The sequence below is a fragment of the Manis javanica genome, chromosome 2, assembly GCF_040802235.1.
Source record: "Manis javanica isolate MJ-LG chromosome 2, MJ_LKY, whole genome shotgun sequence".
Lineage (NCBI taxonomy): Eukaryota > Metazoa > Chordata > Mammalia > Pholidota > Manidae > Manis > Manis javanica.
This window is the reverse complement of record NC_133157.1, coordinates 106,231,258-106,375,436: the sequence shown is the minus strand read 5'-3', so window position 1 is coordinate 106,375,436 and position 144,179 is coordinate 106,231,258. Positions and strand designations below refer to the sequence as shown.

The window sequence follows — 144,179 nt, the reverse complement described above, 5'->3', positions numbered from 1 at the left end:
ACCTCACCTTTGACTCTAATTTCACTCTTCAAGAAGTGATGGGAAGACTTTTGCCGTCGTTGCTATTCAATGTCTAGAGCATAGCAGTTTGAAAGATTTCAACAATTTGTACACTGTTTTTTATCTCTTTGGTTATTTTCTTTTCTTTTTTTCCTAGCAGGGAAAAAACATTTTTCTGAGTTTACCTCTGTATTATTATGGTCAAAGGCAGGAGCATTGTATAAATTCCTTATTGGGTCGCAGATTTTCTTCTTTGCTTCACTGTCTTGTTCATGGGCTACCATTTTATTGCTTTGAAAGTGGAGCAAACAATGCCTAAAATCAAAAAAAAACCCCTGCTGATTCAATACCGACTTAGCTCATTTTGGGGTCAAGGCAGCAGGACACAGCCATGTACAATTTATCCCTATATAAACAGATACTATTTATTCTGCATCTCCAAATTTAGCAGTTTCAAAGTCATTCCAGTCCTTCTCATGGCAGTGTAGAGATGGAATGGCTGGAGTGTAAATTTTGCACTACCTCATTGAAATTATTATGAGATTAATACTCTTATTAGATTGTGATCAATATTTTATGTCTGGAAAATCAGCATGAGGTGAAACCCTGTTTGAGTTAATTTTGCATTATATTGGAAAATGGATCAATATCTTAAGCTACTGTATAAAGTTAATTATGAGTATTTTAAAAGAAATACTTGATTTGCAAAGACCTTTTTATTTTACCATCCATCTCATGCCATACTGGATGTTATAAGAAATCTGTTGCTCAACTACCTAAAGAGGGAGAAAAGATTCCTATGCTTCCACACTTACTTAAAAAAAAAATCAGCAGATCATTGTTTCCATGGATGTAAGAAAGAGAAGAATGTATTCCCTTGGCATGCCACATTTCCTCCCTTCTCATAAGAAAGTTTAGGAAAGCAACATTTTCTCTGATAAGTGTCTTTTTTTGATGCCAAAGATTGGTTTCCCAAATATTGTTATATATGGTGATTAGACTTCTAAGATGATCTATACACACACACAAAATATATTTAAACTACTTTAGGGGTAAAATTGGCTTTGAGTGGTTAGGGTGGGAACTAATCATGGATTTCAGAATTATTTCTGGGAAATGTCACCCAAGCTCCAAAAAACAGACTATAAATTTTCAGGACATAAGCCATGTGGAAGTTGGGGACTTCCTAGATTTCAATGAGATGTAAAATCTCAATGATAATAACTCAAGCATTTTTTTCAACAATATAATTCAATTTCTAGTCCACAGTGCAAAAGAAAATAACAGATTCTAAAAATATAATAGTAAATATGTTATATGAAAAACTTCAAAACATGAAGCATTAATGCAAATGAAAGGCTACCAGATATATTCAGGAAGCCATTCTAATACTGGTAGCCAAAAAAGATGTCTTATTGGAAAAATAAATGTTATAGTTGATATATGTGTACAAAAGATGCAACAGGTCAATGTTAATCATATCATCCAGTGCATTTTTTCACTTTGAAAGCACTGAGAAATCCAATAGTGAGTCATAACTGTTAGTTCCAAACTAGATCAATTTTGAAGGAGACCTATTCTTGAGCCTAGTTGATAAATGTCATTTGTAATGGGAAACATTTGCTTTCTGGCTAGTTTAGTGCATTTAGGTAGACAGTAATGAGTTGCAGCTGAAGGGTGGAGATCCTCTAAAAAGAAGTATATATTTTCTTTGCCAAATATAATGAAACAAGCATGACTTCCAACTGCCCCACTATTGATATTCATTGAAGAAAGATTTTTGCAATGTGACTCTTTCACAGAAAAAAAACTACTGGAAAATCAGAAGAGAGGATTATTACAACTCAATAAACAGTATGGAGACATAAGAATATACAAGATTTATCACTATGGAAACAAAGACACAAATTTTAAAAAAGACTAAATGTGGCTTAAAGCATGGGAAAATAAGTGTATGATAAACCACATATTAGGATGGCCTAGTTTTTGTTTTAGTTAAAAATGAATCCCAAATCTCAGGTGCTCAAGACAGCACATATTTATTTTTCACTACGCTTCATGTCCGGCATGGGTCTGCAAGGAGTCAGCTTGTCCTTGTCACTAGTATTTCCCTCATCAACATAGGAAGAGGATCGCAGCACCGCAGTGCTGGCAATTAAATGCTTCCACTTCCAAGTGTCACACATCACTTTCAGTTTCACTTCATCGGCCAAAGCAAGTCACAGGCCCATGACTAACTGCAGTGGGGTGAAGTGCAATGCTGCCATATGCCTGCTTGGAACAAGGAGCAACAGAGTATTTGTGAACAGTTTTCATGACTATCATATTAGACAAAAGAAAAACAGGTTATAGACCAAGGACCATTACATGCAAGGAGAACCCACAGGAACTATTAATACCAACAACTGGAAAGTGTTTGTTGACATCAAAAGAATTTTCACTTTTACTACTAATCAATACATTAGCATTAGAATCTAGAAAATATCACTTTGGATGAACAGAAGGATACAAGCAGTCATGAGAAGTGGTCTGAATATAAATTTCAGGCAAAACTTTATCAGTCCATTAATATATTCTCTGTATGCTTACTTAGCAAGTCAGACATTTTCTAACAGACTTTAGTAGGAAGCATGGTCTTCATTAGTAGACTCTAACCTTTTTATTGTTTTTAATCCAGAGGAAACTTTTGCCTTCCTTGGGCACCCAAATAAAATTGTATGTGGCATCATGGCATATGAAGACAGAGATATGGACATGAGCTACTTCAACTGGGACTGGAGGCACGGAGTTCTCCCAGTGTCCTGAGACACTTCAGAAACTCTTGGAATATCTAAGATTGCAGCTTCAGGAATAGTTCTCATAGGAAAGGAGTTGTTTGATTGTCAAACAACAGTAGTTTTTGTTTTAAAAAGTCAAGAGTTAGAAGTATGACAATGGGGCTTTCAGTTCATGTCTGTTAATCTATTGAATATGTTTTTAAGAAATGGACATTTATTTTCCAATTTACTCATGTGATTCATATGACAGTATTATTTGTAGCTGTCTGATTATGCTTGATAGTCCCTTACAGAATGTGTGTGTGTATGTATGTATGACTGAGACAACATATCACAAAATTTGACTTGCCTTTACTACATGCAATAAACTCTGATATATTCTAGTTTATGCTATTTTTACTAGAATGCTGATGTCAACCTACTAAGCTGTTCGTGGCCTGCAGAAGGATCACCACTACAGCTTGAGAACTCTGACCTGAGGGAAATTTCTAGTTGGTATACCTTAGGGTGTTTCTCCTGGTGGTTTGAATTAAGTAATTGATTGAACACTGATCATGTTTGCAAATGATATCAGACTGGAATACGGAGCTAAGTGGTTTTCATAGGCTGTGATAATGGGTCCAAGAAAACAAGTTGAGGTTTAAAATAGTTAAATGTATAATCCTACAGTTGAGTTTAAAAGATGTAAACTATATGGGAATATTTTAAAACCTATTCTTGTGGAAGGAGATAGGGCTTAAAAATAGTACATATGGAAAATATTTCAGAATTTTAATTTACCATAAGCACAATATGAGTCATCAGTGTTAAATGATTGCCAAAATAACCAGATGAAACTGAGTTGAAAAAGTAATCAGATTAAGAGTCCCTGAGAGACTTCTCTGAGGCCAGAGCTTACCTGGAGCTTTGCATTTAGTTTTCAGGACCACATTTGAATCAGAGGCACAATGGCAAATGAGAACAAATTCGATAAGGACAGTGAGGGAAGAATCACATCACATAAGCCTGAAAATATGAGACTGAAAGAATAGCGGTCTTTAAGTATCAGAACATCTGATATGAAATCCCATGAAAGAAAGATTATACTTGCTCTGTCTTCTCCCAGAGAGCAGAGCCATTCACTTATTTATCCATTCAACAAACCTCTGTTGAGCACCTACTGCTATTTACTGTACTAGATTTTAGAGGTACAGGGGAAAAGCAGCTCTGCCTGCCCTCAAGGACCTCACGGTGAGTGGGATGAAGGACAAGTCCTGCTTTCTGAAATGTGCATTTGTGCTCTCACGGCCGTGCTATTTCCTTGGGCTGGCATGGCCCACAGGTGACGTGTGCTGCCTTCTAGGTGAGATTGTTTTATTGTCCAGACTCGTGGTCTGTTTTCTCTACTTGATCACATCACCATCCAGGACAAATTTTTCAAAAGCCCACAGTTACCTTCAGAACAAAATCTGACATGTGAATGGCACCCAAGACTTGTTTTCAAAATCTCCATTTTCACCAGTATTTCATCAGTATACTCTCCCAGTATACACCCAGCAAACCCAGCAATCTGAGTTCATTTCAGTCCCCTGAACACACTGCGCTTTCTCACCATTCATGACACTGCATGCCCTTCTTCATTGCCAGTTCCTGGCTGATTTTTGCCCATCACAACAACTTAGTCACCACCTGATTGTGAGGCTTCCATGCCCCCCACTGTCCATGTTCCTGACCCATTCTCTGGGTTCCAGTGGCACACAGGGCCACTATGTTACAGGAGGGTTTCCTCTTTGTGCCTTGGCACCAGATATAGTGGGTGGCACAGAGCCAGTCCTCAATTAATGCCCATTACTCAGCGGATGAATGGTGCAGAATCACTTGGCAGTTCAAATTGCATCAACAGATAGTGTTTATAAAGATCAAGCTGTTCATTGAACAGCCTTGTAAATGAATATGAACAAAGGAAATATGAGATCCTTAGAAGCTCACTTCTATGTTCAAGGCCACTGTTGACTGCTAGGTGACAGGAGTCATGAATCAGTCAGGGACCAGGACGTGCTCCCCAAACTCGCTCCCCAGGGATGTACAATGTGGAGGGGAGGACCTACTGACAGCCCTCATCATCAGGTGATCTCTAACAGCTGCTTTCTAAGCTGTCCTCACGTGGCAGGGGGCACCCAGCATCTCTCTCCTGCATGAAGGCTGGCACCAGGCAGCCCGTGTGTTGGGGCAGTTAAACAATCTCGCACTAAAGGGCCACACGTTGTCAGTGGGCTATGCCAGCCTGGGAGAACAGTGCTGCCTTTGAGAGACACAAAGAGCCCTTGTCTTTGCTGCTTTTTTCCTTCTTCAAAACCTGTAAGAGTCCAAAGCTCGCTGCAGAGATTACAAAGGCTCCTCGCAGATCGAGCTGAAGGCTGCAGTCATCACACCTGCAGAGTTCCAGCCAAGACTACTCCACAGGACACAGCCCACAAAGTCAGGGTGGCCAAGCATCCTTTCCACCTGGACTGTAATCTGAAAGAAAAATAAACTCTGCCAGAAACAGAATTTCCCTTTTTTTCTCAGCATACTGTCTGTTCTGGACTGCCTTATCCTCACCAACAGGGCCAGTCAGCTCCTACATGCCAGGATGTCCTCCTGGCAGTGTTTACCCCACATACTAGTGTCTTCCATTATAGCCACTTAATACAAATGTGTATTATATTAGGAATTATTTCAGCAGAGAATCAGTGACCATCCATAAAGAAGGGCCTGTGTTAAATAGGAGGTTGGGTGGGCTGACCTCTGAGATCCCTTCCTGGTTCTGTGATTAGGAGGCTGGGAGAAGGATCACATAATTCATTCAAATCCATGGTCACCTGGTGGTAACATTAATACCCAAATGGCTCAGATGTGAGGATAGCGCTGCCATGGATCCAAGTGCTGAGGGCGAGCTTTATCAGGAGAGGACAGAGGGAAGAGGAAGGCAAAGAGACAGGGCTGCTATTAGGAAGGAAATGGAAAGAACACATCTATAGGGGCACGTACTAGGATTCAGACAGGGGCTGTAGACAGCAAGATAAAACTGATAGCCTCTAGATGAGTAGTGAGGCAGACCTGTACTCGGGCCATCTCGGTACAGTGGAACCCAGGCCATGGCACCTCAGGGTGGGGCAAGTAGCGTGCAGAGATGAGTGTCTGGAGGCAGCATGGGAGGAGACTTCTCAAATAAGGTAACAAGTAAGCCTAAGCGTAAGAATGAATAGCAGCTGAATCAAGTGGGGAGGAGGGCATGAGAAGATATTCCAGGTAGAGGGGACAGTGAATGCAAAGCTGTAGAGCCTGAGAGAACAGAGCAGGCCCAGTGAGCTGCAGGCAGTTCCTTGGTGTATGGAGGATTCGTGTGAAAAAATGACAGGAGACGTGTTGGAGAGAGAAGTAGGCAGAGGCTGGACTGTGAAGAGCTTCCTGGCTTTGCCTAGCAGTAGGGAATTCACTGCAGTGATGAGATGGGGGTCTAGTGAGCTGTGAGGAGGCAGGACTTTAGAAAGGGAAGAGACAGAGGCACTGCACTTCCCAGCCCAGTCACAGATCCCCTTGCCCTGAGAATGACAGGACAGTGACTGAAAGGCCATGTGGGCAAGGGTGACAGGCAGCCCGGAGAGAGGAGATCCCCTCCCCTTCCCCCCAGCTGCATCCTTGGATTGCGTAAGACTCTGGAACTCTGTTTGTGGAGGTGGGTAAGAAGGCTCTAAGAAGATCTGAAGTTAAATTTCTCATAACCCAGAGGTTAGGACTCAGAGAATGTGTGATTTTAAAAAATATACACACATACATTTCTTTTACATCAGAGTACGTGAACAGAGATTTATGCCTCCTACATTTATCATTAATATAAGCTTCACAGTAACCTTGTACAGAAGGCATTATTATGCCCATTTTTCAATAATTAAGAATAGAGACTACATAAAGGAAGAGAAAATAAAAAGACATTCTCATTAAAACACCGCATTTTACAACTGAGGTAACCAAGGTTTTGGAGAAGTTGAATGGGTCTTCAAGTTCACCAAACCCAAAGGAAATGCTGGTTGTGTCGACTTGCATTTTTTTCAACTTCAGCACTGTGGGTCTTGTCTCCCTCTTTATAATGCAGGCATATTTGAAAGGCACATTCCCTGGAGATTTTCTGGTTTTGAAATATTATTTGCCGCCTAGGATGACAGGCACACATAAAGCACAGAAGCCTCTGGGTCTAACAGGGTAACTGCGTATTGATGTTTTCTTCGGTCCCAAGAGAGAAGCAGCAAACACAAGGGAAGGAGGGAGAAACTTCTTGAAGGCCTGCTGCTGGAGCAGGGGGAACCCACAACATCCAGGCTACTGAGCCAGTCAGTGGCCAGAGCCGAGCCTGCCCAGTGGCCCAGGGCATCCCTGCTGGGGGTGGAAGCTCAGCTCTGCAGTCCACTTGCTGCCTCTTGGCTTAAGGAGGAAACTACCATTTCTAAGAGCCTACCGTGTACCAGGAACTCTTACCCATGTTGTCTGATTTAATCATAGCAAGGATGTTGTGTGAGAGACATTTCCACTTAACAGGAGATGAGCCTGAAGATTGGAGGTCTTGCCAAGGTCGAGGATCTTGCCAAAGTCAGAGAGCTAGAAACCAAAAGGGCTGAGATTGAAAACCAGGTCCTCTTATCCCCAAATCTATTTGCTTTTGTTCCTGTTTCCCCCTTCTTTCATTTCTCTACCATTCTCCCTTATAGTTTCCCCATGTGCAAAAGGGGGCAAGAAAAACATTCCTTACCTTCATGATAATTGAGTAAAGATGTAAATTTTAAAGGGGTCTTGTAGTAAAAGAAATGCAAAATTAGGTTCTGCATTACTGTGGGGTCAGTTGAAGTCCCCACACCCAGTGTCAATATGCAGAATGATTTTGCTTCCATTGCCAGCACAGGAGGGGCAGGGAGGAGGGGAAATGAACAGCACTTCCCAGTGACTGGATCTGGAAAAAAAAATCCTTGGTGAGCTAATCCTTGAACGTGAGGAACTTTTCCTTTGTTGCCCAGTGGCTGCCTTCGATTCCTGCATTTGTGTTACTGACAATTGCCACGGAAGTGTTTCATTCATTTATTTTTCTTTAACTTCCAAAGATAAATACAAGGCATGGAAGTGAAGCTCTTTACATTTTCATACACTAGATTCATCTTGCAACCACTTTGTTTTGCTGATATGTCAGTTTAAAAATTACAGAACTGATACAACCACCAGTCGAGAGGATTAGGCCACAGCTAGTTACTCTAAAATTCAAATATTTGGATTGGATGCCAAAGTCCAATGCCAAGGACATGCTGATCTGTGATTGAAGAGCTAAAACATGAAAGTCCCAATCTTATTCTCTCCTGACTATGTCTCAGGATGCGCTGCTGATTTAATCGCTTTATTTCTCCTTGCTGCTTCCAAAGCCACAATTATTCTGAAACCAGGCAAGGGCCTGCAGTGGTGACAAGCCAGCCCCCAAGCACAGTGCACCACTGGGACCACGATCCCCGCCGACTCTTTGTTCGGTCGCTGGAGCACAGGAGTGTCCTGGCGGCCAGCTGAAGGCCTTTCTTTGTGTCGTGACTGACAGACATGAATTAAATATCACCCCACTGGGCTCTCTGATTGGTGAACGGCAAAGGATTACAAGAATGTCTCGAGATAACAGTGTTCTTGATAGGGAGATGAGACCAGCGAGGCAGGGTTTTTCCACCTAACCATGAGCTAGACAACAGTAGAGACCTTGTTTTTTTTAGCTTGATATCTTGTTCAGGTCCAGGAAGAAAAGGATGAAGCCAAAGGAAGTTAAAATTTGAGGAAGAGAAAAAGATTGCTTTCTTTAAATGACTGATGTTTCTGTAGACGTGCCGTAAAGATGCTATTGTAAAATAGGTCTGGCATTGTCCCTGAGGCATTTTTTTCTTTCTCAATTTAACAGCGTGGCAATTCGTGTTCCTCAGAGTGATGTTATGCTCTGTAGAATCCACCCTATTCCCAGCATAGTGCGCAGCCTTGAGCATAAACAGCTCTGCACATTCAATCCTCTGGCTTTGGATAAGCAGACGGTACAATAAGAAAGTACAAGAAATGGAAAAGCACAGAAGGTACCCCAGAATTCTAGGAGACACAGCATGTGTGTGGCTAACTAGAGGAAGAAGGAAAAGGTGGGCAAAATGACAAACCTGTCACCTAGTCTAAGAGCTGGTAAGCGGTTTAGATCAGTGTTGATTTTTAAAAAAGGTAGCTGAACTGCCTCAGGGAATGAACCTCCAAAAGAGAAAGGAGGGTTGCGACAACAGCTGCCACAATGGTTGGTAGCAGCATTATTAGTCTAAGTTTATGTTTTGTGAATGATATTGTCTGATGCATCTAATATACTACATTGTGAAAGGGGGCTGGATTCTTAGGTTTGCCAGGCAAGTTTGCTGTTAGTAATGCTCTAAGAAGAAAGCCTTAGGGAGGAATATTTTGCCCAGCTTTCAGTAAATATCAAAGATGTTTGCCATTGAGCTGGGCACAAAGATTCTTTCTCCAAGAGGAAAAGAAGGGGGAAGTTTTTGAGTGTTGGCCAGCCTTCAGGCAGTAAAATGGTAAAAGAGTAAAGGTGAGAGGTGCAAAGAGTTGGTTTGGCCTGGGGTGTTTTTGCTAGGTGTGAGAAGGTGGTGTAAGGATTAGACATGGGATCAGGGGCAGGCTGATACCCCTCAACTAGGGCACCCATGGGCCTGGTTCAGGTGAGCAGATGAGACATGGAGAGTAACATTCAAGGATGAGGGAACTTGCTGAGTCCACAGGTCAGGCAGGTAAGCCCTGGGCAAACTCAAAACACAAGAGTGATAACAGATTAAGAAGCCCACTGGGCAGAGGGTTTAGGAAATTAGAAGAAAAACTAGGGAAACAGTTCAAAATCCTGGCAAGAGATTTGGGCAACAGGTAGAGTCCATAGCACCATAAACATGCTTGAGCCAGAGTTGTCTCAGTCTGGAGGCTGCAATGTTCCCTGAAGAAGGAACAGTGAATCTTGGCATGGCCAGGCAGAGTGGGCGATGTGACTGTATGGCTCCAGTGGGGTGTTTGGAGGTAGCTGTAAAGGGAGAAGCCACACAAGGAGACATTTAGCAGTGCAAAGCTAAGGAGCTACTCACCTATGTTCTCCAACTGCTGGTAATGGCATTGCTCTTTTGGGGTTAAAATTTGGGAGTTTTTGTGTGTGTGTCCACTGTAATCAAAGTGAGGTCCTTATTTAGAGACCATCCAACTTCAGTGAACTGCTTGTGACAGTGGTAAGTAAATAGATGCCTGGGTACTGAGGTCTTAATGCAGCTCCAGGGAGCTTCTTGAACAGGACAGTCCTACTCTTGGAGGAAATGTGAGTTAATAACAAATATGCTTTTTCAGTAGATCAGCAGCTTGCTAAGCTGTCACATGGTCCATGCCCACCACCTCCCACCATATTTTTTTCTTCCTGAAGCACACTGTGCTGCCAGGAAGATTTATTAACTGTGTGTTTCTTTAACTCCTTCATGAATCCAAACAGTTTTGTCCTAATGTCTTGGATATGATGTCACTGAAGGGAACGGGGTTACCAAGTTGTCAGGGAAGAGGGCAGTGACGGAGTGTGTTTGTTTGCCGGGGTTGCCGTAACAGCGTTCCACGGACTGGGCAGCTCGAGCAACAGAAATGTATTTTGTCACAGTTCTGGAGGCTGTAAATCTGAGATCAAGGTATCATCGTGACTGGTTTCTCTGGAGGCCTCTCTCTGTGGCTTGTAGATGGTCGTGTTCTCGTGGTCTTCCTCTGTGTGTCTCTGTGTTAGTTATATTGGATGAGGACCCACTCTATTGATCTCATTTGACCTTAATTACCTCTTTAAAGACTTATCTTCAAATATATTCTGAGGTACTCGGGATTAGGACTTCAACATATGAATTTGGGTGGCTGGTGTGTGTGTGGGGGTGGGGGATCACTAGTGGCCTCCTGAATATCCCAGAGATAGAATTGCTTTGGGTTGTATAAGATTATAGTGAAATAGTCTTCACATAAAAACAGAGTGTTTATGCACCTATACCAGTGGATTTTCATGTAATCAATCACAGATTTAACTTTATTACATTAACCCATTTATTATCATGACCTTATTATTATCACAGACCAGAAATTGTTATATCAATACCAATAAATATTTATTGAATGAACAAATCACTCTTATTTCTTGAAGACTCACTCTTCCCTGTAAGAAGGATCAGACAGTTGAGAGGTAAGCCAGTGCCTCAGGTTATTCGGCCGATTGCCTCCTATTGAGTGGATTGTGGGCAGCCTCTAAGGGACTATAAAGCATCATAAATAATTCAAATTGAACAACCCTTGTCAGATAAGTTAATAGAGGGCTCTTTATGACACAGTCCCTTCAGTTTTCTCAAGTCTACTGGCTTGTTCACCAACCTGAAAACTCCAAGCCTGGGGTGCTATGGCTGCTTGCAGGGACGATGAAGTTCTCTTCTGGGAACAGGCAGAGAAACAGCAAACAGCCTCCTTTTAAAGGATCTGTGAACAGCGCCAAGCTCATGATGAGTGGGCCTGCTCCATGCAGATTTATGGGCAGATGAATCCCTGAGTAATGTGTAAATGCTGCCGCAGAAGATTCTAGTACTTGTTTGCTGGCTGTGGTCCTTGAAGACAGGCCCCTGCTCTGGGAACATAGTTTTCCCTTGACTAAGATTTTGTCACAGTCACAGCAGCCATGAGACAGCCCCATGTCAGGACTGTCTCTAAGTCAACAAAGTGCTTAGAAGGAATGGCAAAATTAGTGATCAGAGCCAGGAGAAAGGGTGAAAATTGAGTTTCATAGTATTTAATGGCCAAAGATCGGCTGAATATTTTTTTCACTGTGATAAAATATACATAACATAAAATGTACCTTTTTAACCAGTTCAGTGGCATTAAGTACATTTACTTGTTGTACAAGCATCACCCCCATCTATTTCCAGAATTCTTTTCATTTTGCACCACTGAAACTCTGTCCTCATCAAGAACTAACTCCCCATCCCCTATTCCTCTATCACTTGGCAACCACCATTCTACTTTCTGTTTCAATCACATTGACTATTCTAGATCAATTTTATATATAAGGGGAATCATATAATATTTGTCCTTCTGTGACTGGCTTATTTCACTTCACAGGATGTCTTTAAGGTTTACTCCTGTTGTGGTATGTGTCAGAGTTTCCTTCCTTTTTAAGGCTGAAAAATATTTCACATTTTGTTCATTCATTCATTCATCAATGGGCACATGGGTGGCTTCTACCTTTTGGCTATTGTGAATAATGCTGCTATGAAAATGGATACACAAATATCTATTCAAATTACTGATTTCAATATTTTTGGGTATTTGCCCAGAAGTGGGATTGCTGGAAGGGCTGATTCTTCAAGTCAGTCCTTCCAGGCTGTCTTCCAGCACAGAAGGGAAAAATAAGAAGGAAAAGGAACATACCAAGCATGGAACCGAGGAGGAAGGGACGACACAGCTGGGCAAACAGAGTTCAAGTCCCATCTAAGAACCTGGGCACTAGGACTCTGTCCTCCACCTCTTGAGGTGTTGTTTATCAGGGAGGATTTCTGCTCTTAGATTAAGCATCTCCTTGGGCCCCACAGCTCTGCATCTGTGCTATTCCACCACCCATACCACTTTCCACACTGGTGGTTATTTGCACTGTATCTTAACTTTGCTATTGAACAGGGAACTTTCTAAAGGCAGCAACCATGCTTCATTCATCTTTGAAGTTTTAACAGTACCTAATAGGGCTCTGGAGCACAACTTGTGGTGAATAAATACTTCCACTAGAGAGATGAATCTCATATTAAACGCCAGAGAAACAGACCCATTTGATTACTTCCTAGAGTTGTTTAAGGAAAACCCACACTCATGTCAGCTTATATTATTAAGTAACCAGAGGAAGTAACAATACCACAGTAGGAAACTCAGGCCACTTCTAAAATGCCATGTGTAATCCCAGGCCTGCCCTAAGTGGTCTCTAACCTAGATATTGGGCATAGCCTAGAAAGTGTTCAGGGGAAAGGTAAGCAAGAGAGTAAACACTCTGGAAGCTGTCAGGTAAGAAAGAGTTGAATGAACTGACTGGCTAGCTTAGAGGCAAGAATACTAAATGGAGAGACATAGTAAGTGTTTGCAAAATATTTCAAAGGCTTTCTTGTAGAAGAGGAAGCTGACTTAGTTTTGCTCCAGAGGAAGATCTAGAACCAATGCATTTAAGAGCAAGAAGCCGAGATTCAATACGAGAGAGAGCAGCAAAACTTTTAAACTGGAGCTCTCCAGCAGTGAAATAGACTGCTCGAGAAGAGAGTGAGTACCCTGTCCACACAGAGTCAGGAATGCAGTAGAAAGGGAAATACATACTAGACCTTGTAGTTTCTTGTTTTGACCATCATCATTTTTATTTCCAAGCCTCTAATAGGTTCCCTTAAAAAAATGTGCTGTTCCGTGTCAGGGATGCAATATACTCTCGTATCTCTCTGAGGATATCACCCCTGTGTCCTCAGAAAAAAAGAGCTTCCACTAACTGAGTTTGGTGTTACTCTCCAGAATATTAGTTTTTCTCTAAGGATCAACCAGTCTTAGCTGTGAGCTCATTGTTGTAGCTGGAAGCTCCTTTCAGCCTGTGAATGTTTTCTTTGCTTTCTAGCATTCTCAAGTCGGAGTGGGGCATACTGTCAGGTGGGGTGTGTCCATAGTTAGACTTGTCAGTAGAGGATTCCCCATTATTTCTGGAGGTTTCTAAAGCTTCTTCCAAAGCTCACATTTGTTGTTCCTGCCTGAAGGCAGATACCTGTGCTTGGCAAGGAGGGCTCAGAGCTTGTCCCATCTGCCTGCTCTTGCCAGTCATGCCTGGGTTTGCCTCAGGAATCCCCTCTTGCTCCTCGTAACTGCTACCTGCAAGCAAGGAGTTGGAGCCCTAGAGCGTTCCAGAATGATTTCTTCCTTCTACAACAGCCTTTTGCTTTTTGATAAATATCTTCCTTTATAATCCTATTCCGGCCTGCCTTCTCTCATTTAGAAATTCCTTCTTATTTCTGGTCCACTAAGAATATCTCTTCTTGTTTCCAGTTATATTGTGGGTTTATTGTTTTAAACATGTAATCTCGTTCTGTCATTTTTAGGCATCTGTGCTCAGTTAACTATCTTAATTCAACCTACTGTCCCTTCCAATTCTAAATGTTATCATTTTATAAATTCAAAAGGAAAAGTGAACAGAAAACATGCAGTCCTTATAAAAAGAATTCATTTTAAAACTGTTTTTCCTAATTATAACAACAATAGCACAGAGATGAAATCCAAGATCATTCAAAATACCAAATTCAACTACCATAATACTAAAAACTGCTAACATTTTGGAATATATTTAAAATATACATATATGTATAAACTCATGATAAATATATATGTGTATCCATAATACGATAGTTTTATATACATAAATATGCTTACATGGAATGAGATTGAGTTCTCCAAATTACCTTAACCATCTCTTGAATTTCCTTGTAAACTGTCATGTGATTATCTCAGTAATCAAGCCAAGTATCAACTGCTGGTTACTTTTCTCTTTGAACTCTTAGTTTTTCTCTTTGTGCATTTTGTGTGGTAATTAGATGTTGCTCTTTCACTGACCAACCACAAGAGACTCCATTCTCAGACATCTTTGTTTCTTTCACCATCTGTAGCAACCTTTGCAAGACTTAGCAAACTCAAAACCATGGCATATGCCATCTTGCATGCCTGGAATGGTACGTCTGCATTGTCTTTTAAGGACAACTACTTTGAAATTTAATTACCGTAATTTGTGAACATAGTTTAGAAATCTAATAATAATTTCCATTCTTCCTAAATTATATCATAATTTTTGCGTAAATCCATATTCAGAGTTTACATGATTATGACTGTAATTTTTCTCGTCTGAGCTAAGTAGAAATGCATGATTACATTCCTTTTTGTATTCAAATTTCAAAAATGTTCCTGGAGTTATTAATTGACTCATTTCTCTCTTAATTTGTACAATTATTAATTCTAAATACTCTTAATTGCTCTGTAATATGCCTCTTGATTCTATTTTCCACACAGTCAAGTACATTAGTTTTGTTTTTTATCCAGGAAATCTTCCCCCGGCAGCCTTTCCTTTGCAGATTCCAACCTCAGATTGGTTGCTTTCTAGGCCTCCTATATAGCTGTCACTCTGTGCTGGATCCTCTGGTCCCTCTAATTTCTGTTTCTTGGTTTCCTCCCTTATTTTTCTGAATAACATCACTCAGTATTTTTTCAAGAAAGAGCATATGAAATGTAAAACATCTGAGGACTTAACTATCTGAAAAGATGTTTTATTTTATTGTTATACATGGTAATCATTTGGCTGGACATAGAATTCATGTCAGAAAAAAATTTCAAATATTTTGAAGGCAACGATCCATTGACCCACAGCTTCTACTATCATTTTGAAGAAGTTCAATGCTGTTTTGATTCCTGATGCTTTTTATGTGAACTGTTTTATTTTTCCTCTCTAGAAATTTTTACAATCTCCCCTCTGTTTTTGATGTTCTGAAATTTCCCAGGGATATTTGTGGTTTGGATCTTTTATGGTAGGTGTTCAACATGCCCTTTTAAATCTGGAGACACAGATTGAAAATAATTTCTTATTTCCCACATGCATGTGTGCGCACATGTGTGTAGGTGGCCAGTTTGTACAGCTATCCAGAGTCAAGGAGGAAAGCAGTCTTGGGGATGCATTCTTTCATCCATATTTCCAGTTCTGTGCCTCATACAACCTTCCTTCTTACTTGATGACTCCAAGGCCCAGCTTTCCCGGGCTCTGCGAGGCAGACTGATTCTCCTCTTTATGGTGTACCCCTTGCTAGCGTTTAAGTGTCTGGGAAGGCTTCCAGGGTAGGAAGTATTCTGAGGAATGGGAAGGAAGCTCCAATTTGGAGCTCTGAACAACTGGCTGGTTTCTGTGAATTTTATTTCACAGATGGGTTTTTATTGAAGTAATTTATATTATATTTGTTTCAATTTGCTTTTCACTGGAAATCCCAAAGAACAATAATGATGTCACAGAGTTACATTAATTTGTCTCACCCTCTGTCTTTATCATGCTTTCTGATCTACTGCTATCTAAACACTCATCCAAAGCCAGTAGACCTCAGATAAAGGGTCACTAGATGAAGCCACACACCTTACTGGGAACCACATTAACATTTCTATCTTAAAACCTAATATGTTCTCAATTTTCTGCCTCCTCCTTTTGCTCTTCAATGTTCCAAAATAATAAATAAGTAACTGGCAAAACTCGAGATTGCTTGGCAAGGAGGCTGACTGGGAAAGGAACATAATTAGTGAGTAATCCTTAGTAGTTTTCTGTGTGAAGTTATTTTTGTTGCCACTCCAAGCCTCAAATGTCAGTATGGAGGGAAGAGTTGAGAATAAATCAGTAACTTCATTATCAGAAAGAACGCTTTCCTGATGGGAAAAAGAATGATTGTCCCAGAAAAAACTGGCTCACTAGGATGCACTTTCCATGAACATCTTTAGACTCTTCTCTGCAAGGGAGACAGCATTGGGGGACTGGAAATGGAGAGAAACCTGCCAGCTGCACTCATTGTGGGCAGAGGGACAGAGATTTCTTTTAGCAAAAGAATTGCGAAGCCTGGGAGTCCTTGAGATCATCAGTCAAAGATAAGCTTCTTTTGCTGGGGCAATGAGAGTCAGCAGAAGGTCTTTTTATGCCAATAGCTGAGAAAACAACGCAAAAAGGCTTTTAATGCCAAACTGCTGTGCAGAAGCTGAGCATAAGTCCCAAAAGGCTCCAGGCTGTAAAGAAAAACTGGATAGTAAGTTAAGTTTGCTTCTTCCACTGCCCTGTAATGAACACCAGAGTCACCTTTAACAGTGAGTCCTGGGAATTTAGCTAGTCAGGAATTTAACTTACCTCCATGTATTTGTGTTTCTTTAAGTCATGTTCTAAATTACATCCACTTGAAATTTGTTGGCAAATTGATAGATTGTTTCTGTTAGAGACAGATAAGTATATACACACAGTTTCATATTTATATGTACACATGTGTGTCCATACACATGTATGATTTATGGGAGATGTTCACCTAATGGCTCTTTGTGCTGAATGACAGCAGTGCAGTCCTAGGAAAAGCCCAGATGGCTGGTTCACTTAGACAACCAAGCTTTCAAACACCATCATTTATCAAGCAAAATTGTCGGCACTGTGCCTAAGAGGAAATGCTCCTTGCTTCTAGGTGGAGGCCAGCAGGCGTATCCTCTAACCATGCAGAGGGAGTAGTGACCCTGACATAAATGTCCAATTGTGAGCTCACTGCCTGTCCTCCTTGACATCCATTTGGCCTGGGAGCCAACATTATGATGATTTAAGTATCAGCCTTCTGGTAGGAGGCCCAAAGGGAACCTGAAAGAGCTCCATAGTTTTCACAAGGTCCGTATCATAAGTTAGTTCTGTGGCCATCATGCTTTTAAATGACCAGGTTGGACTTGCTTGGCTTTGTTGACAGCAGGAACACTACGCTTTGTAGCTACTAGACTCTGTTGTCTTGGGAGGAAACCATATCCTGCAACCTGGCACGACTGCTCCCTGCTCTGGGTCAGAAACTTACGAATGGAGATGCCCTGTGAGATTGGATGTCATTACCCAAAAAGTCCCACCTCTGAAGAGCAAAGGTAGATACCAAAGCAGGCCTCAATTTGCTTGCTTTTCTTGGCCAAGTGGGAGGAGGAATGTTGGAGAGCCCAGGACATTCCCACAGAGAAGCACGGCCCTGACTTGGTGCATCGTGGGCAATGTGTCGTGGGCAATTCCTTTCTGAGTGCATTCCACTGCGGGTGAACTGGCTGGGGCACAAATGTTCACAGCTGCGTGAAGGACGCTGCAGGGGACATAATGGCTGCTGTGTGTGCTGGAGTACAAACAGTCCCACACAGGCCTGGGCCTGAGAAACAATGGGGCAGCAAACAGCCTTCAGTACAATGTATTCATTTCCTGTAATAACACTGGGCTAAGTGTGGCCTGGTAGGCCGGTTCCCTGACCAAGACACACTCCACTTGACGCTGTCATGTGAGGCCTGCTGTTCATTACAAATGAAAGACACACATGAAAAGAAGAGAGAAAGCAAGCATTTGGGGGTGTTTTTGCCCCTGCAGAGCAAGATATAATTAAAACTTTTTTTATGCCCAGATTAAATAGTGTGGTAAAAATAATGGAGAGGTGTTAGAAGCTATTTCAATTTAAGTCTTCCTGACATTAAATGCTCGTGATTCACTATCACTGCTAAAAATGTTGGCGTGAGGCACCCCCGGCTTCTCTGCTTCCCAGCAAGCCAGCTGGCTTTACATAAGCTCCCTCTCTACTCTGCCTGAGCCTCTCTCTGCTCTGCCGGAGCCTCCGTCCTCATGCAGGTAAAAGCCCTGGCCGGAAGGGGTATTTAAGGTAGCTCCCTGATAATAATGAGAATGAGAATGCACATCTGCTGAGCACTTACTCTGTAGCGACCCAGTTCTAATGGCTTGAATCCTCATGAGGAAGTTATGAGGTGGGCACCTTTATGAGTACCATGTTACAGATGAGCAAACATAGGCATAGAGATGGTGAGCAAACTTCCCAAAGATCATAACTTGCAAATTTTCAAATACATACCCAGGGCCTCCTGTGGAGCCACGTTGCTGGGCAGCATTCCCACCCATGTAGGTCAGTGTCTCACCCAAGGTTTGAGCTGAAATGGCATCAGTAGCTCTTTTACAAGTCAGGCCGATCTCCAGGGGCACTGGGAAGGCTTCCAGGGTAGGAAGTATTCTGAGGAATGGAAAGGAAGCCTGCGTTATTCTGGTAGGGAACCTAGTCTGCTCAGGGAATGCCTTTGAAGCCACTTACCTCTACAGAGGACAGTTTCTCAAACATGACAAGACTCTCTCCGATTCTGATCGGAAAGCCATGCCCCGCGCACGGCATGCTCAGCTGTGACTGTTCAGCTGGCCAGGCTCTTGCTGAGTATCGAATGGGCCTCAAGACAGTTCTGGATGTTGGGAGGGTCTCAGAGGGGCCAAATAGTGGCAGGGGGAAAGGACAGGGCAGGCTGCAGGAAACATTGGCAAGGTGGAAAAATATGCAGAGAACTTTGGAACTGAGTCTTTAGAGATCAGCCAGCCACCTCCTCATTGTAACACTGAGAGGCCAGGGGGCAGGGAGGCAGGGTGCCCCAGCTAATACTACTCAGGGGGTTCAGCACAGAGCCAGGAGTAAAACTCAGGTGTGCTCTCTCCACCTGTCTGAAAGCGCAAACCCAGTTAGAACCATTTGTTGAGTATGTACTGAAAACAGAAGCCTACCAGGAAAGAAAAAGAAGACATGATGCCTCCCCTTTCCAAGGCTTCCAGTTTCCCTGGGGATACACATGATAGGTAAGTGCAAGCACCAGAGGACTGATCTTGGCCTGTGAAACCAGCACACAGGTAAGAACAGAGGAGACCCAACTTCAAGGCATAGCCAGTTTGGGGCTGTGGTGACTTGGGCAGATTTCTAGACGTGCACTCCGTGTTCTATATTGAACTAGATAAGAGAGGCGTGAATTGCTAGGGAGAAAGTAGAAAGCACTCAATACAGAACGTGGTTTACAGAGATGCAGCTAGTGAGCGCCCAGAACACCAGCAGCCAACAGGTTTGTTTGGTGGGCACGGAGAGACTGTTTCAACAGTGAGGAGAAATGATGCCATGGACAGAAACCAACTTTAAAAACATTCCTGTCATATCTTGAGGCAACTACCTGTCAGACATTTGTGACACTGAGGAATTTGCCCTGGTTTGATAGCTAAGGAACAGAACTGGTTGTAGGTGAAACTATGAAATAACAGGCATTGTGTCCCAGCAGCACATCAGTAACAACCATCGATGACCACAGCGCTGTTTCCAGGCCAGAGAAATCAACCCAGAAGGTGACCGGCTTCTCACTGTGTCTTAGGTGTGATGCCACGTGCCAGGTCTGCACGAGCAGGATTGCCTCAGTCCTGCTCTGGGTGTGCGTTTTTTAATTGGTGGGTTTTGTCATGACAGTCCCAGGAGGAAACCAGCAAGCTTCATGCCATTCAAAAGTAAGGAGGCCTTGCAGTCCTCAGAAGTGGTAAATAATCAGTATGTTGCAGGGATGTTTAAATGAGTGAATAATTTCACTGGGCTTATTCTGCCCTGTCACTGGCTCAAGCAGAGAAACAGCCTCCATTTATTACTCATCTTGCTCTGCTGGCCAGCAGCCAGTATGGCATCCTATGCCTGCCTCCAATTTTGAGCTATGCTTCTCCCTGGTTATTCTCTGATTATTGGACTGTTCTTATTGTGGAAGCTGCAGGCTCCCATTTTAAAAGATCACATCAGGGGCTGAACCTGAGCTGGGCGTCACCTCGAGTAGTGCCAGCAAACGGCCCCTGAGGCAGAGGGTCCCAATAACCAGCGTGAGGAGAGCCTTAGTTACTCCTCCTCTTTTGCCAATTATTCCTTTAATCAGTCAGGGACAAGGCCTTTCCCTCAAGCTCTAAACTGAACAGATAGGAGGGAGCTCAGGTGGTTGGAAGGGGAGGCTGATGAAGGAAAGGGCTTGAATTTTAATAGGAAAATATCTTGTCTTTGTTGAAAGACTGAATGAAGAGGACTCTCTCCTGTTGGGAGCAGGCTGGTGGTGGGAGAAAAGGTTTATCTAGATTAAAACAGGCCAGACCATTAAATCAGTTTATTTCAACCAAACCCATTCAATTAAATAAACATTTCTAGGGTGCTTAGGATGTGTCTGAACAATTTATAATAAGTCTGGAGCACCTTGGTTCTCCAAAAATTCATTTCTCACTGCTGGACATTTGCAGTTTAGAAATTGGTATATTCAGGAACTGGCAAATGTTTTTAGTCCTTTTTGTCTTGATTGTCATGCTTTAGTTTTTCATTAACCCTGTTTTCTCAAAATGTCATCTCGGCAGTACCACGGAAGGCCAAGGAGTCCAGGGGCACACTCTGGCCCGCTGTGCGGTCAGCGGCAGGAATACAACCCAGGGACCATTCAGGATATTGTCAAACCGAGGGTGCTGAAGGGAGCAGAGCAGCTGAGCCTTTCCCTCTACCTCTTTTCTCTCTGCTCAGGCTTACATCTTGGGATTTGTGTTAATCTGGGAGCTCATGCCTCTAAAAAACACTGCTTTTCAGGACCTGCCTGGAGAATTCTGTATGGAGAGCTCTTATCCCTAAGGGATTACAGCAAGAATGGAGGGAGAAGGGAAGAAGAGAGATTATCCGAGTAGTGGCTTCTCCTCCAAGGGAGGAAGGTTCCTTCAGGCTTAAAGGGAGCTGAAGACAGCGAGGAGGACTTGAGCTATCCAGCCTGGGATATCCTACCCCTAACTCTCTGTGCTGAGAACTGGTCAACTGGGCATCAGGTGAGGAGGGATCTAGTTGCTACATTACACAATGTTTTCTGAACAGGTTTCAGACTAGAATCAGAAGGCTCTGGGCAAGTGAGGAAGGTATGTGCGGGAGTCAGAGTAAAGTCTGTGCTAGCCAGTGCATGCTGAATGCCTTTTGTCCTGCCACTGTCAGCTGTCTGACTTTGTCGAGTCATCTAATTTTTTCTGAGCCTCACTTTATTCCTCTGGAAAATACAGAAGCAGTCAAGTTTGAATTTCTTTCATTTTCTAGTACTTTGACCTTGAGAAATTTTCATTCTTCTAAGCATCAGTTTTCTTTTGCTTAAAATAAGAGAACAATTATTGTCTTCATCAAAGAGTTATAAGAATTAAATGTGATAATACATGTGAAATGTTTAAAACAGTGTCTAGCACATGGTGTTCAATAAATGCCAGCAACTTATGGAACAGGACAGAGATGAAGATTAGAGAAAAATACATGCAAAGCACTTGACATACTGCCTGACACATAGTGGGGGCCTGTTAACTGTTAGATACTATGCAACTTCAAGCAGCCAAAGCATATTTATTGAACAAACGCCGAAAGGTGAATGCCTCTTCATCTTTGACTCTCTGCAACTCAGCGAGTGTATACAGTAGGTATGCTAGTTTCCTATTGCTGCTGGAGCAAATTGCCACCCATTTAGTACCTAAAACCATTCATGTTGACTACCTTACAGTCTGGAAGCCAGCAGTGCAGAGCAGCTCTCACTGGGTGGAAATCCAGAGGTCAGCAGCGCAGTGTTCCTCTCAGAGGTCCTTGGGAGAGGGCATTTCCTTACCTTCTCCAGTTCTGAGAATCCTGCGTGTCTTGGCTCCAGTCCTCCTTTCTTTTCAGAGCCAACAGTGGAACATCTTCAAATATCTCTCTTTATGACTCTGACCCCTACTTCTGCCATCACATCACCTTCTCTGAGTCAGACCTCCTGCCCCTCTGTTACAAGGACCCTAGTGATTACATGGACCCCACCCAGACTACTGAGGCTGATATTCCCAACTCAAGATCCTTAATTTAATCACATTTGCAAAGTCCCCTTTGCCATGTATGGCAACATATTCATATGCTCTGGAGATTAGGGCAAGGACATGTTTGGGGGCCTGTTTTTCTGGGGGCCGCAGTTGGAATGAATGAACAGCATGTTGCAGATTGGCGATCCCTTTTGAGCTTCTGTTCACCATGTGACCTGGCCCAGTTTGTCTCATAGGGAATAGCCCTGCCTGGGATTTTATATAGATTCAAGGACATTTGACTTCACAATGGACTTTTCCAAATGCTAGCAGTTATCAGCCTCGTCTCCAAGAGGGTAGCTCATGAAGTAAGCATCTCAGCCTGTCTCTTTCTCCCAAGTTAATTATAAACATCTTGATGTTTGCTACTGCCAGTAGGTTCACCTTTCTTTTATTAACTAATTATTCATCATAGCTACACAACAAGGAGGCTTGTTTGTCGCTTCTGGGTTTATGGATGAGTAAAACAAGGCCTGGAGATGACCCACTGGGGCCCAGAAATATAGCTCAATGTTGTAAAAGTCAGAGTTCCTTGGATCCTAAGTATTGGCTTCAACTTTCACTTCTTTGCCTTTTATTGGGAGAGTGGAACCTGTGAGGTCTTAATTGTTGGAGTTACAGCTTAGAGTTACAATGAGGTCAAAATTCTCTTTGCTCCTCCCTGTTGTCATACTTTGTTTTTTTGGTGCCTGACTTAAAAAAGAGTGATATAAGAAGAGTGTCTATGAACCTGGACTCTAAACCAGCAGAAACACAGCACCTCTCTGTTGGTTTCTCCCCTCTGTGCGGAAATGATTTACCAGGGCCTTCTGGTTTCCTGAATAAAAACTGGAACTTCTTTTAAAAGTTTTAACTATAGTCAGTTCAAAGAGTGTTGCCAAAATTATTTGTACTTAAAAAAAAGGCCATCTGTGCAAGTTAAAACAGCACCACAATCATTTTAACCACAGTTTTAATCAAGGTAAGTTTGAAAACTAAGATTTTGGACCTTTGTAAGAAAATCAAGGCTCAGGCAAATATTACATGGCCATAGAAATAGTAATTATTTAAAATACTTGTTGTGAGATGTAGGGACTGAGATGAAGCTGAAAGGGATGCCCAGAGATGGACAACCAGAAAAACGTCAGCATTGAGGACTCACCGATAGCCACGTATTTGTATGTTGTATAACACTGTGTTAACACCAAGTACTGAGGATTTTATACATATTGTCTCCTTGATCCTCACACCAACAATGGGAGGTAGGTATTGTTCCATTTAACTAGAGCTCAGAGAGGTTAAGCTGCTTGTCTGTAGTTCACAGTTAGTGAAGGGGAAATTTGGACTCCAACACAGGTCTGCCTGGCTCCAAAACCTGGGCCTTTACCCTCCTTTTCTGGTATTTTACTCTGAGAGATGGAGAACACCATCAGCTCAGCTTTTTCACTTCAGGACTGGGTTCCATAGAGGTAAAGGGATGTGTTGCTAACATGGACAGTGAGGGGAAGGTCAACCTGCTGAGTGGTGTCTATAGACAGTAAGAGGAGGGTCAACCTGTAGATGTGTGTCATCAACAGGGAGGGGAGGGTCAACCTGCAGAAGGTGTCTAGTAAATTTTGCTGTCTTTGTTTCTAAGGAATATGAAGGAAATTTTTCTCTATTGGCTTTTACACTTTCGGAAGCAAACAACACAGTTTCAGTAGCTGTGAAGTTGCTGGGGCTGGAAAGAAAACGCCTTAGTTTAAGGCAGGCTGGCATAGTGAGGTAGATGCAATATTGTCCTGGACCTGAAAGGGTGACCTGCCCTGTGTTAGTCACAAGTGCCACACTTGTGACTTGGAGGCAGGGCACAAATCTGGGAGTAGGCTGGGAATACTGAGAAGCTGCGGGGTCTGTGGCTGGGAGAGGAGCTCAGATTCCGAAGTCAGGTGGGCACAGAGTCTCTAAGGCCAAGGGAAGGCAGGCAGAAATCAGCCAGCTAGTCAGGACTGCCCTCAGCCCCTGAGGCACCAGCACCCAGAAGCCCAGCCTGGAGTTCCTGCTCCTAGCTCCTGTCTCAGGGCCTGTGCATGGGAGCCCCAGGCTAGAGTGTTCAAGGCCACAGTAAATTCACTGTGAGCAAGCTTGTACCACCTCCTCCATATGTATTTTGGGATCTGTCACACTTAGAAGACAGCTGGTTTATTTCCAGAAATGCATCAAGAATCCGTGTAAATGTTTGCAAACATGCCTCATTATATACATAGCATTGAGTTGGTGGTCAAGATTATTGTTTAATTTAAATATGAGCCATTATTTAAGATCCCCCACTGATTTTTAAAGGGCCAATATCTACGATATTAAAGGACCATATTAAGTAGACATGTGTTCTTAAGGACCAATGCCTAGTATATGTTAAATAGTAACTATTTGCTAAATGAATAAATGAAACTGCATGGACACAAAGAGAAGGCCTATGCTTTTTAGAACTCTGTTGGGAGAACTCCATAAACTCAAAGAAACTGGGGCTTATCTATATTAATCTATATGAAATACTTGGTATATTTGGAAAGTGAAGCCATTCTTCTCCTTACAAAAGTGAAATTTAGACCAGGAAAGAGACCTTGGATGAGGGCAGCAAGTGGACTAAGGGTGGCAGGTCTTTGATGACGATCACTTCCAGCCTTCTGGCCTCTTATTTCTTACAGATGACAGGGCAGAAAGGCTTTATTCCGTTGCTGGCAGTCTATGTGCACCAACAGCAGGCTGGGAAATGAGTTAAATGTCAAATTATTAAATGTTGTGCTGTGTGGTTGCATCTGAAACCAAGATGTTAATCACTTTGCCTCTGCCTTCCACACCCACGCAACAGAAATGGACCACGATGCACTGAGCATAAGACAAAAGCACAGAAACCAAAGGCTACTGGAAGATTCTCTGGTATTTGTACTGCACACCCATTCTCTTCTTTCTAAGTTTTTTCTCTTTATCTAAAAATGCATCTTCTCTCCCATTTGGTGAGAATTAACACTGCAGATGATGAGGATATGAGCTAATTGCAAGTTTCAATGCCTTTTAAAGTAATACAGGCCCAATTCCTTCCAAATATCAATTCTAAAAGTCCTGCTGCCTGAAATCTGGGAACTTCTACCACCCAATCAGGTTTCAACAGGAAAAATTATTTAACATATTTGAAGGATATAAAAAAGAAATAAGTGTATCTGTGATTTTTAGGGCACTTGGAGACAATCACAAGTTTTCACTCCTCTTGTACCACAGGGGGATATTTTCAAGTAAAATAAACTTGGATATTAAAAACCTTTCTGAAGAAGAGTAATTTCTTATTTATTTACTAATAATTGTGATTAAAAGAAACCCCACATAACATAAAAGTTACCATCTTAACCATTTCTAAGCAGACACTTCAGTTAATAAATATATTCATAGTAATGTACAAGCAATCTCCACAGAACTTCTGCATCTTGCAAAACTGAAACTCTGGACCCATTACACAACTCCCCATTTCCACTCCCCCCAGCCCCTGGCAACCACCATCCTAATTTCTGTTTCTGTGAGTTTGAGTGCTTCATATAAATGGAATCAATATTTGTATTTTTGTGTTTGGTTTATTTCACTTAGCACAATGTCCTCAAGACTCATCCATGCAGCGTGTGACAGGATGTCCTTCCTTTTGAAGACTGAATAATATTCCATTGTTGGCATATACCACATGTTGTTTATCTATTCATCTTTCAATGGACTATTTGGATTGCTTCTACCCAAAGGTCTTAGTGAGGGTTGGAAATAGGGGAGGGGAGGTACTGGTGACTCTGAAACATCACCACCACTTGAAGCTATGCCAAGACCTCAAATACTTTTGGAAGCATCTTCAAGTGTATGCTCTAGTTTCTCTTCAGAACAAATTATTTTAAACCAAATTGTTTACTTCTTGGGCTTGATGACACTATTCAGTCTTTAATGAAACATTCAGACATGAAGATTAAAAGAGAAAGCAGAACTATTATATGTATTAAAACCCTCCAAATCACCAAATATTCAAGTGAAACACCCATTTATTAGGAAGCTAGAATAGTTCCATGCAAAGGTGAGTATAAAATAGCTTTTGTTGAACATCTTACCCATAATCAACATTAACCTATATTGGATTTCAACATCATTTTCTGAATTTAAATTTATTTTGATATCTTAAGTATTAGAGTAAAAAATTGTCTCATTGTCTGCCCAGTTTGATTATATATATTTTTTAATCCTGGTGCATTTTTCCCCCCAGAAGAATGGAAAAGCAAGCAGATTGAGAGTAAGTGGCTTGAGCTAATGTTACTCTTTTTCTGCATGAAGAAACAATAGTAGAAAATTTTTTTAAAATTCTATTTAAGTGAATGTAATTCCTGTTTCAGACAACAAGTCTGTTTTCCCCACTCCCATTTCAAAGATTAATAGAAAACTAGCCTAAAGAAGAAACATTTAAAAGTCCAGGGACATGTTTCAAGAACCTTTAATAGTGTGAATATCATGCATAGTTTACCTCTGTCTGTAGGACTGTCAGAAAGGATGTTAAAAACATCTGGGTAGAAGGAGATTGTGTATCTAGAGATACACTTCACAATATCTCATCCTTTTCTTCTTTTTTTGTGGTTATCAAAGAGACTAAGAGGTTTTCATAATACAAAATCTCCAAAAGAAATACTGTTCTGCATGTGAAGTGTATAACTGATATTTTGCTTTTCTTAAATTTCATTCATAATTATATCTAGTGTTAATTTTCAAGGTTGGACTGACTCAGAACAAGTTAATAGGAACCAATCAGTATAAAAATTTATTGTGCAGTACTAGATCAAATTCCAGCACATGTTAATCTTGAGGGAAGAAAATTAATATGCCAGTAGTGTTAGACTACATGAGAGAGCAACTAAGAGAAAAATGGAAATCTGCCAACTGCAGAAAGAGGTTGTCCAGAAAAATCAGTGAGTGTAAAGAATGTCCTCTCTCCTTATATAAGTTACCAGATGTTGCTGAATTAAATAAATAAAAAAAAAGCTGATGAGTCATACGGCTCAACCACAGTTAAGCAAAGTTTAGCAGCTCTCTTAATTAAAGCATGTTGTGGTGTGTGTAATAAAAGCATTAAAAAATGAGAAAATGTAGATTCTGTACTGAATGGAAATTTAAAGTATTCAACACAGTATTTGAGCCATAAACCTGAGTGATATTGAAAATAGAGACTACTTGAATGAATAGTGGTTAAATACATAGCACATGATAAAAAATAAATCAAGAAATAAACTGCAAACCTATGTTAGGGCCAATCAATCTACAGATGTCTTGGGAGACATTTGGCTTTTTAATCCTGAGGATGACTGTGTTTATCAGGTGTGTACTGACATGGAAAAGTTCATCAGTGTGGATATTTTAAATACCAGAGAAAAATGCCTTTTTCACTTGCCCATTTAGAAAAAAAATCTTAATAGCTTCATTTAAGTAAATGGATTTGAGAGTTCTGGGCCATTTCTTCTATCACCCTCCACCTCCTGCATGAACCTCCAAACCCACATTTCAGAGAAGTATTTTTTAAGGCAGAGTTTAGCATTGTAGTGTCTGACGAGACAGAGAAGTGAGGAAAATGTATCCTCCTTGTATCAGAGTAGGTCCAGGTGTCACGTTAAGCCCAGCCTTTTCACCCAGTCCAGTGGAGACAGAGAACCCTTGGACTTGATTTTCAAGAGCGAGGGTTCAGCCCCTCATGTTCTAAACATTTGAATTAAAACCTGACAGCCCCAAACTTTCACCCTGTTTTCAGATACCTAATTTCATTTTATTTCTTGGCAATTTTCTGCTCTCTCCTCATAGGGTACATTGCTTTTTAAAACTTTTTCCCAGAACTAGTGCTGGTACTCCAGAAAAAGTCAAATTAGTTCTTAGGTCAAAGGACAAAGTAGCATTACTAACCCCACTTTGTACAGTCAACAAATATTTATCAAATGCCTGCTGTGCACTGATCCTTGTCTACTGCAAGCATTGGTGACAAAGATGAGATGACACAGTTCCTGCTCCTCCCGTCATTTGTGCAGGTTGTATCCAGAGCTGGATATTCATATCTCAGGATAGATACACATGACTTATGAGGGTGGGCAGAAAATACTAAAACTTCTTTTTATGTTCCTTATTTTTAAGTTTAAATAAAAATTTAGATCAATTTAATAAAAATAAACATACAAATAAGAAACTAAGCTTTACAGCATTTACCATATGGACTGTCATGGGAGCCCTCACTTGGTCCATATGACAGATGTCACATGTTCAGAACAGTATTTAAAATAGTCTGAGCCCATAATACTAAAGAGTTGACAACACAATGTGCATGTCACACATACTATATTTCGGATTTAACTGATTTGGGATTGTATTACCTAGTTTTATTTTCTCTAACAGCTTTATGGCAATATAACTAATAGGCAATACACGGACCGCATTTAAACTATACAATTTGATTTTTTTAACATATGTATACACCTGTGAAATTATCACAGCAATTAAGATAGTTCAACACATGGCAAGTTTCCTCCTGCCCCTTTGAATCAGTAAAAACCAAGTGGAAGTGTTAGATGTGAGCAACACAGTAGTTATAATAGAGAACACAGTCAATGAGTGGGATAGCCAGATGGACATAGCAACACATTAGAGAGGTGAAGGATGATACTGAGCAGTTTCCCCAGAATGAAGCTAGAAAGGACAAAGAGTTATAACACAAGAGAAAAGTTGAGGAGCGGCCAGGATTGAACTAAAAGTACTTACATTTAGATAGTAAAGCTTCCAGGACAAAAAAATAAAGAAAAAGAGGAAACAGTCGAAGAAATATTGAAATTTCTCAGATCTAAAAAGAGATTAAAATGGGCAAGAATTGCTAAACAGGAGAGAAAAGCAAGGAATTTCTTAAAGCTTCCAGAGAGTCAAAGTTGATTCTCTTCTAAGAAGCAATGATCAGATTGACATCCTCCTTCTCAACAGCAAGCAGTATGGGATGTAAGATGAACAAACAATATGCATTAATATAGTGAAAGGAAAGAATTTTAAACCTAGCATTTCATACCCAGTCAAACATATTCATGGGCACATGAAGTTTGTGGAAGTTTTATCATAGAAAGACCACATTGGAAACATGCTTGAAAGAGTGTTCAAATAAGAAGAGAAACAAAGTCAGGATGCACAGGAGATGGGAGCAGTGAAGGTGATCAAATACCTTGGCAAAATTTACTTTGTCTTAAAAAAATAGAATAGGTAAAACTCAGGAATGAAAGAATGGATATACAGAGTAACTGAGAACTTAAACTCTGTACAAGAGCGATTTGCTAATATGCTATAGCGCTTAACTTGCCAGAGGAAGAGAGATATTAATAAGATTTAAAAAATCATAAACATGAGCATGGGTCTTAGGTTGAGACCAGTTACCATGAGAACAACATAGAAGACATAACTTTCAACGAGCATAGGAAATCAATCTATCCAACAAAATTCAAGAAAAAGAGAAAAAAGAAACAAAAAGTACTATGAATGAAAAATATGACATTAAATGGTAAGAATTCAGTCCCAGTATACCAGTATTTCCAATAAATGTACTTAGAATGTATGTCTTCTTTGGAAGAATGTCCATTCAGGTCCGCTGCCCATTTTCAAATTGTTTTTATTTGCTTATTTGGTGTTGAGTCATAAGAGTTCTTTATGTACTTTGGATGTTAGCCCCTTATCAGATATGTCATTTGCTAATATATTCTCCCATATCCTAGGTTGCCTTTTTGTTTTGTTGACAGTTTCCTTTGCTGTACAGAAGCTTTTTAGTTTGATGTAGTCCCAACTTGTTTATTTTTGCTTTTATTTCCCTTGCCTGGGGAGATGTAGCCAGAAAAGAATTCTCATGCTTATGTTTCAAGAAATTTTTGCCTGTGTTTTCTTCTAAGGATTTTATGGTTTCACATCTTATGTTTAGGACCTTAATCCATTTCAGGTTTACTTTTGTGTATGGTGTTAGACAGTAATTCAGTTTCATTCTTTTGCATGTAGCTGTCCAGTTTTCTCATCAACAGTTATTGTAGAGACTGTCTCTTCCCCATTGCATATTTTTGTCTTGCTCATCCATGTGTGAATTTATTTCTGGGCTCTCTATTCTGTTCCACTGATCTATGGGTCTGTTGTGCAGTTTTAAGTATAATTTGAAGTCAAGGAGCCTGATACCCTCAGCTTTGTTCTTCTTTCCCAAGATTGTGTTGGTTATTCAAGATCTTCTGTGGCTCCATATACATTCTAGGATTGTTCTAGTTCATTGAAAAATGCCACTGGCATTTTGATAGGGATTGCACTGAATCTGTAAATCACTTTGGGCAGGATGGCCACTTTGACTATATTAATTCTTCTTATCCACAAGCATGGGATAACTTCCCAATTATTTGTGTAGAGTGAAATATGTAACTTTAAAGACATTTATCAGGAAACAAAAAGGTTAAATACCAAAAAAACTAATAATTCAACTCTGTAGTTGTTCTTTTTTAGTACAATAGGACAATATAAGAGTAGAAATGAATGAAGTAGGTTATAGAAGAATAGAGAAGTATCTCAGGTTCGATTTCCTAGAACAGAGGTCAGCAAACTTTCTCAGTAAAAAACTATGTAGTACATACTTATATATTTTTGCCTTGACAGGCAACATATGGTATCTATTACATACTTTTCTTCCTTCCTGCCTTCCTTCTTCCCTCTCTTTCTCTATATACCTATGCAAATGAAAAAGTACCTTAGCCTATAGGCCATATAAAAACAGGCTGTGGACTGAATGTGGCCTGTGGGCTGCACATTGCTCATCCCTGTCTAGAACTAGAGCTCAATAAAATGGTTCAGGTACACTCATTCATTGGTGCTGTATTAAGGGAGTGCTCCAAGAAGTGATGGAAGCAGGCCAGGCTAGGAGTAGCTAAGCCAGGATGTGGTGAGCTTTGGCCTGATGCCACAGAGAGTACTGGAGCATGAATTGTACCACAAAGAGTCCTACTTGGCCTTTTGTGGTGCTCCCATGTCTGTAAGTTATTGGGTGCAGTTACTCAGAGATAAATCTTTGTGCAATACATCCAGGAAGCAGAGGGGGTACAACAGTGAACTGCAGCAGCCAATACTCACAGAATTTGGAGGGTGGGTACAGGAGGATCCATTAGAAGAAGATTAGCAAAACTAAAGTGGTTTCTTTGAAGAAAAGAAAAGAGTATTAGAAGCAAATAAAGTATGGAACAAAAGAAGAAATGATTATATACACATTGAGATTTTTATAAGTAATAAAAATTTCAATACATTGAGAATCTCTATCTTATACAAGTTGTTCCAGAAAACAGAAAAAAAGTAAAACCCTCAGTGTTTGAGGCTAGAATAATCCTGATTCTAAGACCAAATAAGGATAATAGAAGAAAAGAAAATTATAGGACTGTTTCACATTTGAATGTAGATGCACAAAAATAGTAGCTAATGAAATCTAGTTGTATAATTACCCAGAGATGGGTGGGTGGGGCTGAAAGTTCCAACCCTCTAATCATTGGGTCTTTCTGGTGATAGGCCCATCCTGCAGTTATCTAGAAGGGTCCCACATTGTCACCTTATTAGCATAAACTCAGGTATGATCAGCAGGCTTATTATGAACAGTGTCCATTGAACGTAGTCCTCTGTACTGATATTGAATCAGCAGTCCAACAGCATTGGTTCAATTTCTGATTTTGAACATATCTGTGTGACCCTGGGTAAGTGATTTAATCTCTGATACTTCCTTATCTCTAAAATAGAGATGTCAATTCTTACCTCTGAGTTTTGTGCTAAGTATTAAATTGGGATATTGTCAAGTTTTTTGTGTAACACATGATCCACAGTAGTTGGAGCCAAATGGCTCATGAAATGTCAATGTATTTAATGCCTGGGCTTGAATCTTTTAAGGTTTTGTTAGGTTCATGTCAGATCACTTTTGAAGACAATTATAAGGATTTGTGCAGACCCAGTAGCAATGTAATGTTAAGTCATGTTCTCAGGCTATTGATGAATATTCTTCATGTGACAGATACAAAAGACTTGTTAAAATAAAGATAAGACAAATTATCTCACTTTCTTTTTCTAGTCAACCAACTCTGCCATTCAATGTTAAGAGATTAGATAAATCAGATAGCACAGTTTTCATTGTAATGTCCTATTGATTAGTACTCAGTAATCTATTGTTTTTTAAATGTTTATTAATTGATTTGGTTAGTACTGTTTCCAGTATAATATAATAAATATAGGGTTCAGTCCACCTAATTATACTTATTCACTTATTGTGTTTTAAGGAGCTCCATCTTGGATTCATTTCTTGGCCACAGTATTTTGCAATTTCTTCATGTGAAAAATGGAACTACTTGTAAAATTTCAGTATGAATTTACATTTTTAAGATAGTGAATAAAACTATTTTACTCTGCTTTTTAAATTTCAAATGTAAGTACCTTCAAATGTAAGGCATAAAAACTGCTCTTTCAAAGTTGTCTTAATCTATTCCAAATACTATCAGTGGGAAAACATATGCTTTTATCTTTGTAATCAAGGTGTGCTACTACCTGGTGTTCTTTTTATCATCTCATATTTTCCCTTGAGACTAGGTAGTATTCTGTAATTCTTAAAAAGCTGTGCAAGCAGGCATATCTACCATTGTACATTTATGACCACTGAAAAATCAACTCCTTCACGAATCTTATTAGTAGAGAATGTACAGGGCACATAACTTTTCTGTGGCAGATTTCATCTTCAGTTTACTGAATGCCACAGGAACATATATCCCATCTCACTTGATCTTACAATATGATGCCACTGTTTCTCCACTGAGTGGTGACAGTCTATGTTCCTTCCCCTTGAACTCAGAGATAAATCTTCGTAACTGCCTTGACTAATAGCATGTGGTAGAAGTTAGCCTGTCATAGAAGAGGTAATATGTCTGTCTCTGTCTGTATGCATTTGCCTTTGGAACCCAGCTGCCATGTTGTGAGGAAGCCCAAATCACATGCAGAAACCACACAGAATTACCACTGACAGACTGACAGCCTCAGCTACGGACCCAGCAAACAGCTAACATCAACCACTCGACAAGCCTTCAGATCAGAGTTACCCATAAAACTTCTACATTTGTACTAGCTAATATGGTGACCTACTGACACATGAAGCTATTGAGTAATTATAATTGCTAGTGTGAATCAGGAAGTGAATTTTAAATTCTATTTAACTTTAGTTAATTTAAATTTCAATAACTACATGTGGCTAATGGCTGCCACACTGGACAGTTTAACTTCACCTCTGAATCTTTCAGCTGAAGCGAGCAGACCTCACAGACAGACCCACTGTGCTTTCTCCATACTCTTAATTCTCCTAAGCCATGGGAGATAAGTGATTCTTGTTGTTTTAAGCTACTCAGTTTTGGGATGATTTATTACCCAGCAGTCGATGATAAATATGCCTTTTCTACTATTTGGGTTTTTTTTTATCCTCTACCACAAATAAAATTGCAAGTCTCCCCTATCTAGCACTCTAGCTGTGGTTATGTGTCTCTTCTCTTCCCAGCCAGGTTTCTTAACTGGATTGTCTACACTTACCATCCTCACTCACAGCTTATTCACTAGTCAACACCTGCTAGGCTTTGGATACAAATGAGGTGACAGTAACATTGATTCAGGCTTATTTCTCCCCCTTGGACACTCAAGAAGTCAGTGCTCCACCCTGTCTTCATGTTCTCCCCTTATTTCTGAGCAAAGTTCACCTTTGCATAAAAGGTCACCTCTTCCTGGCTGAGAAATAGCAAGAAAACCATTTTTTATGAGTGGACAAGAAAAAGATACCCCTTTTAGAAAAAGCCACCCCTTGCTGAGGGCCGATGCAGTCCGTGGCTAGAGTCCATGGCAGGACAAGTGGAGGCTGGGCTGGGTTTCAGCCGCTGTGAACTGCCCTCAGTCAGATGTCCTTGGGCAGAGTGCCAGCAGCACGGGCTGCGCCCAGTGTCTGGGGTGCCCCGGACGGTCTCATGCGTGGCCCTCAGTGCCCCTCTCAGGGGCTGCTCTGCTCCCCACGTGGATGCCTGTGGCCCATGAAGCCTCTGGAGGGTGGCTTCTTGTGAAACACCCAGGATATGGACACCCTTTCCAGCCCTTTCTACAGTTTCGAACTGTAGAACACTTGAGGTTCTTAAATGGAGATTCTTTCCCACTCCTCCTTGTGCCAAAGCTGTGCATGCCCCTCAATGAAATGTGGAGAACGGCCGGTCTGCTGCACTGCGGCACAGAGGCTACCATGAAAACAGTTCTTCCCCCCAGGCGCTTTGTGCGCTTCTGTTCACGGGGCTCAGAACCCGTCATGACTGGGGCCAAGAAACCATGCAGCTTCTCCACGTATATCCTCTTTCCTTTCTCTGCACACCACCAGCATCAATGAGCCCGTTTCCTTTCCTCAGTCCTCTTCTGCCCTTCGTGAAGACTAGCCGGCCTGCCAGTCCTCAAATGTCATGGGGTATCCCAAGGGAACTTTATGGTCACAAAGTAAGTACAACTCCCAGATGCTATTTTTGCCCAATTAGCCAACTTGGGTGGAGAGTGTGGTTTAGGGTTTCAATTTCCCAGAACATACTACCTCTATTACAAAAGTCAGGAAATGGTTCCGTGACATGGTGCCTATCAGGGGGTAAGTTACCATCTCTCTCCATTGGGAAAACGTAAGTTCACCCCATAGCAGGTCTGAGGAAATGCCTGCTTGTGCTCTGAAAGGCTGTTCTCATAGTCTCTGAAGGCCTGAAACATGGTAAACCATGTTATATCCAAAGACATCCAAAGGGTAAATGAGCTACTCCAGGATTTGACTATTTGCAATTCACATTGTGGGTACATGGTTCGATATGTAACCCATTCCAGCCCAGTAAGAAAGAGCCAGTGTATAATGAGGGGTTCTAATTTGTTTGGAAGATCCCAAAGTATTACTAATTATGCCCTAGTCTTATTGTAGTAAAATCATTAATAATTATTGTAACTGAATACAAATTTTTCCAATGAAACATACCACATACCTTTTCTTCCCCCCTACTAATCAGCTTTGGAACACTATAAAAAATGTGTTGGTTGTTAATCAGGTAATAAGATTTTACATTTTTGGCCTACGTTGAATAAACTCAGTGGTATTAAATAGACTGAGTTTTGTAAGAGAAAAGGAAATACTGTTTTTCCCAAGATGACATTCTTGGATATCACTGTCAAAATATTGTCTGATAGAAAAAAATTGCAGGAATGATTAAACTTGTGTATCAAATAGATTTCTCTTTTTCAGCATCAACTAGCACAAGTTCTTTTCAAAACCTTGTGAAGTGGATCTACTTTCTAATTTACATAAGCATACAGTCCCCAAAAATGATACTAAAATTCTGCATTTTTAAGGGAATGTTCTGACAATCTGATCTTTATGCATAACTTTGTATTTAAAATCAAATGTGCCTGGATTTTTCTAGGTCCTCTGATACAAATGTGACATAGTAGAAATTTTGTGTTTAGAACATTAATTTTGATAGTTCAAGAAATCAGCCAGTTAGAATTATCTAAACCTGGATTCTGATTCTTCTAAGAAATGAAGTTAGAAGAAATTCCTTTTGCTGGTTTCCCCTTTGGGATAGCTGGGTGTGGTTTATTTTCTTCTCCAGCTAGAACAAGATATGCAGGAAAATCTTACAACTCAAATTCCCTGTTCTTACAAACAAGCTTAAGTAGAAAAAGAAAAAAAAAGTAGATCAAGCCTGGCTTAATCGTTTGCTTATACTGCTGCATAGACTGGATATTTTCCAGGTTAACAAAAATAAAGCCACAGGGAAGGTATTTGCAGTAGTATATATAAGCTACTGGCTCACACACAGTTTAATGGCTGAAAGTATATAAAAAACACAGAGGCGGAAGAAAAACAATAAGCAATTATGAAACATAACAAGGTTTCTTATTCTTTATTAGTTTAAAGGAAGCTAGAACCTGATAACAATATGCCACATATGGTTCAGAACCAAACAAAGAGTGCCTAGTGATTTATTTTGCACTGCTCCGTTTAGGAAGTGGGAGAAACAGCTCTATTGGCACTCAAGTTTATTTTCAATTAAAATTCCCATAAATTGGAAAACATCTCCAAAAACAGCAAAACTGGAAAAAAATGTTATTCAGAAAAAAACTTTCAGGATGCTTGTTTTCTAACGTGCCTTGGATTGTATGTTAAGTCTTACAGGGCCACTCAAAAAATAATTCAACCTCTATGTTCATGTTTATGATGATAAATAGTAATGTCCTTTGATGCAAATACGAGGAAAAATTTGTACTTGCTTAGTTTTGAGCATTGAAAACACTTCCCCCTCCCCCTCCAAATTCTGCCATTTTCTCATGTCCCACATGAATAAAAGGACACAGCTTAGAAACCAAGGGCCTTGCTGCCATTGTGTTTTTCTAATTAAAATTCAGCGTATTAAACACAGTTGAGTACATCCATGCATACATGACATACTGTTATCACAAACCGGAAGCTCCACTCAAGAGGACCGAGCAAAGGCGCATTTCATAACATCATTAGGATTCACTGTACACCGTGGTTCACAAAGGCTTTGTCAAAGCAGATAATAACGGTCTGTCAGAAATGCATAAACAGAAATTTATATTAAATTGTCCTTTTCCTCCTTTTTTAGCATGGGAATGTAGTTGCAGTCCCAGTATATAAGCCAGAGCTTAACTTGAAAAGCCTTCCATGTTCTTAAGGTTGCAAAAATATTATCAAAATAGAGTATATAAAAAAAAAATGAGGCAAAGATGATTTGAGTAACTAGGTGGGGGTATAGTAATCGAACATAAAGACTATCAAAAGAAGGTGTAGTTCAGGAGTGTGAAAGTAGGTAGAACTCAGGAGTCACAAGGCAGTGTTTAATTTGAAACAAATCAAACAAAAGCATTGTTTTCTTTTCCTTAAGAACCTTTGGTACTCTTTAAATGTTATAATCTCAAAAAAGAAACCTCTCATTAAAACGTTTTTTTCTTTTATGTCCTGCTGAGTGAAAATGCCTGAGGAGACAAACTTAACATGCTGACCTCTAACTGTAGTCCTAAGTATGATGTTCTCTGGAGATTCCGTGTTGAGAATTTACTTTTTTAGACTCAATACTTTTCTTTGCCATGTTTTTTGATCATGCATATGTGCTGAAACAATAAAGGATTTAAATGCATCAGTTACTTAGCAAAATATGAGATGCAGAAATGTTATGTAGTAACAACAGAATGTAGTCCTGTAAATGGTTATTGTTCATTTACATATATCTGTGTGTTTCTGTATGTGTGTATGTATGTATGTACGTATATAAAAGTCTGAAGAGACCCATTCAAATGCTTGACAAAAGTTTCTTGGTTATTTTAGTTTTGAGCCCTATTCAGATCTGGCTCCTTCGGTCTGTAACAACCAGAAATGCTGAGGGAGTGGTGTGTTAGCTCTAAGGGAGATAGAAGTCACCTATGGGGAAAATTACAACCTCTAGGGTGAATGGAGAAATAGCCAAAGTAAATGCAACATTGACTCCTATTGGACCCTTTCTGGATGTCGAGTGTGTCGAGAATATTTTGATTGCAAGCAACAGAAGTGGAGTCAGGCTAATGTGAGCAAAAATGAAAGGCTTTATTGGCAGGACACTGGAGTAGTTCACAGAAGCAAGGAAAGAGCTGAGCAGTTTCAGTGAAGCAATTGGAAGGCAAGACAAGTGCAGCTCTAGACCTCAGTCCATGGAGCTGGGGGCTACTCTCTGGGGCACCTCTATTTAGTGGCTTAAGATACCAAACCCTCAATCTCTGTAACTCTTGTTTTAGGATAGAGGAGAAACTGATTGGTCCATGTTGGTAAGTTGTCTGTCTCTAGATCACTCAGCAATGGTCAGGGTTGCATAGCTGGGGGTCTACACTGAGGGTCCGCGTGTATATGTTGCAACCAGTTCTCTCAAAGGGGGAATAGTTATGAGCTGCATGCAACAGTAATTGGTACTTGCTAGATTTCAAGCACTGACACAAAACAGTTTATGGAATATTGACTATTACCATGGTTTGATGGACATAGTCAATGACTAAGAGAAAAATCAGTATCAAGCTATCGCTCTGCTTTCAGCTTCTTTATTTCTTTAGTACAAAGTAGAGATAATCATAATTGTTTCCACCATTCTAATACCTACCTTGTAAGGTAGTGGTGATAATTCATTGAGATTATGAATGCAAAGTGCCCAGAATATTTCTGAATATTCCAGAATACTCCAGAATATTCCTGAAGATACTATGTGGCAGCCATCATTACTAGTTCAATAATTTGTTGATATAACTGTTAAATTCTTATGAAAAGAAGGTTAAGGATTTGCATGCAAGACTTACATTCCGATCTCTGAAGTATTCATTGTAATCTAAGGTGTAACCCACCGCAAACAAGTCTGGAATCTCAAAACCAGCATCTGAGTAGAGAGAGAGAGAGAGAGAGAAAACAAAAGAACAAAATTTAGATAACTTAAATATAAAGCCACCATATACTATTGCTGGCACTTACACTGTGAAGATGTTTCATTTAGGCAGAAGCAAGTGAGAAAAGCAATGCATAGGATGAGCCCCCAAGGACCTGGATCAGAGCAACCCCGGGAGACCAGACAAACAAGCAAACATACAGTGAAGAATGGCTGCACTCTTGCTATGCAGAACTGAGAATGAGCTTGTGCAGCCCAGTGGATTACAAGAAGTATGCATGAGTTAGTCATGTAGCCCTGCTGTTCCAAAGCAAGCAGTATCCAGTGGCATAGTGCCAAAGGAAACACTCTAAATAGCATATGTTGCAGTTCAGATAGAAGGTCTTAGGATACTGTAGTTCGCAAAGAGGTACACAGGCTGTTGTAGTGAGGAAGCGATGCTCTCGGTGAACTCAGGGTCCACGGCTGGACAAAAGGCTGGAAAGCAAAACCTTGGAGAAAAGATGAAAGGAAATGGTATTGTTCAGTTTGAGGAAGAGAATGCTAAGGGTTATTCAAGGCAGGTGATATTAATTAACTCTCTCTATTGACGGCAGGATGAGAGTCAATGGATTTAAATGTCTACAAGGTGCTTAGGTTAAACAAAGGAAGGGTTCATTGAAATAAAGATGATTTTTATTGAAAAGCATCTTTAAGGAACAGACAGTTGCTCTCCTTCAGAAACCTTGAAACAGAAAAATGTGCCTATGCCACAATGATTTTCATCCTCTTTTCAGTGTTTTGGAATCTATGTTTGCTTATTACAGTATTGCAGGTGAGAGGGGTACTTGCTTACTTTTATGGAACTGTACTTTGGTGAGGCTAGTGGACTTACTACATGGTGAATACTTACCACCATTTTGATCACTGCACCCCAAGGTACTTTCATAGGGAGAAACCAACTGGTTCCTGATCCCAGAAAGTTGTAGAGATGAGGGACGTATTTTCTAGGGGACTGCAGTACGTGTCACTGTTGGCAAGCCCAAATGACTCCTCCAAATTGCAGGTCTCTTGAGAAAATTTATCAAAGAGGAGAAGAAAGAGCACAAGAAAAGATGTCAGGACACATAAAGGATGTCATTGAGCATATAGGAAAGAGTCAATTATGCAAAAGGAACAAGAAGAACAAAGCCTCAGGAATCCAGGAAGAAGAGACAAAGATTCTGAGCTAATTGAAAGAGTATTAGTAAATCCCAGAGTCTCCTGGGCTTTACTGCAATGACTTTACAATGAGGAATGCAATCCCTACAACAGGCTTGGCAACTCAGACTGGGAGAAGGCAGTTCAGATGGCCAATCCTTCCAGCTGTCATGGATTAAAAGAAGGAAGTTGGATCAGTAGGACAGTTAGGAATCACAGTGACCTATCTCTAGCTGGTAAGTGGGTAGAGTTCCAACACTTGTATTTGCAATTATAGATGTTACTTGCAGATGTAATTCAAAAGTATGAGCAGTGATTGGAACCAGATGGCCTGGGATCAATACTGACTCTAAGTTTACAGCTTTGTGACCTTGGCAGACGATTTAATCTTGTAGTGTTCAATTTCCTCATCTGTAAAATGGGCATAACAATACCACCTACCTTAGAAAAATGCTGTGAGAATAAGTGTGTTCATCTCTGTGTAGCTTTTAGAACACTGTCAGGCAAATCATATTCTCTTTCTTAGTATTACCTGCTATTATTTTATTAATGTTGTTACTAAAAGTGACACAAGAAATTTGTAGTCAGTTGTATATGTCGGAAGTGAGTGTCTTTCAATTTCAGTTAAAAATCTTATCTATACAGTATCTTACATTATTTTCTAAGAAGATTTCTGTTTAACTTAATATAGGTTACATTCCCCAAGCCTGGACAGGAGCATGCTATCAGGTGTTTCTGCCTAGAACTGATATGTCTAGATGTAATGCATCCTGCATAGGAATTATACTTGTTTTTAGAATGAAGAGTCACAGGCTAAATGTCACTGGCACATTACTCATCCATAGCATGCTTCTCTTGCTCTAATGTTTGTTCAGCTTGCTCATGAGAATTGTAGCCAAATTGTCCCAGAGGCTTTAGAGCAAATGTAATATAAAAATCAAGCTGAAGTCTGCCTATGCAAGTGAAAAAAAAATCACCTCTAGTGTTAGAAAAATAATCAAGCTGCTTGTTTATCCTTTCTGGCATTAGAACTATTCATATGATGGGGAGGAGGTAGGAAAGTCATCCAGAACACGTGTCTGAAGTCAAGTGTGAAGATGGTATCTAGATATATTTGCTTGGCTAATTCCCTGTGTTACTGAACTTTTGTTTAGAGGTGGTGGTGTGATATCTTGGATTTCCCCTTCTGTGTGCTAAAATTCAGGCTTGCTGAAGGTCAGCATTGTATGCTGTCTGCGATAGTTCCTGGGAATAGCATGAGAATCCTCTAACCTTTACAGCACTTTTCTAGGTCTGAAGGTGGGGACAGCGGCCAAGTCAGGGATCCTATGCATCCGAGTCTGCCCAGTGGGGTGAAACCTATTAGCTGAGTTCTTTGGAATTAAGGTGTGATAGAAAAACCTAAAAATAAAATTATCCAGAGCATGCAGCAGAGTTCCCATGACTGATGCAAATTAGAAAATTAAAAACCATGAAAAGTTCTATCCTCTTCAATCAGGTTAGAGAAACCAGGGGTAGTTTGTGGGTCTCTGAAACTGTTACAGCTTCCAGTTCACACGGAATGCCGGAAATAGGAAACCACAGCCCTCCAACCCAACAAGCCAGACCAAAGACCACTTACAGTAGGGTCTAAAGCCATCACTGCTAGGTGTTCTCTTCACCAACAAACTACCATTTAAAAAAAAAAAGCTTCTGTGATTCAGACAAAATTTATGTGAATTGCAAACGGAATCAAACATCATTAAAACATGTATTTGAAATATGCATTTTTTCCCCGTGAGCATGTGGGGCATTATCAAAGCCCTCTAATTCATGTTCCTGCTACCGGGGCACCGTATCAGTGATGCTGGGTGAAGAACGGGGGTCGGCATGGCGCTGGAGCTCCCCCAGCAGCTCTGGGAAACGGCTGAGTGAGGCATAGCAAAGGAGGGTGCAGACACATAGCAAAGCAAGTCCTCTTACCCCTTCTCCCTCCCAGGCTAGCCATCCAATGGGCTATTTGTTCAGCACGGTCAAACCGTAACACCCTCGGGCAAAGGGTCTCTGGCTGGGAATAAACTGCACTCTTTGGAAACAGCATCCTGTGTTAGCATCCCTCTCAGGCTTGTTTGGAAAGACAGAAATGATGATGATGTGACTGTCCAGCTCACCTGGCTGCCTTGATCATGTTGGGCTTGTATTTATTACTGCGCAGCACTTCCACTTCCATGGTTCTCCCAGTTCCAACAACATCCTCTGCAAAGAAGACAAACTCAACTGAGTGCATTTGGGCAGCATAACACATACTCATTCAGACGGATGATTATGCTCCTTATTAATAATGCATCATAATTAGAATTGCCATCAAATTTGTGGGAAGCAGAGTTGTTAATATTTTTTTAAGCATGTGCTTCTTTCTGGAAGCTGGGTTTGGGGGACTATACTGGTGAATATTTCTTCCTGGAATTTCTGTACTGTTTTGAAAAGCCAAATTCACCTTTTAGAGAGCATGTGTGGTTCCGCACTGAGTACATCTGGACTTGTGCATGCACATTCAAGGGCTCCATTTGGCCCTGAGGTTATGTAACACAATACAGGATGCATGAATTTTCATGGACATGGGATGTACATCTGCATACACTGAATGAATAAACATCTTCTTCTTGCCCTCCCCACTCAATAGGCTGGGAGTCAGATGTCTGGACAGCAGCTGGTGACAGCCTGTGAATTCTGAGGAGGCTGGGCTGCAGTGAGCTGAGGTCCATCTCCATTGATGAACTGCTGCACAATTAGAATTAGAGTAGAATGGGTAGCAGGAATTCATTGTCCTTGGGACAGATATCAGCTGTCAGGAGCTGATTATCTAAACAACAGGTCTGAATTTAGCCAGGGTTGGGCGATTTGTTTGGCTTGAGGGTCTACTTTATGGGTAATGTCTGAGCCAGAACAGCACATACATATGGCACATAGGCAATTGTGTAACAAAAGCTTAAAAACACCTCCCCTGAATTTTTGCCAGCAGATAAGATGGACGTGTTCCTGAGTGAAACATGGCCATTTGCTGTATCAGTCTGCTGCTGCTGTATGACCTGTTCTTCCTTTTTTCTTTCTTCTTTTTTTTTGAGAGGGCATTGATCATATGGTTGTTAACAACAATAAAATTCTGTATAGAGGACTCAATGCACAATCATTAATCAACCCCAAGCCTAATTCTCAACAGTCTCCAATCTTCTGAAGCATAACGAACAAGTTTTTACATGGTGAACAAGTTCTTACATAGTGAATAAGTTCTTACATGGTGAACAGTGGAAGGGCAGCCATCACAGAAACTTTCATTTTTGATCACGCATCATAAACTATATACAATCAGGTCAATTATGATTATTCGTTTGATTTTTATACTTGATTTATATGTGAATCCCACATTTCTCCCTTATTATTATTATTATTATTTATTTTTTTAATAAAATGCTGAAGTGGTAGGTAGATGCAAGATAAAGGTAGAAAACATAGTTTAGTGCTATAAGAGGGCAAATGTAGATGATCAGGTGTGTGCCTATAGACTAAGTATTAATCCAAGCTAGACAAGGGCAACAAAACATCCACAGATGCAGAAGATTTCTCTCAAAACAGAGGGGGTGAGGTTCTAAGCTTCTCCTCTGTTGATCTCCAATTTCTCACCTGATGGCTCCCCTGTGACTATGCCTGTCTTAGGTTGTTCCTCCCTTGAGGAATCTTACCCGTCTCTGGCTAACCAGTCATCTTCCGGGGCCATACAGGGAAATGTAAAGTTGGTAAGTGAGAGAGAAGAAATATTGTTTGAAAAGGTTAGCTTTTTACTTTTTTGCAGATTTATGCCCTGTGGCTTCTATGCCCAGCATTTGTCTTGAGGTATCTTTACCACTTGGAAGAATTATGATACTTGGTAATTTCGATATGAGGCACGAATTCTACTTAGGGGTTGTAATTATGAAGGAAGAAGAGAAGCTATAGAAGTAGCAGACGGAAGAAAACATGGGAAGATTGATTATTTCTTTGACTTATCTTCTTGTAGAGTAACATAAGCATGTATAGGTTTTAAATTACTAATTAAATTGCATGCACACATTAACATAATAGGAGTAAAGCTACATAACCAAAGCAGACCTACAATTACCAGCCATATCCAGTGAAACCAAGTAAACCAGTTAGGCACCCTAGGCATTTGTGAAAACTTATCAATGATATGATGGATATTGTCTAACTGAATTTGAATATTTTGAGAAAAATCAGACAAATTAAAACAACACATTCCTGGGAACTGTTCACATCCCATATGTTCTTTTAACAGTAGATAGTCTATAGTCGCAAGATTTTGGAGCGCTGCAACTTGCACTTCTCCTAATTCTTGGTTGAGTTCCAACAGTATAGATTCAGTCAAATTTGTTGTTTTACTGTATGCACAGGCCAGCTTAGATATCACCTTCTTCATTCCAATGGCAAGTCCAGGAACCGGTGGGATGAATGCAGCTACAACTGCAACAGCACTAGGATCTTTGTTGAAGTTTTTTGATGATCATCTTCTGGAATGACTCTTCCAGAGAATGTTGATGTTGGAAGTTCTTCATATCGTGTCTTAATTCATTTTCTGGGTAGCCAAATTAGGCTTTCATCCTCTGTATAAACACAAACAAACCCTTTGCCCACACTTTGATATGCCCTTTATACCATTGTGAAGAACTTATTGGAGATCATCACACAGGATCTACTTTTTTTTTTTTAAGAGAAAGGAATATTATCAGAAAAATGTACTTCCATAGCTGATCATCTGACACCCTTTAAATGATCAAAATTAAGGATATTTAAAGCATGCATTAATCAGTGATTTGCAGTTGGTTTTATCCTATCAGGGAGCAATCCCCCTTTTCTTTCTTTTTTTTTTTGTTATCATTAATCTACAATTACATGAAGAACATTATGTTTACTAGGCTCTCCCCTATACCAGGTCCCCCCTACAAGGCCCCTTACAGTCACTGTCCATCAGCATAGCAAAATGTTGTATAATCACTATTTGTCCTCTCTGTGTTGTACAGCCCTCCCCTTTCTCCCACATCCCCATTATGCATGCTAATCAATAATACCCCTTTTCTTCTTCCCCCCCTTATTCCTCCCTATCCACCCATCCCCCCCAGTCCCTTTCCCTTTGGTACCTGTTAGTCCATTCTTGGGTTCTGTGATTCTGCTGCTGTTTTGTTCCTTCAGCTTTTCCTTCGTTCTTATACTCTACAGATGAGTGAAATCATTTGGTATTTCTCTTTCTGTACCTGACTTATTTCACTGAGCATAATACCCTCTAGCTCCATCCATGTCGTTGCAAATGGTAGGATTTGTTTTCTTCTTATGGTTGAGTAATATTCCATTGTGTATATGTACCACATCTTCTTTATCCATTCATATACTGATGGACACTTAGGTTGCTTCCAATTCTTGGCTATTGTAAATAGTGCTGCGATAAACATAGGGGTGCATCTGTCTTTTTCAAACTTGAGTGCTGCATTCTTAGGGTAAATTCCTAGAAGTGGAATTCCTGGGTCAAATGGTAAGTCTATTTTGAGCATTTTGAGGAACCTCCATACTGCTTTCCACAATGGTTGAACTAATTTACATTCCCACCAGCAGTGTAGGAGGGTTCCTCTTTCTCCATAACCTCACCAACATTTGTTGTTGTTTGTCTTTTGGATGGTAGCCATCCTTACTGGTGTGAGGTGATACCTCATTGTGGTTTTAATTTGCATTTCTCTGATAATTAGCGATGTGGAGCATCTTTTCATGTGTCTGTTGGCCATCCGTATTTCTTTTTTGGAGAACTGTCTGTTCAGTTCCTCTGCCCATTTGTTTTTTGTTTGTTGAGGTGGGTGAGCTCTTTATATATTTTGGATGTCAAGCCTTTATTGGATCTGTCATTTACAAATATATTCTCCCATACTGTAGGATGCCTTTTTGTTCTATTGATGGTGTCTTTTGCTGTACAGAAGCTTTTCAGCCTAATATAGTCCCACTTGTTCATTTCTGCTGTTGTTTTCCTTGCCCAGGGAGATATGTTCAAGAAGAGGTCACTCATGTTTATGTCTAAGAGGTTTTGCCTATGTTTTTTTCTAAGAGTTTTATGGTTTCATGACTTACATTCAGGTCTTTGATCCATTTTGAATTTACTTTTGTGTATGGGGTTAGACAATGGTCCAGTTTCATTCTCCTACATGTAGCTGTCCAGTTTTGCCAGCACCATCTGTTTAAGAGACTGTCATTTCACCATTGTATGTCCATGGCTCCTTTATCAAATATTAATTGACCATATATGTTTGGGTTAATGTCTGGAGTCTCTAATCTGTTCCACTGGTCTGTGGCTCTGTTCTTGTGCCAGTACCAAATTGTCTTGATTACTATGGCTTTGTAGTAGAGCTTGAAGTTGGGGAGTGAGATCCCCCCTACTTTATTCTTCTTTCTCAGGATTGCTTCGGCTATTCGGGGTCTTTGGTGTTTCTATATGAATTTTTGAACTATTTGTTTCAGTTCGTTGAAGAAGTTGCTGGTAATTTGATAGGGATTGCATCAAATCTGTATATTGAGGCAGGATGGCCATTTTGGCGCTATTAATTCTTCCTAGCCATGAGTATGGGATGAGTTTCCATTTGTTAGTGTCTCTTTCTTCTTTTTTTTAACAGTAAAACTCAATTGAATTACAGCTATCACTTGGATTCGCATTTTTAGATTGATTGTGCTTATGATTTGGATGCTGAAGGTGGAATTACTCAGAGTCATTAGAGGTCATTAGCGAGAACACAGAAATGAAAATGACAAGAGTCATAACCTTGGCTTTACTATTAAATACATTTGGTTCTGTGGGTAGTTTCTCTTCTGTAAAAATGTCAGATTCATAAATACATATAAACATCAATTTAGACATGTGGGACATGTGGGAAATTAGATACAAAAAAGGATAAAGTACCATGCAACTATTATTGCAAATCTTTTTTTCTAAGCTATTTGAAGCCAGGGATTTTAGTTGGCTCTTACTAAATTAATTTGGAGAGCCATGTGCACAGTGGGAATTCAATAAATCTGTGGCCAATTTGACAACAAGTTTTATCTTTCAAGACTCACCATGAGATTCTTTAAACTTCCAAATATGGATAAGGTAAAATCAGCTTACCTCAACAATGAGAACATTCTGAAAGAAAAACAAACAAAACCAGGGAACAGGAAACCCGTTATTTAGAGTATGATGCAAATCTGGCTCACAGGATAAATACACATTTTGCTTACAGTTAGACTGTCAGGTCTTTCCCTATGCATCTAACTCAATGCTTGGAGGTAATCTAGGTATTCCAGATTCATTTTAACAGTCTCTCTGGAATTACTTGGAGCCACAATATTGGTATCTATATTCAGGTTAGGAGCAGGCTTCTCTTCTATCCTTAACCTGCCTGGAGAGTTATCCATAAGGTCATCCTACCTCCATAATTCCGGCAAGTGCCCCTACCCAGCATTCTTTGGGATACAAAGCTTACTAAGAGTTTACCAGGAAACATAGCCAACATAAACTGCATCACTAATGGTGAGAGAGCTCTGCAGAAGGATCATGTTCTGAGCTGGGACAGCCCTATTTGGATGTAGCCATCCAAATCACTGAGGATTCTGTATTTATTCTTGGATTTTCAACCCTGAGGAAGGGGGTGGGCTGGAGAGAGGGCTGTGAGGCACCTGGTTTCTACTGTCAGTGACACTGGTATGTCCCTTGTTATGTGGTCTCCAAGCATTACTCTCTTTCTAGGAATGCTCATGACACTTCATTTAAATTTCTTGTTTACCTGTCTTCCCTACCAGACTATAAACTCCATGAAGATGGTAATCATGTTTTTCGGGCTTACGTCTGTATTCTCAGTCCCTAGCATAAAGACCTACATAGAGATGCCCAGTATTTGTTGTGTATTTGTTGATTGAAGAACAATAGTGTCCCACCAAATTAAAATATGCCTGTATCAATAAGCCATTGCAATTAACTAAGTGGTATAGACAACCCTCAATCTAATGGGAAAAAGTATTTCTTGAGATGAGTTTTTATTTATCCCTATGATTCATATAATATTTTTAAAATTCTATCAAATCTTACATCTTAGGTATCATGTCTTATGCAAAAGAGATTTAAGTAATAAAAATGTTAACCAACCAACCAAAAAACTCTGTTAAGTATGTTCCATTTACTTTATGTGTCAAATGCATTCTTAGATGGAAATCTCTTTCTGGCAGTGTCTTCCCATCAGGTATGGTATTTTTACTCATTGAATCCATTTAAAAATCTTAATTTTATCATTAAAATATAAGATTATGTTGTCCATTTTTAAAGTAGGTCATGTCTGCAGGATCCCCTACCCTGAGAAACATGCTGACAGTAGTCACCTTAGTAATCTGAACATGTTTGCTATGTTCTTAACCATCAGCCCACAATAGTTAGTTCGGATGTGCATTTTTAGTTTGATCGAGGCATACCAACCATGTCTATTAACCAACCAAAATACTCAGAGAATACTTGGTTAATATAATGTCCTACTTCACAATCTCTTTCTGTTTCAATTTTATGACGACAAATATTTTTAAATTCTGTCACTTTGCATTCTTAGCTAATTAAGTGAGTGCACTGAATGTAATTAAATCTGTTTTTTGCAAGTTCAGAAGCTTGCAAAACAAAAGTTACCGTTAGAAAGATTAGTTTTCATGATGAGATATAGTGGTAGCTTCGAAGTGGGATTTGGATGTGTATTAATCCAGGGATATACTGTCAAAGTTAAACACATTTTAAAATCAAAGTAATGCATATACATGCTTAAAATCAAATAGAAAAGTCTAAAGATTCTCTAAATATTGATGCATCTATTTAAAATATTTAAAAATGCTCAAGTACTTTATATTAAAGTCATCATAGCATTCTACACCATACATAATCAAAATATTATCACATCTAACAAAAATAATAGTAGTTTATTCTATTTTTTCATTTTGTCCAGTTTTATTGAGATATAATTGATACATACCACTGTATAAATTTAAGATGTACAGTATAGTGTTTAGACTTGTATATATTGTGAAATGATTACTGTAGCAAGTCTAGTTAGCTTCCATCATCTCATATAGATCCACTAGAAAGAAAAAGCCAGGGGAAAAAAATTTTCTCCCTTGTGATGAGAGTTCTTAAGATTTATTCTCCTAACAACTTTCTGCTACAACACACAGCAGTGTTAACTATAGTCCTCATGCTGTACATTGTATTTCTGGTACTTATTTATCTTACAACTGGAAATTTGTACCTTTTGAGCACCTCCTTCTAATTCCTCTGCCCCTCCCCCTGTCTCTGGTAACCACAAATTTGATCTCCTTTTCTAGGAGTTTGGTTTCTGTTTTGTTTTGTCTTCGATTCCACATATAAGTGAGATCATCCAGTATTTGTCTTTCTCTGCCTGACTTACTGCACTTGGCAATAAGGTCTACCTGTGTTGTCATAAATAGCAGCATTTACTCAATTTTTATGGCTAAATAATATCCCATTATATATATATACACACACACATACCACTTCTTTATCTGACAATAATTTTCTAATATCACATTAAAACTTAATACATATTTAGATTCCCCCAGTTGTCCTTAAAATGGCCTTTGTAGCTAGTTTGTCCAATCTAAGACCATGCATTAGATCTTTACTTCTCTTCATTTAGAATAGCCTCTTTTATTACATAACAGAATAGAACATAGTTCTCCTACACGATTTCAATCCCCTTTCCCACCTACCAATGTAGGTCCTTCGTTATGACTGTATCTTCTTGTACCATTTATTATTTTTCCCACTGAAGAGTCCATTAGTGTACTATAGCTAGATTGCCTTTTAGAGCTTGTTCGCTTGGCTTGGAATTCCTAATTGTTTTTCCAGTCACTGTCCAGTGACAATAACCCTTCTTTTTTGGAAAGATTATTATGAGGAAAACAATGGTTTAACTATATTTCTCAAAGGATTTTGGAGGACTAAGGAGGCTAAATGGGTTGGTAACATCTATAACAGCACAAAGATCTTTCTGAGGAATGTACAGTATTAGAAAGTAAAATTATTTAACAGTCTCATACATGACAGGCAAGGGAATACTGGCATAGGAAAACAGACTGCTATGAAAAGAGAAACATGCATAAGCCTAGAGCTTTGAGTGAGTTATATAGAGCAGTCATTACATATACATTTATTTTTCTTTACAGAACATCACACTGTGTTTTCAAATTCTTTCATTAGTAAGACATGGGTTGACTCTCTGGATTTTCAGTGGCTGACCTGTTGTGTGAAAAGCTCACCTCCAGCAAAAGCAGATGCCTTTAGTACCTCTGGAAGGCTGTCTCTGCCATGCAAAGCAAGATGGAGCCCAAAAGCAAAGAGAAAGTGACTACCCAACTTTGCAAGCATTCTCACTAGTGTCTAAGAGAGCTGATCTCTCTGCATTTTAATGTACCTTGCAAGCTAAGCAGCAAAGACAGGCTCATCTTTATAGGATCAGTATATAACATGGAGACTAGTAAATAATAGGTGCTCAAGAAATGCCCATAGGACACATCAATAATTTTGACCTCATCCTCTCCATTTTTAGCTTAACTATGTACAATGTACAATTCTTCCTTAACTGAGCTATAATTAATGTCTACTGCTTTTAATTTTGCATTAATAAATCTTCTAAAATTCCTTGCTTTGTTTTTGATTGGACAACTTCGGAAATTTTTTCAGAACACACTGTGCCTCCTAAATACTTCCAATCTGATAACTCAGATCACTGGATCTGAGAAGTTTGCTAGTTACTGTCTCAGCCATCTCATCACACCTAGCTCATTTCCGTCCAGAAAGCACATAAACTCTGCAGCCTGGGGGCTGCAGGCAAAGACTATGGGGAAATCTCTGGAGTGTGTTCTTTCTTGGCTAGTGTAGGATCCTGATGGAAGCCAATCACATCAAGTTTCCTAAAGAAAAAGAAAGGAAGGGAGAAAGAGAAGAGGAGAAAAAAGAGAGAATTATACATATCTTAAATAGGTTATTCCTGCTTTTAATGTTTAAAATGCAAAATGATTAGCACCCTACACTCCAACCTGCAGCAGCTTGGGTTTGTAGCTGTGTCCACACCAGCAGAGGGTGGCAGTAATGATGGGGAGAGCTGACTGTGGGTGCTGAGCACAGGGGCTGTGTGCATATAAACTCCTGTGGAGAAAGGAATGTATGTTAGCATTTCATTTTACAAGATAATTCACAAAATTGTCAGAATCATCAGTCAGTGGCCATTTCCATTGTTCTCAGCATAGTCAGATACAATAAAAAGGAATGATTTAAATAGTTGAGGCTGCCAAGGAGGAAATTTTGGCAATTTCTGATGTTTTATTCTGGCCTTTCATTAGAAACTTATTTGGTGGTGGAGTGGGGTTCGGGGAGGCATGTCTCCTGAAATCTTGCACTTAACCTGCACATCTGTGCTTTCCCATTGCCAGATTTGGACCTGTTTCTATGCATTGGGTGTTCTCCTACCCTTTCAGAGGTTTCTCTTGAACATGAATAAAATCTTCTTGCTTTAATGGATACACACATTTTATAAAGTGCCAGGATTAAATCAACTTTGAAAAAAAATTAGCCAGAGAGCACATTGTGCTGACAGCTTAAACACCCAGTATAATGCTTTTAACATTGGGAACCGAAGAGGCCATTTAACTTAATCATTGAGGGTTCCCTTTATTCGACAGCCATGACCTACTTAGAACCATGACTCAGGCAGCCTCTCTTGTGAGCTTCCTTTCCTTTGCTTTAGAAAGAAAAGAACAGAATGAAAGAACAAAAGACAAATGAAGGAACGAAAGAATGATGGAAAGAAAGAAGGAAGGAAAAGTAAAAAAGAAGCCAACAGGTGCAAGAGGGCTGTCCAGAGTGCCCCTTGGTTAAATATTCTAACTCACATGTCTTTGGAGGGGTCAAGGTTTACACAGCACCCTTACAGGGCTTACAATGCATGGAAATTACACAGCTGAGCTATTCTCCCGTGTTTTAAGGATGCTTTCATAAACAAATTTGATTTTTGAAAATCCCTTCTCCCCCTCCCTGCATTTAATCATTTAACCCTGTCACCCCCTCCTGTGGACAGTGCCCTGCCTTCCCTTTCACTCCCGCTTTTCGCTTTTCACTCTGCGGACGGAGTTCAAGCACCCCTGCCAGCTCCACCTTCACCACCTCCAAACAGCTTCCTCTGCCTGGGGTCTCTCTCCTTTTCCTCAGTTAATTCTTCCCTCCTGTCAGATACATTTCCCCCAGATTTAGCTTCCTGACTTGTGTGACTCCCCTTTGCTTTTCTGAGCAAGTTCAACTCTTCATGGAGACATTCAGTGTATTCTGCAAACCAAATCCAATTCTCATGTTCAGTTTTTGAATTTTTCTGCTTCCCTGCTTTTGACTAATTTCCTTCAGCCACACTGGCCACTCCTGTCCCCTTGCCCCCCTGCTTCTCCTGCTTCTTCCCCATTCCACTCTGCTCTTCCTCTGTCTTCCATGTTATTCCCCGACCTTCGGGTTCCAAATAAAACCTCTTCCTTCTCTCTTAAGGCAATTACAGTCTCAAGAAATGTTTCCTTCTTTGGATGTCCTTAAACTCAAGGACAAAGTCTTCTGTAGAAAGACCTCTGGAGAGCTGCTCTGGGTGCCAAGTGTTAAAACAGAGAAGGTGCATTCAAGTTCATGGCAAGGTGATAATATAATGGTGCATGTAAGCTCGATGTAAATTTGTTGATTGAGAAATTGCATGATTATTATAGAAGAGAGAGGTTAGATGATGACCTTCAATGACCTTTCCATCCAATGCAGATATGTATTGCTACTTTGACTCTATTCTACAACCACTAATAATAGTATCCACTAATTGTTAGGTGCCTTTTCCTTTAAAGTTTTTTTTCTTTTTTTCCAACTAGTGTCCATTCTGCATGTTGGGAAGATTCTGGAGGGCATCTGAAGTGGAATTTTAACATTCTCTCAAACTTTTCATGGATTGTCTTTTTCAGAAAGGCTTAAGAAAGGGTGAATAGAGCAGGCCATATAAATGCCTTTATCTGTTTAAGGAAAAGGAAATTCCAAAGGTTAAGTAACAATTTTTTCATTCCTCCACCTTCAGGTATGTGACATTCACCAATTCAGTTCCCCTTGAATGTCCTGTGACTTCAAAGCCCTCTGGCTTTCTACAGAGAGAATGCTCTGCCTCCTCACTCAACACCTTTCTTTTCCAACTCTAAACCAGACCAGTTGGGTGATATGTCCTTTGCTGTGACCAGGTGGGGTTCTATTTATCCTTTCCCTCTGCCATGTCCTCCTTTCCCAAATGTCACTAAAAACATCTTTCTGAATTTTCTCTAAGAGAAAGAGGAGCCTGCACTCACTCAGTTGCTAAGTACCCATTCCGAGCTGTCATGTGCTAAGCCCTGGGCATGATGCTAGGATAGGATGGAGTAGACAGGCACAGTTTCTGTATGCATCATAGTGACATTCTAGTGGGGAAATGGGCTGGGGAAAGAGAAGCCTCAAGGTAAACACTGCAGAGTGCAGAAAGGGCTCCAATGGACACACTGTACCGACATAGAGCTCAATGGGGAATGTGGGGAGTGCAGAGAGGAAGAACATGGGCTCATTTTGGACTGAGATGGTGAAGGCCTCCCTTATACAGGAGACTTGAGGCTGAGACCTGAAAGATAGGAGGGAAATGGATTCCAGGGAGAGGCCACAGCTTGTCCACAATCTTGGCAGGAAGGGGCTTAGCCCGCATGGTTCCGACACTGAAAGGAGGGCTGAGTGGTGCATGACTGTGTTGGGAGGAACCAGGGCCAGCTCACACAAGTCTTACAGGCTTAGATGAAGAAGTTGGATTGTAATCTCAGAGCACTGGGAATAGGGTTCCCAGGTAAAATACAGACTACCCTTTAAATTTGAATTTCAGATAAATAATAGATAACTTTATAGTTTAAGTATCTTCCAGATATCGCATGAGATGTACACCAAAAATTTATTCAGTGTTTATTTGAAATTCAAATTTGACTTGGCATTCTGTTTTTCATTTTGTGTTTTGCTAAGTCTGACTGCTTTAACTGAGAGGTCACTGAAAGGTTTTCAGCAGGCAAGCGATGGGATCCAATTTGTATTTTAAGAAGATTCCTTTGCTTGCTTCTTGGAGAATGGTTTGGAGGGTGGCAAAAGTTAAGTGAAGGCAGAAGTTGAGGGAGACTCATTAGACTATCATAGCAGCCCAGAGTTGGAATAATGGTGGCCTTGCCCTAGACTGGCCCTTCTCAAACTTTAATGTGCATAGGAATCATCTAGGGATCTTGTTAACAAGGAGACTTAATTTGGAAGATCTGTAGTGGGAACTGAGATACTGCCTTTCTAATAGGCTTCCATATGGTGCTGACCTTGCTGATACCTGGCCCAAAGGTCAGCAAAATATGGCTCATTGGCCACGTTGGCCTGCTGCCTATCGTTATAAGTCAAGTTTTATTATCTGCCTGCTGCCTTCATGCTATGATGGCAGAGTTAAGTAATTGCAACAGAGACTTTATGGCACACAAAATCTAAACATATTTACCATCTGACCTTTACCTAAGAAGTTTGCTGACCTCTGTCTAGACCACACTTTGAGTAACAAGGGTCTAGGCTGTGTTATTACCATGTCGCTGGAGAGAAGTAAGCACATTCAAGATATATTTGAAAGTGTAAAGTGTGGTCTACACGGGTTCAGGAAGCATTCCCTTCTGCTGTGAACCCAGGCACCCTGAACTTCAGAATCTTTAAACATAAGTTGTTCTAACAGTTGGGAACCTGGCTAATCAGTGTTGATTCATCTCGGAAATATTTGCCCAGTGTGTTCAAAGCCCAGTGGTTCTTCCTGGCACATGTGTATAGAAATGCATCTGTACACACACAGGGATATGAAGATACACAAAACAGCACCTGGTTAACCTGGATGATCATTTGTCAGGCCAGCAAAAGACTGAAGCCAACTCCTGGTTCGACTGCTGGATGGTTTTCCATCCTCCTACTTAATGTCCATGAGCTCTACTTTTACATGAAAGGTCTTTGCAGTCATTATAGGAGGGGATACTGAGGCACACTGCTGTCACTCCTTCTCATTCCACCCCCAGTAAGAAACTACCCTTTCCTCAACCTCCTCTCTGCCTCCTAAAGGAAGGCAACATCCAGTGGTCACCGAAGAGGGAAATCACTGTAAAGCAAAATATGGGATGACTTTAGAAGTCAGGAAAGAAGGACCACAATTTTATGTGCATATTTTTTCTTGGCATTCATTTAGGATTCTTAGAGTTGCCCTTTTGACAGACCCCATGGTAAAAGCAAAAAGTATGATATTTCTCTCATGTAATAAACCTGCAAAGCATCATCACACAAGAAAGTGCCAAAATGACAAATCAATTAAAGACACTCTGGGATTGTAAAAAGTTACGAATTTCTGGAAATTATTTTGAGTGTTTTAGCTTTCTAGGATGTTATTTCATTCACTAATGCAATAACATCACATAGTGGCTTAGTGATCCTTTAACATTAATAAGTTAATTCCCATTTCTAGGAACATAATTTAGTACTTGATAGCAACTGAACACTTGGATGCCATTAGGCCATCTTCAGAGTAGAGGGAAGCAGGCTGTTGGCAGTCAGATTTCTTATGGTCCTGTGGTGTCCTAAGGCTTTTGTCATATTTTCGTTAAAGTGGATGCTTTTCCTTTTCCACATCCGGACATTGCATGACAATCACAACCAAATATGAGACGCTGAGCTTGGGTAACAGTCTGATCCATTTTCCTTAGAAAGCTGAAGTTCGAGGGTAATGAATACAAGATATGCCAGTAGAGCTGTTGTTGCTTTCATTACAGCAAAGCTTGTATTCCAGGTCACATTTCCACAAAGGCCAGCTGCTTTATGAAGTATCTCTTTCTTCCAATGTATGTATCAGAATCCAAACAATTTTTCACTTAATTATTGAGCATTGGTAGAGCCGGAACCTTCCAAGTTAAAACTGGAGGTGTTTGCCACATAAGCGAATGAATTACACTCTTTTTTCATGGAAGGGAGAAAAGACAAACTGTGCTCTCAAGAAATCCTTTTTTTTTTCCTCCCTAAAACTTAAACATTTCAATAAACCTGTTGAAATGCCTTACTGAAGTGCCTCGGCGCTGAGGCATAGAGGAGAGGCAAAAAGCAGACCAATAAAGGAAAAAGCTTCCTTTTCAGGAGGTACCTGAAAGAATAAGAAAAGGAAGAGAACAAGGAGTGCCAAGGGGTTTTGTAATGCAAGATTGTCTGAAATAATGATTTGGATGGAAGTTTGGAGAAGACAGATTTGGTCTGCCTCATGCCCTGGGAACATTATCAAAGGAGTGTTTTAGAAAGGAGAAATCAAATCATTGAAAGGATTCACACATCCATTTGCATTAATTAGCAAACCCGGGAGAGTGTCTGAAATGTATTGCAAGTGCTGACCTGAAATAAAGGTCACCAATTTCCCCATGGCATCAGCACGCACTGAGCAGTTACATTAACAAACCTTTCCAGCCAGTGATGAGAGATCATCGCCTCCAATTATCTGCATCTCGCCCATGGAGTGGCCGTTCTAAAAAAAAAAAAAAAAAAGGAAGACTATATTTTACTGTACAAGAAAGCCTTTAAGCACATTTTCCCATCTACCCAGCTAGCGGCTGGACTGCGCCGCACAAATAGCTCCTACAGATTCATGGTTGCCCATGGTTACAGAGAACCACTCTGCGGCTTCTGTGCTTGAGACAAAGCATTCTAATGGCAGAGGGGAGAGGGGATGGAGGAGTGGAGAGAGGACAAACAAACCTAATTTGGGAACAAAAAACTCTGGAAGGTGCCTGAACCTATAATGAGGTGGATGGAATGGGAGACAGCAGTCCTACTCCTGCAGTTTCTCAGGGGGAGGGAGCCACAGGACCCCAGAGAGGGCCAAGTGTCAGCTGTGCCAACAAGCCCCTGCGGCGACCCTGCAGCGGGAACAACCAGAGCGGCGTTCCCAGAGATGAGTGGCCTCCTCTGCCCCCTACCCGCACAGGTCCAGTGCCTCATCTGGTGTCCAGGGCAGTTCTGACAGTCCATGGACCTACAGCTATTGCACATAGCCCTTCAGGTATGAACAACGAAGCCTCAGGAACTTTCTGCAGTTCCCGGATTATGAGACCGAGCACCATGTTTAGACACTTTTCCGCTCAGATCCCATGAGTGGTTATGACCTTTCACTTTCATGGTGTTTATGTATGTCCATTATCCTGTCCTAATCAAACCTCACACACACACAACAAACAGAAAATGCAGTGTTTCATAGTGAACATTGCAATAGAATCACACGGAGCCAGAACAGGACACTTGTTTCCTGGTCTCACTGCAGAGATGCATCAAAGGCAAGAAGCAGACTACAGACCAAGCAAGAACGCTGTGATATTGAAATCCCTTCATCCAAACAACACCCTAAGGGAGAAGAGGATGCTGTAGGCACCGTATAGACAACACACTGAACCAGGAAACATCTTTGGTGTTTGCTGCGGACAGCTGTTGCCTTTGCTCGCTCCGCACTTTCCTCTCTTATTCTAGCAAGAAGACCCTGCCTCTTTCTGGGGGAGCTCATTCCCTGTGGATCAGCGGGGCCTGGCCTTTACTATGCACACCAGTTATGCCTGAAGCCATATCCAGCCTTGGACTTCCCAGCTACTGAAGCCAATGCATTCCCTTAGGAATTTTCTTGGGTTGATCTGAGTTGGATTCTGTCACTTGCAACTGAGATACATCTGTCTAGACAGAGTTATTTTGCTGTAGATTTGGTCATCTAAGAAGGGAACAAACAGCCAAACAACCAATATAACAATTTTACCAATAAAGCAGCTTTGTCTTTTGACCTTACTGCTCAAGAAGAAGAAAAAAATGACCTTGAAATGTTTTTACTTCCCCTTGGTGAAGTAGTCCTTACTACAAAAGAGCAGAGAGTATGCTTGAAAGCAGCCACTAAATTAGATAAAACCAATCATTTTCTTCTTCTGGGAACTGATCCCAGTGAAAGAATGTCCATAGTCCACTGATCTTTTGCTGTTTTTATGTAGGCAAATATAATAGTATGCTCATAAGCAGTCATGTCAGTAGGTTAAGAACTTGTCAAAAATGTCAAAGGAGAAAAATTTTCTTGTCACTTCTGGAGGTACTGAGATATGGGAGTTAACAAAGGAGAATTTCTGCATAGTAGGCTCAAACATCATGTTAATAACAGCAGAAAAAATAAAATTTCAGTACCTCCAGGGGACTCAAGTATGCAGGATTGGATACAACTACTAAACCACAAGACTTAATGTAACAAATAAGATTTATACTCTGCCAGATCAGAGTAAATTTCACAATAATTCAACTATTATCTCCATTCTATTGACCAAAAACCAAAAAAAATCATAATACATCAGAAGGCTAAATCATGCTCTAAAATCACATGTTTGGTGTGATGACAAGGAAATCTTATTTCAGAAGGCCTTACATAGTCCAAATTTCTAACATGTTTTTATTATGAGATTTGTCTTTAATTCATCTGGACCTTAATATCTTCTATGTATAGAGTCATTTGTCTCAAAACCATTGTTTTGGTTTTTTTCCCCCTACTGGTTTGAAATGTCATTTAAAAAATCATATCCTTCATTCTCATATGTGAAGGTCAATTTCTATATTCCTCTGTTTCATTAACTTGGAATGTCTATTTTAGAATCCAAACCATACTATTAAATTATAGCTTTTTAGTATGTTTTAGTACCTGGTAGAGCAAGTCCCACTTTTTTGTTCTTTCCAAAAATTATCTTGGCTAACTTTTGTACATTTATTCTCTTATCTGATGGGTTGTTATGAAGGTCAATGAATAAATACACACTGAACACTTAGAACAGAGCCTAGCATGTGGTGTGCACTCCCTAATGGTGGATATGATTAATTTCCTTCCTTCCCTCCTTCCTTCCTTCCTCCTTCCTTCCCTCCTTCCTTCCTTCCTTCCTTCCCTCCTTCCTTCCCTCCTTCCTTCCTTCCTTCCTTCCTTCCTTCCTTCCTTCCTTCCTTCCTTCCTTCCTTCCTTCCCTCCTTCCTTCCTTCCTTCCTTCCTTCCCAGAAACAGTCACCCCTCAGTTCTCTCTGGTACACTGGAGTCTGGAGCTTCCCTGACTTAATGTCTCAGAAAGATAAGCCTTTGTCTCTTGCTGAGGTGTAGAAAGGAACCAGAGCACTGACTTCTTCATTCATATGCTCTCCATTGCCTGGCTGCTTTCAGCCCCTTCCTCCATTCCTCCTTCATCTAAGAACCTGATGACTGGCTAACTTGTGAGGCTTCCCAGAATTCTGAGCGAGGCACAAATCGTCCACTTCTCATTGACGTGTCCCTCCTTAGGCATTTGGATGTTCATTTTCTCTATTCAGCTCAGTCAGTGCCCTTCCTTAATCAATTTTGCCTCCTAAAAAGCACTGGCATCTCTTGCCCACCAGGGTCCTCTCCCCAGCTCTTTGTCCTTGAAGATGCACACCTGGTTTATTTCGTTAGTGTGGTTTCAGGAGGCAATGGAGTTAATTGTATGCTTTCAATCCACTGTATTTAACCATATGTTTCTTACGGTCCCCAAACATCCTTGTATTGCTACGATTGATGTATTTCTAAAAAACATCATTGGCTTTGGTTTGATAATATTTTATTTTGGATTATTCATCTTACCTTCAAAATTAAGATTGGCCAGTGGTTTTGAAGCAAAATTAGATTAGTATGCTTCATCTAGTGAGCTGGGTGGTCCTTCATCTTTTTTCTATGCTCTAAGAGAGTTTATATGTGAGTGGGTTGATCTGTCTTGCTAAAATTCAGTAGAGCTCAGAATAGGTATTATTTAATGCCCAATTTTCAAATGAGGAGCCCGAGGCAATGACAGTTTAAACAACTTGATCAAAGAGGAGCTCCCAGTAAGTGAGGGATCTAGTTCAATCCTAGGATTGCCTGGCTCCATATTATTCTGGTGTCATCTACCCCTGCTCCCCACCCCCAGATCTCCTAGAAGAAAGAACATGGTATGTCTTTGAGAGTAACATGGAGAAGGGTAAGTCCAGGTTATTCTAAGGATGTAAAATGCACAAGCTGAAATGGCTAAGAGAAACCTAGCTTCTTAGTAAAAATGCTGGTAGAGGTTCTGTAGATTTGTTTAAATAGCCAAGGAAATTTCTGACATTTAGTCCAGGCTTCCTTGGAAGAAACATTTTGGAAATTACTAGTTTAGGTGGTTTGATCTTCAGGTGCAAAGAGAGCATGCCCACACAGCTGAGCGCGCATGGTGATTCCTCACACCTAGAATTTGGACTGCTTTGATAGTGTTTAGGAAAAAACGTCACCAAGGAAGAATAAATATCCTGAATCTCTATCTTTTTGAGGAACTGGATGGGGAGAAGTAAAGAAACAAACTTAAGAACCATTATCTAAGCCATTCTTGTCCAAAGTCAGAGTGACTTGTTTCAAAATCTATACACACAAAACCTAATATGATGAGCCTCCACAGAGGCCTTAACTTGGCTTTTCCCTCCTTCTTTCAGCCAAGCCTTCCACTCAGATGTTCTGTGCTCAATAAGGACAGCGATATTATACCAAATGGATACAGATGCAAACAAAAACGAAGCAAAAATAGTTCATTATGAGAAATTTTAATGATCAAACTAATGAAAATGTTGCAAACTACTGAAATTGTTTTTTAAAGCATCTAAATTGATGCCAAATCAGATAATAAGGACAAGTGAACTGGTTCCAGGATCCCCTGTTTTCTTCTCAAGCAGCAGTTGATGTAGGACATGACACAAACTGGGTCCCTTCGTCCTTTGAACTGGCTGGGGTCAAGGTGGAGAGCATGGGGCCATCAGAGCCTGTGTGGCTTGTGTGTCTGCCCCTGGCTTCACCCAGAGCAGCTCCACTTGTCTCTGTTATATGGATGGGACCCAAAATTTGGTGGTGGGGGCGAAAAAAGAGAGAACTATCATGTTAATGTTTTCTTCCTTTGAACTTGGCTTACTTTCTTTTCAGTTAACATATCCATTTGCTTCTGAGGTTGTTTTTGTTTAGAAACTCATTCATATAACCTCTGTGGGTAAGTTGTGAGAAAAGAGGATATTCTCTGAGAATCCTCAGGGACCAGAAGGCCTGGGTCCCACACAGCAACACCTTCTCAGAGTCATGTGACCTTGAAGGACTCACTTAACCTCTCAGTGCTTCTGTTTCCCAATCTACAGAAAAAGCATAGTAATAATTCCTACCTCATCAGATTACTGGGAGGACTGAATGAATTAATATGCATTAAACACTTAGAAAAACACCTGACATGTAATAATTAGCAGCACATAAAGTAGATCTGGTCTTCCCACCATCTGCCACTAATCTTAAAAAATGTGCACATCTACCTGGTTTCCTAACATTGACTTTGTGATGTGTTCTTTGTTCAGATCACTCAGTGTGTTACTAAGTACATACACAATGTGCTCTGCAGTTAGGGTTACTGAGTCTGACCACTGCCCATGAGGCCTGTGGTTGAAGACTCATGTCTTTCATTATTGTGGATAAAGTGAAGATTCCTGTGGCCAAGATTCTCACCTGACCCTGGTTGGCTAGCTCCCTACACACGTGTGGGCAAGATGTTATTATTGACTCTATACAAAGCCTCTGCCCAGTGCTCTGGCCCACATGGTGGCATGGCTGCACGGCTGCAGGAGAGCAGAGACTGGAGGGGTGGCAGTGCTGAAGACAGAGACTGAAACAGCTGCAGGGGCAGAGAGGCCCAGAGGCAGAGACCGTCTTGCTGCGTGCAGACTCGCTCTAAGTGGATGGGATTCTCATGATTGACCTGTCACCATGGGAATAAAGTTGGGTATAACCCTTTCACCCCAAGAACATCCCATTGTTACTTTTTCAGTCTCACTGAATCCATAGTGGTCTTGCCAGGGGATGAAACCCATTGTTTCTGGCTACTCTGTACCACAGCCAGAGTCTTGGTTAAAACCACATAATTTGGCTGTTCCTTTGGGGTTTCTTAGTGACCCCACTCCCACCCAGTTTCCACACTATGGTGTCTGAAGCTTAAAGTGGACCATTTGGTTCACTCTTGTCCTTAGCTCTTCCCAAATCCTTTTGGGAGCCATTTAACTCAGTAGAGCAGGGAATTAACCTTGAACCTGCCTTTCTAAATGGAGGCAGAAGGCCTGTCATAGACCATGAGAATGGATGGCTGATTCCTGATATTTTTCCAGGCCTGGCTGCATTTTTACCTTGGGTATCATGATACACCCCAGCTCCTGCTATAAATTCACCCTTTTTAGCTTAAGGTAATTAAAAATAGATTTATACTAGTTGTGAACAAAAGAACCTTGACTAAGATCCACATCATTCCAGTTCATAAGAAAAGTCAATGAGTCTAAACTCACAATTAATGAAACTAGAAAAAGAAGAACAAATAAGGCCCAATAAAGATCAGAGCATAAATAAATAAAATCGAGAAGAATAAAACAATAGAAAGAATCAATAAAACCAGGAGCTGGTTCTTCAAGAAAATAAACAAAATAGATAAACCCAGACTTATCAATAAAAAGAAAGTCTACATACATAAACAGAATCAGAAATGAGAAAGGAAAAATCACTATGGATTTGAAAAATCACTATTACCACATGGTAATACGGATTGGAAAAATCACTATTACCACAGTAATACAAAGAATTATTAGAGAATACTATGTAAAATTGTTATGTTAACAAATTGGATAAACTACAAGAAATGGACAACTTTCTAGAAAAATACAACCTCCCAATGCTGACCCAGGAAGAAACAGAATATCTAAACAGACCAATTACCAGCAACAAAATTGAACTGGTAATCAAAAAACTACTTAAGAACAAAATCCTGGACCAGATTCTTCACTGCTGAATTTTATCAAACATTAAGTGGAGACCTAATGCCCATTCTCCTTAAAATTTTCCAAAAAGTAGGAGAGGAGGGAATACTTCCAAACTCACTCTATGAAGCCATCATGACTCTAATACTAAAACCAGGCAAAGACAACACACACACAAAAAAACTGCAGAACAATATCCCTGATGAACATAGACGGAAAAATACGCAACAAAATATTGGCAAACCAAATTCAAAAATACATCACAAAGATCATCCATCATGATCAAGTAGGATTTATTCCAGGGATGCAAGGATGGTACAATATTCAAAAATCCATCACCATGCACCGCATCAACAAAAAGAAGGACAAAAACCACATGATCATCTCCATAGATGCTGAAAAAGCACTTGGCAAAATTCAACACCCATTCATGATAAATACTCTCAATAAAATGGGTATAGAGGGCAATTACCTCAACATAATAAAGGCCATATATGACAAACCCACAGCCAACATAATATTTAACAGCAAAAAGCTGAAAGCTTTTTTTTTAAGATCCAGAACAAGACAAGGAGGCCCACTTTTCCCACTTTTATTCAACATAGTACTGGAGGTCCTAGCCACAGCAATCAGACAACACAAAGAAATAGAAGGCATCCAGATTGGTAAGGAAGAAGTTACATTGTCACTGTTTGCAGATGACATGATATTGTACATAAAAAAACCTAAAGAATCCACTACAAAACTACTAGAACTAATATCTGGATTCAGCAAAGTTACAGGATACAAAATTAATACACAGAAATCTGTTGCATTCCTATACACTAATGATGTACTAGCAGAAGAGAAATCTGGAAAACAATTCCATTTACAATTGCATCAAAAAGAATAAAATACCTAGGAATAAACCTAACCAAGGAGGTGAAAGACCTATACCCTGAAAACTACAAGACACTCCTGAGAGAAATTAAAAAGACACCAATAAATGGAAATAAATCCCGTGCTAATGGGTAGGAAGAATTAATATTGTCAAAATGGCCATCCTGCCAAGCAATCTACAGATTCAATGCAATCCCTATCAAAGTACCAACAGCATTCTTCAATGAACTAGAACAAATAGTTCTAAAATTCATATGGAACCACAAAACACTCCAAATAACCAAAGCAATCCTGAGAAGGAAGAACAAAGCTGGGGGGATTATGCTCCCTGACCTCAAGCTCTACTACAAAGCCACAGTAATCAAGACAATTTGGTACTGACACAAGAACAGACCCATAGATCAATGGAACAGATCAGAGAGCCCAGACATAAACCCGCACATATATGGTCAATTAATATATGATAGAGGAGCCATGGATATACAATAGGGAAATGACAGCCTCTTCAACAGATGGTGCTGGCAAAACTGGACAGCTACGTGTATGAGAATGAAACTGTTATTGTCTAACTCCATACACAAAAGCAAACTTGAAATGGATCAAAGACCTGAATGTAAGTCATGAAACCATAAAACTCTTAGAAGAAAAAATAGGCAAAAAGCTCTTGAATATAAACATGAGCAACTTTTTCCTGAACATATCTCCTCGGGCAAGGGAAACAAAATAAAAAATGGACAAATGGACCTACATCATGCTAAAAAGCTTCTGTACATCAAAGGACACCATCAGTAGAACAAAAAGGCATCCTACAGTATGGGAGAATATATTTGTAAATGACATATCTGACAAGGGGTTAACATCCAAAATATATAAAGAACTCACACGCCTCAACACCCAAAAAGCAAATAACCCAATTAAAAAAGGGGCAGAGGAACTGAAGAGACACTTCTCCCAAAAAGAAATTCAGATGGCCAACAGGCACATGAAAAGATGCTCCACATTGCTAATCATCAGGGAAATGCAAATTAAAACCACAGTGAGATACCACCTCACTCCAGTTAGGATGGCCCACATCCAAAAGACAAGGAACAACAAAAGCTGGTGAGGATGCAGAGAAAGGGGAACCCTCCTATACTGTTGGTGGGAATGTAAATTAGTTCAACCATTGTGGAAAGCAATATGGAGGTTCCTCAAAAAGCTAAAAATAGAAATACCATTTGACCCGGGAATTCCACTCCCAGGAATTTACCCAAAAAAATCAAGATCCCAGATTCAAAAAGACATATGCACCCCTATTTTTATCACAGAATTGTTTACAGTAGCTAAGATACGGAAGCAACCTAAGTGTCCATCAGTAGATGAATGGATAAAGATATGGTATGTATGCACAATGGAATATTATTCAGCCATAAGAAGAAAACAAATCCTACCATTTGCAACAACATGGAGGGAGCTAGAGGGTATTATGCTCAGTGAAATAAGCCAGGTGGAGAATGACAAGTACCAAATGAATTCCCTCATTTGTGGAGGATAACAACAATGCAAAACTGAAGGAAAAACACAGCAGCCCAACTCACAGACTCCAAGAAGGGACTAGAGGTTACCAAAGAGGAGGGGTTAGGGAGGATAGGTGGGGAGGGAGTTAGATGGGGATTGAGGGGTATTATGATTGGCACACATGGTGTGGGGTGGGGCTCACAGGGAAAAGAGTGTAGCACAGAGAAGACAAGTAGTGACTCTGTGGTATCTTGGTATGCTGATAGACAGTGACTGCAATGGCTGTGGGGTGGGGGTAACTCAATAATATGGGTGAATGTAGTGACCACAGTGTTGCTCATATGAATCATAAGATTGTATATCAATGAGACCTTAATAAAAAAAAAGTCAATGTCTTCAAGTTCTGATAGCTGTCATTAGTGACACATTACTTGTGACACATCTTCTTGCCACTGCTGATGAACACCATTGTGTTCATGAACACCACTGGATGGAGAACCTTGGTGTTGCCGGCACACCACCTGTCTTATCTTCCATATCTTAGCTTGTCGTTGCTCATACCATCCTTCCTCCCCATGTGATTCTTACCCTTTTTTCAAGGTACTTTTCAGGCATCATCTCTTCTAGGAAGCTTGCCTGGAGTGTCCTGGACTTATCAGTGCCCCAATCACATCCTGCATATCTGCATGCTAATAGATCACGTCCAACTGAGATTTCCTGTGAATGTAGCAATTGCTAATGAAATGAAAAGTCTTTCAGCATAGCAGCCTCATTTTCACTGTAATTGTATGACCAGTTGTTGGCACATTGTGGCATCCAGTATTTGTTAAGCTGTGCTGAAATACCTGAGTATATGTGTTAGCTATATTTTTAATATATTTGTAATACTTCACTCCTTACCCACTCTAGACACTAAGTGTTCTCAGGAAGCACTTAGTTTTTCTTATTTTAAGTTTTTTCTCTGGATGTCCAGAAGCCTGAAGGAGCTTATTGCCCAATGGGAAATAGAAAAAAATTAAAACTATAAACAAACATGTGAGAAAATATTGGTAAAGCTCAATGGCAAGAGGCATAAATGAAGCGGCTTGACTAACTTGAAAGATGGGAAAAAATACAGACCTTCCTCTGGTAGTCTGAGTGATTTCCAACCAAACTGCATTCCTTTATTCTCATTATTATTATTTTATTATCTCCGTTCTTCAATATACTACCCCAGTCACTTGAATATTTTCAAAAACCTAAATGCAAATGCAAAAATCCGTGTGAATTCTGAACCCTAAAAATGAATCATTATTATTAATGTTATTTAATAGACTGTACGTTTATTATATTGTATTTAATTATCCAATATTAATATTAATGATTATTAATGGTTAGTAAGGAATACATTTTAAAGCCAAACTAACATTTTAACCAGGAAAATAAATAAATAAATAAATAAATAAATAAATAAATAAATAAATAAATAAATAAATGTTAGTATGTACAAATTTAGCTCATTTGAAAGTACACAGACATTTTGCATTTCATGAATTTGGTGTGTCTAACTTTGCAAACACGATGTGACTTTATTTGAAGACCAAATGGCTTGCTGTGTAATGGCAATGATTTATTACTCTATTATGGTGGGTATTCTACTCCACCCGTTCTCCAAGAGGGGTCCTGGTTAGCCTAGAGTAATCCCCCCTGCAACAGAGAAAGTCTCTTTTCTTTGAAATAAAGGGGTACTGGGTCAGACGAAGGGATCACAATGATGTGAAGAAGCTATAGGCTACTGGCAATAATGAAAGGTCACCAAGAAAAAGACAAAGAGGGAGGAGTGAGAAGAAAATGTACCTGTACTTCAATTTAATTATACAAGACCCAGGGAAAAGGAAACACAGTTTAGAACAGATTCAGTGACTTTTCTTTACATGAACTCTGTTTGAAACTATGAAGCAGAAACCTTGGCATCAACTGGTTTTAGTTTAAATTATATTTTTAAATTACGGATCAGAAGGACAAACAAGCTGAACTTGTGCATCACTCCATTAGCGGTTGCTATGTTCACAGAAAATCCCAGTTGGACGTGGTTTGGTAACATGCAGATATGCAGAGTGTGATTAGGACACAGAAAAAGTCCAGGGGACTCCAGGCAGGCTTCTTAGAAAAGATGATGCCTGAAATGAGTCTTGAAGAAAGTAAGAACTTAGAGTTTCAAAACATTAAGGAAGAAGGATGGAGATGGGTGGCAGAAGTAACCTAAATCCTTCAGTAAAATCTGTTTTAAAATGTGGATGGTCCTATCCTGGTGGTGAGTGTTTCCTGAAGGAACATTTAGTCCATACAACCTTTTTTCCTACATAACCCAGAGAAGATTTATAATTATAACTTTAAAAAAATAACCAAATGTAAATTGTTTTTCAACAGTAATGAAATCTTAAACCAGCTCTCATGAACCTTTTTTAAGATTGTCAGGGGATGGGACGGTGGCCAGGAAGGGCCAAGAGAGAAAAATGTAGCAGATCTCAACAGGGAAACCTTCAGAACACACATGTTCTTGGCATTACCCTGGGTCTGTCTTCTTTCCCACCCAATTGTACTCTCGGTCCAGAAAGTTCTCCTACCTTGTGTCACTTCTCAACTCAAAATATTTCTGAAGATGCCCATGCCTATAAATTGAAGCCTGATTTTGTCATCAAAATAGGCAGGGCCACCCTTAGAGCCAGGCAAGGGGGGCCCTGCATGTCACAGACACCAGAATGCAAAGACATGCACTTTTTTTTTTGGTCTTATAAGGACTTTTTGTGTGTGAAATTCTGTAACAGTTTGAGCTAAAGGGAATTCTGCAACAGGGATGTGTGTGTTGTGCTCAGCCTTGCCCCTCACCCCCACCCTCACCGGGCCAAGTTTGTGGTAGATAGGGTAGTGAAGAGTACAGCCTTAGTTTGGGAAAACAGACAAAGAGGGGCCATTGTTTCAAGTCAACCACCCTAAAGCACCCAAAGCAGGTGTCTCAGAGACCAGACCAGATAACCACATTCCCTCCTGCCTTTTTGTTCAGAAGGGATAGTTTGGAGGCATCTGAGTCAGAAAAGAGAGGCATGAGGGAGAACTTAGCTGCCCAACTTCCTGAAGCTTCACTGGGTCAGTCCCATACGGGGTTCAGACAGGCTCAGTCACCACCCAGGAGCTGGTCCCAGGCCTGGGGATGCCTTGCCATGCCTGGCAGATACTTGACTCTGCTCAGACTTGCAGGCTGCGGGGATGAACACATCTCCGTTAGTCTCTAGCTCAGCTGATCTGGGTAGAAACACGAATCTGGCCATGGACAAAGCTATAGAGTTTCAAAACTTTAAACATTTAGACATATGGTATATGAATCTGCATTTGCCCTCTTTCCCTGGGCCCCATAAATATTATGGGCAAGCCTGACTTTGAGAACCATTTACCGAGCATTTACTAAGTGCCATGTAAAGAGACATTACTTATATGAATCTGAACAAAATGCTATGAGATACCATCCAACAATTGTGCCCCACGGATATTACCTAGGAGCTGAACCCTAATGTCCACACAATCACCTGCACCTGTGTGTCTGTGGCAGCTTTATTCATAACTGCCAAAACCTGGAGGCAACCAAGATGTCCTTCAGTGGGTAAGTGGATAAACAAACTGGTACATCCAGAGAATGGCATATTATGCAGCACTACAAAGAAATGGGTCATCAAGCCTTGAAAAGACATGGAGGGAGCTTTAAAGCATAAGGGTAAGTAAAAGAAGGCAATCCGACAAAGGTCCATACTGCATGGTTCCAACCCTGTGGCCATCTGGAAAAGGCACAACTGTAGAGACAGTAAAAAGATCAGTGGTTGCCAAGGGCTGGGAGGTGGGAGGGATGAATAAGCAGAACACAGAGAATTTTTAGGGGAGTGAAAATACTCTATGATGTAATGATGGATCCGTGTCATTGCACATTTGTCCAAAGCCGTGGAATGTATGCCACCAAGAGGGACCCCTAAGGTAAACTGTGGACTCAGGTTGGTAATGATGCATCAGTACGGGTTCCTCAGCTCCAACACAGACAGCACTCTGGTGGGAGAGGAGAAGGCTATGGCTGTGAGGGGCCAGGGGTATATGGGAACTCTCTACTTTCCCCTCTGTTTTGCTGTGAACCTGAAACTACTTTAAAAAACAAAGTCCATTTAAAAAAACCCTATAAGGTAACATGTACTCTTATCACCACAACTCCAGTAACTTTGCCTGAGCTCCAACAGCGGAAAAGTGATGGAGCTGAAGCCAGAGCAGAAATTAACCTCTGTCCTCCCAAGCCTCCACCTAACCAAATTCTACAGGTTCCTTCTTGGGTCTGACCAGAATCTACCTTTCGGTGTGACTTGCCACCATCTCCCCTTTCCCCCAGTGCTTCGTACATACTGTGCACGAATCACTTGGGCAGACTGTGAGCCTGTTTGGGGGTGGGGCCTGAAAGCCTGCATTTCTGATAAGCTCTGCGATGGTGGGCATGGGGCAGGTGCCTCGGCCACACTCTGAGCTGCCAGGGTCTGTCTTCCACCCAAGCCAACCTGCTGGCTAAGTCCAGTGCACACCCTACACTTTGTTATGTCTTCCTGATGCTTCCTCCACCCAGAATTCTTTCTGCCACATATCTGCTTGCAATCAAAATTATGATTTTCCTTAGATACACAAATTAAAGTCTACTTTCATTATAAATCATAACCTGAAGCTCACCTTCCCACCACCATCAGCCAGAATTCACATCTCCCAATATGCTTCCTTTGCATTTAGCAACAATCCACGCTGTGCCTGTTTCTTCCTTGTTAACTGGGTTCTCCTTGCTCATTTCTGTGCATCTGCTCACGTCTGCAATTTGGAAACCAACTTGAGCATAAGAACTTTGAATGGTTCACCTTTATAAGTTCTTTGTCACTGAACAGAGTCTTATATGCAGAAAGCTTATGCCTTCCTTAAGCCCCCTGTTACGGGTCTCCTCTTCCATAAACTGGAGACAATAACACCTACCCATTAGGACTGAGGTTTAAATTAAATGTATGTAAAATGCTTTGCTTGCAGTAGGCACCTGCTAAATATTCATTGAACTGGATTTTCCTTTTCTGTTATTTGTATAAGGGAAGGAGGTGGATGGGAGTGAATTAACGACAGAGCCAAGCCTAGCACCAAGTGCCTTAACTTTCACTCATATGATTTTCCCACACTATCAAGCTCTACTGCACTTTATTTTGGCTATGAGAGTAACTCCCAACCATTCAAGTAACTAAAATGTATAGAATATTATCTCCTGGTGCACATTTTCTAATACAAATCACTGACTAAAATTCAAATAGAGCTTATAAATAAAAGGCATCAATGTATCCTTACATCTTGATAAACTGTAAAGTTACATAATATATTTCATATATATTTATAATGTAGTGGTATGTGTATATAACTAAAAAAACCAAATCTAAACGTAGGTTATAGTTTCCAGATAAACATGGCTATACAAGAAAAAAATAATTATGATCATAATGATGGCCTTTGCCAATTATTCACTGGGACACCTTGGCAAACTCAATTTCTCATTCACTTCTTGTGGAAGATGGAGACACTACTAACTGCCTTACTCTGTTCTCAGAGTTCATGTAAAGAGCAAATTGTCAAGATAAGCAAATGCTATGAAAAATGTAGCACACTTTCTACATGTCAAAAATTATTAAGAACATCTTTAACCATAATACCAAGCTAGAGAGAGAAGGTAACTTAGGTGACATATATAGAAAGTGAAAGACCACATACAGAAAGTAACACTGGGAAGGGCTGAATATCCAGTATTTCATCCAGTGCTTTTATTTGTTAGATTTAGGGCCTTTGCTCAAATGTCTCCAGGTATCTAATGAGACATGAGTCATACGTGAGGAGGTCAGAACCACCTTTTATTTTTCAGAATTAGAAAAAATGGTTTATTTGATGTAGGCCTGTTGATTGGCAGTGCAGGCTTGCAAATTCCTTCAGTATGAAGTCATGTCTTCAAACCTGGGTGGGGCGCCAAGTTATTAAACTTTTTTCTTTTCCTCTGGAGGCCAGGGCTTGGAAGTAGCTGAGACTACATGTGAGCTGCGTTGGGTGGTCTCAGGAAGGTCCTGTGTGAACAGCCTCACTCATCTGAGAGCAGCACAAGCACTGTCCCTCTGTCCATCTGCAGTGGACACACAGAATCTGGGCCCCATTAATGTGCTTGAGGAATAAATGATTCTCTAATAAATGTTTATATAATCACAGTGAAGAGAAAGGGCCAGGACACCAAAGGAAATGAAACTCTCCTGTCCCAGTGTGCTGGGAAGCCTGGCAGGGGAGAGAGACAAGGAACCAGACTCCGGCCATGAATGACTTCGGCCATGCCTTGTTTAAGTTTGGGGAACGTATGGTTCCGTGGAAGAGGCCGCTAGATGTATCGTGTTCCAGAGGGATTCTATTATATTTCTAGAGGAATCTATATATTCTAGTACCAACAAGGAATGCCAAATCACCCAGGGGGGGTGCCTTGCATTCTTAACTTTTGCCAGATGAGCTGAGAACAACGCCTCAATGAGACAAACAACTGAGGCTCCTGCCCAACCCTCTCTGTGCCCTGAATGTCAGAACGTCCACATGACTAACAAGGGAGCAGGGCACTCGGGTTGGGCTGTCTGGTTTTTGCATCCGGATGTTGTTAGTGCATGAAATACCTATTTTTCTCTCTCTTTGCCTTCATCAAATAATGGCTGTTACTGGCTGATGAGCACAAGGGTCTTTGTTTTATAAGGGGGCGGAAAAGGCAGAAGAAGAGGTGATAGAGTCAGAGGAGGAAGGGAAGAGAGGAGGCTGGTGGTTGCTGGGAATGCTGCTCCCTGGGCTGCACTGGAGCCCTGGTCCTAGCGACTGGGTTGCTTCCGCTGGGGATTGTAGGGTTCCATGAGGGGTGTGCTCAGAACCTGAGGGGTGTGTCCCACCCCTGGCTCTGCCCTGGTGCCTGGCAGACTGGCCACATAGGAGCTCCCACTACACAGACAGGCACCCTCACAATAGGCTCCATTGGCAAAGGCTTCCTTCGTGGTTCCGGACGGGGCTTCTCAGGCACAAACACAAGAAAGTAGGGACTGGAACAGGGGCTGGTGGAGGAGAGGGCATATGCTCTGTGGTGACCACTTCTGACAGCTTGATTTGTGGACACATGTGAGGGCCCCTTCAGGGACCCTCAGAAATAACTGAAGTGTAAGTTCTTGATTGGGCAGGTGGGAAAGATTTAACCTAAATTCAAGGTACTCTGGCATATTCATAAATAGATCCACTTTTGTATTTACCAACTGGTAATGCCAAAGGTGAAAGCTACATAGGAAATGACATTTGGGTTTCACACACTTCAGCTATTTATTTGGTATTTATATAATCTTCTTCTGGTTCCTTTAAACTAATTTGCTGCAAAATTTATGATGTCCTTAACAAAATAGAACTCGTGAACCTATTTCCCGATATAGCACCTTGGTTTTTAATTTTAAAAATGTTTAAAGAAATTATGTTTATTGTTGTAGTTGTAAAATTTCATTATGCTTTGGATAAGTCCCTGTGACTTCTGCTTCCTCCCAAGATGGAATAACAAAGCACAGACTAAACTTCTTTCCTTTAAAAAAAAAAAGAAATAAAGCAAAATACATGCAACAATAGTTTCAGGACACTGGAGGTCAGGCAACGAAGGACAGCAGGCAATTCCTGAGAGGCAGAAACACATGGAGTGGGTCCTATGACTGCCCATCTGTCCTGACAGAGTTCCAGCCCACAATACAGGGAAGGAGAACCCCCGTGGGGCCCAGGGGAATCCGAGTGGAGGAGACGGAGCTGACAATTTGGGAGGCAGCAGCAGCTTGAGTTCTCAAGACAGTATCCTGGAGAGAAGCACTGCACAGAAGGAGAATCCACAGAGCATTCAGCAGACCTGCAGATGCAGATGAACAAACTACTGAAGCCAAGGGCAGAACCATCTGGAAGGATTAGAGGGAACAGTGCCTGACAAAAGCAGGACCCAGAACAGTGCCTGCTCCCATTAGCCAGAATGGAAAACCCCATCATTGACGGGGAACTGGGTAGAGGCCCCTGGAAGGTCCTGCCTCAGTGGTAAAGAACAATTAGCCCTAGAGCAAGTTTTGCTCTGGACTCACCTAACAAATCATAAAAGCAAGATCTGAAAGGATCAAATTGCTTCGGGGTATCTTAACTGCATCCCAAAATAAGGCTCATGAATAATTTCAGGAATAAGAAAAGTGTCCATCAACAAGAATATGAAAGATAATCAATGTCAATAATCATTAGAGAAATGCAAAGCAAAGCCACAATGAGATATTATCTCATACCCATTAGGGTGGCTACTATCAAAAAACAAAGTAAGTGTTGGCAAGGATGTAGCGAATGGGAACGCTTGCACACTGTTAGTGCCAATGTAAAACAGTGCAGCCTCTGTAGAAAACAATATGGTTGCTCCTCAAAAAATTAAAAAGAGAATTATCCTATGATTGAGCAATCTCATTTCTGAGTGTACAGCCAAAGGAATGGAAAGCAGGTCTCAGATTTGCACACTAATGTTCACCGCAGCTTTATTCACAATAGCCAAGAGGTAAAAATAACCCACATGTCTGACAGATGGACAGATAAAATGTTGTCTATCCATACAGTGGAATATTACTTAGCTTTAAAAAAGAAGGAACCCCCATCACATGCTGCAACATGGATAAACTCTGAGGAAATAAGGCAGTCACAAAAAAGACAAATACTGGTATGATTTCACTTATTTGAGGTGTCTAATGTAGTTAAACTCATAGAAACAGGAAGTAGAATGGTGTTCCCAGGAACTGGGGAGAGGGAGAAATCAGGAGCTGGCATTAAATGGGCAAAGAGTTTCAGTTTTACAGAATGAAAAAGTTCCAGAGATGTGTTACACAAAAATGATCAAGATGTTAAGTTTCATGGTTTGTGTGTTTTACCACAATCAGAGTTTTAAAAACCCATCACAATGTGTGGCATCTAATTAAATGTTATCAGACACATAAAGAGGCAGGAATGTGAAGCAAATAAAAACCAATCAGAACTGACGAAGACTAACACAGATGTTAGAGGACAAGGGCATTAAAACAACTCTTAAGAGTTGTATTCCATATGCTCAAAAGTTAAAGTAGAGACACGGAAAGTATAAAATTGTTAAAAGACACAAATGGAGCTTCTAAAGATGAAAAGTAGAATGCCTGAGATGATGCAGGCTGGCCCATAGCAAAGTCCTCCCACTTGACCATTATGTGGATCTTCGGAAAATGGTACAAATTAGTACTAACCAATCTTGCAGTTACAGTGGCAGCAGTGCTCAAAAAAATGAGGACCTGAAGGTTCCTACTTTATCATGTCTATTAAAATATGATGGAGTCAAGACAGAGGAAGTACAGAAACTTCTTGTCCCCTGATAACGGCACTGTGGCTCCCAAAGGAAGTATTAAAATAAGGCAGCTCTGCTGGTCCTTTGCTATTGGAACTGCTGCTTAGGCTGTGAGTTATGCCCTGGGGCCTGCCTCTGTGGACAATGACCGCTTGATCCTCACCCAGAGACTCCAGAGAGCAAACAAGGTGGGCTGTGCTCTGCCACGGTCGTGTGGAGTCATGGTTGTGTAGTGCTGTCTTTTTCCATTTCCTACAGCTCAGAGTTCTCTGAAAGTACCGCGGGGCCGACCCAGGCTTGCAGCCGGGCTCCTGCTCTGCCTTCCCCTGATCAGCTCCGCTTTCAAGGTTTTATGGACAATATCACTTAAAATCTTTCAGTGCTGAAAAGATGTTTGGAAACCCCTAGCCTACTGGGAGATAGTGTAAAATGGTGGTTAAGATCATGGCTTTGGAGCCTGACAACATGGGTTCAAGTACAGGTTTTACCCTCCCTGGACTGTGAGCCTCAGAGAACAAATTAATCTATTCCTCTAAACCTCAAATATTAAATTCTGCTCAGAATAGGCATCAAGATGTTGCTTACATACTGTCTGGCCCCCTTAGAGGTGTGACGAGCTAGAGGGGAATTGGGTTAAAGTTCAGAAAGAGAAAACTCAGTACCTTTCCTGTTACGGATGTGAAAACTGAGGGCCAGAGAAGTTGTGACTTATACCAAGATTATATTAGAAACCCATAGCCTATGAAAAAAACATTGTTTTCTGTATCCATGTAGGTTTTCTTTCTTTCTTCTGGAAATCTCTAAACTTTTTTATTCAAATAAATAAAGTAGCTTTCTGTACATGGTGGGGGTCGGTGGGTGATGTGAGCTTAGAAAAAATGTATAGTAGTGACTTACAAGTGAAAGAAACCCTAAAACCTAAGAGGGATAGAGTCAGGGCTGCCTATATATATATTTAATTATATCTGTATAACTAAATTTTGATATTGAATATTAATATTGATATAAATATTCATATTTAACATATGCATTATATATAATATTAGACATTGATATTAGATCTATAAATGTATTTGATATATATTTAAATATCATTATTGCTGTAACAGGTTAAAAATATTACACTGTGCTTTTCATATATTCCTATACATATATACTAATGGAAGGTGAGAATAAGAGGAGAGCAAATGTACCCTATTTGGAACAACTGCAGAGGAAAAACAGAAAGTGTTCCATTCAGTCTGGGTAAAGGGCACGGGCATTGCAAACACCTTGGGAAAGGACGACATGGAAGAGCCCTAAAAGCGCCTCTGTGAAAGCCACAGTCATTCTAGCTCCATACTAAGAGAACTGTTGTGAGTCCTTTAAGTAAAAACTGAGAGCAATCTGAGTCAAAAGAAAGTCTCCTTCTTAGAGTGGGTGTCCTGGCCAGTGACAGGGTTTTTCCATTCCCGTTTAGTCACTAGGTCTAAACTTAACCAAACCAAACGAAGTAAGACAAATGTACTCCTGCCACCTGCTCTCACCTCTTAGGATGTTTACTTGATGATTTGTCTCACCTTCTTCTCAGCATGAAGAAGGATGTTGGTATTTTGAGTCAAAAGTAGGCAGCCACGTTCAACAAAACCCTCTGGTGGCAGGAAACTGTTGGCATTTTGATGGAGTGAGTCAGTCTGCGACTGAGGCTCAGTGGAGTGGTAACACGTGTCATGAGCACAATGCTCTAAAATGTGATGTGGATCAAGGGCTTCTTTAAAATGATCTGCTTTTCCCAGGAAGTGTAAACTAAGGAAACAATACGTTAGCACTTTTTGCCTGGAAAACTGAGAAACCTAATAAAGAAACAAAATGATCATATCCCAACATAATGACAATGTGAAAAAAAGAACACTTTCATGAGCTGCTGTTAGAAATACACATTAAATATGCTGTTTGGCAGGGAAATCTGGGGATAATGTATCAAAAGCTTTCCACATACAGTTTTAGGAGCAAGCCTAATGCAGTAACCAGAGCTATGTGCATATCTGGATGCATATAGGGATATTTGCCAAATAAAATGTTTGTCACAGTGTTATTTATGAGGTGGGAAGATTGCAGGCATTTAAATGTCCACTAAAAGAGGATTACTTGAAAAATCTGTAATGGAGATTTCCCAGCCATTAAAAATGATATTATTAAGGGCTATTTTCGATGTGTGTCCCACTCATGATTTTCCCAAGTGCAAATGATAAGAACCTCACTTGAGCTAATTTAAGCAAAAAGGCAACTGATTGAAAAGAAGAGCTGCACCACCAAGTTTAGGAAGGCAGGACACAGGGCAGTTTGAGGAGCAGTGAGAGGTGGAATCAGGGTCTCTGCTGGCCTCAGGACTCTCTCCTTTTCTTGTTTCTGCTTCCACTCACCTTCTAGGCTCACATCTTAACGATGTCAACTCCTGAGAAAGAATGTTTCCTTCTAAACTCCAGGGTGAAAAATTCCATGGAAGCTGTGATTGGTCTGGCTTGGGTCACACGCCTACCCTGAGGACCAGTCCCTGGTGTCCAGGCATACTGAGCTGAGATGAGTAACCTGCCTCCTGCCAGATATCTACCCTTCCTCCTGCTGCTGTGATCAAAGGGGAATTTTGGATCCCCTCCCTGCTGTGAGAGGAGTTGAGTGGGTGGAATAGCATAGTCAGGGCCTCGCAGGCAGCTGCAGGACCTAGAGAGCCACTCCAGTTTGTCTCCCACAACTTATTTTGATAACATTATTTGTCAATATTTCCTTTCCACAGTAAGTTGACCTAGTCTTTGTGAAGCTAAAGAGTACCTGTGTCTTACTTTATTTCAAGAAAAGAGATTCCTCTGTGACTGTGTGGTCAGGAAGTGCTCTGGGACACAGGGCCCTGGATAGGGGCCACCCTCTCAGAGCTGTGTCTGACTATCCCCGGCCATGCTGAGTGGGACACAGACAAGCTGCCACCTGAGCTAGAACTTCATATCCTCCATAAAACTTCACGTAAAGAATTGGTTATGGGAAACAACAATTTCTCAATTACACAGACATCTAGCTGAGCATTTCTCAAACATACTGATGTCTAACTAACCAGAAAGACTCTATCATGATCTGATTTAGAGATGCCACACTTGAACCATACTTTAGAGAGAGAGACAACACTAATCTTTAAAAATCCAAGATCTCAAAAAAATAGACACAGATGACTAGGATAAATGATGGTTACTTTAAACATGTTACCACCACAGTGAAATACTCTTTTCAGAACAGCCAACAATGTTACAGGAAGTATTCTGAGTTAAACAGGAATGATGCTTTAAGCTTTTCTTTGTGATGCAACGTGGATATCTGTGGGCACTCAACTTGAGGGGTTTCAGAAGTGGGAAGAAGACAGACTGGAAGTGAACTCTCACAGGTCTTTTTTTTAATGAAGAAAGCAATAGATGGGTAGACACCGCTAGCTAGTGAAGGTTTAAAAATCAATAAAAAAAAAACTGTAGTCACCGCTTACTGCCCAATAGGCAGAATTCCACAGTATACCTAATTTACTGATGCCACCCCTTCTTTCTGAAAACTGTACCATTCACTTTATATAATTTCTCATTTGATAAGTTGAAAGAACTTAAAATATTTACCTGTTCAGAGTTTCTTTGCAAATATAAATTCTTGTGAAAACCTAAAGTTATACTTAGGAGACGTAAAAACAGGACATGACAGTGACATTGGCACAGAGACCCTTCAAGCCCTGCGTGTGTTGTTCACACACTATTGCCTTCCTTGGCTCCAAGCGAAGCAGAAACCAAAAAGTCAGAAATTCAGGCATTGATGCTGTAGCTTTTTTTTACATAACCTTAGGTGACTTGGTATTTTTGCAGTTGAATTTTCACCATCAACTTCTGAAGTTCCAGAGATGTGTCCCTCTGAAACTCTGGCCAGTTAACAGAAAGGCAATACTTCCTAGACCCTTTGAGAATGTTGTGGAGATTAGAGAACAATGTGCTAGTCGATTTGTGAAAGAGTAACCTGGTAGAAGAAATAAGGCTCTGAGGGATACACAGCTCTTCTTTTAAATATTCTCATCAAATCTATTCACTGGCTTAAAGAAAAATCGTATCTCCTATAAACCAAATCAGCAAATCTGTATAACATTGCTGGCAAGCCCAGTGAGTTCAGATTTTGGTTGTTAAATTGTGTGTGTGTTGATTTGTAGAATTAAAAAACAAATAATTAGGGTAAGTGTTGTTTACAAAGACTCAGGATGAACATTCTACATAAATAAAATCTATGCATAAAGACTGTGTTTGAAAGGGAAGAACTCTGCTTCCTGTGCGCGTTCTTATAAAAAAGAGATTCTTCATGGCCACCTGTCATTGATTGAGGTTTGAAATTAGAATTGAAATTTTTTATTTGAAAGCTGAACCCCCCCCCAACTGTCAAAGCATAAAGTAATTACAACCTGGAAATCATATTTGAGCATTAGAAATGTGTCTAGTCTTCTAAAGCGCTTCAGAATCATATACCTTAGACATCATCACGTTTATAGAAAACTGTATTTCAGTTCCTTTAGGTACATGTAGTCGATCACAAGACCACAGTTAAAAATCCCTCAGTTGTCAGGCTCTTATTTCTTGAATAACCGAGCAGGGTAAGATCAAGTCAGTAGGAAACAAGGAAGCTGCAAGTGTGTGAGAAGGAAAGTAACTGGGGGCTTTTCTGCTGGCATATTGTCAGCAATTAGGAGAGTAAGGGAACCCAGCCTGGGTGTGAGCATGCGCATTTTGTAATTCCAGGCTAAATATAGAAGTTGTAGAGGGAAAGTGGCTTTCAAAGAGGAATGACAACTGTGGCTGAACCTCAAAATACACATGAAAATGTGTTTTTAAAAAGGCTGAAACAGAACACTTCTCATCTTTCACATGTGGCCCCACCTAGAAAGTCTTACTGCTGCTGTGTTGAATCTCTGCAAGTTTGCAGTGACTTTCTCTGCCTGAACACCTACGGATATCCATCACCTCCAACAGAGATGGTCTTATAGCCTGGTGACTTGTGACAGGTTTCCATCCACCAGGGCCCAATCTCCCCATGAATATCACGGCAGTTTGCGCACCATCTCGGCAGAGTGAGGGTCGTTAGACAGCAGTCTGAGCAGCTGGTGTTGCTTTGGCAGTGAAAACGCCACTGCAGCTATTCGTGCTGAAAGAAGAAAGCCAATGACTTACAGCAGTAGACAGATTACTCATCAAGGCTGACTGCTTTGCTGGATGGCAGAGGGATGTGATTGCCCAGGAACGTTTTTTTCTTAATCTTTAAATTGCAACCATTCACATTTTAGTTAGGCATTAATCTCCACCTGAGAGTTTGATGGGCCAACTCAGAGCCGTGGAGCCATGTCAAGGTTTGTTCATTTTTATCTACACCCTTAGCTACAGCCAGTCTTGTGAAGGAACGTGTGTCACTGTACTCTTAGAGCAAGAATGAATGCTAGCATTTGTCTAGTTCTGTCCTTTAACAGATGAAACACCCAGCGAACTCTGTCCAAGATCTTGAGATTCAGGAGGTCATCTCAGACCCAGGACTAAAATCTAGTCCTCATAAATTCCAATCCAGTGTACACGGCCTCTCTTAGGAAAAGAAATCTTCCTGGAAACCCCAGGGAAGCTGATTCTTACATTTTTCCTCACACTTTGGACCAAAGAAGTGACTCTGGAGCTTAGAGAAGTTTCTCCTCTCACCACACCAGTGACACGGCCACCAGAAACAGGAAAGTAAGCAGGAGGCAGTCTAACAAGATCACAGTTGAGTTCTCTTCTTCATGTCTTGTGCTCTCCTATAATTGTCAACTTAGATAATTATTCATTTATTCTTTCAACAAATACCTGCTGATTTTCCTAAACCATGAAAGACTGAGTAGATTATCAGCACAAACTTCCCACTGTGAATGGAATAACAAGGTATAGACATGTTGTGAGAAAAGATGGTAAGATCATGTTCATAGACGAAGCAAATCCTTATTTACTGAGTGTTCTGTATAAGTTGAAAACTAATAAAGCAAACAGAAAAAGCTGGTAATGTTCTGCTTGTTGTTAACTGATAATGATTATACAAGTGCATCCATAGTCACTTGGTGCTTGCATTGTGACTGCCAGGTCCTCTCTGAAGTCAAGAGGCCTGGACCACCCATCTCATAAGAATCTCGATATACTACATATAAAGATATATTAAGAATTACAACAGTGTGTTGTAATTTGAATGATTATGTTACAACATATGCACAAACACACACGAATTCCTAGACACAGATGGGCTATGCTGAAACTTGGAATAAATGACTCCTGTGGATGAATAAATGTGTCTTACCTTGTGAAACAAAGAGAATAATATATCTGCCATGGTAAGTGGTCTGAATATAGACCACACAAAAGGAACACAAAAGGTCATCTTTAATTCTTTGCTATCCTTGGCATTTCTGCCAAGAGGCCAGTGAACTGGAACATTTTATTTATCAAGGAAATAAAAGTGAGATCACTACAAGACCTCACTTCACAGAAGCAACTGTGGCCTCAAAGCTCACATGTAAGTTGTTTTCCTCAGCTGCTCCTGAGAGCTGTCTTGAGGGCTACAAGCTGGTTGGTTGCTCCCATTTGAGCACCACCAGGCTCTGGTTCTGAAACTCATGGGGTCAAAGGAATGGAGAAATAGACAAGATGTCAGAACATGGCATTTCTTCCTGATTTTGCTGCTAGTTTATCTTTCCTTACAAGGCTTTCTTTGGAATAGAGTTATGTTATATCCATTGAGAATATAAAGCAGCTTATGTCTTACTATTCTGAATAGAAAAGTCATATGAGCAGATTACAGAAAAATAGGATAGTGCAGATAAGTATAAAAATAGAAAATTACCCAGGAAATGGAGACTGAGAGATAGTGAGTTGCATGAGTTAGAATTTCCACAGGATAAAAGTATCCGACTTGAATCACTTCAAGGCAAATTCTTCAAGAAAAAAAAAGCATCTCTATGAAAATAGCAACATAATCATTTTTGGCATTATTACACTTCATTTGAGTTGTGAAAATCCTGGGATGCTTCACTAATGTCTCTGAAGATGTTATATTCTTTCAAATGTAATGTTTAGCAACAACAAAAAATATTTGGAGAGATTGCTTTCTTTCTTTTTCTTTCTGTCCTTTTTCATTTTAAAAATACACCCAAATACATTTGAAAGTGAAATATGCTGAACCAGTATAAATAGAAAACACAGAATAAAAGACTATTTCATTCTGGAGCCAGGCAACAAAATGTCATGACCTTTGCCCTAAGAGTTTGATTTCCAGTAAAATTTCTTTATAGAGTTTTCTAGCAACCAAGTGTTTTGAGCCTTAAATGTGGGAAAATTTTACTTTGGGGCAACACTACTTTCTAGGATTTGATCCAAGACATTGAAAGTGAATGTTGAATAGGGCCTTTTAGAATAAAGTTCCACTGACCATTGCTGGTTCTGCAACAAAGTCCCCCGAGGCCCAGGGCTGCCACACACTCTTGTGTCACCACTACTGTGGTACAGAAGACCCTCAACACATTTTTACTGAATTGCAGTTAATTGAATGTGTTGTCTTTTATTGAATAAAGAACTGAAAGCTCACCACACTGTATTTCCAGGCAATATTTTTAATGCCTATGCAATGTTTCTTTACATATTTTGATGTTTTTCATAATCTCAGGCTGGAAGAAATATATCATTCAATGATGAAATGTCCTATTTTTCCCTGAGGACTGCTGGCAAAGCGGGGGGCTTAAGGCGCTGGGAAGGGGCTGAATGCTAGAACTTTCCATGTGCTACTGTGTACCTCACCAGGCCCTGGTCACTAAGAGAGAGTAGGGAGGCAGGAGATGAGCACTGGAGTTATCCACTCTTCCAAATAGTCCATTTGATTCCAGATACTTTGAGAAAAACAGAACATCTCTGGCTAGGGTGAGTATGCAGGAAAAGGGGGCAACTGTTTTAAACATAAACTGCCATGCTGGGATGATCAACCTTAAATAGGGCATCTAACCTCATATGTTCAGTGGAGACAATATCCACCTCAAAGATTAAACAGAAGGATTACAGGACTTTTAATACATAGCTGGAATGCAAGCTCTCTTTTTATTATTAAAATATTCCTGACCCATTATCTCACTGTTTAGCTTTCATTTGCTGGCACATCTGTTTCCCTTCTAGGCTGCGGGTCCCTTTGAGGACAGGCACTGTGTACGGCGTATGTTTTCCCAAATTCGCAGGATTAGCAGAATCACTGATGCACAGACTTTCAGCAAATCAGTTAAATGAGTGAATTTTTCAATATTGCATATGTTTCTTCATTTCTCTAGCTTTGCACTGGGAGAAATTGTCCTTTTCTTCCAAAAGCGAAAGATAATATGCTATACCTGGTGTTAAATTTAGGTTTCCAATGTGTTTCCTATTTTACCCTCCAAACTGAAAGATGCTACTTTGTTTCATCTTGCCTCCTACTGAAAGTCTATGAACCATTTAGCCCCTCAGTGAAACTTGGTGGAAGGCTAACCTTTTGCAATGACCATAGCCAGACCTTGACACTGAAACTGCTGGGTTCCTAGGCAGATACATTCCAATAAAAGGCATACATTTGTCCAGTGAGTTGAATGATGTTGGAAGCTGGGGATTCAGTAAGTATCTTGACAGCTTACAGATATTTTTTAAGGACTAGGGGAAGAGGAAAAGCTTTGGCTGAAGATAGAGCATAAAACCAGAAAATCTAAGATTTAGTTCTAGTTTTACCAATTATAAACTGGGCGGCCATGAGCACATCATCTAGCAACTCATAGGTTTTTATCTCATTTTGTGTGTAATAGAAATAATGATGCTTATTTCAAAAGGCTGTGGAAGATTAAGATAATGTACACGAAAAGGCAGTGTATGATCACAGTAAATACTCTAATCAATGTTTGGGTGTGAATCAACTAAGAACCTAGAATTTATCATTGTCAGTATGAAAGCAAGCATTTTTCCCCTACTCAGGAATATGTAATTATAGATCCATCCGGCTTTAATAAAATCTACTAGTCAAAAATACAAGTCTAAGAAATAATTCAAGACTACTAACTTCACTATACAAGAATATTTCACAAAATGAATCACCACCGGATTCCACTAAATAAAAATTGAACTCAGGGCAATTAAAATTCAATATAATTTACAAAAATATTTAATATACCTGACTTTTCAGATTTTAAAACAATCATGAAATCAGAAACTATGGTCTCCAATTTACAGCTGATGAGACAGAGGCCCAGAAAGGTAAGTACTTTTTTTTAAGATTGCTTATGCACAGTACACCTGTACAATTATTTATCACATCCAAATAATTAAAATATACTAAACTCAAAAAAAAATCTAGTAATATTTAGCACTACTTTTTGCAAGAACAGTTCTTTTGAGATTCAATTTACAGATATCAAGTTTGAGCATATCATTCAATACATGTTGACAAATGTATGTACAGTTGAGTTGTCATTGCTACAATCATGATAGAGAACACATCTATTCCCCCCAAAGCTCCCCTGTGCCCCTCTGCACTTCTTTCCCTCCCCTCTATCTGCAGCCTCTGGCAAACATTGTTCTGCTTTGTGTTATGAGTTTTGCTTTTTCTAGAATTTCATTTAAATAGAATCATACCTTAGGTAGCTTTTCAAGTCTGGTTCTTCCACTTGGCATAACGATTTGGAATTCATCACGCTGTTGCATGTATCATTCTGTGCATTTAGTCCATTCCTTTCATATTGGTAAGCAGTATTCTATTCATGGATGTACCCCACCTGTTTATCCCTTCCCCAATTCATGGGCATTTGGATTATTTCTAGATTAATTTATTATGAATAAAGTTGCCATGAACGTGTGCATACAAGTCTTTGGGTAAAATTGTTTTCATCTCACTTGGATAAATACCTAGGAGTGAGATTGGTGGATCATATGGCAAGTGCCTATTTTACTTTACAAGAAACTGCCAAAGAGTTTTTCAAAGTGGCTGTAATCCTTTTACATCCCTACCAGCAGTGTATGAGGGTTCCAATTTCTCAGTATCCTCTCCAAACACTTACTACCATCTGAGTTTTGGATTATAGGCATCCTAGTGGGTGTGAAGTGGTATCGCACTGTGGTTTTGATTTGCATTTCCTGATGACTAATGGTGCTGGAATCTTTTGCCATTTATATATATATATATATATATATATATATATATATATATTTTTTAGTGGAATTCATATTGAAATCTTTCGCCTATTTTTAAGAATTGAGTTATGTGTCCTCTTATTACCGACTTCTAAGAATCCCTTATGTGTCTGGATACAAGATCTTTATTGGATATGTTTTGCAAATATTTTCTTCCAGATGGTGCTTAATTCCAACCCTCAGTCATCCTTGACACTTCTCACTCCTTTTCCTCCACAATCTATCCCCCTGGCTCTGCCTTAAAATGTATTCAGAATTTCACACTCTCACCTCCTCCACCACTACCACACTACTCCATTATCTCTCACCTGGAATACTGCAGCAACCTCTTCCCCAGGCTCCTTGCCCCTTCATTCTATCCTAAACGTAGCATCCTGAGTGACCCTTCTAAACAATAAATCACATCATGTCACTTTTCCACTGAAACCCTCCAAAGGCTTCCTTTCATTAAATCTAAAATTTCAGACACTTATAAAAATAGAGAAAATGCCATCACATTTTTTGAAATCAGATTTGACAATACAGTATAATAAAATATTTTAACTAAATCAAATATAAAGGATTCCAAGTACCCAAATATAAAAGTATGGCATCTAAAAGTTCTAATACCACTTGCCATTGAAATCCTAAAGGATTCTAAGTATGGCATTGTGGGGAAGTTGGCGTTCCTATGGCCAGGAACTTAAACCACCTGATGATGTAACTGGCCTGTTGCTAGGCTACCACTTCCACACCTTTAGGCAATAAGCTATTATTGCACTATATAGAGAACTCAGCCCAGTAATCTGGGCGGAGGCAGAGACACTAGTGCTAGACCTACCACTGGGAGAACAAGCCAGGTAATAAACCCTTTCACCCCAAAGAACGTTTGCCGTCATTTTCTTTGGTCACATTGAATCCATAGTGAACTTCCCCGGGACTGAAACCCATTGGCAAGACAACTGGCAAAAGTTGGCAGGGTTCATTGTTGACCAAGGAAAAAGACAGGCTGCCCTTATGGGAGGGGTACTTCAGTGGGCTGCCCCTGTGAATGGGGAGACAGTGGATTGTCCCCTAATGGGTATGTGGTCTGAGGTGGCTTGCCTCCTAGAGGACTGGGCCCCCGCAGGACTGGAGGCAAGTGGAGGTGATACCTGAAGCAGTAGGCGTGGCCCTTGATATAGTAAGTAGGTCTTTTGAGAGACAGAGTGCCGGTGAGGCAGCAGGGACTGCTTCTCACAGTATTAAAAAAAGTCTACACAAGAAACGGTGGCATGAGAATGCGAGCTGCAAACTTCTGTGGATTCCCTGAAGAAGGAAATGGTATTGATGCGAGAAGAGGCAGCACAAGATCACCAGCAGGGAGGTGCCATTGAAGAGGTAAAAGATTCCTTATGGAATGAGATGGCAGCATTGCCAGGTGCTCTGAAGGAGGAAAAGGCCATCAAGGAAAAAGACAAACTCCTGAGGGAAGCACAAGCAGAGGTGGCACAAGAACACCAAAGCACTGAGTTGAAGGTAAGAGAGCTTCTGAAGACTGAGCTAGCAGTGCTGTGAGGCATGGTAGAAAAGGTAAAGGTTGTAGCAGAAGAGGCACTTGGGGGAGGGGACGAAAAGGTGCCATCAGCCCTGGAAATGGAGGAGCTGGGGACGGATGAAGGGGTGGTGCCAGAGGCACTGGCACCTCCTGTATTGAAAGTATGCCCAGTGGTTATAAAGAAAATAAAGACTCAGCAGCTGAAAGTTCCCCAAGGAGAGGAGCAGCCCCCTCCCCAGGTCATGGAGCTTTCTGTGCTCCACCTCTATGCTCAGGCTGAGCTGGTGGATTTGGGCTCCCGGTTTAGGCAGAAGCCCTCAGAGTCAATATCAGCTTGGCTTCTGCATCTGTAGGACTTAAGGGTGGGTGGAATTGTTCTGTTGGGATCAGAGATGGGAAAGCTGTCTTCCCTGACAGTTCAGCCTGCCTTGAGGCAGTGATTACAAAATGCACATCAGACCCCAGGGAGTCACTCCCTCCTCAATTGGCTTATGGCTGCACTTTGTACTATGTGGCCCAATCAGGGTGATCTGCCATCCTCTCCTGTTAGATGGCAGATGTATGCTGAGCTCCAACAGGAGCTACGAGAGATAGGCATCTATAGTCCAGAGAATTATGGCCCAGATGAAGAAATTTTCACTACTGGGATGAGAAATAATTGTGCTTCAAACGGCTCCCACATCCCTCTTTGGGTCTCTAGTGGGCCATTCTTTCCCCTCACTTAGGGCATCCCATAAGCGAGGTGACATGTATAGTAGCAGACTTAGGAGATGCAGAAGCAATGAGAACCCAGAAAGAAATACAGTCTGCTACTCACAAGAAAAATTTAAAGGGCCCCATGAAGGTTACAAGGATCCAGATGCAGGTTGATTTAATACGGGCAGGAGAAGATGGAAAGAAATTAGATGGAAAGTCTAATAGGATCTTACTAGAGCTATGGCAACAACTGAAACCAGAGCAGCAGTTCCAGCCATTAAGACCAAAGAGGCAGAGGTTAGAGACAGAGCCACAAGTCCAGCCTGTGTGTTTGCAAGACTTCCTGCTGGACAGCGAGCCAACCTCACTTGAGCCCACACAGGAAGATGATTGGGGAACCCGGTTTGACTGAGGGGAAGGTCAAGGTATCCTCCCAGAGGGACCAGGGGTGGACTGCAGGGCACATGTTGGAATAGCTATGCATTCGTCCCCAGTGAACATACAATGTGTCCTGGCTCTGGTGAACACAGGGCCTGAATGTTCACTGATTCATGGTAACCATGAGTGGTTCCCCAAGACCCCCACTATCATAGATGGACATGGGGTTAAGGCTATCAGAGTGAAACAAGCCCAAATCCATTTCGGAATAGGGCATCTACCCCGAAAAGAGTATACTGTGTATATCTCCTATTCCTGAGTATATTTTGGGGATTGATATCCTGCAGGGTCTATGGTTACAGACCACTGCAGGTGAATTCAGACTGAGAGGATGTGTGGTGAAGGCAGTTCTGAGGGGACATGCGAGGCACCCACCCATAGCTTTGCCTGTGTCTCAGAAATACCAAACAGTACAAACTACCTGGAGGGCATAAAGAGATTAGAGAAACTCCAGGAGCTGGAAATGGTGGGTATTATAAAGCCCACCCATAGTCCTTTCAATTCCCCAGTGTGGCCAATAAAAAAGCCAGATGGCTCCGGGAGTATGACTGTGGATTACAGAGAATTGAATAATGTCATACCCCCTATGCATGCTGCTGTCCCCTCTATTGCAGGCCTGATGGATACCCTCAGCCATGAACTAGGAACATACCATTATGTGGCAGATCTTGCTTATGCCTTCTTTTCCATTGACATTGAGCAGGAAGGTCAAAAACTGTTTGCCTTCACATGGGAAGGAGGGCAATGGACTTTCACCATCCTTCCACAGGGATACCTCCACAGCCCCACCATCTGTCATGGACTTGTAGTCCAGGACTTGGCTACATGGGAGAAACTGCCAATGGTGCCACTGTACCATTATATCGGTGATGTCATGCTCACATCCAATTCTCTTTCAGATCTAGAAGGTGCAGCACCTAGACTGCTGCAACATTTACAGGAGAAAGGATGGGCTGTGAACAGCAACAAGGTTCAGGGACCTGGTTTGTCTGTCAAATTCTTGGGGGTTGTTTGGTTGGGTAAGACCAAAGTTATACCAGAAGCAGTTATAGATAAAGTCCAGGCTTTTCCAAATCCTACAACTGTAGCATTGCTATAGCAGTTTTTGGGTCTTTTAGGCTACTGGAGAGTGTTTATCCTGCACTTGGCACAAATTCTTAAGCCCTTATACCGGTTGGTACAAAAGGGCATCAGATGGGACTGGGATGAGATATGTGCATCTGCCTTTACCCCAGCAAAGTGGGCAGTCAAGGCCATGCAGGCCTTGAGTGTGATAGACCCATCAAGGCCCTGTGAGCCGGATATTCATGTGACTGAAGATGGTTATGGCTGGGGTCTCTGGCAGCGACTTGAACGAACTTGCCAACCTATTGGATTCTGGTCACAGCTCTGGAAAGAGGCAGAGGTTGATACATTTTGATAGAAAAACAACTGGCTGCCATGTATCATGCTAGCATTGCTGGCTACAGAACCCATCACTGAAATGGCCCCGATAAAGGTAATAACCACCTATCCCATTTGGGGTGGGTACAAGACTGGACCCAAAAGCCAAGGAGTGGTGTGGCACAAACACCCACACTAGCCAAATGGGGTGCTTACCTACAGCATTGTAGCGCCCTCTCTAGTAGCCCCTTGAGTGAAGAACTCCAATGTTTATTGGCACCAGTGACATATACTAGTGAAAAGCAGGAAGAACTTGCTTTTGAACCATTAGTAGCAGAGAGTCCCTATCAGGAGGGAAGAGCCTCTATACCTGAAGATGCATAGTACACAAAGGGCTCCAGCCGTGGGCAACCCCCAAAATGGAGGGCCATAGCTTTCCATACTAAGACTGAGATAATATGGATGGAAGATGGTGAGAGGAAGAGCAGCCAATGGGCAGAGTTGCGGGCCATGTGGCTTGTGATCAGCCAGGAGCCCTCCCCTACAGTTGTCTGCATTGACAGCTGGGCTCTGTATCGGGGCTTGACTCTGTGGCTACCAACCTGGTACCATGCCAACTGGCTGGTTGGTCACCTACCCCTTTGGGGGCAAGAATTGTGGCAAGACTTATGGGCCTTTAGTCAGACCAAAAGTATAGTATACCATGTGACAGGTCATTTGCCACTGGCATCCCCAGGAAGTGATGAAGCAGATGAATTGGCCCAGATACGTTGGTTAGAAGGACAGCCTGCCTCTGATGTAGCCTAATGGTTAAATCAGTATTTGTTGCATGCGGAGCAAAAGACATCAGTGGGGCTTGCCTTTGACCTTTGAAGAAGTTAGTAGAGCCTGGCAGGAGTGTGTCATGTGCTCCAAAAGGGACTTACACCAAGTTCCACAGCAAGAAGGGACAATAGCTAAGGGGCACAGCAAGAAGGGACAATAGCTAAGGGGCCTATACCCTTCGTCAGGTGGCAGATAGATTTGGGCCTCTACCTGTGTCAGAAGGATATCGGTTTGCCACAACTTGTGTGGACACAGCTACTGGACTCCTGGTTGCTTTTTCTACCCGTTGTGGAGACCAGCAGATGACTGAAAGAGGCATCTCTTTGGAGCCTATAGCTGACCACAGGTAATGGAGAGTGATCAGGGCACCAATTTAACTGGACATACACTGAAAGAATGGGTGCGACAGCTGGGAATCAAATGGAAGTTTCATATGCCATACAATTCTACCATAGCACACATGACAGAGAGGCACAACAGCTTGTTAAAATCTTGATTAAAGTCAGATACCAATAGTCTGCAGGGATGGTAGGTCCACTTATGGACAGTGCTATGGCATTTGAATGAGAGACCCTGAAAGGGAGCCCTGGGCCCCATAGACATGTTAACACATATGGCTGCCTTCCCTATACAACTGCAAGTACAAACAAAGGAAGAATCACTGAAGCCAAGGTTTGGCCACCAGAATATCTTGCTGCCAGTACCAACTGCACTGAACCTTGGAGACTCCATTGAGTGGACGTGGCCTTGGACCTTTCAACACATAGACCAACGATGGCTGGCTCTCCTGCCACCTTGGGGACATGCATCCTATCTGATGGATAAGATTTGCCTATGTTGGTGTCATTAAAACATGTGTCTTATTGCCCCTAAGGTCTTTGTGGATTGGGAACTTCCTCTGGTTTGAGGATTATTATAATTTTTGTTATTAGGAACCGCCTCTGGCTTGAGGATTATTATAATTTTTGTTACCCAAATCAAAATCTTGTTGCATCTTAATTTTTATTATCTCTAAGTTGTTATCCTCTGTTGCTATTGTGGAATCTGGTTACAGTGCTCCAGCTTTCTCGCACAGGGACCATTGCGGATGATTGAGAGAGTATAGATTGTAAAGTGAGAATCCTGGAGAGTGGAGTGTGGGGAAGTTGGGGTTCCTATGCCCAGGATCCTCACTGAACTTAAACCACCTGATGATGTAACTGGTCTGTTGCTATGCTACTGCTTCCATACCTTTAGGCAATAAGCTATTATTGCACTATATAGAGAGCTCAGCCCAGTAATATGGGCAGAGGCAGAGACGCTAGTGCTCAACCTACCACCAGGAGAACAAGCCGGGTAATAAACCTTTTCACCCCAAAGAACATTTGCTGTCATTTTCTTTGGTCACATTGAATCCATAGCAAACTTGCCTGGGACCGAAACCCATTGGCAAGACAGGCATCTAAAAGTTCTAATAACATTTGCCTTGAAATTTCAGCCCCTTTATGGAGAAAATATGGGTTTTTCTAGGGCTGCCCTGCTTCCAAAACAGTTACCTAGTAGAGTGCTGAAAAAGAGAAAACCCTGAATTGGCTTCCTCTTGGATGTTCAAAGTTGGTTAGCTAAGATAGGAGGTTGGGGGCAGGGGTGTAACGCTGTCAGGGAATAATGTCATGCAATCTCACTGTTCCTTTCAGCTTGAACCTTTAAGTAACTTCACGTGTATATGTGAGGTTTAAGAGATGATTAATTATACAGCTTTTAATTGCAGTGAAGTTCTCTCTTGGGGGTTACTGTTGTCCTGTTTACTTCTGTGACTGCAAATAATTTAATACTCTGAAGACTATTTCAGGGCCAAATTGACAATCCTCTGTACCCAGGGAGTTTTTAAGAAAAGTCCTACCATCATCTTCACAACAGAGTTTAGAATCAAGTCAGGCTTAATACATCTTATCTCAGTGTTTAGGAATTGTCATTTCTGCCAGAAAGGACCCTTTCAAGTTAGCCTAAATGGTTCTCAATGCCCCTCTTAAAATGCATTTTTCACTCAGATTACAGTTAGATGCTAATAAGGGTAAAGTCAGTAGGGCAATGATTTTAAAGCAATTTTTACAATCTATTTACCTCTAATAGACTAGAACTCACCTAAGTGAAGGTCAGGAAACACATAAAGTAGCTGTGAATTCAAGATGTACAAACAGATCTTTGTTCGAGTCACAGATGAAGAAATAGGATTTTCATGGTTATTTTTAAGTAGGGTTAGGAGACTTTTTAAATTTGGGAATGAATGAAATGTTATCTTCCTTCTGGGGAAATTACGGATTTTCCTTAATTTATAATGGCGTTATCTCCTGATAAATTCATTATTAAGTTGAAAATATCTTAAATCAAAAATGCATTTAATACTCCTGACCTACAAAACATCATAGCTTAGTCTCACTTACCTTAAGCTCAGAATATTTACATTAGCCTATGTAAATCATCTAACCCAGATCCTATTTGATAACAGTGTGGAATCTTAGGTAATTGATTGACTACTGTGCTGAAAGAGAAAAACAGAATGGGTATCTGGGTACAGAGTGACTGTATGTGTGTCAGTTGTTGACCCTCGTGATGCTGGGCTGACTGGGAGCTGAGGCTCGTGGGTACCACCTAGCATCACTAGAGAGGATGGGAACACAAATCACTAGTCAGGAAAAGGATCCAAATTTAAAATTTGAAGTGAACTTTCTACTGAATGCATATCACTTTCCCATAATAGTAAAGTAAAAAAATCGTTAAGTCTAACCATTGTAAATTGAGGACTGACTTTCTGGGAATATCTATTTTGTTTGAATTTTTTATGTTGATAAATTGAATGATCATGAACTGTAATGCAAAAATGAGATCCAAAACTAACCTTGCCCTACGAATCTCTTGGCTAATGTGTTTCATGTCGTAAAGTTTCATGGTCAAGTAAGCTAGAAAAAATAAATCATAGAGCTAGGACTCAAAATTATATATTTAAACAAGAAAATGAAGTTAATAATAGTTACAAGTAAACATTGTTTTAGGACATAGAGCCCATTCGCTAAATTTCCAAATATTTTATCTAAGTATGAAGAATGTGACTATTTCTCCTAGAAATATTCCAATTGGTCTAAATTACTGTGAAAATAAAAAGAAAGTCATAATGCATGTTCACAAAATTATGTCAGAAAAATTAGGCATTTGCTCTCTGCTTTCTATTTTGTGAACCAGTGAGAATAAAACCACGTGCACACAGCATTCCAAAGTAAAAATATTTAATGGTAAGAAGAAAAACAGAGGATAAGGTGAGCTTAGGGTCATTTCATGCCTCATGATGTACTTCTTGGCCTGGCAACATTCTTAGGCAACAAGGTCTTCTCTTTCCTGCCCTCAACATCCCAGGGGTGTGGTATTATCTTAACCTTACACATGCTATAATCTGGTTTAAAAAGCAGAATTTAAGAGAAGTCAGTGAAATTTGTTTTGGAATATATAAAGAAAATATGGCCTTGAGCCCTGCTCTGTTTCTTACAGATCTAGGCCACAATAAATGCCTTCTAAAGAATTTTCTTTAAACTACAGGCACAGCCAACACCTTCTCCAACTAGGTTCATGTCAACAAATGCTTCATCTTTTCCACATCAAAGCCAAATGGCCTCTACCTCAGCTCTAACTAGGATATAATAATAAAAATGTTAATAATAATAATAATAGTTGGTATTTATTGATCATCTATTCACATGGTTCTCTACAAGGTGCCTTCCATACATTGTCTAATTTATTGCTAATAAAATCTTCTCATGAAACAGGCATGATTAGCCTTGTCTTAGAGATGAGAACACTAAGATTCACAAAGGTTCAGTAACTTGGCATCAAAAATTAGTATGTGATACTGAATTTATACTAGATGCATTTTTATTCTAAAGTCTGTGTATATAGTTTCCACTACGCTGGCCTTTTCAAAGACCTCTGACATTTGTACAGGGAAATGGGTCATCCGACTTCCTCTGCCATGCTCCTAAATAAGTAAGAGCTGCAGAGAGCATAACTTAACTGGGAAAAAACAGAGCTTTTAATTTTCCTTTCATTGACCCCTCCCCATGTTTGGTTTTCATACCCATAGGCAATGTTAGAATTGCACAAACCTCCCAGGCAAGGAGTCATTTTCAATATCCCACTCCACTTCCTGGGTCTGGCTGTTTAGATTAGCTGCTGTTGCTGATAGAACATCATTTGCTGAACCTGTCCTATTCTCTTTGTTCCTAAAGACAATAGTATATGTGTTCTGTGTGTACTGATAAGCCTAACAATGCTGTTTTCATCCCTGGAAAAATCTGCATTAATCCATCCATTTGAAATATGTTCAATATTCAATAAAAGAAACAAACTGAATTACATGATGGGTCTCAAATTTAAAAATACTCATTAATCATCTAAAATTACTAACAATTCCAATTCTTAGAAAAGCACTACCAAAAAACATTGAAAAAGTATCCTTTTGTGCTGGTCCAAATTGACCTGCATTAAAAATGAGGGGATTTTCGTTTCAATAAAGAAATAAAACTAGGATATGTTTCTTTCATGGTTAACTATTTTCCTGCCTACATTTCAATAGCAGTTAGAAGTAATTTAAGTAATTGAACAATAGAGGTATAATTAATAGCTTCCTGTGACTTTGGGCTCAGAAGGCCCGTGGAATAAGGGAAAAACCTATTTCCATCTAAAGAAAGTTTCTTAGGAGCAATAACGTATTTGCACGTCTCAGAAGTCTCAGATCTCCTAGATACGATGCCAAGATGACCATCAGGTGCGCACCCTTACCAGAATTTTAACTGAGGCAGCTTCAGAGTGTCTGTTCCAGCTGCCTGTCCAACCAAAACAACAGACAATGGGTTAGTAGAGCACCAAATCCAGAGCTCATGAGAGAGGAAGGAGTAATTCAGCCTTCAATACTCTTCAGTCAGGTGTATCCCATGACTACCCAAACTTCCCACTACTGTGATAGATTAGTGTTTTCAGCAGAGGCTTGCTGGCTGTTGGCCAACTACTGGTCTACCTTGATGGCCCAGACTCTTCCTGAGGCACTTCTTCCTAGTTGTTTCTATCTGACGTGAGCTTCAGGGCCCTTGACGTGTTGTTCTGCCCTTTTTCTCACCAAGAGTCATCCTGTTTTCAGGGCATTATTCTCTAGCTTGTCAATGACAGGATTCCCTTTCTGTTCTCCAGAAGAAGAAAATGCAAGGCACACAAAAAGAAATGTTTTCAAAACTATCTGCCAAATGAATGCCAAAAAAAAAAAAAGGTTAATGTTAATTCTTGTTTTTGAAAGTGATGAATCACAAGTGTTTTATGATATGTTGAAATTACCTAAGTTACTAACAATAATATTGCATGTAATAATGACAAACTCATGCCGTCAAGAAACCCATTCAGTCTAAAATGAGAATAAAAACATTACATTCAAACTGTATTATAGCACAATGACCATCATAAAACATTTTTAAAGAGAATATTTTGCCATAAATATTTCCCAAGTCACTTTATTATATCCAACCTTTTCTTTCTCCTCCAAACCCAAATTATTTCTTGTTATCTCTCCTACCATGAAGAGTACTTGTGTTTTATAAGGTAAATACAAAATATGTAATTTCCTGACCACTTTTATGGCCTTGATGCCATTTTATATGCTATATCAGATACAAAATATTAAAAAAAAAAAAATAAGGGCAAAAACTTTTGCTGCCTACAAGTATTTTTTGTGCTGAAAATTAGAAATCCTCTGGATATAATTAATAAAACACCACATTGCATCTTTTGGAGAAGGTCCAGTACAAATAAATTAAAATTATGAACAGCATACTTGTATATGAAGCATGCTGAAGTTCCAGGGGTCCAACACACCTGTGAGAGCAACACGGGGACACGAGATATAACTGGAATCTGGAGGTGCCTGATGCAGGCAGCGCTCCTGGCACACACACACTGTCTGGCGGCTGGGCCCTGCCTAGTGCTCTGGCTCTGTAGTCTTCTCTCCTAAGAGCTAGGTCACTTGACCTCCCACCTCCCACCTCCACTTCACCTACTGGCTCAACCTCAGCAAATCTCTAGAAACAAACCCAGCCTGAGATGACACTGGAGCTCTGGACCTGCTGGCAGGCAGCAAGAGCTTAAAGCTCCGTGACTCAGCTTTATGCCTTTCCTGCTGGCTTTGCCATTCTGCTTTGTTTTCAAGATCCTACATCCACTGTACTAGATGCATAAATTCTGTATTTATGCTTGTCCTGTTTTCATTGCCCAAGTTCCTTTTTGGAAACTCATCCAGCATTCCTAAAGAACTGGAGTGCTCCCATCTCCTGCCTGATCACCTCCTAGGCATGGGGGTCCCTGAAGTCCAAGAGGCAGCTGTGGTGTTGTGCTTAAAAGCCCTAGATGGGCAGACATCCATGTCCCAGCTGTGTGTCCTCAGGGGTTCACCTAATCTCTCTGGCCTCAGTGTCCTCAGCCAGGAAAAGGGGAGATTAGTAGCACCAACTTCTTAGGGGCCTTGTGAGGGTTCAAGGAGTTAATACATATAAAGCACTTAGAGCAATCGTTGGTCACAGCATAGAAGTACTCAGTGAATACTAGGTTTTATTAATAGAACCAGTGGTAGAACACAAGCCAGCCGATACCACCAGCCTAGCATTTGAGGCTCTACCAGTTGTGGTCTTTTGTCCCATCTTTCAACTACATGGCTCACCTGCTGCATGGGACTTCATGTTAACAGAGTCCCCTTCACAGGCTGCCCTGCTCCAAGCTGGGTCTCGTGCCTTAGCCTGGATTCAGCCGCAACCTGTGGCTATTACTGAGTTAAGCCTGGCTCTGTCCCCAGAGTGGTCTCTGAAAACTTGGTTGCCTCCGTAATTTACTAATTCCTTCAGCATCATCCCTTAGGTGCCCCTCAGTGTTTATATCTCATAAGGAAAGACACACCCTAATAAGCATCTCTAGAGAAAACTAATATTGAATACAAAGACTACCTAATCAAAGGCACATATACTTACAAAATAAAGACAGAATGGAATGAGAAATAAAATATGTTGTCACAAATCCAACCATTAACCTCATTACACAAATGAACGTTGGTTTCACTTTTTTTTCTTTTATTATCTTTTCCTTGATAGAATTAGAAATCTCAAAGTAAACTTGCCTAGAGCAATGCTCTATGACCTCTTTTAAGGTCAAAGTAGATATTTGGCACGTGCCCAGTTCCTTCATCCATGCATGCTGAAAGCCAGTAGTAAATACATCTGAAGAACTGAAGGTCAAAGACAGAACAGGACACGTCAACGCTCTTTGTTTCAGTGAATGTGCAAACATGATAGATTTGTCATGTCTCTATCCACAAGTCACATAGAAATTGTTTTCTGGTTTTCATAAATGCTTTTGATTAATTTTAAAGATTTACGTGGATTGATTCAAACCACCCAGGCCTGTCCCTGATTGATTCTTTAGTAAATAAATGCTTCCTTTGAAGTCTGCAAAGATGTTTTGAGAATATTAAAAATATTTCAGACACTAAGGTGGGAAAAATCTGCCACCTCAAGGTAATCTCCCACCATTTGCAAGAGAGTATTAGGATAGTATTACAGGACCTAGTATTTAAGAATAATCAAAGGGTAAACATAGCATTTTCTATTACATTTCAGCTATTCAAACATTTGCACATGGTATTGCAAAAATGGGGAACTACCAATTCGTCAATTCCAAGTTCTACACTTTTTTTCACATTGGAATATATTCAAAATCAGGATACATCTTACAATCCATGTCAGGTCATAGCTTAGTTTATAGCATTTGTTTCCTAGTGGTACATAAAGTAATGGTGTACTTTACAGTTTATGGTGTGTTCAATTTAATGAAATATGGTAAGTTTGGGGATTTCTTTTGTCTCTCATCTTCCCTTTTCTATTCTTTATTTTCACTTACTTTCCTATTCTTTAAGTTTTCCTCCTCTCCTCATCCAAAAAGATGACACAGAGATAGACTGACATGTATATACATATACACAAATTATATGTATACATATATACACCCACACATACACCTGTGGATCCATCAACACCCACAGAGAACTGGAGAACCTCTCTTCTCTACCTGTCAATCACCAAAGAATCAAATCGGAGTCCTTTTCCTCACCACAAACCCAAGATGATGTTAAAGGTTGACTTCCTGTCTCAAAAAGAAAGGGGGCATTCAACTCAAGGCCCCTTCACCACATGGAGAAAGTCCAGGAAAAGGCCTGTTACAGGGCAAAGTGGGAACCCCCCCACTAACACGAAGGAATCTGGATCTGACTTTTCTATCCTGGTCCCATTCTTCACAAGCATGGATAAAGAATTGACTTAAATCCTTTGTTCTTACCTCTGGAAATGAGAGAAAAGAAATGTATTTTAGTTTTTCTCTCCCCTCATGGGAACATGTTTGTGGCCAATGCTTAGCTCTAATCAGCCTCTTTAATAAAGATGCCAGCTTCCTGGGGGGCCCACACGCCCTGCATGGCAAATCTCTCAGTCCTCCTGGGGTCACACTCTGGATTGTAGCTTATCTCCAAAGCCTTCTCTTCGTGCTGCCAACATGCAGGAATTATTAATATAGAGCAGTGCACACTCAAACAGCATGGGGGCTGGGTCTCAGGCGACCACAGCCTGCCGAAAATACAGTTCTCAGTTTTTAAAGCCTTGGAGTTTGATGAAGATTTTTACTTTGCTGAGGTTAGCTAACTGAATTGGTTGGAAAACAAAGAAATCCGAGTTGCTCCAAGTTGCACTTTTTATCCTCACATTGGATTGTATATATATGAACTACCTTTTAAATCAGGGCAACATTTAGGAGAGAATAAAGGAAGAAGGCTTAGCAAATAGTGCATCCATGTTCAAAAAAGCTTGCTGAAAAGTCACTTGCTGATATCTACTAATACTCCCTTCCAACTTCTCTCAAATCCTCTTCCGTTTATCTATCCCCAAATCCCTTAGAGTAGATATCCCAAAGTACTTCTCACCCCTACTCTGACAGAGCTTTCTCAAAACACACTAAATTGGGTAGCTCAAGGGCCAGCTACGCTAAGCCTATTTCTCTTTGACTCAAGTCTCTACACTCTCAGGAGTTGGTAGGGAGCTTGGTGCTCAAAGCATTTTTCCAATTCTGCTGCATTTGGCTTCTGCAGAGCATGCTTTAAGTGAATCCAGAAAGAAAACTGGGGTAGTGAATGTTCAAATTTCTTGGAAAATCTCTATGGCATAGGGGAAAAAGATGGGAAAAAAGCCATAGTTTCCCATAATTTATGGGAAAAAACAAGTCTCAATATTTATAATTCATTTTCTTGGGGGCTACTTCTTCATAGTGTATTAATATAATGCATAAAAGTTAAAAAAATAAGCACCTAATTGTCTACTTACAGATATTGCCACTCTCTAGCAATTACAGGGGCTGGCTTAACCTAGTTAGGTAATATCAAAATAGGCCTCAGGAAAAAAGGACATGGATTCACTTGGTGAAATTTCCCTCCTTTTCATGTAATACATTTCAACACATCAACACGTTTCTAGAGAGCCAGTATGGTTTAGTGGTCACAGTCTTTGTCTCTGGAGTCAAACATGGGCTTGAATATTAGATTCTCCACTTACAAACTGTTTGACTTTGGATGTGTTACTTAACATCTCAAGTCTCAGTTTCCTCACTTGTAAAATGAGTATAATAAGGTTACCTAATTGTTTCTCATTTCCTATCTGCTATTGAATCAATTAAGTTTTGAGTTTTCCTTATTCCTTTTCATCCTCTCTACTTCCTGGGAAGTTACAGATATTATATATAATAATCCTACTCTTCCAGTGGTCACCATTACATTTTTAATAATCATACCAAACTAAAAGGTTGCAAGTCAACATCCCTGTACTTCTCCTAAACACCCCATTAGATTGCTTTTACTCTGGTAATCTACAGCTGAGCACTGATTGGAATTTTAATTCCACTTGTTTGTTTCACCACTCAGGGGGTACTTTCAGTCAGCGTCTATCAGAAAACTAAGATTGTGATTACTGCCATCTTTAGCTGACACACTTGAGTTAAAGATTAGCTAGGAATGAAAATCTAGGTGAACAATTATTTTCTCTCAGTATGTTGATGTTATTACTTCATGTCTTCTGATTTCTGTTGTTGCCTTCAAGAAATCTATAGATAGAGGGTAGTGATAATTCCTTTAGAGGTAATTTTTCTTTTCTCTCCAGTTGCCTTTACAATTCATTTTTTGATCCTGGTGTTTTATTTTTCAGTTTCACTATGACATGTCTAGGTATGGTCTCAATGTACTTCTGAATCTGCATATTCATGTCTTTCATCAACTCTAAAATACGTTTGTGCATTATCTTATCAGAAATTGCCTCTCCTCAATTCTCTCTAATCTTTCCTTATGGAATTCCTATGTGACATGTTTTGGGTCTTTTCATTAGATGTTTCATGTTTCCTATCCTTTCTTATATTCCATCTCTACCCATGCTACCTCTGGGTAGTTTTTTCAGATTTATCTTTCAGTTCAAAATTCACATCCATAACAACATTCAATCTGCTATTTATCCTACCTTTTGAATTACTATCTTACCATGGGATTACTACCTTTTTCATTATTAGACATTCTGTTATTTCACTTCTAAACTTCTCATTTTTTTCTTGTCTTGCTGTCTTATCTTTTCTTTAAATCCTTTCATTTATGTCTTTAGTCATATTAAATATAATTATATTCTCTTTCAGATAGTTTGTTTATCTATTTCTGCTATTTATTTTGCCAGCTGATCTTGCCCATGGTGGACTGTTTCCATACATCTTTGTGTTTGGAGTTTGTGAGCTCAGGTTAAGTGAGGCTTATGTGGAGAAATCCTGCCTCAGATGAAATAAACCTCTAGTGAGGTTTTCAACTTACTTCTACCTGGAACCTTGTGGGTATTTTGGTCTGAGATGGATTTTAATATTAAATTCTCCAGTTGGAATTTCCTAGACAATGCAGGTAAAGTAAATTAAAACCTGAAATTCATGTGTGGCACAGATTCATGCTTAAAAATTCACACAGGATATTTTACTTTTCCACTCTAGCCCAGGCCAAGAAAACTAAGCGAGTTTCTTAGGGTGTCCCATTACTTAAGGGTGCATTACTTTTCACCAAGGTAATACATTTATTTTTTTATTTTTTTATTTTTTGAGAGGGCATCTCTCATATTTATTGATCAAACGGTTGTTAATAACAATAAAATTCAGTATAGGGGGGTCAATGCTCAATGTACAATCATTAATCCATCTCAAGCCTAATTCTCGTCAGTCTCCAATCTTCTGAAGCATAACGAACAAGTTCTTACATGGTGAATGAATTCTTACATAGTGAATAAGTTCTTACATGGTGAACAGTACAAGGGCAGTCATCACAGAAACATTCGGTTTTGATCACACATTATGACCTATAAACAATCAGGTCAAATATGAATATTCGTTTGATTTTTATACTTGATTTATATGTTGATCCCACATTTCTCCCTTTATTATTATTATTATTTTTATTTTTAATAAAATGCTGAAGTGGTAGGTAGATGCAAGATAAAGGTAGAAAACATAGTTTAGTGTTGTAAGAGGGCAAATGTAGATGATCAGGTGTGTGCCTATGGACTAAGTATTAATCCAAGCTAGAAAAGGGCAGCAAAACATCCACAGATGCAGAAGATTTCTCTCAAAGCAGGGGGGATGAGGTTCTGAGCCTCACCTCTGTTGGTCCCCAATTTTTCACCTGATGGCCCCCCTGCGACTGTGCCTGTCTTAGGTTGTTCCTCCCTTGAGGAATCTTACCCGTCTCTGGCTAACCAGTCATCTTCCGGGGCCATACAGGGAAATGTAAAGTTGGTAAGTGAGAGAGAAGCCATATTGTTTGAAAAGGTTAGCTTTTTACTTCTTTGCAGATTTATGCCCTGTGGCTTCTATGCCCAGCACTTGTCTCGAGGTATCTTTACCACCTGGAGGAATTATGATATGCGGTAAATTCTATATGAAGCACGAATTCTATTTAAGGGTTGTAATTAGGAAGGAAGAAGAAAAGCTATAGAGGTAGCACATGGAAGAAAACATGGGAGGATTGATTATTTCTTTGACATATCTTCTTGTAGAGTACCTTAAGTATGTATAGGTTTTAAACTACTAACTAATTTGCACACACATATTAACATAATAGGAATACGGCGACATAAACAAAGCAAATCTAGAATTACCATCCATCTCCAGTGAAGCCAAGAAAACCATTTAGGCACCCTAGGCATTTGCAAAAATTTATCTATGATATGATGGATATTGTCCAACTGTACTTGAACCATCAGACAAATTAAAGCAGCCCATTTCTGGGATCTGTTCACATCCCATATGTTCTTTTAACCGTAGATAGTCTATAGTCATGAGATTTTGGAGTGCTACAACTTGCACCCCTCCCAACTCCTGGTTGAGGTCCAACAGTACAGATCCGGTCAAATTCGTTGTCTCACTGTATGCACATGCCAGCCTAGACATCTCCCTCCTCATTCCTATGGCACGTCCAGGAGACGGTGGGCTGGATGCAGCCACAACCGCAGCATCGTCCGGATCCCTGTGGAGGCTTTTTGATGATCATCCCCCGGCACGAGTCCTCCAGAGAGTGCTGATGCCGGAAGCTCCTCCTCATATCGTATCTTAGTTCATTTTCTGGGTATCCAAGCTAGGCCTTGATCTTCTGCATAGAAACAAACAGACCCTTTGCCCACACTTTGACATGCCCTCTATACCACTGTGCAGAACTCATTGGAGGTCAGCACACAGGGACTGCCTTTTTTTTCTTTTTATTAAGAGAAAGGAATATTATCAGAAAAGAGTACCTCCATAGCTGATCATCTGACACCCTTTAAGTGATAACATGAAGGATATTTAAAGCATGCGTTGATCTTTGATTTACCAATAGTTTTATCCTGTCAAGGAGTAATCCCCCTTTTCTTTCTTTCTTCCCTTTTTTTTTTTAATCTTTAATCTACACTTACATGAAGAGTACTATGTTTACTATGCTCTCCCCTATATCAGGTCCCCCCTAACAACCACATTACGGTTACTGTCCATCAGCTTAGCAAAATGTTGTAGAATCCCTACTTGTCCTCTCTGTGTTGTGCAGCCCACCCTCCCCTTTCTCCCTCCCCCACATGCAAGCTAATCTTAATACCCCCTTCTTCTTCCCCCCCCTTATTCCTCCCTGCCCACCCATCCTCCCCAGTTCCTTTCCCTTTGGTACCTGTTAGTCCATTTTTGGGTTCTGTAATTCCGCTGCTGTTTTGTTCCTTCAGTTTTTCCTTTGTTCTTATACTCCTCAGATGAGTGAAAACATTTGGTATTTCTCTTTCTCCACTTGGCTTATTTCACTGAGCATAATACTCTCCAGCTCCATCCATGTTGCTGCAAATGGTTGGATTTTTCCACTTCTTATGGCTGAATAGTATTCCATTGTGTATATGTACCACATCTTCTTTATCCATTCATCTAACGATGGACATTTAGGTTGCTTCCAATTCTTGGCTATTGTAAATAGTGCTGCGATAAACATAGGGGTGCATCTGTCTTTCTCAAACTTGATTGCTGCGTTCTTAGGGTAAATTCCTAGGAGTGGAATTCCTGGGTCAAATGGTAGGTCTGTTTTGAGCATTTTGATGAACCTCCAAACTGCTTTCCACAATGGTTGAACTAATTTACATTCCCACCAGCAGTGTAGGAGGGTTCCCCTTTCTCCACAGCCTCGCCAACATTTGTTGTTGTTTGTCTTTTGGATGGCAGCTATCCTTACTGGTGTAAGGTGATAACTCATTGTAGTTTTAATTTGCATTTCTCTGATAATTAGCGATGTGGAGCATCTTTTCATGTGTCTGTTGGCTATCTGTATTTCTTTTTTAGAGAACTGTCTGTTCACTTCCTCTGTCCATTTTTTAATTGGGTTATTTGTTTTTTGTTTGTTGAGGCATGTGAGCTCTTTATATATTCTGGACGTCAAGCCTTTATCGGATCTGTCATTTTCAAATATATTCTCCCATACTGTAGGGTTCCTTTTTGTTCTATTGATGATGTCTTTCGCTGTACAGAAGCTTTTCAGCTTAATGTAGTCCCACTTGCTCATTTTTGCTCTTGTTTTCCTTGCCCGGGTCGATATGTTCAAGAAGAGGTCACTCATGTTTATGTCTAAGAGGTTTATGCCTATGTTTTTTCCCAAGAGTTTAATGGTTTCATGACTTACATTCAGGTCTTTGATCCATTTTGAGTTTACCTTTGTATATGGGGTTAGACAATGGTCCAGTTTCATTCTCCTACACGTAGCTGTCCAGTTTTGCCAACACCATCTGTTGAAGAGGCTGTCATTTCCCCACTGTATGTCCATGGCTCCTTTATCAAATATTAATTGACCATATTTGTTTGGGTTAATTTCTGGAGTCTCTAATCTGTTCCAGTGGTCTGTGGCTCTGTTCTTGTGCCAGTACCAAACTGTTTTGATTACTATGGCTTTGCAGTAGAGCTTGAAGTTGGGGAGTGAGATCCCCCCTACTTTATTCTTCTTTCTCAGGATTGCTTTGGCTATTCGGGGTCTTTGGTGTTTCCATATGAATTTTTGAATTGTTTGTTCCAATTTATTGAAGAATGTTGCTGGTAATTTGATAGGGATTGCATCAAATCTGTATATTGCTTTGGGAAGGATGGCCATTTTGACGATATTAATTCTTCCTAGCCATGAGCATGGGATGAGTTTCCATTTATTAGTGTCCCCTTTAATTTCTCTTAAGAGTGACTTGTAGTTTTCAGAGTATAAGTCTTTCACTTCTTTGGTTAGGTTTATTCCTAGGTATTTTATTCTTTTTGATGCAATGGTGAATGAAATTGTTTTCCTGATTTCTCTTTCTATTGGTTCATTGTTAGTGTATAGGAAAGCTACAGATTTCTGTCTGTTAATTTTGTATCCTGCAACTTTGCTGAATTCCGATATCAGTTCTAGTAGTTTTGGAGTGGAGTCTTTAGGGTTTTTTATGTACAGTATCATATCATCTGCAAATAGTGACAGTTTAACTTCTTCTTTACCAATCTGGATTCCTTGTATTTCTTTGTTTTGTCTGATTGCCATGGCTAGGACCTCCAGTACTACGTTGAATAACAGTGGGGAGAGTAGGCATCGCTGTCTTGTTCCCGATCTCAGAGGAAATGCTTTCAGCTTCTCACTGTTCAGTATAATGCTGGCTGTGGGTTTATCATATATGGCCTTTATTATGTTGAGGTACTTGCCCTCTATTCCCATTTTGCTGAGAGTTTTTATCATGAATGGATGTTGAATTTTGTCAAATGCTTTTTCAGCATCTATGGAGATGATCATGTGATTTTTGTCTTTCTTTTTGTTGATGTGGTGAATGATGTTGATGGATTTTCGAATGTTGTACCATCCTTGCATCCCTGGGATGAACCCCACTTGGTCACGGTGTATGATCCATTTGATATACTGTTGAATTCTGTTTGCTAATATTTTATTGAGTATTTTTGCATCTACATTCATCAGGGATATTGGTCTGTAATTTTCTTTTTTGGTGGGGTCTTTGCCTGGTTTTGGTATTAGGGTGATGTTGGCTTCATAGAATGAGTTTGGGAGTATTCCCTCTTCTTCTATTTTTTGGAACACTTTAAGGAGAATGGGTATTATGTCTTCTCTGTGTGTCTGATAAAATTCCGAGGTAAATCCGTCCAGCCCCGGGGTTTTATTCTTGGGTAGTTTTTTGATAACCATTTCAATTTCTTTGCTTGTAATTGGTTTGTTTAACTTTTGTGTTTCTTCCTTGGTCAGTCTTGGGAGGTTGTATTTTTCTAGGAAGTTGTCCATTTCTTCTAGGTTTTCCAGCTTGTTGGCATATAGGTTTTCATAGTAGTCTTTAATAATTCTTTGTATTTCTGTGGAGTCTGTCGTGATTTTTCCATTCTCATTTCTGATTATGTTGATTTGTGTTGATTCTCTTTTTCTCTTAATAAGTTGGGCTAGAGGCTTATCTATTTTGTTTATTTTCTCAAAGAACCAGCTCTTGGTTTCGTTGATTTTTGCTATTGTTTTATTCTTCTCAATTTTGTTTATTTCTTCTCTGATCTTTATTATGTCCCTCCTTCTGCTGACTTTAGGCCTCATTTGTTCTTCTTTTTCCAGTTTCGATAATTGTGATGTTAGACTATTCATTTGGGATTGTTCATCCTTCTTCAAGTGTGCCTGGATTGCTATATACTTTCCTCTTAAGACTGCTTTCACTGCATCCCACAAAAGTTGGGGCTTAGTGTTGTTGTCATTTGTTTCTATGTATTCCTTGATCTCTATTTTGATTTGTTCATTGATCCATTGATTATTTAGTAGCATGTTGTTAAGCCTCCATGTGTTTGTGAGCCTTTTTGTTTTCTTTGTAGAATTTATTTCTACTTTTATACCTTTGTGGTCTGAAAAATTGGTTGGTAGAATTTCAATATTTTGGAATTTACTGAGGCTCTTTTTGTGAGCTAGTATGTGGTCTATTCTGGAGAACGTTCCATGTGCACTTGAGAAGAATGTATATCCTGTTGCTTTTGGATGTAGAGTTCTATAGATGTCTATTAGGTCCATGTGTGTTGTTCAGTGCCTCTGTGTCCTTACTTATTTTCTGCCCGGTGGATCTATCCTTTGGGGTGAGTGGTGTGTTGAAGTCTCCTACAATGAATGCATTGCAGTCTATTTCCCTCTTTAGTTCTGTTAGTATTTGCTTCACATATGCTGGTGCTCCTGTATTGGGTGCATATATATTTAGAATGGTTATATCCTCTTGTTGGACTGAGCCCTTTATCATTATGTAGTATCCTTCTTTATCTCTTGTTACTTTCTGTGTTTTGAAGTCTATTTTGTCTGATATTAGTACTGCAACCCCTGCTTTCTTCTCACTGTTGTTTGCCTGAAATATGTTTTTCCATCCCTTGACTTTTAGTCTATGCTTGTCTTTGGGTTTAAGGTGAGTTTCTTGTAAGCAGCATACAGATAGGTCTTGCTTTTTTATCCATTCTATTACTCTGTGTCTTTTGATTGGTGCATTAAGTCCATTTACATTTAGGGTGACTATTGAGAGATATGTACTTATTGCCATTGCAGGCTTTAGATTCGTGGTTACCAAAGGTTCAAGGTTAGCTTCTTTAGTATCTTACTGCCTAACTTAGCTCGCTTATTGAGCTGTTATATACACTGTCTGGAGATTCTTTTCTTCTCTCCCTTCTTATTCCTCCTCCTCCCTTCTTCATATGTTGTGTGTTTTGTTCGGTGCTCTTTTTAGGAGTGCTCCCATCTAGAGCAGTCCCTGTAGGATGCCCTGTAGAGGTGGTTTGTGGGAAGCAAAATCCCTCAGCTTTTGCTTGTCTGGGAATTGTTTAATCCCACCATCATATTTAAATGATAGTCGTGCTGGATACAGTATCCTTGGTTCAAGGCCCTTCTGTTTCATTGTATTAAGTATATCATGCCATTCTCTTCTGGCCTGTAGGGTTTCTGTCAAGAAGTCTGATGTTAGCCTGATGGGTTTTCCTTTATAGGTGACCTTTTTCTCTCTAGCTGCCTTTAAAACTCTCTCCTTGTCCTTGATCCTTGCCATTTTAATTACTATGTGTCTTGGTGTTATCCTCCTTGGATCCTTTCTGTTGGGGGTTCTGTGTAATTCCATGGTCTGTTCGATTATTTCCTCCCCCAGTTTGGGGAAGTTTTCAGCAATTATTTCTTCAAAGAGACTTTCTATCCCTTTTCCTCTTTCTTCTTCTTCTGGTACCCCTATAATACGAATATTACTCCTTTTGGCTTGGTCACATAATTCTCTTAGTGTTGTTTCATTCCTGGAGATCCTTTTATCTCTCTCTATGTCAGCTTCTATACGTTCCTGTTCTCTGGCTTCTATTCCTTCAATGGCCTCTTGCATCTTATCCATTCTGCCTATAAATCCTTCCAGGGATTGTTTCACTTCTGTGATCTCCTTCCTGACATCTGTGATCTCCCTCCGGACTTCATCCCATTGCTCTTGCATTTTTCTCTGCATCTCATCCCATTGTTCTTGCATTTTTCTCTGCATCTCTGTCAGCATGTTCATGATTTTTATTTTGAATTCTTTTTCAGGAGGACTGGTTAGGTCTGTCTCCTTCTCAGGTGTTGTCTCTGTGATCTTTGTCTGCCTGTAGTTTTGCCTTTTCATGCTGATAGAGATAGTTTGCAGAGCTGGTACAAGTGACCGCTGGAAGAGCTTCTCTTCTTGTTGGTTTGTGGCCTTCCTCTCCCCTTTCGCAAGGCGCTGGGTTCTTGCAGGTGTGGATGTGGTCTGGATGTTGTCCTGTGTCCTCTGGTCTCTATTTTAGGAAGAGTTTTCTTTGTTATATTTTCATAGCTCTATGTGTTTTTGGGAGGAGATTTCCACTGCTCTACTCACGCTGCCATCCTGGCTCCGCCTCCAAGGTAATACATTTTTGAGGGCACTAGATTTACATAAGAGTCTCATTCAATTTCTCCTTTTATATGGGTCCAAGGCTTTATTATCACAAAAATGCTGAATGAACATTAGTGCAAGACATAAGGAAGGACAGAAGGCAAAAAGGAAGGGGATGTAGAGGAAGGAAAACTTGAAATGTTATGGAATTCAGCTGGCCAGTGCCCCTCTGAACTGGAGTTGTTGGCCAAGCTCTCCAATGAATTAGCCTACTGTTAATTCCTAAATAATCTTTGTCTAGATTGCTGTCATTCATGCAAATAAATTTCATGTCTTATGGGAAGCTTAATATAACAATGAAGACAAACCAAACTGCCTAGATCCCTGAGACGTTTAGAGACATCCATTCCTCAAGAAGTTCCCTTAGTAAATAGCAGAGGGCACAACACAACACAGCCTGTTCCTCAGAAAAGAGCTCCTAAAGGGACTTAGGAATAATGATGTCTATGACAAGGAGAAACATTGCCCCTAAGTAAACCTAACTTTCAACTTTTTTCTTAAAAGAAATTCAAAAAGAATCACAGAGTGGAGGGTAGGAAGGAGTAAAACTACCCAATGTTTCTGATCAGAACCCACAACAGTACAGAGTCCTGATTGGCCTCCAGAAATTTCTGAAGGAACACTTTAATGGCCATTGTTTCTGCAGAGATGTTTTTGAGATGTCTGCTCCCTATGAATAGATCTGGAAGTATGCAGAAGCACCAAGTACCCTCAGAGGAAAATGAGCTAGTCTTTTCTTTATTTGGTGGTGTTTGTTTGGTGTTTGTTTGTTTGTTTTTTTAATAGGTCTCTGCCCTCAGGAATTTTGAAAGAGCTCAAGTATATAAAGGGTTGGTTAGTTCAAGTCCAACCTGACAACAATTCATTCATTTCTGGATGAGGGCAGCTTGTATTCTATGAGCAGAGAACTGTTCATGTCATACCCCAGTCTATGAATATGTTTTCCATTCATTTCTGAGGATATTTAACTAGAGGGCAAGCTTGTTCTGAGGGAGCAGGTATGCTTTTACATGAGGCAGTCTCTCAGGAGATGATGTGTTACCTTGGTGATAGACAAGAGGAAGAACATTTAGTTAGGGGAGAGGAGAGACACCACAATTATCCTTGGCTCCTACAGCATTTAAGTGTGGGACAAAAGTAACATATACAGTGTGTGAGAATGGGTGAAGGTGGAGAAGATCTACAGTCTACTATTAGTACTGATTTATGAAGATGTCAATTCTACTTCTTCCTTCATCAGAGTCCTGGGTAGGTGGCCCTACATCCCTATCCCCAGGAAGAAAATATATTAATTTGAATTTATCTAAATGCAGCAATGATGATCACAATGTCACCGGAGTTTTCGAAATGCAAATGTTAGTTCTGAACTAATATTCCATAAACAAGAGTTAATAGGGCAGATAGTCATAGAATGTGTGTCTCTAGGTTAAAACATTGATAATAAAAGAAAAAGAGAAGTTTAGAGAAATGGATAATGAGAGATGGAGGTATTGTTTAAGCAAGACTGACCAGGCTCTGGGCCCTAAAACAAGCCTCAAGAAATTTAAAAGAATTGAAATTAAACAAACTGTAGTTTCTGCCACAGAGTTAAACTAGAAATCATACAGAAGTATCTCTGGAAAATCCCCCAATATTTGGATATTAAACAAGAAATGATCCATGAATAAAAGAGGAAGTCACAAAGGAAATTAAAAAATAGTTCAAGTTGAATGAAAATGAAACAGTACATCAAAATTTACGGATGCAACAGTTAGTATCATACTTACTGGGAACAAAGGCAAGAACATTTTCCTTCACCATTCCTATTCAGAATTGTACATGAAGTCCTAGCCAGTATAATAAATCAATAAAAAATAAATTAAAAGTTTAAGAAAGGAAGAAGTAAAATCTCTATTCACAGAAGAAATTAAACCTTCATAGAAAATCTAAAGATCTACAAAACTCTACTAAAACTAATAAAAGAGTGAGTTTTGAAAAGTCATAATAGTCAGTATACACAATCAAGAGTATTTCTATATACAAGCAATAAACAATTTGAAGTTGAAGTTCAAAAAACTTACCAAATATAATAGGACCAAAAATATTAAATATTTAGGTGTAAATCTAACCAAATAAGTTTAAGATTAGACTCTTGAAAACTAAAAAACCCTGATATTAAACAAGACTATGTAAATTGGAAATATACCCTGTTCATGGATTGGAAGACTAAGTAGTGTTAAGATGGTTAATTCTCCCCAAATTGATTTATTGATTCAAAGCAATCCCAGTAAAAATTCTAACAGGTTATTTTGCAGAAATCAAAAACATGATTTTAAAATTTATATAGAAAGACAAAGAACTAGAATAGCTAAAATGGCAAAAAAAACGAATAAAGCTGGGGACAGGTACAGCCTGATTGCAGACTTATTATTCAGCTATGGTAATCAAACAGTTTGGTATTGACATAAGGATAAGCACATAGATGAACAGAAGGGGGTAGAGGGTTCAGAAATAGACCCACACATATATAGTTAATTGATATTCAATGAAAGATCAAAGACCATTTAATAGAAAAGGACAGTCTTTTCATCAAATGATTGATATAAGAGGATATTCACTTGCAAAAAAAAAGACACTATATTAATAAATTAACACAACATGGATCATAGACCTAGATTTAAATCTAAAACTATGAAACTTCTCAAAACAGAGGGGAAAATCTTTGTGACTTCGAATTAGGCAATAGCTTCTTAGATACACAAAAAACATAATCCACAAAGGAAAAAACTGATAAATTGGAGTTTATAAAAATGTTTAAATTATACTTTGAAAAAAAGCATGGTTACAAAAATGCGAAACAACCCACTGACTGAAAAATATATTCAAAACACACATCTAATAAATGATTTGTGGCCAAAAGATATAAAGAACTCCCAAAACTCAATACCAAGAAAACGAACAACCCAATTTTAAAAATGAGCAAGGTATTTCAACAGGCACTTCACCAAAGAAGCTATGTGAATAGCAAAGAGGCAAGTGAAAGTGTGCTCAACATCATTATTCATTAGGAAAATGCAAATTAAAACCATAATGAAGATTATCATCTAGTTGAATGGTAAAATAAAGAAATAAAGAAAAACGAACAATATCAAGTGACGTTGAGTATGTGGAGCAACGGCAGGTCTCATATATTGCAGCCACAAAGGCAAAATTATTTAATCACTTTGGAAAATGGCTTGGCAATTTTTTATATATACTCCCCATATGACCTAGAAATCTCAAGAGAAATTTACTCAAGAGAAATGAAGACATAAGTACACACAAAAACCTGGATGTGAATATTTATAGTAGCTATATTCATAATCACCACAGAAAGGAAACCAAGTACCTTCAGCTAATGAACAGATTTAAAAACTATGATAAATCCATATAATAAAATCATACTTGACATCAGAAGAAATGAACTACTGTTATGCATAACAATATGGATGAATCACAAATGAATTATGCTAAAGTATACAGATTTACTAAAGTTACTGGTATATAATTACACTACATGACAGTCTGTCTGTAAGGGGCAAAACTGTAGGGATAGAAAACATATCGCAGGTTGCCAGGGCCTGAGGGCTGGGGAAAGGATTGACGACATAGGGAGATAAGGACATTTTCTGTGGTCAGGAACTTTCTATTCCTTGATTGTGGGGATTGACGAGACTGTACTCAGTTGTCAAAACTCATCCAACTGCAAACTAAAAGGGATGAATTCTATGGCATGTAAATTATACTTCAATAAACCTGACTTTAATTTGAAAAAGATTTTCAAAAGTTTTGTAAAAACTGTTTGCCCAAGAAAAATACAATGAGGATCAGAACCAAGTAAATGAGTAAAAAATTTTATAAGAAGGAAGCACAGCTTCTTAAGAGAGAGAATATTTTCAAGAGGATATGAGATCAATAAATTAAGGGTAAGGTGTCTGCAAAAAAATCAGCTCCATCCTGGCCTGAGAGATCATCAGAAAAATAGAGAGTATTTTGAGAAATGAGCACTAGTTTGTCAGCTGCTCTACACCTCAGGTAATGGAGTCACAGAAAGAGAGTGATAGGCAGAATTCTAAAATGCCACTTCCCTCATTCCTGTCCCCTGTACGCCCTTATAATCTGCTCTACTTGAGTATGAGTGAGATCTGTAAATATCATGGTAATTTACTCCCATGATTAGGTGACTAGTCAGTTGACTTCGAGCTCATCAAAAGGGACCTTATCCTGGGTGAGCCTCACCTAATCAGGTGAGCCCTTAATAAAGGGGCTGGGCCCTCACTGAATGGAGAGGTTGGAGGGGTTCTCTTGCTGTGTTGTGAACTGTGAAGGAGACCATGAGGCAAAGACCTGAGGGCCAGGAAAAACTGAGAGCTTCTCCAGCCCAGAGGCATCAGGGAAACAAGGGCGGGATTCTGCCAACAACCAGTAATCTTGGAAAAGTTCAGTCATCTGCAAACCTCAGATGACATCCCGGCCTTGGCTGACACCTTGGTTTCAGCCTGGGAAGACTCAGAGCAGAGAACTCATGGCTAGACTTCTGACCTAGAGAAACTGTAACATGATAAATATGTGTTGGTTTGAGCCAGGAAGTCTGTGTTAATTTTGTTGCACAGCAATACACAACCAATTCAAAGAGTGAATTACACTGTATCAAGTTAGTTCAATCAATGAGATACTTGCAGGATTTTTGACTCCTACAGTTCCTTACCTAGTAGTAAACTAATTTTAATGATTTACTATACACTGAATCAAAAAGTATCACTCAAGGTAAACATCATAGAGAAAAGAGAAGAAACTGAGAAGATAAGGTCTTTGGAGAATAGTTTCCCTCCCTTCTCTGCAGTGGTGGCCAAGAGAGGCCAGCATGGACTGGTGTAGAGGCCTTCTGTTGAAGGTTCCCTGGTCCTGCCCCACTGCACTTGGTTACTCACTGTCCCTACAAGTGTCCCTTCTCTACCTCTAGGTCATGACTGCAGCCACCTAAGTACTAATGCTCTCCGCTCTGGGCTGGCCACAGGTCTCCCAGGTCGACAGTGACATTTAGAGCAGACACGCATCAGCGCTCCCTGCACTTCCCTAACACGCATTCTTCACAAAGTCACTTGTGAGGCTAGGCACCAGGAAATAGCCACTCAGCTTTGTAATCAAGAAAGAAAGCATGAATCATTCCTGAAGCATCTTTCCATATATGTAGACATAGGTAGAAGGGTTTTTTCCCCTCCAAAGAACACTATTTGAACTCCAGGTTGCTTATAAATTTTTTAAAATTACACTCTTCATTATCATAACATTATTAGTTCTTTTATTCTATAACATTCTTTATTCTAAATATCATGTAATGTAAATAGAATAAGTAATAACTTACCCTGTAACTTTTTACTCTGATGAAATCTACCTTTATAGAGACAAATCTATCTGAATTTTGACCAGTGTTCTTCAGGTGTGCTACAATATCCATGCAGAACTTGTAACCTCCTTTCAGCACACACAGGACCATAATGTCACAGTGTCCTTTCTCTTTCATAATGTCCTTAGCCAGACGCTCAATTCTGAAAGAAGGGATTATAAGACATATTAAAGCATAACCACTTCTGAGTATTTTTGTTCCTTTCCAAAAATACATACTAGATTATGCAGGGAACTGTGGTGAAGAGCTTGGGAACCTACTACCGAAGTAGCTTTGTTAACGCAGAACAAAGAAATGGTGTTCAAAACATAGATTTCTGATAACCACATCATCAATAGTACATTTTTGTTGCTCTGTCACGAAAATGCTTAAGGGGTAAAATATAATGTCAAAGATCATGAATGCTATTATTTTACCAGTACTGCTAACCTTAGCAATGCTACGACGGTAACTGGTAATATTATGCTCATTTTACAGCAGAGAAAAGGGAATGGAGAATGACTCACACACCTTACAATGTAAGAGGAGACTGGAGGAAAAGTCAAGCCCAGAGTGACTATCAAAAGAATTAACATTTGAGCAAATTCTTCATGAACATATCTCCCCGGGCAAGGGAAACAAAAGCAAAAATGAACAAGTGGAACTATATCAAGCTGAAAAGCTTCTGTACAGCAAAGGATGCCATCAGTAGAACAAAAAGACATCCTACAGTATGGCAGAATATATTCATAAATGACAGATCCGATAAAGGGTTGACATCCAAAATATATAAAGAGCTCATGCACCTCAACAAAACAAAAAGCAAATAATCCAATTAAAAAATAGGCACAGGATCTGAACAGACAGTTCTCCAAAGAAGAAATTCAGAAGGCCAACAGACACATGAAAAGATGCTCCATATCATTAATCATCAGAGAAATGCAAATTAAAACCACAATGAGGTATCACCTCACACCAGTAAGGATCGCCACCATCCAAAAGACAAACAACAAATGTTGACGAGGATGTGGAGAAAGGGGACCCCTCCTACACTGTTGGTGGGAATGTAAATTAGTTCAACCATTGTGGAAAGCAGTATGGAGGTTCCTCAAAAAAACCAAAAATAGAATTACCATTTGACCCAGGAATTCCACTTTTAGGAATTTACCCTAAGAATGCAGCAGCCCAGTGTGAAAAAGACATATGCACCCCTATGTTTATGGCAGCACTATTTACAATAGCCAAAATACGGAAGCAACCTAAGTGTCCATCAGTAGATGAATGGATATACACAATGGAATATTATTCAGCCACAAGAAGAAAACAAATCCTACCATTTACAACAACATGGATGGTATTATGCTCAGTGAAATAAGCCAGGTGGAGAAAGACACGTATCAAATGATTTCATTCATCTGTGGAGTATAAGAACAAAGAAAAAAACTGGAGGAACAAACAGCAGCAAGACTCACAGAACCCAAGAAAGGACTAACAGTTACCAAAGGGAAAGGGACTGGGGAGGATGGGTGGAAAGGGAGGAATGGGGGGAAAAAAAGGGGGTGCATTGCTATTAGCAGACATAATGTAGAGAGTGGGGCACAGGGAGAGCTGTACAACACAGAGAAGACAAGTAGTGATTCTATAGCATCTTACTAAACTGATGGACAGTGACTGTAAAGGGGGATGTCGGGAGGACTTGGTGATGGGGGGAGTCTAGTAAACATAATGTTCCTCATGTAATTGTAGATTAATGATACCAAAATAAAAATAAAAGGAAATTTAAAAATAAAAAATAAAAAAAAGAATTAATATTTGCCTTTTATTTGACAAAGATAACACTTTACCTATGTGAAAGGTGCCCCAGAGTACAATTCCAGTGGGCACCAGTTCCATGGAACACAATGTGAATGATACTTCCCACAGTTATCCCTGATGCACCCTGGAGCTGGCAGCCAGTACCTAATTTGGAAGTGTCTTTGTATTTTTTCTAATTGTTTCATGTCTATTAAGTCCATGGCCCATGTGCCCATGCAACTTAAAACCTTGAATGGAGGCAGGAGCTAAGGTATGATCATCAAAAAGTATACATCTTCACTCCTGATATTCTATAAATATCCATGTTTCCAGCATGATGAAGTGAGAAGGTCAACACATCCACTCCACAAAAAGCAACTATAAAGCTGAATGAGACTGTCAAAAACAACCATTTCAGGTCTCTGGAAATCAGCCAAAGGCATACCACAAACTGAGAACCGTTCATTTATAAGAACACTGAATGCTGGGGGGGAAACAGCATGAGGCTGTGGCATTCTTCCCAGGCCCACCCCCTCCCCACCCCTAAGCTCTGTTGTCTCACCAGGTAATTCAGTCAGGTGGGACACTGCCAATGGCTCCTTTATCCTCCAGCTGCAGTCCTGTTTGAGCAGCTAACTGGCAGACTGGTCAGGGATCTGATAGGGAGTTCTGGGAGGGTAGAGTCATGGGGAAGGGCTATACAGTAAACTCTCCACAGACCCCAAGTTGCCTGCTGCTGGGGCTAGGAGCAGGGCTTGACAGCAAAAAAGCTTTTTGGGGTAAGAGAAATATTATGAAACAATGGTGGTGGTTGCCCAAACATAAAATTTTATTAAAAATAGCTTACCTACAATGGGTGGGATTTATGATCTTGTAGTATGTAAATTATGTCATAATAAATTCATTTTAAAGGTGGGGATGGGCATTCCTGGGCCTCACCCAGGACTTTTGAATCAGAATTTCTGGATATATAGCTTAAGAATACGAATTTTCACAAGTTTGTTGGGTAAGTCTCCTGTCCAGGTAACTGATTTTGGATACAATCAGGTACTAGATTAGGATACAATTAAGTCATAAACTCCCATGAGAAAAGCAAGATTTTGGTTAAACTAGGGCCTTCCCAAACTAATGTTAAGGGAAAATGCCTCTAAGAGTTATTTAGAGGTGAACTGAGAACAAAAACCACCGCCATACAACAAAAGTTGGTTTAATTGTTAAAGTCAAGCAGGTTTCTTTACTTTTTTCTTTTTTTGATTTTTGCTGGCATTTCTCCGTCTCTTTAATGTGAATTGCCAATAGGGAGATTTAGCAATTTGAGAGATGCAAAACTTCCCAAGTTTATTTAATCACAGAACTTTTTTCCCCTCTGACTGTCTTATATTCCATGGAAAGCTGTCTTAGGCCATGGGAAATCCCAAACTAGATCTTATTTTAGTAATACACTCTAGTTTGAGAGAACACGCAATACGCAAGTCTTTTCTAATGGAAAATCTTAGAATTTGAGTGAAAGAATATTTCCTTTTGCTTACAGACAGGAATTACTGGAAAGATAATATCCTGGGAGTAATGACCATCTAGGATTTTTCAAACTTTCCTTTTGGCTGAGAATCTATTTCTTAAAGTTAAATTTTAAATCAGAAGAATATAATAGATTAAAAAGGAACAAAGGCAGAAGTACTATAGTTCAAGGAAAAGGGCAGGGTGGAAAGTCTAAAGTCTGAATCTGTTCCTACTCTCCAGTGTCTCCCCCACCCCAATTTCTGGGTCTCTGAAGAATCTCTGTGATTCCTGGGAGTACTGTGAAATCCACAAAGCTTGCTTTTCAAATAAATGTGAAGGCTTAGGTATTTGTATAAGAAATTAGAGGTATATGGAAAGGTAACAGTCTGGGCACTGAGGTAATTTTGTGAAAGGGTATGACCTTTAAATCCTGATGCTTCTGGTGAGCTGACCTGGAGGAGGCTCTCAGAAGGCCAAGAAACAAATGGGGTTGACTTAGGGGCTTAAAACAGGAGAGAAAATGTTGGCTTTTGAAAAGCCAATTGGCTAGGAAGCAGCCAGAGGATACCTATGTAGACAAGTCAGAAAGAACTAGAAATAGTATTCTAGAAATAGTTCTGTGCAGCTATTTTTTAGGCTGCAAATATTCCTATTCCCAAAACATGACCATTGACTGGAAAACATAATTGTGCTCAGACTGGCCAAGTGACTACTTAATACGAGATAAATGCAAGTTGCTGGAAAAGCTAAGGCGTGAGGGGTGTGTGCTATGAAAGCAAAGGTCACCTGTGAACTCTCCCTGGTTAACTCAAGAATCTGTGGAAAATGTGGGACAAAGGTTCTTGGGTGAGGAGCAATGCTTTCCCAATACCTATTCTGATCAGTACCTACAGGACATTGTTATTTTGAGGCTGTTATTTACAATGTGACACCTTACATAGGTGTATATATCCTTCCTACCATTTTCCCTGAACAAATGCCCAGGTAGTCAATTAAGCACAGATTCATTTTATTCCAATTTCTCTGTCCTACTCCTAAATAAAAGAGAGTCAGGATCATGATTCACACAAGAGGGCCAGCAGCACAGAACCAAGACCGAGGCAGGAAATAACACTCACCTGTTCACAATGATGCCATGAGGTATGAGGACATATTCCAAATCTCCGTAATAGTGCTGTGGGTATGTGAATAAATTCAAATCATACCCTGGCCAATCATCCATAATCTGTAAATCAAAGTATTTTGATCACAGTATTTTTCATGGGAAATTTATTTTTAAAACATAAATTTAAAAAGTATCATGAAAAAAGAATAATACCAAAAACAGAGAATAGATCTGTTGCTCAATTATATTCTGTCAACAGATGCAAAGTTCAATGGTATAAGGTCATTTGTTTCATGCAGCCTGATAAAGGACCTAGTACTGAATTGAACAGTTCCTAACTGCTGGCATCATACAATAAAGTATAAACTCAGTGTTATAGAGCTAACCTGATAGTATTGTTTAAAGAGTGTATACATGTAAATATGTCACTTAAATGAACTATAAATATTAGCATGGATATATTATAAACATCATGATGTTTGTAATTAAATCAATATAGATAGTGTATCATCATACACTATTGTGTCACTACATATACTATTACTTTTCTATGAATTGTAAATGCCTCCTCTGCCTGGGAAAGATTACCTATTAAAAGTACATGTCTCCTGGGATTCATGTAGATCCAACTTCTGAGTGGTCCAGTCATTACAGTGATGACTTCAAGAGACTTCACTATATTATAGTAAAGAACTTGAGTCAATTCTATTGTTGGTTGCTGTTGAAACTGTTTCTCCAGAAAATTGACCTACTTGTGTGGTAGATAGACTGCTAGTGAGGCTTCCTCTTGCTTAGGACCAGATGTGCAAGTTTAATGGTTAGAATAACAAATAGGTGGGAGAGAAAAATGAAGGTGAAGACCAAGTCACTTTTACTTTCAGATCAAGAAAGGAAGCAACATGAAAGTGTTCAGGACTCAAACCATACCCTACTGTGCTGCAGGTTCTGTTCTTGAATTAATCCTATGCTCCTGCATCAAACTCTAGCCAGCTTCAAGCTCAAGGGCTTTCCATAAGGCAGACCTATCCTGATTTTCCAGCCCAGTTCCCTATACCTCCCCTTCCTCTTCTTAGACTGGTCTTTGGTCAAGTCATGACCCTTCCAGATCCTTCTGAGTTCTGCTTGTCCATCCTGCATCTGTACCCTCTCCTTCTTCGTCCCCCTCTACCACTGTATCCCAAGCTCAGGTCCCTCCACAGAAGTTCAGTCAGGCTCCCCTTCTTTCTGGAGGCCTTGCTGAATGCCTCTACCCTCTGAGCTTCTCTCCCAAATTCCTGGTACCCACCCACCCTATAGCTCTCTGTCTTCCCAAAGGCTCCCATTCAGGGTCCTTGGGAAGACAACTGCCCCTTCCAGCCCCTGCTCGCTCGGTCTTATCTGTTTCCTGTTGTTCCGGAACCCGTTTGTACCTCACTCAGTGCTGGGATACCCCCTGCTTTCAACCCTCCCCCTCCCCCTGACCTCATAGCCAGCTCTCTTTTGCTTAGGTTTGGAAGGGCAACTTACAGCCCAGTCCCTACCACTGCCACCTCAGTTCTGAGTTCTGGAATGCCACCCAAACCAAACTCATGGGATGTCCCCCCAAATTTATCTCTTCCCTGTCTCAACAAAGGACAACAAAGTTTTCCAGTTGCTCAAATCAAAACCTCGAGTAGTTGTTGACTCCTCTCTTTCATTCCCTCGTGCAGCCCACTGGCAAATCCTGTCATTAATTCCTTCAAAATTTAACCACCTCTCAGCATCTCCACTGCATCCCGGCCCATGTCAGATTTCTCCAGAGACCATTGTCCAATCAGCCTCCCTTCTTCTGCCTTAGCACTCCTGCCCCCCATGGCAGCTGGAGAGCTCCTTTAAAGATGTGCATCATATCATGGTGGTCTCCTGTTCCTGTTTTCTCAAGGACTTTCCATGTCACTCCGAGTACACTCCAGAGTCCTCCCCTTAGCCCACAGGGTCTACCACTTTGACTTGCCCAGGGCACCCTTCCTGCACTGGATTTAGCCCCTGTTGGTCTTGCTGCTCCGTGACTGTGCCAAGCCCTCTCCTGCCCCAAAGGCTTTGCACCTGCTGTTTCTTTTGCCTACAATACTCTCCCCTGGTATCCACAGATATCTACCTTTCACTTCCTGTCATCTCCATTCAAATGTCACCATCCACAGGAGGCCTTCCCTGACCACTTATATAAAATAGCATCCCCATCCCCTCCTTCTCTCTGGATCTCTCTTACTCAACTTTACTGTTCTTCACGGCATGTATTCCCTCTGGATGAGATATATGTATGTCTGTGTGCATGTTTTGTCTTGTCTCCTCCACTAGAATGTTAGCTGCTTCTGTTAAAGACTGTCTTGTACACTGTTGAAACCCCAGTGCTCAGAACACTGGCCTGGAAGAGGCAAAGTGCTAAAAAATGTTAAATAAGTGAATGAACCACCCAGGCTCCATCTGTGGACTACCAGATACTCCCTGAATTCCACCCTCAGCCCTCAGTTGGTCTCCCTGTGGTAAAAAGCACCACTGTTCACAGCTTTGGAGATTCCTGTCTGCCATGGGCACACTGATTGCCAAATAGTATAGGTCATCTGCACATTTGAAGAGCATCCCATATGCTCTACCTCTACCAGCAACCTGGCAGGGTTTGGCTGTTGAATTTGCAACAAGGCAACTTTGGTCACCACCCCTGAGAACACCCATGGTCTGCTATAACTATCAGCACCAGTGGCTGGTCAGAAGCTGAACCACCCTGCCCGAGGAGGTCCTGGCAGGCCACAGTAAAGGCCAGACAAGGACCCTGACCAGCACCAGGCCCCAGGGAGATCATTTAAGGGCATAGCTTTCTGGCTCCCTTTCCAGACCAGACATGCCACTTCCAGGAGTCATTCCAGGTGGTGGCATCACTAACTAGTGGTCTTCTGAGCCCATTCCTCCCCCCCATGCAAATCCTTTCCTGCCTTCTTTTCTGGCTTCATCTCAGAAACTCCCTTCCGTGTTCTAGAGCTTATCTCTGACACTTACTAGCTGTGATGATAGGGAAATTACTTACCCTTTCTGAGTTTCCCTTGTCTTTAAACAAGACACAATACAACCTACAGACAAGGTTGTTGGGAAGATTTAGAGATAGAACAGATATTATACTTAGAGTTCTTAGTACATTCCCTGCTGTATAATAAATGCCTAATAAATGATGGCAACAAAAGAAAAGAATGAAAAGAAAATGACAAATAAGATTCACCTATTGATAAAAACTGTTACGGCAATCTAGAGCTCAAAGGCAGAGTAGAGCAATGGTTAAGAACATGGACTTGGGAAGTCCAGTACAGCTGCAAGCGAGTTTACTGCTGTTGGACTTTAGACACCCTACTTTCCTAAATCTCAGTGTATTCATCTATAAAATGGAGTCAATGGCTCCTCATATGGCTATTGTGAGGATTAACAATAGATACTGGATATAACACTCTTACATCAGCACCTAGTCTACTTATGAAATGTGAACCACTTCGATGTACTGAAACATCAATAATGAACTTACAAGTTGTATGTTTTAATTAATTTTAGGAAGTGCTTCAGACTGATTTGCCAAAGTCTTATTACCCTAGTGAAAACTATAAATATTAAAATACATGTATTTCTCTAAAACTATTCCATAATCCAAACTGGCCTTATTTCCAATGAGTCTGAAATAGTGAGTTTTTCTTGTTGAGATGAAAGACAGTAAGAGACAAAGGAACCACTGGTTTACCCTTTGTAATCCTAAATAGTGCATGCAAATTGCACTGTAAATAAGTCCTAATTCTGAAGGAATGGATGCTGCTATGAAGTGTAAAGAATTATGTTATTCATCTGCTTTTGAAAAAACCAAAACAAGAAATCTTAAAATGGTTTCAGTATCACAGATAATATGCTCTAAGTTTATTCAGAACAATGCTTTCTCTGTTTAAACACGCAAAACATGGCCAAGCTGGGAAGTGACAAACACATTCACTGAGCCATTTTATACAAGATCCAAATCCCAGAACTCATTTGGGCTCTCTTTTTTTCTCATTTGAGGATATGTTGAAAACCTTTCTAAGTCATTAAAAATAATGTTTTGCTTGGAATATCTCATGTACCATTTTTCAGGCTCTTTCCCCCAGGGAGAAAAACAGTATGGAAACACCCATGAAAAGCAAACATCTGCTCCTCTCCACCTCTGTGCCTCACACTGATGCCAGTTTTCAGGCTCACATCTACCTTGTAGCACCAGAGAAGAAGGGAATCACATCCCTCAGCTCTGCCTCCAGGAATCTCATACCTGGCCCAGAGATGGAGGCACACTGTGGTGGATGCCTCAAACCACACCTTGAGGAAATGGGTAGAAAGGGTTCCCTGAAAGAAGGGCCCAGGTTCTGTTACCAGAGCAATGCAGGGGGATTCCAGAGACAAAACATCTTGTATCACACATGCCTTCTTCTCCCATGGAGGGTTCAGCACCCAGAAAGTAAAACTCATTACAACTTAGTAAAGTTGAGTTTTAGACAGATGGTCTGATTACTTATGTCCAGTACTGCTACATTTCCTTGTGGGTACCCATAACAGAAACACCACAATCATTTTTAGATTTTTCTCTTCTCCTTACTCCTACTATATTCACTGTGTAGGTACTAACTATAGTTCTCTCCATAACGGTTTGATAAAACAAAACACATCTAAGAACCTAGTTCAAAATGGCCGGATGGATAGAGAAGGTCTTTTAACATAGATCAAAGATGATGAGGCATAACAAAGATGCACCAGCCAGGGGCTGGTAGCCTTACCAGCTCCAGATCAAGTCACCGGTCAACCCTGAGCAAAGTTTCTGAACTCAGATAGCATTTCCTACCATGTATTCTTGATAGTCTACTAATGTCCTACCTCCCTAATTCAACTGAAAGCCATCTGTAGGCAAGAGCCATCTTAAATCTCTTAACATTCCCTTCTCTTGCATAAACTATATTTCTCATTTGATGCTTAAGTCATCTCATTCTATGCCCCTTGACATGTTTGTCACCAAGTTTCTACCAACTCAGAATTTTCTTCTCCACCTCATTTCTGCACAGCTCCAACACCTATGGTAAGGACCCTACTAGCTTCTTCATCTTGTAGCAACTTCATGTGCCTTAACCCAAACTACTTCACCTTTATTCTATATTGGCCACACCCAACACTTAGAGTGGCCCACCTGGGAAATTCTTCCCTGTACTCATCGGTTCCTAAGCAAAGTGATTGAAAGCTGGCTTCAAATCCTGCTTCTGCTATTCGTTACTTAGGTGACCTTTGTGATTTACCTGATTTCTCAGTACCTTAGTTCCCTCCTCTGTAAAATGGGGCTTGTAATATACATACTTCACAGATTTAGGAAGATAAGTGATAACACAGGAAAATCACATAGCAAGTGCTCAATAAATGCTTACTTTCATTACCTGTCCCCTTTTTCCGCCTAAGGACTAAAACTTCCCTTTGATTTTTTGCAACCCATGCTTAAGGATTCTGTTTTCCTAATATACATACCCTGCTGAGCTTTCCTACTCCTTTCTACCCTAGATGCCATGGGCTTCCACAAGCACCTCAATGTCACTCTGAATTTGCCTTGCCTGCCTGTAACCAGCTTGAAGTTACTCTGATTACCCCAAGTTCTACTGGAGTCAATGACATAAATGCAGGGACTGTCTCCATTTTACACTGATTATTCCCAACCTTGTGGGCTCTCTCATACCCTCTCTATCTTTCACAAAATTACCATGCTTTTGACAGGGCTTCCTTTAGCACTAATCAATTGGGCTATTTACTCTGTTCCATTGTTCGCTTTTTAGACTTCAACAACCTATCTATCCTATTGGTCATACAGAGTTGCCTGATTCCTTTTTAAGACTATTATTAAACAGTACTTTAACTATTAAATGTGTTTTAACTATTCTACTGATGGGATTCTCCTATGAATCTTTGTAATTGTTAAATACAATGGCCTCTTTTCTATTTTTATCTTACTTGTTTTTTCTGCAGCATCTGACGCTCATGATGACCTCTTAGCCCTCTCTTCCCCTCCAAAAATATTCTGCTCCCAGGCACCCACCACCCTGCCTGATCTTTCCTACTCTGCTACTCATTCTTGGTCTCTTAATGGAGCTTCTCCCAGGAACATCTGGGGCTTTCTAGGTTCCTCCCCTTATCAGCAGTTGAAATTTTTTTTTCCATTTTCACTGGCCATCCCTATTATTCTCAAGGAGCAGATATTTTTTGGTTTGCTGATGACTTCCAAATCTATACAATCACTCTCCTGAATTCCAAATATGAATTTCAAGTTGCCTATAGAACATCCAGACCTGGAAGCCCTAGAGGCACTACTGGCTCAGTGAATTGAGCTTACTTCCTTTTCTACATTTCCATCTCCCTCTCCATCTCCTTCTCCATGGCAACCAAAAAGATTTTTTTAAAGCATAAATTAAGTAATTAAGTGTAATGATTTCTTCTCAGGATATAATGATTTCTTTGAACTTGGTATGTACTCTCTTGGAATATCCTCCTTCTGAGTCCTCCCATGGCTATGCCCTGCTTAGCTGTCAGATTACGTCTCAAATGCCACCACAAAAAGACCATCCTGACAAGTTGAGCAAAGCAGCTCCCAGCCCTCCTCCAATCTTTGCCTGTTACCCTCTTTGTTTTCATTCATATTTCACTCTGAAATTATCTCCTTTATTTATTTGCTTTCCAACTGCTTGCCTAGGTTCCTTCTCTAGAATGTAAACTCCATGAAGACAGGGCTTGGTTTGTTTTCTGCTGTATCCCCAGAGTCAAATGCTTGGAACCGAGCAGTACAGTCAACATGTGTGCAATGAACAAATGAACTCCTCATCCTTAAGGAGGAATGGTCCTGCTCCTAAATTCAGAGCTGAGCGACACATTTCAACCTGAAGTTTCTTTTGAGTTTGGTGTGATTCCTTCCCCAACGCCATTACTGTGACAGACCTCACATGATCACAGATTATCCATGAATTACACCGATCTCTGAAAAAAGATTCCTAATACAGCAAGTTAGGCTGGCCACTCCCCTCAGCACCGTTTTACATTAAACTTGACCCAGTAATAACCACCACCTTTTGTAGAAACTATTCTCGATAGAGGCCACAGTACGAGACTGGACTGATTCCAGGAGAGAGAGATGGGTACCCCCTGGATGGCTCCTCTGATTGCCTGGGATGACGAGGTTCTGGTCTGGGAAGCCATCACCCACACCCTCCCTCCGGACACTGCTGGGTATTTTACATACAGCCTCTCCAATTCGCTCAAAGGGTCCAGGGTGCTGTGTCTCGAGAGTTACTAGCTTGTCTCGAGCTCGTGCGGGCACCCTAAAGTCCCAGCCCAGGTCGCAAAGCTCAAACTCCATCCGCTTGAGCTACTTCACTTCCTAGCTGCCCTACGAGAATCCTCAGTAGCAGTTTGGAAAACAACACAGGACTCCCGCGCTGGCGGGGTCCGGAGGAAGCACAAAAGGAAGGGGGCCCCAGAGAGTAGCACGTGGAGGTTGTCACAGGCCCGCCCAACTCCGCGAGATGACTCCCGGGGGCCGGCAGGAGTGGGGACCCGGCACTCCACAGGCGCAATGCTAGACTAGCGGATTCCTGGCGGGGGGTGCGGGGGTACATGGAGAACCCAGCGCCAAGGGTGTGAGGTGCTGGGTCAGACTGGGGACGGGGAAGGGGGAGCGGGGAGGCAGGCAGGGGGCGAGCCACGCCCGGAGGGCCGGATAGGGCAGAGGCGCGCTGGCCCCCGCCCGCCTTTCGGCATTTTGTCTAAAAGGAGGGAGCCTGGAGGGGCGGGAGGGGACGGAGCGGGGAGCGCGCGACGCGGCCGCCGGGGGAGTTTGTCGTTACCACCACGCCTCGCCCGGAGTCTGGCGCCTCCTCGCTGCTCCCGGCCAAGTTTCTCCCGCGGAAGGCGGGAAGGAGGGAAGAGCGCAGGCAGGAGCTGGAGCTCGGAGGCCGGGGGGTGGGGTGGGGGGGCAGGGGCTGGGGACAAGGCCGCCCCGCCCGGGGTCAGAAGGCCGGGAAACCCTAGCGCCTGGGCGGCCCCTCCCGGCGGGTCCTCGGGGCGCAGCTGCCGCGCAGCGCCCGCTCCACCTGCGCGCAGCCCGTGGCGCCCGGGCCGCTCCCTCGCCCTCCGCCCGCAGTCCGCTCCCGGCGGGGCACAGGGTGCCGGCGGCCCGCCCTCCGACGTTGCAGGAGGGGGCGTTCCGCGTGCCCTGCCTCCAGGGCCGTCCTGCCAGCTTCAGGCTACCCAAGTGGTTGAGTCACTCCTGCTCATTTTCTCGCGCTCTTTATCCGCAATAAATCCGTAAAAGAGCGAGCGACACAGCATGTCCTCCAAGGACGGCTGCAGACGAAACGATCCCGTCGTATTTTTAAATCCTAGAACCCCTAAGCCAGGAGTTGGGAAGAGCCATATGATTGCTTTTACCTCGGACCACGCTCGCGGTTGCAGGATCTGGATTTTGAGATGGGGCCTTTCCTTAACCTCATGCTGGGGGCAAAAAGAGATTTTCACAAATCATCGACCTTAACGGCTTGGGTAAGAGGATGTGGTCAGATTTTAATTGCTTCAAGTTGCAACTTTCAGCAATCGCTCTCCTCAGATTTGAAAGCTTTCTTCTATGAATCTTGCGTTAATTCAAACCCTAACCAATGTCCCCGTTGTTTGTCCAGCCCTGCTGTGCATTTAAAGCCCTGAGCTGAACACACTTCTCTGACCCAGGGCTCTCCTAAAGGCCATTTTGTTCACCCTCTTGTTCTAAAACATTGCAGGGACAGGAGGGCTGATTTTGCCTGACTTGAGGGGAGAATAGTTATCCACCAGTTAATGTCGCTTTGTGTTAGGTGAGTATTAGTCACGCAGATGTGGCCGTGTTCAGCTCCGTTCGCTGTTTGCCTCGCCTAAATGCCGGCGCAGTGGAAGGAAGAAAGCTCCGTAGATCGTCCAGATCACGCTTCACGCTTGCCCACTGGCTGCTGGAAACTGGGGTGATTGTTTCCTAGCGCACAGGCAAACATTTTCCTTCAGCGCTTGTCAGAGGACTATGTTTGGGGCCAGTTTTATAGGCTGCCTCTCACCCCTTTTCCCAAAGGTGAAGGACCATCTTCTATTTTCATGGTCAAAAACCTAGCCCAGGAAGCATCCTCACAAACACTGTCATTAAAACTTCCAGGAACTAAAAAGTGCTATAGTGGTGATGATCAGACTTTGGGGTTCACAGGACCCTGTAGGGAAGCTGGTTAATGCAGCTTCACTGGCCACCTCCATGGCCACAGCAGGTTGTGTGCAGAAGCAGCACAGTGGGATTCAGAAATTCGCATACCTAGGGGAGTCAGATGAGTATCAGGCCCGTGGTTCACCAACCCTGTTGAAGGTGTCTCACTTTACCGTCTTGCTGCTGCAAAACTAAACTTACCTACAAGAGGTTCCATGTGGGTGCATGGGTCAGATTAGGGGCAAGGAACTTCAAAATAAGTTATATCTATTGCTGCTATACGAAAATCAAAAAGTAACTACTGTGTGCCCAGCCCAGGCAATGTGGAAGATGTAAGAGAACGGGAAGATAAATCTCCTTAGAAAGGCCATTAATTTAAACATAAAACCCAATAGGTTCACAGTGAAGAAAACAACATGCTTGAATGACAACAGGAACCTGGTAAATGCACGTTCAAGAACATCCTATACAGCCCCATATAGGACTTCCTATGAAGACCCACAGTGATGAATAAATTCTTTTTAAAAATCAAATTGATTATGTTTTTATATTTGAATACATTTTTGTGTGGACTAATTACATTGTGGTACTTTGGACAACATGCATGTAATATAATATGTGCTATCACATATAGTATTTTCAAGAACCAATATCCAAGAATAACAACTCATCTGTCCAGGTTTATTCTTAATCTTGGATTATGAGGATTTAGAAGCAAGAATTCTTTTTAAATCTCAAATCTCTGTTACATGTCTAGTGGAATAGCATTGGAATAGAATTCTGATTTTTTTAGAAACAATTGATATGATCTTAGCCAATGAGGCCAAGCCAATTACATCAATGTAATATGCCTCCATTTTCTCATCTGTAAGAGGGGGCAGTACATTTCTGCTCTACTGCAATATGACGATGAGATTAACATGCGATTACATGCAAGGGAATCCTTTGAAACTTCCTATAAAACTGAAAGCTGCGATTCATTTGAGATGCTGTGAAAATGTATGACCAAATATTGACAAAGTCATTTGATATGAAAATGGCAGGGTAATTGAATGGCAGGGGTGACCAATCAGGAACAGTTCCTGGGGGTGAGTTGGGGCTGGCATGAGAATGGATACAATAAAATGAGAAAATAATTGAAATAATGGATTTTCCACAAAAAAAATATTTTAACTCAGACTATCCATTTTCTAATATTCCTTCAAAGAAACACTCAGAATAAAGAGTTACATCTTTGCAAAGTTAATAACCAGTAAATATACTTGCATTTTTCTGCCATTCTCTTTATCACCTTTTAGTTGTAGGCTCTCTGCATTTTAAATTCTGTACTTACTTTGTGGCTCTACCATGGTGAAAACACAGAAGTATACTTACCCAACTTCACCAGGCTACAGACTTTTGTGCAGAAAGTATATACTAATCTTTTCCTTTTGGTGGTTTTTTTTTAACTTTTGCCAATACTAATCTATTAAAAGAGCAATTCAATCTATGCACAAGTTGCTCAGAGCCAATCACATAGTGACACTCTACTTGAGATACAGAAGGACATTTCTTTTTTTCTGAGTCCTGAAACATGAAAAAAAGCTCTCAGCCTGGGAAATGTGTTGAAATACATAAACATATGAAACTTAGTGACTCATATTGTTAGTCACAGAGTCACTGGTTAGAATCTGGATGAAATCCACTGTGGACAAAGGCCAGTAATAATGATGATGATATTTTGCTTTTCCTCAGTGTTGAACAAAACCCTTTACAAATGTTACAAGTACAAAAGCAAAAGAGGGAAGATACTTTTCTTCCAAATAAATATTCAGGCTAAGTAAGAATTTTGCTACCTTTGAGTATTTTTCCCCTCTACATAAATACATCGGAAGTATAGTTGCAAATAATTAGAATACAAAGCAACATAAGCAAACACCTCCTTAGTATTCAATTAGCATAGTGAGCCCTTTCCTGGCCTCTTGTTTGAAGCAGACTGCATCCAATGTGTAGTCTTACTGTGAAGAAAATTACAGATCCATAATAGTTCTTACAAATGAATCCAGGAGCTACATTCAGAATTATGTTTTGTAATACGATACCTTCATAATTAACCTTCCACTGAAGAACACAGTATGGATAGATTTGTCTACTCCATTGCCATAATATCACGCATGAGTAACATCATTAGCATTAAATGTTGGGCTGCTTCAGAGCTATCCTCCCACTTTCTCCCCATCTGCCTGAAACAGGAATTGGATCGCTTTGGAGGAAAAGAATAATGTGTCCATGTGTTCCTCCAGATCTCAGAGTCCTGGCAGCCAACCTCAACTCTCTTGGCCACCATAAAGCAGTCATTGAAAGGACACAGCTGCAGGAACTAGAGGCTAAGCACTAACTAAATCCACAGGGCTGGAGGCGCAAGGCATGTACATGACCCTAACACAATACCTTGTGGTTATGAATGAACAGATTAGCATCTAATGGTGCTGTGGCAGCTTATGCAAAATTAATTGGTGCCTCAGCCAGGGCTGAGTTTCTAATGGTAAGATGTACACTTGAGGAAACACACACACACACACATAATAATAAGGAGACCTCCTTAGTTGAAAAACTTTGGCTGGTGTGTGGAGACTGAAGACCAACTGGAATGGAACTGAGCTGTCTATTCTCTTAGCTGTACATGGATTCTCTTCAGATGAGTTGATGTGCTACATCGACTGACAATATCCCAGAAACCAATCCTTTCCTGCCAAATTCTAGGCTGTGTTTCAGAGTTGAGGTGGGGCAGCCTGGAAAAGAGGTGGGGAGATGCAGCTTGAGGTCTAGAGTTGTCCCACATGGGGGGAAAAGATTGAAAAAGAAAGAGTTTGGACACTGACCTCTGGATCAGAGAGCAACACTTCTTCAAGTGTGCTGTGATTCACTTTTCTTTTATTTGAAAAAGATGATGTGATTCAGTAGATTTGAGAAACAATGTAAGCAAAGTTAAACACACTTCTATCTTGTGGGACTTCTAGAAGCCTTTGCTATGCCAACATGCACTGTCAATATTCAAGATGACTCTAACAAAATGCAGTATTTCCCAAACTTTTTTGACCACAGAAACTTTCAGGGGGGTACTTTATAAAAATTTTTTAAAAATTATGTTGTCATGAAATATTTAAATTTATTCTTTACATGGTATCTCCACATAAGAGGTTTTTTATGTGGTCTTAAAGACACAGTGAAAGGACTAAATACTTAAATATAACATTATTTTCAAACTATTGTTAATTTTTTCTTTTTAAAAATATGCAATAAAAACTTAACCGGACCTTTCTCAATGTCTGAAAGGCCCTGGCTTTGCAATCTGTGCCATCTTCAAATTGACATAAGACTTTGTGTTGTCCTAGAAGACAAGGAACTTATTCTCTGCCCCCTTCATACTTTCTCCTTTCCCTCCAGCTATGAACAAGGTCAACCTTCTGAGTAGCAAGAGAGGTGAAAGCTATCTCATTTGGTAATTCACCTTGATCTCTCTCAATGATAGTGTGGTGTCTTCCAAAAGCAATAGTTTTTAGACACAGCCAGCATATAGAATATCCAGGTGAAGCAGGAAATAAAGCCAGGATGTGACACCAGAAGTCATACAAGAATGTGGGCATAGGGGATCCTGGTTATTTCCAAAGAGCTCTATAGAACATCCAGGAATATATTGCAGGATCCACATTAATGGTTTACATTAGAAGGAACCGAGTTGTTTGTGTTTTCTAACTAGGGATCCCTTAACTATACTCACCACGTCAGCCTTACCTGTAGGATTCACCCCAAGAAACCTGACCCATAGAGGGAAAAATTTGCTAAGTTTTAGCAATTCTGTCTATAACTTTTAATTTTTATTTTTCAGCTTAATTGAGGTATAGCTTGCAAATTAAATTGTATATAATTAAGGTGTACAATATGATAACTTGATAGACCTATACACTGTGAAATGATTGCCAATCAAGCTAATTAACACATCCACATAGTTATCACAGTTACTGTGTGTGTGTGTATGTGTTGTAAGAGCACTTAAGATCTATTCTAATTAGCTAAATATTAGCAAATTTCAGTATATAATACAGTATTATTAACTATAGTCAGCGTGCTGAGTATTAGATCTCCAGGACTTATTTGGTAACTGAAAGTTTGTATCTTTTGACCAACAACTCCCTATTTCAACCCCTCATCACCTGCCCTGGGAAACTACTAGTCTATTCTCTGCTTCTGTGAGTTCTACTTGTTTAGATTCCACATATAAGTGAGATTGTACAGTATTTGTCTTTCTGTGTCTCTCTTATATCACTTAGCATAGTGCTCTGCAGATTCATTCATGTTGTCTCAAACAGCAGAATTCCCTTCATGGTTGAATAACATATATAATACATAGATATTTTTCTTTATCTATTCATCCATCTGAACACTTAGATTGTTTTACTATCTTGTCTACTGTGAATAATGATGCAATGAACATGGAGGTGCAGATGTATCTTTGAGACAGTGATTTTGTTTCCCTCAGATACATATCTAAAAGTGGAGTTGCTCCATCATAAAAATATTCAATTTTAATGTTTTGAGGAAACTCTGTACTTATTCTCCATAGTGCTGAATGAATTTATATTCCCACCAGCAGAATACAATGGTTCCCTTTTCTCTATGTCCGCACCATGCTTGTTATCTCTTGTTTTTTGATGTCAGTCATCCTAACAGGTGAGAGGTGAGATCTCACTGTGGTTTTGACTTGCATTTCCCTGATGTTTAGTGATGGTCAGCATCTTTTTACATACCTGTTGGCTACTTGTATGTCTTCTTTGAAAAAATGTTAACACGTTCTTTGCTGATTTTATAACTGGATTATTTGTGGTGTTTTGGCTATTGAGTTGTATGAGTTTCTTACATATTTTAGATATTAGCCCCTTTTCAGATATATGGTTTGCAAATATTTTCTTCTACTCTATGGGTTGCCTTTTCTTTGCTTTGTCAATTGTTTCCTTTGCTGTTTAGAATGTTTTTCTTTTGATGGCCCACTTGTTTGTTTTGCTTTTGTTGCCTATGCTTTTGGTGTCAAAATAAAAAAAATATATTAATAATAATTGCTAATGTCAAGAAGCATTCTCCGTTTAGCATGACCAAGGCCAGATGTGGCTGTAGCAAGTCCACAGGGAACAGGGATGTTTCTGGGTCTCTAAAAGGCCTGTGGTAGGTGAACCTACCACCTGGGTGGACTTCTCAAATGGCTCTCCTTGGTCTTGGGCTCCACCTGGGTCTCACAACCTCTTACCAGGATCCACAGCACCCGTAAGGCATTTTTGTCTAAGGATGGCTGCCAAATAATTGTTGCTGTGAGGAATATGAGCAGAGGACCTCTTAGCCTGCCAACTTGCTGACCTATCACTTTTTAAAAAGAAAATTAAAATGTACATTTATGCTTTAAAATTAGTATGTGGAAATTAAATTGGAAAATATAGAAAAGTAGGAGTAAAATATAAACACATTTTAAACTTTTTTGGTGTCTCCCAATTTTGTAACTCTGGAAAGTCTCTTACATCATTGTGACTAAATGATGGCTCTCTGTTTCTATACCCTGCTTCTCTCCTACATACTCTATAACAAAACAAACATATAACACAAATATTTTTCCTGGTACAATAAACTCTATGTAAACATCATTTGAAAAAGTGTCATAATTTATTTAACCATTCTCCAAAATATTTCCTTACTTCCAAATTTTGATATAAATATATACAAATAAATGTATTTGTAATAAAGTACAATAAAATGCAATAAAATAAAATGCAATAAAAATATGCATTTTAACTATTTCTGGAGGATAAATTTTCCTAGAGTAAATTGTTTGTTAAAGGATGTAAATACTGTAAGGTTTTTGATATATATTGCTAAATTTATTTTACAATATTAATGCCTTTCTGCAATGGAAAATTACAATAAATCTTAAATAATTTCTAACTGAAATGGGATAAAATTTTACAGCAAAAAAAACCACTTTGAGGTTTGAAAGTAAAGGGTGTTAGTTAATATACATTAAAAGCATAGAATTGGAATTAATAAGAAAAGTCAGTTTGGTGTAAGAGATTAAAGATGGTGACGTGAGAGGTGAAAAAGAGGCTTTCTCCTAAAACCACATATAATACGAAAATATAATTAATACAACTAATCCTAGAGGGCAACAAGGAAGAGGACTGCGCCAGACTGCATACACCTGGAGAAAAGAGCAGACATTATGGAACAGGGTGATGTACCAAAGCTGTGGCCTGGCAGGACCCAAGCCCTTCTCCCACCCCAGCTCACCAGTGGGAGGAAGAGAAACAGAGCAGGGAAGGAGTGAAAGCCTGGAACTGCTGAATACCTAACTCCGGAGATCTGCTCTGGGAGCACCAACCTACATTTCATGGTGCTATCATGATACTCTCATGATTACAAGGTTGGAAAGCTAAGACAGGCAGAATTCCTGGAGAGACTGAGACTCCAGCCACTTGTGGAAAGCAGGATCCATACATGGCTTCTCTGGGACAAAAGCTTATACCTGTGTGCTCGGTCCACTGGTTTGGGCAATGGAGACGGGCACAGCAGCCGGGAAGCAGTAAACAGCTCTTTTCTCCACCCAGGCACCAATACCACTCCCCTGTGGCCCACGACACTGCTTCAGGGGCTGAGCAGATCCAGAGAGTAGAGCTTCTGGACACTAGAGGATGCCATATACAAATATGAAACGCCAAAGAAACCTGGTATAGAGTAAAATTAATATAACCCCTGAGAAAGATGACATTGACCTCATGACTCTTCCTGAAAGGGAGCTCAAAATAAAATCATTAAAATGCTAATGGAGGCACGGAAATATATTCAAGAACTCAGGAATGATTTCTGGTCAGAGATCCAGTCATTGAAGAGCACAATGAAGGGTATTAAAAGCAGATTGGATATGGTGGAGGAGACAATTAATGAAGTAGAAAGGAGAAGAGGAATACAAAGAAGCTGAGGCACAGAGAGAAAAAAGGATCTCTAAGAATGAAAGAATATTGAGAGAACTGTGTGACCAATCCAAATGGAACAACAATTGCATTATAGGGGTACCAGAAGAAGTAGAAGAGAGAGAAAGGGATAGAAAGTGTCTTTGAAGAGATAATTGCTGAAAAGTTCCCCAATCTGGAGATGGAGGTAGCCTCCCAGGCCATGGAGTTGCACGGATCTCCCAACACAAGGGACCCAAGGAAGACAACACCAAGACATATAGTAATTAAAATGGCAAAGATTAAGTAAAAGGACAGACTGTTAAAAGCAGCCAGAGAGAGAAATAAGATCATATACAAAGGAAAGCCCATCAATCAGGCTAACATCAGACTTCTCAGCAGAAACCTTACAGGCCAGAAGGGAGGGGCAAGATGTATTTAATGCTATGAAGCAGAAGGGCCTGGAACCAAGATTACTTTATCCAGCAAGATTATCATTTAAATTTGAAGGAGGGATTAAACAATTTCCAGATAAGCAAAAGCTGAGAGAATTTACCTCCCACAAACCATCTCTACAGTCTATTTTCGAGGGACTGCGATAGATGGAAGTGTTCCTAAGGTTGAATAGCTGTCACCAGAGGTAATAAAATCACAGTAAAGGAAGTAGAACAGCTAATTACTGAGCAAATGCAAAATTAAATTAACTATCACCAAAGTCAATCAAGGGATAGACAAAGAGTACAGAATATGATACCTAAAATATAAAGAATGAAGGAGGAGAAAAAGAAAAGAACCCTTAGACTGTGTTTGTAATACCATATTAAGTGATTTAAGTTAGACTCAGATAGTAAGTAAGTTAACCTTGAACCTTTGGTAACCACGAATCTAAAGTCGCATTGGCAATGACTACATACCTATCAGTAATCACCCTAAATGTAAATGGACTGAATGCACCAATCAAAAGACATAGAGTCACTGAATGGATATAAAAACAAGACCCATCTATATACTGCCTACAAGAGACTCACTTTAAACGCAAAGACATACACAGACCAAAAGTGAAAGGATGGACAAAGATATTTCATGCAACTAATAGAGATAAAAAAGCAGGAGTTTCAGTACTTGTATCAGACAAAATAGACTTCAAAACAAAGTCGCAAGAGACAAAGAAGGACCTTACATAATGATAAAGGGGTCAATCCAACAAGAAGATATAACCATTATAAATAACTATGCTCCCAACACATAAGCACCTATATATGTGAAACAAATACTAACTGAATTAAAAGGGGAAATAGAATGCAATGCATTCATTCTAGGAGACTTCAACACTCCAATCACTCTGAAGGACAGATCAACCAGACAGAAAATAAGTAAGGAAACAGAAGAACTGAACAGCACACTAGAACAGATGGACCTAACAGACATCTATAGAACTCTACACCCAAAAGCAGCAGAATACACATTCTTCTCAAGTGCACATGGAACATTTTCAAGAATAGATCATATACTAGGCCACAAAAAGAGACTCAGTAAATTCAAAAAGATTGAAATTGTACCAACCAGTTTCTCAGACCACAAAGGTATGAACCTAGAAATAAATTAAGCAAAGAAAATGAAACATCCCACAAACACATGGAGCCTTCACAACATGCTCCTAAATAACCAATGGATCAACGACCAAATAAAAACACAGATCAAGCAATATATGAAGACAAATGGCAACAATAATTTAACACTGCAAAAATCTGTGGGATGCAGCCAAGACAGTGCTAAAAGGAAAGTATGTTGCAATACAGGCCAACCTCTGGAAAGAAGAACAATCCCATATAAGCAGTCTAAACTCACAAATAATAAAACTAGAAAAAAGAAGAACAAATGAGGCCCAAAGTCAGTAGAAGGAGGGACATAATGAAGATTAGAGCAGAAATAAATAAAATCGAGAAGAATAAAACAATAGAAAGACTCAGTGAAAGCAAGAGCTGGTTCTCTTAGAAAAGAAACAAAATAGATAAACCCCTAGCCAGACTTATCAAGAAAAAAAGAGAGTCTACACATATTAACAGAAACAGAAATGAGAAAGGGAAAATCACTATGGACACCACAGAAATACAAAGAATTATTAGAGAATACTATGAAAAATTATATGCTAACAAACTGGATAACCTAGAAGAAAAGGACAGCTTTCTAGAGATATACAACCTTCCAAAACTGACCAAGGAAGAAACAGAAAAGCTAAACAGACAAATTACAAGCAACGAAATTGAACCGGTAATCAAAAAACTACCTAAGAACAAAACACCTGGACCAGATGGCTTCCCCGCTGAATTTTATTGAACTTTTAGTGAAAACGTAATACCCATCCTCCTTAAAGTTTTCTAAAGAGTAGAAGAAGAGGGAATGCTTACAAACTCATTCTACAAGGCCATTCTACACTCTAATACAAAACCAGGCAAAGACACCACAAAAAAAGAAAATTACAGACCAATATCCTTGATGAACATAGATGCAGAAATACTCAATAAAATATTAGCAAATAAAATTCAAAAATACATCAAAAAGATTATCCATCATGACCAAGTGGGATTTATTCCAGGGATGCAAGGATGGTACATTTGAAAATCCATCAACATCACCCACCACATCAACAAAAAGAAAGACAAAAACTACATGATCATCTCCATAGATGCTGAAAAAGCATTTGACAAAATTCAATATCCATTCATGATAAAAACTCTCAACAAAATGGGTATAGAGGGCAAGTACCTCAACATAATAAAGGCCATATATGACAAACCCACAGCCAACATTATATTTAACAGCAAGAAGCTGAAAGCTTGTCCTTTAAGATGGGGAACAGGACAAGGATGCCCACTTTCCCCACTTCTATTCAACATAGTACTGGAGGTCCTAGCCACAGCAATCAGACAACACAAATAAATACAAGGCATCTAGATTGGCAAGGAAGAAGTTAAACTGTCCCTGTTTGCAGATGACATGATATTGTACATAAAAAACTCTAAAGAATCCACTTCAAAACTACTAGAACTAATACCTGAATTCAGCAAAGTTGTAGGATACAAAATTAATACACAGAAATCTGTGGCATTCCTATACACTAACAATGAACTAGCAGAGAGAGAAATCAGAAAAACAATTCCATTCACAATTGCATCAAAAAGAATAAAATACCTAGTAATAAACCTAACCAAGGAAGTGAAAGACCTATACCCTGAAAACAGAAGACATTCTTAAGAGAAATTAAAGAAGATACCAATAAATGGAAACACATCCTGTGCTCATGGATAGGAAGAATTAATAATGTCAAAATGGCCATCCTGCCTAAAGCAATCTATACATTCAATGCAACAACAGCATTCTTCAACAAACTAGAGAAAAATCATTCTAAAATTCATATGGAACCACAAAAGACCTCGAATAGCCAAAGCAATTCTGAGAAGGAAGATTTAAACTGGGGGCATTATGCTCCCCAACTTCAAGCTCTACTACAAAGCCACAGTAATCAAGACAATTTGGCACTGGCTCAAGAACAGACCCATAGACCAATACAACAGACTAGAGAGCCCTGATATAAACCCAACCATATATGGTCAATTAATATATAATAAAGGAGCCATGGACACACAATGGGGAAATGACATCCTCTTCAACAGCTGGTGTTGGCAAAACTGGACAGCGACATGCAAGAGAATGAAACTGGATTATTGTTTAACCCCATAAACAAAAGTAAACTCAAAATGGATTAAAGACTTGAATGTAAGTCATGAAACCATAAAACTCTTAGAAGACAACATAGTCAAACATCTCCTGAATATAAGAATGAACAGCTTCTTCCTGAATGTATCTCCTTGAGCAAGGGAAACAAAAGCAAAAATGAACTCATGGGACTATATCAAACTAAAAAGTTTCTGTACAGCAAAGGACACCATCAACAGAACAAAAAGGCATCCTGCAGTATGGGAGAATATATTTGTAAATGACATATCTGACAGGGGGTTAACATCCAAAATATATAAAGAACTTACACTCCTCAGCACCCAAAAAGCAAATAATCCAATTAACAAATGGGCAGAGGATATGAAGAGGCAGTTCTCCAAAGAAGAAAGTCTCATGGCCAACAGACACATGAGAAGATGCTCCACATCACTAATCATCAGGGAAATGCAAATTAAAACCACAATGAGATATCACCTCACACCAGTAAGGATGGCCAGCATTGAAAAGGCTAAGAACAACAAATGCTGGCAAGGATGCGGAGAAAGGGGAACCCTCTTACACTGCTGGTGGGAATGTTAGCTAGTTCAACCATTGTGGAAAGCAATATGGAGGTTCCTCAAAAAACTAAAAATAGAAATACCATTTGACCCCGGAATCCCACTCCTTGGAATTTACCCAAAGAATACAACTTCTCAGATTCAAAAAGACATATGCACCCCTATGTTTATTGCAGCACTTTTTACAATATCCAAGATATGGAAGCAACCTAAGTGTCCATCAGTAGATGAATGGATAAAGAAGATGTGGTACATATACACAATGGAATACTATTTGGCCATAAGAAAGAAACAAATCCTACCATTTGTAACAACATGGATGGAGCTGGAGGACATTATGCTCAGTGAAATAACCCAGGCAGAGAAAGACAAATTCCAAATGATTTCCCTTATTTGTGGAGTATAACAATGAAGCAAAACTGAAGGAACAAAATAGCAGCAGACTCAGAGACTCCAAGAAGGGACTAGCAGTTACCAAAGGGGAGGGGTGAGGGAGGGCGAGTGGGGAGGGAGGGAGAAGGGGATTGAGGGGTATTATGTTTAGTACACATGGTGTGGGGGATCACGGGGAGAACAGTGTAGCACAGAGAAGGCACATAGTGGATCTGTGGCATCTTGCTGCACTGAAGAAAAGTGACTGCATTGGGGTATGGGTGGGGACTTGATAATATGGGTAAAAGCAGTAAGCACATTGTTTTTTCATGTGAAACCTTCATAAGAGTGTATATCAATAATACCTTAATAAAAAAAAAGTCAGTTTGAATTTGTGATTAATTCTTAACTACAGATTATTTTCAAAACAAAGTATCTTATTGATATAGTTCATTAAGTAATACCTAGAGTAATGAAAAGTTTATGACAATCTGTTTCAGGCTTTTGTCTCCAAGTCAGGCAGACTCAACTTTAAAATCAGACTCCACCACCTACCATATGACCCTAGGCGAGTTTCTTCATATTTGCCTTATTTTCTGCATGTGTTCGATGAACATGTTAGTTCCTACTTAAAATCACTGTGAGGCTTAAAAAAATAATGTATTCAGAATGTCAAGTTTTTTCATATAAATGAAGTAACATTTTCCATGAAATTCTACTTTTTGTGTTATCAACATCTTCTCTTCATATTATATGTGTGCTTGTGTGTGTGTGTGTGTTTGTAAAACAAGAATACCTACAAGAAAAGCCCCCACTTAATTAGTACACACAGTAATGGATTCTGAATTAATTAAGGGGCCTATTTTTTATCATTTTAACATTTTACATTGAAAAAATTAGCTTGATTTAATGCTCTTAATGTTTAGAACATGAAGGACAACAATAAAAGTTCACTTCAAATTTAATGCATGTACTTCAAATAAACATATTAAACATAAATACATCAATAATCTCAATCTTTACAGTTTGTACCTAAGAAACAAGTATAGATGGGTCAAATTTCATCACTTCACATTTTTCTTAATGTTTCTGGAAGAAGTGATCAGGGAAAGTCTTACAATGGAAAGTTGTCCCTCAGTGCAGAAGTGGGCATTGCCATTGGTAGCTGGGGGAAGAAGCAGCGTTCTGTGTCCACAGGCCACTGAGATGCTCTTAGTTACCATGGTCGGTGGTTTTCTTGCTCTAGCACTCACTCTGCCTCAAATTCTCTACTATTTCTTAGCTCAGCAGGACTATCCTGATCCTTTGGAACTCAAAGCTCAGACCAACACTGTCATTATCTTTGTCTCTTGGCTTGAGAAATAACTTTCAGATTCTCTTTGGTTCATTCCAAACACACAAATAACAAATAATCCTGAAATCACAAAGGTGAGAAATTTGTAACACATCTTTAAGCTAAGGTTATTCAAAGCAATAGGAGTCCAGAAAAAAAAATCTAGTTTGTATGGCAAGGCCAAATGAATAATTCTTTTTCTCACTCTAAGATTGATGTCATTGGCTTTTTTATTCTGAGATTTCTCAGCATTCTCAGCACAACTGGCCACAGAATACACACCCAGGTCACCTTTTACAGAGAATAACGGAGTAGAGATGAGTGACTAGGCTTCTCTGTGGGTCTGGGGATTTTGCCAAAGCTTAAGTGACACAGACAGACTGTCCAAAAAACTACAAATATCATACCTGGAGTTTGTACTCATTACCTTTTCACCTTTATAGTTGATTCATATTAACTTTTATATTATGATTTTTCTGGTTACCTGTGACTTTTTGGCATCCTTTTTGATAATATTTTCTAAGTCTTAAAACTACTTTTCATTTCTAAGTTCTTGCTTTAAGCATAGTTCTTGGGCTCAGCCCTGTTGTTTAATCAACTGGATTGAATTTTTTAAAGTAGCAGGCTTTTAAAAATGATAAATATTGCCAATGGTTATTGAAGTAGTCTTTTGGTGGTTATTCAGAAACCTCTTTGTGTTAATTCTGAAAACCTGAAACATAGTTTTCCAACGATTTTCATTCTTAGAGAGATTAGTCATTTTTAAGAGTTTTTTCCAAAATTATTCCACATTTTTTGTTCTTATAAAAAAATAAAATAAAAGTGAGAAGGAAGACTGCCCTTAACATCAAAGTGTGAAAAATGATGTAAAATGACAGACAAGCAAAAATTCTCAAAGTCCATTTTCTTTTGCAGAGTGAGAAAAATAGAGAAAGAAGATGGTGGAAATAATTATCTAAGCCCATTCTAGGAATTTGCACAAACTAATAGCAAATGAAGGAAAGAGGTCCTTTCTCCATCTTCCGAAAGTTGTAGGCAACTCCACGCTCTGAGACTTAGGTTTGGAGGCTAGATTGCACCAATGCGAATGCCCAAGTACCTTAACTGCCATGCACTTTGCCTGGTCTTAGGCAAGGGTTTCTCAAGTTTAGCAATATTGACATTCGGTGCCGAATCACCTTATTGTGGGGCCTGTTCTGTTCACTGTAGGGTGTTTGGTAGTGTTCTGACTCTTACCTACCAGAAGCCAGTAGCATTCCCAGTTGTGGGAATCAAAAATACCTCCATGAAGTGCCAAATGTCCCCTGGGAGCGGGGCTGGACAAAATCATCCCCAGCCATGAAGCACTCTCTTATACTAGCTTCAACTTTTCCTGACTGTTTTGAAGTGAAGAAAAATGTTTGGCCACTAGCCAGTTAGACCCACAGACTATATGCCTATAACCTTCTTGGCTGTGAAATAATGTGAGAAGAGTTTGTGGGAGGTTCTTTCTTTCATGCTTCCTGGAATAGAGACATATAAGGAAACATTTCAAACATAGAGAAACAAATCAAAGTTCAGGTCAAAAAGAGAACCCAAAATGCAGTTTCTACACTTTCTTATTTATGGGTGCAATCATTTTCCATTTACTCCTAATTGTTCAAAACAAATTTAGTTTATAATATTAATAGACTGATACAATTCATTAATATTATTTCCATGTCATAAAAAGGAAGGTAAGTCTCAGGAGAGGCTGAGCAATGCACTTAAGACTTCCCAAAGTACTGATGGTTCAAATGCATGAGGCTTACAGCAGTATTGGGAAGCAGCAAGCTTCCCTTCTTAGGCCCGCCTTTCATATAACCTGTTAGGCTGAGCACCACTGCCCTGAAGTCTTGTTCTGCCTCTACCAGTTCTGTATGACCTTGGTACTCAGCACCCTGAGAGTCAGTTCCTCTGGTGAAAAATGAGAGCAACCAGGATTCACTGATGGGATTGCTGGGATGGTTCCATTAGCAGTGATCACCGCTGCTTGCGTTGTTCCACCTTTCCTCCTGCTCCTGTCTCAGGGCACACCCAGGGCCTCAGGGGCCAGAGCCCCTGTGTTCTTGCTCTGTCCCAATTCTGAGCCCCAGCACTATGGAAAGCTTGTCAGCACCTCTCTAGGGGTTTTGGAAAACTGAGTTCACCCGCTTTGAAAAAATTAACTCAGAGCTCTGTCTTTCGATTTCTTTACTATTTGAAACGGTTTTGTTAAATTGCCAAATGCTGAGATGTCTACAAATATGAAAAATGAAGTTCCCTGTAGAAATAATCACCAGTCTTAGGGCTGGGACAGGGAGAATATTAGAGGTCATCTGGTCCAGCGAGGATTCTTGCACAGCACTCCAGACACAGGATATCTTACTTACAGATACTCAGCCCATCTCATTTTTGAGAAGTTCTAATTAATGGAAAGTTCTGCTACTGCCCTGCCTATACCTTCTGGGTTTTCCTCTGGAACAACATTGGTTTCATTGGTTATTTGGTTTTGCCTACAATGGCATTTGGATACTGACTTCACAGAGGATGCCTGTAAGGCTGGCTTGCCCAGAATATAGTCAGATTCACAGCCATTCTGCGGAAGAGGGAGTTAAACACACTCCAAGGGGTATATGAATTAAAACCATCATGGCATATCTAGAAAATAGCAATAGAAGCTTGAACATGATTCTTATGCAATTTGTCCAATTGATAACTATGTCACCTTTGTAATCAGAGAAGAAAAACGAAGTATGTGTAAAGACTTTAACAATAAAGTGATGAATAAAGGGCCAACCCTATTATGTATGGTAAGTGCAACTTGCTCATTAACTTTGAAATCTATGCTGACTTTCCTCTGGACCTAACTCTCTGGTTTCCTTGCATCCTTCCTCCAGTGCTGAGGGGCTTTTTCTGGGCAGCACAGACACCTTCCTCAGAGACACTTCCCAGTGTCAGCTGGGCAGCCCGTGATGCCAGCCTGGTTTCCAGGTGCCTTTTCCATCATGCAATCCCACTGTTAGAGTGGTCCTGCCGCACACGAAGGCATTGAAATGGATGGAGTACAGTACAAAAAAGATGCTAGAGGTTAATCTTTGTTAGGTGTATTTCAGGTCACCTTTGAGGTGCCTGAGTCTCTGCCTATATTTATGGCCATCCACACTCTCTACTACCAACCTGCTAGCAACCATTACTGGTGAGATCTTGAGTAATTAACTAATCACTCTGTGCCTCTTGGTTTCCCTATTAGTCAAAGAGGATGATAATCATACATAATAAGGTTATTATGAGGATTAAATGAGTTTCAGTTAAGTACTTAGAACAATACAGACTCTAGTAACTGCTATACATGTTTGCTATCATTACTAATTATAGAGAATGGGGCAATATCTGTTACTCACTTTATTGGCTTTTTATGGCTTTGAAAAGTCATATAATAATTTAGTTATTTTGTACCCAGTTTTAATAATCAGATTTACTCCCCAGTACCAGCAAGGCCCACCACTTTGCTCAACATAACAGACCAGGAAGATTTTAGATTCCGAGGATACCAAGTTCAATTTCTGCCTCCACCATTTCAGAGCTGCTGGGTCTCCTTTTGCTGGAGGGTGTGTGTGTGCGCGCACCTGCACACACTGAAAAAGTGGCAGAGAAGGACCCAGCTGGTTA

At 40.3% G+C, this 144,179-nt stretch overlaps 1 protein-coding gene and 1 long non-coding RNA gene across 2 annotated transcripts; one reads left to right on the top strand and one right to left on the bottom strand.

Moving 5' to 3' along the window:
* Positions 1-37,482: 37,482 nt before the first annotated feature.
* On the bottom strand, positions 37,483-119,539 carry PRTFDC1 (phosphoribosyl transferase domain containing 1). Its single transcript, XM_073229075.1, has 8 exons — positions 118,303-119,539; positions 113,870-114,053; positions 56,606-56,671; positions 47,161-47,178; positions 42,143-42,225; positions 41,614-41,660; positions 38,731-38,807; positions 37,483-37,524 (listed from the first exon to the last, which is right to left on the bottom strand). Exons 1-8 carry the CDS (start codon positions 118,404-118,406, stop codon positions 37,483-37,485), a joined length of 621 nt encoding a protein of 206 aa, XP_073085176.1. The 5' UTR covers positions 118,407-119,539.
* A 242-nt stretch (positions 119,540-119,781) lies between these two features.
* Positions 119,782-128,054, top strand: LOC140847784 (uncharacterized). Its single transcript, XR_012127963.1, has 3 exons — positions 119,782-125,970; positions 126,711-126,866; positions 127,938-128,054. It is a non-coding gene; the product is annotated as an uncharacterized lncRNA (long non-coding RNA).
* Positions 128,055-144,179: the final 16,125 nt, after the last annotated feature.

Excerpts from the sequence above, each read along its gene's own strand:
- PRTFDC1 (XM_073229075.1), bottom strand. The coding sequence starts at position 118,406 with ATGGATGATTGGCCAGGGTATGATTTGAATTTATTCACATACCCACAG. Across the intron at positions 56,672-113,869 it reads TCAGAGTAAAAAGTTACAGG|AACGGCCACTCCATGGGCGA; the intron begins GTAAGTTATTAC and ends TTTTTTTTTTAG. Across the intron at positions 41,661-42,142 it reads AACATGATCAAGGCAGCCAG|TTTGTTGGTGAAGAGAACAC; the intron begins GTGAGCTGGACA and ends TTTAAATGGTAG.